General features: G+C 47.9%; 1 protein-coding gene across 6 annotated transcripts; it reads left to right on the top strand.

Moving 5' to 3' along the window:
• The first annotated feature begins 23895 nt into the window (after positions 1–23895).
• On the top strand, positions 23896–139123 carry LOC114599795 (tyrosine-protein phosphatase non-receptor type substrate 1-like). 6 transcript variants are annotated; one of them, XM_077929411.1, is made up of 10 exons: positions 23896–24275; positions 25217–25307; positions 122750–123088; positions 124537–124851; positions 127900–128244; positions 129108–129206; positions 130349–130390; positions 131428–131449; positions 131813–131852; positions 137612–139123. In XM_077929411.1, the coding sequence occupies exons 2-10, from the start codon at positions 25223–25225 to the stop codon at positions 137867–137869; spliced, it is 1545 nt and encodes a 514-aa protein (XP_077785537.1). In that variant the 5' UTR covers positions 23896–24275; positions 25217–25222; the 3' UTR covers positions 137870–139123. The 6 variants fall into 6 exon arrangements, with proteins under 6 accessions (XP_077785537.1, XP_028591348.2, XP_028591346.2 ...); XM_028735515.2 differs by having other exon boundaries at positions 23896–24715; positions 25220–25307; XM_028735513.2 differs by having other exon boundaries at positions 23897–24715.
• Positions 139124–143480: the final 4357 nt, after the last annotated feature.

The raw sequence follows: 143480 nt of genomic DNA, 5'->3' as shown, positions 1-143480 counted from the left end.
CTAAAAACTGTGTGCACATTCACCCACTAAAATAGACATATTTGTGTGCATCTTCTGAAAGGCAAATGCACAACCTGGAGATGAACCCGATCCAACTGATTGCTGCCCGCTGATCTGCATACAAATCCTGGGCCGGGGAATTTATCATCTTGGTCGCCCTCCTCTGCACACATTGCAGCTTGTCAAAATCCAACTTGAATTGTGTTCCCAGAAAAGCCTTATGGAGAATGGCTGAAGGATATGGGTATGTTTAGCCAGAAGAAGAGGAGGAGGAGGAGGAGAAGAAGAGGAGGAGGAAGAGGAGGAGGAAGAGGAGGAGGAAGAGAAGAAGAGGAGGAGAAAGAGGAGAAAGAAGAAGAAAAGAAGAAGAAAAGAAAGTAGAAGAAGAAGAGGAGGAGGAGGAGGAGGAGGAAGAAGAAGAAGAAAAGAGGAAGAAGAGGAGGAGGAAGAGGAGGAGGAAGAAGAAGAAAAGAGGAAGAGAATGAGGAAGAAGAAGAAAAGAGGAAGAAGAAGAAGAGGAGGAGGAGGAGGAGAAGGAGGAGGAGGAGGAGGAGGAGGAGGAGGAAGAAAAGAGAAAGAGGAAGAAAAGAGGAAGAAGAAGAAAAGGAAGGAAGGAAGAAGGAGAAGGAGAATAATTTACATGATATCCATCTTCAAATATCTGAAGGAATGTTGCTCAGAAGATACAGCAAACTTGTTTTCTCCTGCTGCCTAGGGTAGGACATGAGCCAATCGATTCAAATTCCAAGAAAGGAGATTCCATCTCTATATTAGGAAGAACTTTATAATGGCAAGAGCTGTTTGACAGTGGAATGGACTGCCTTGGGAGGTGGTGGACTCTCCTTCCTTGGAAGTTTTTCTTAGCAGAGGTTGGATGGCCATCTGTCATAAATCCGTCAGCTGTGATTCCTGCATTGCAGGGAGTTGAACTAGATGACCTTTGGGGTCCCTTCCAACTCTACAATTCTGAGTTGCATAATATCAACCTCAGGGAGGGAGCAATTTGGACTGGTGTTGGGAAGGGAGCTGTTGATGAAACTTAGGCTTGTTCTGGCTTGCCTTCTGTCAAATCCAACTTGGGTGGAAATGTAAGGAGGCGGTAACTTCTCTCCCATCCTGGATTCATCTCAATCAGTGCCGTTTCCATTCTGCAACAGTTCAGCTTCCACTAAAACCTGTGCTACGTGCAGGACCAGCCCAAAACATTATGGCACCTGAGTTGTTGTTGTTGTTGTTTAGTCGTTTAGCCGTGTCCGACTCTTCGTGACCCCCTGTACCAGAGCACGCCAGGCCCTCCTGTCTTCCACTGCCTCCCGCAGTTTGGTCCAACTCATGCTGCTAGCTTGGAGAACACTGTCCCACCATCTCGTCCTCTGTCGTCCCCTTCTCCTTGTGCCCTCCATCTTTCCCAACATCAGGGTCTTTTCCAGGGAGTCTTCTCTTCTCATGAGGTGGCCAAAGTACCATATTTTTCGCACCATAGGACACACTTTTTCCCCTCCCAAAATGAAGGGGAAATGTGTGTGCGTCCTATGGTGCGAATGCAGGCTTTCGCTGAAGCCTGGAGAGTGAGAGGGGTCGGTGCGCACTGACCCCTCACGCTCTCCAGGCTTCGCACACCTCTCCGCAAGCAGCGGGAGCCCAGCGCTGGGCTCCCGCTGCTTGCGGAGACTTGCCTGCATGCTGAAGCCTGCGCGCGCTGAGATCAGCGCGTCCAGGCTTCACGGACCTCTCCACAAGCAGCGGGAGCGCTCCCACGGCTTGCAGAGAGCTGCCTGTTTGGGGGCTGGGGTCGGGCGAAGCTCGAGCTTCCCCCGCCCCAGCCCTGCGCCTGGGGGGAAAATAATTTTCCCCCCTTTATTTCCCCCCCAAAAAACTGGGTGCGCCCTATGGTCTGTTGCACCCTATGGTGCGAAAAATACGGTATTGGAGCCTCAGCTTCAGGATCTGTCCTTCCAGTGAGCACTCAGGGCTGATATCCTTAAGAATGGAATGGCACCTGAGGCGAACCACAAAATGGCATCCCCCTCGCCCTTGGGGAGGAAGGGGTGAATGAAGATCTACATAAGGAACAAGGGAGGAATAATGATCTGTATCAGGATCTGCTGCCTCTGTGGATTCTGCCACCTGAGGCAGTTTCCTCACCTTGCCTCGTGGGTGAGCTTGCCCTGGTTACATGTCTTGTTATCTTGCTATGGCCAAAACAATGCATTTAAGTATAATAATAATAATAATTTATTTATACCCTGCCCTTCCCGGTTCAAAAACGGGGCTCAGGGCGGCTAACAACAAATTTAAAACACTTTAAAACACTTAATTATAAAAGCAGCATAAAATACAGTATAAAAACACGAATAACAATAAAAATCAAAAATCAGTTAGAAGGGAATATTCACAACCAGTGCAGAAAATAATTTGCATAATGTCAGACTGCTGCTCATCTTCTCTTGCGTAATTTCCAATCTTGGCCTTGGACAAAGTGTAAATTGCAGGAATATCCTCCCCCATTCTCATCCCTAGCAGAATTCTTTGACATCCCTATTATTATTGAGGGACGGCTGAGAACATGCTGTGCATACAAACGGTCCTGTATTCAATAATCCCTCCCCGGAATCTCCAGGTTATTATATTTTTTAAGAGATCAGGTAGCAAGCGGTGGGGACAGACCTCTATCTGATCCCCTGGTGAAGTACTGCTAACTGGAGCAGACAGTACTAATGTACCTGGCGGAATCACTGGGAGATTCACAGACTCTCATTTAAACTGGGAGGCACCATAGCGCAGTTCAGGAATGGAGCACTTGCTCTGTGTGCAAAAGGTCCCTGGTTCTGTCACTTCATCTCCTGCGGAAAGGGATTTAGGATTTATTGCAAGAGTCGGGCTAATATTGGTACCCACCAACTACCGTTCTGTAGCTAACCATCATTAGCCAACCCTGGAATAAGCCTATCCATTTCATTTTCTTTGATAACAAGACGACTTTGCTGCAGCAGACAAAAAGCCAATCTACTTCAGCATCCTATTCTTTCCGTGCCTATTGAAAGCTCGCAAGCAAGGCCTGAGAGCAGGAAAAAAACAAACCCATTCTCTTCATTCTCACTCCCAGCAACAGGCATTGAAACGAATGCTGCCTCTGCCAGTGGAAATATTCAGAAGCGCAGTATTTCTGCCTAGATCAGGCAATATTGCAAAAGGAGGGCTTCACCCTAAAATTCTGACGTGCCCTATTTGCCTTCTTCGCCCCCTCCCCTTTTTTAAAGGATTGAGAACAGTGAAAAGGTTACCGTATTTTTTGCTCTATAAGACTCACTTTTTCCCTCCTAAAAAGTAAGGGGGGATGTGTGTGCGTCTTATGGAGCGAACGCAGGCTGCGCAGCTATCCCAGAAGCCAGAACAGCAAGAGGGATTGCTGCTTTCACTGTGCAGCGATCCCTCTTGCTGTTCTGGCTTCTGAAATTCAGAATATTTTTTTTTTCTCGTTTTCCTCCTCCAAAAACTAGGTGTGTCTTGTGGTCTGGTGCGTCTTATAGAGCGAAAAATACGGTATATTCAGTAGTTTGCCCCTTGGGCTTCCGTAGAAACATCCCCTGGCCAAAATGACGCTTAACAAATAGTTTGTGCCTTTGAGTCCGAATGCAAATCTGAAAATCTGCCTTTCAGAATCAGTGTAAATTCATAAACTACGTCCTGTAAAGGTGGCTTATCCTACAGCAATACTACGGTAATTCAGGCTTACCTGCACTCGGTAAAGGGTTCCAGGTCGGAGCGCTCTAGCACTGCATTTTCACAAGCAGCTGGGAGAAATCTTTGTATGGCTGTTAATATAGCTCTGTGTTACCTGGCAACACCTGTTCCCATGGACAAGATCCCTTTATAACGTTTAATCTGAAAAGAGTCTCGTATAGCAAAGCCAAATGAACTAGAAGCTCTCTCCTTGTGGAGTTTGCCCCTGTAATTGCTTTCTGTTCAGTGGGCATGGGGCATTCCTAAATTGTCCTTTAATTAGTCAATTCCTGTACTGCTGGAAGGTCTTTAATTATGTCTTTCCTGGTTTTTTTAAAAAAGGTGGAATAGAAAAATAGGCCATGTCAGAATTATTTTTAAGCAGAGAGATAAACAAGAGATAGCTTGTAATTAAAGGTCCCTCCAGGGAACAGGAATTGGCTGTGTTCCTGCTAAACAAGAAAAAATTCAGAGAGCAGGAACTGCAAGGAGGAAGCTTCTAAGTAAAGGCACAGAAGCCCTGAATGCCTCACTAATGGCTGCAGGAGGACAGGGCTCCAGCTGCTGCTTTTTGGCTTCGCACCACAAGGAAATGGCAACAACAAGAAATTCGGATTCTCAGTAAACAGAAAGTAACTCCAGAATAAACAGCAGTGTGGAATCAAACCTATTCTACGCACCTCAGCTCTGCGCTCACTATCCAACCCGCCTCTATTAAATCTTTGGGTTAGTCACATTTTATTACGCTGAATTATGAGTGCTTTGAGTTCCCAGAGAATAGCAGTATAATTTCTTTTTTTTACATTAAAAAAAAATGTACAGGTTTCTTTTTGAATAACAATAACATTGAATAGTAATATGTGAACAACAAAGGGGGGATGCTATGGGGGAGCGTGAAGCTGGAAAATTACAGACAGAGGATGTCAAGGACTCGCGGCTCTATTCATATAGAGACGATACCAGCATCATTTTCTGAAATTTTCAATTGAGATGTTAATGCCATCTTCCCGTATCAGGCAGAGCCTTGAAATGCTGCTTCAGTGGCAAATTGGTTTGAGGGTGATTTTGCAGATAGTGTTGGTCTTGATCTTATAGTGCCATCTCCTCCTCCAACCCTTCCTTCCTTCCCTCCCTCCCTCCCTCTTCTGCCTGCCTTTTTGGCTATGCTTCTTTCTTGAAGCGATGGAATTTGCTTCCAAACGATGAGGTGATGGACACTAGCTTGGCTGGCTTTCGGGGGCCGTTTAGATGTGTCCGTGGAGCATCAGATATGGAGCAATTGGCTACTAGCCAGAATGGCTGTGTGCTGCCCCCAGTTTTGGAGGGGCTGGATCTCCGAATACCCCTCGCTGGGGACCAGAAGCAGGCAGAATGGCGACCCACCACGAGAACATTGTGCTGGATCAGATAGAGCATGGGCTTGATCCAGCAAGGTTCTTCTAATGTGCTTTCCAACCAACAACTATTCTAGAAGAGTGTACCTCTGACCGTGTGCAAAATGCCCACTGGCAGCCTGTCGCCACATGCTTTTTCAGCAAAGAGGAGGGTGATCTTCCAAAGCGCTGAGGGCAGGGTTCCCAGTCAACCTTGGGGCTCAGCTTCTCTTCTTAGAAATTGCTGTTCCCACCACTTTACTTTCACCTCTGGACATTTCTCTTAGAAGCGAGGGCGGCAAGAAATCCTGAGGTTCAGGCCAAAGCAGTTGCAGGGTGGAGCTCAGTATTGTCCACACAAAGCAGCGGCTCTCTGGGGTTTTAGACTAAGGTTATCGGATTTTTTCCCAAATAATCCAGGGACACTTTTTTTTTTTAAAAAAAAGTTATTTTTTAAAAAAGAAGTAATATCTTCTCTTCTGTGGTCTCCTCTGTCGTGCAGTCTTCCTCTGGGCCTGCTCTCTTGGAGCACTAGCCGCCGTGGAGTAGGCTCGGGTCGGGCCTGGGCTCGGCCACGTGTCCTTGCCCTCCTGGTAATCTCCTACCTCTCTGCAGCGGCGTGGCACAAGGTTGGGGCTCCCCTCTTTTTTTCTCCTTCCTCTTTCTCTCTCTTCCATCTCCTTCTCCTCTCCTCCTTCTCCCTGCGTCGGCTCTGGGGTTTTCCTGGCTCCGGAGTGCTGCTAGGCAGTCGGCCAGGGGGCCGGGTGCTCTTGCTCCCGGCTCGATTTGGGTCACGGGGGGGGGTCATCAGCGGTTCCCCCAGTTGACTTGGCAGCAGTCCCCAGTTCCCCCTCGGCAGCGGCGGCGGCAGTGGCAGTCTCAGCAGCCCGGAGCCAGCCTTGCTGCCATGCTGCCCGCCATTTTGCCTCGACGGAAGTCCCCATATGATGTGTCTTGTGCCGTTGAACCAATCACACAACATTCATTCCCTACTAATAAATCTGCAACACTTAAAATAATAAATCCGGGGACATTCCGGGGACGGATTTTGTCCGGGGACAGATTTGTAAATCCGAGGACTGTCCCTGGGAAACGGGGACGTCAGGTAACCATATTTTAGACTGGGGATATTCTTAACCCTACCTGGGGTGTATGGGATGCTAGGGGAAGGGTTGGTGGCCGACACATTGTGATCCTTCTGGGGTAGTTTCTCCACCTTTGGTCCCCACCCTGCATTGACCTGTGGCTCCTAGAAGCTGTCAGCATGCGACACGGTTGCATGGAGCCTCGGATGCCTCCGTCCAGCGACTCCTTCAGCCAAGCTGGTGCCAAACGCATTGCTCTGCTTTTCTTTGGGCCACGCCAGTGAAGCCGAGGGGAAGGGTCTTGTTGTCTGGGCAGCCTGGGACCTCCAGACACACTGCCCAGGCTTGCAAGTTGCACTCCAGGGAGTTCACTCTGGTGCTGCTAACACAGCGGTGTAACTTGACCCCCGGAGGCACACTCCATTGTCTCTCAAGACAACCTGGAGATTGACCCCGGGACCTTCCTCTCAGGGCTATGGCCTCCCCAAAAGAAGGTGGAAGAAACTTTACAAAGAGGAGACTAGTTTGGGAATTACCATATTGGCCCAAATATAAGACGCACCCGCACATAAGCCACACCTTTAAAATTCATGGCTTATGTGCGGGTGCTGCCCGCCTCCCAGCACTACCACCCTGAATGGGGGCAGTCGGCGCTCCGTGCCCCGCTCCCCAAGCGGGCACTGTGCATCCACCTCCCGGCACTACCGCCTCCCTGCACTACCTCCCCAAGCCGGCACTGGGGGAGGCTTGGGAGCAGCAGGGGGGCTGTGCGCTATTGCCCCATGCTCCCTGACTGCTTCTTGGGGGTGGGGGAGCCGGGCCACTTTGCCAGCAGCCTCCCCCTCTTCCCCCTTCCTTATGGTGGCTTGGGGGAGGCTTGGGAGATGCTGTCGGGACGGACACCGTTGTCCCGCATCCCTGACGGCCCTCGTGGGCAGCTGTTTCATCAACAATACCGGAAGGTCACGAATATAAGCCACGCTTTAACTTTTCACAATCGGAATTTGTGGGGGAAAGTGTGGCTTATATTCGGGCCAATACGGTAGGTATGCTGAGGGAATAGTTCCCCGCTCTTGCTTCTTATTTCTTGCTCTGAGATTTAATTCCTTTCTTCCGGAGAACCCCAGGAAAGGGGGCTTTGGGAAGGGTATCCTCCTTGAGTCTGCAGCAAATGCAACAAAGGGGGACACCTTAAAGGCTCACAAGTTTATTATCTCATAAGACCTGGTAATCCTACTTAGGAAGAAAGCTCCCTGTCCCTGCCTTGCGCTGAGCCTGTCATTTCAGCAAACCCTTAAACCATCCCCAACATATGCACCTCTGGTCTTCTCTTAAGTGTCTGCACAAGCGCATGCTTCTCATGCTCATCCAGTATGCTCAGATGTGTGTTTGGCTTGGGAGGTACCGGAGACTATTTAGGGAAGCTTTTAATGTTTGACCGACTATTTTATTTTAATATTTTGTTGGAAGCTGCCCAGAGTGGCTGGGGAAACCCAGCCAGATGGGCAGGGTATAAATAAATTATTATTATATTATTAATATTACAGTGGTACCTTGGGTTAAGTACTTAATTCGTTCCGGAGGTCCGTTCTTAACCTGAAACAGTTCTTAACCTGAAGCACCACTTTAGCTAATGGGGCCTCCTGCTGCCGCCGCGCCGCTGGAGCCCAATTTCTGTTCTCATCCTAAAGCAAAGTTCTTAACCCGAGGTACTATTTCTGGGTTAGTGGAGTCTGTAACCTGAAGCGTATGTAACCTGAAGCGTATGTAACCCGAGGTACCACTGTAGTATTATTATTATTATTATTATTATTATTATTATTATTATTTATTTCTGTGTATAAGATAAGGTTTTTTTATTTAAAAATTTGGTTTAAAATTGGGGGTCGTCTTATACACAGATAGTGTATAGGGGGAATGTGGGATTGGTTGCTGCCGCGAGCTGGAGATGGTCAGCGGCGATTGGGTGTGTTATTGGTGGCTGCGGCAAGGGCTGTTGTTGATTGGCTGTTGCTTTGGCAGACGATAGGTGGCTTTTTCTACATGTGTGAGTGGCAGCGTAGGTCAGGCAGGTGAGTGATATTCAGCCATCTCCCCTAAAACAACAACTCTGAGCAATTCTCCCCCCAGAAAGCTCAAAAACTCTGGGCAATCTCCCCCCAATTTCTTAATTGGGAGTCCCCAAAATAGGGAATGTCTTATACACGGGGGCGTGCTATACACGGAAAAATACGGTATGTACTGTGTCCTCCTACATCCACCTTGCTCACAGGACTGGTGCATCAAACAGGCCTTGCTTGGGCAATTAGTAGCCCCCCTTTAAACCACACAGGGCAGCCATCTGGGGAATTAGCAAGCCTCCTTGCATTTGGTTGCCTGCCTGGAGATTGCAAAAGGAGGATATTTTAAAGCAACCGGTAGAGATATGATTTATGCCAACCTAGCAGTTCGAAAGCACCTCCGGGTGCAAGTAGATAAATAGGGACCGCTTACCAGCAGGAAGGTAAACGGCGTTCCGTGTGCTGCGCTGGCTCGCCAGATGCAGCTTGTCACGCTGGCCACGTGACCCGGAAGTGTCTTCGGACAGCGCTGGCTCCCGGCCTATAGAGTGAGATGAGCGCACAACCCTAGAGTCTGGCAAGACTGGCCCGAACGGGCAGGGGTACCTTTACCTTTACCTTAGAGATATGATTGTCATCCATTAATGTTTGTTGCAAGCGGCACTGTTCCCTTACTGCTGCAGTTTGTCTTCTGCCCCAAACTAGGTCATTTGTCTGGCTTTCTGCTGCGGCAGAATTACAATGTGATTATGGTATTGTGCTCCGTTTGCTTCAATGCAAAGGGAACGCAGAGCTAATAAATTACAAGTCATCTGCAGACTGAAAGCAGCAGCAGCAGCAAATACCGATCATATTTGCAGGATTGATTTCCTTTACAGACAGGTGTCAAATAAGCGAGCATTGGCAATATCCTCTCCAGTTTCTGTTTTCATCAGAATCCTTTGACATCCCAAAATAGGTATGGCTGATGCACTGCAACACTGACTGCTTCCAGGCTGTCAGTATTTTACAGGAAGGGATTCCAATGCATAGTAGATTTTTCGGACTGTGTGATTAAAGTTAGTGAAAGCTCCCTGTCACCCTAGGGCCGTGTTTCTCAAACTGGGGTTCCCAGCTGTTGTTGGACTACAACTCCCATCATCCCTAGCTAGCAGGGCCAGCGGCCAGGGATGATGGGAGTTGTAGTCCAAAAACAGCCGGGAGGGAAACAGCGCTGCCCTGAGGCTGCAATTCTTCTCTCTTGCTCTCTCTCTCTATATATACAGACTTTTGCAGTTAAGAAAGTGATGGAGAAATGTACTGAAAGTGTGCAATGGACAAATGTCTGACAGGAAGACATGTACACACCATATTAGCAAATCAAGAGGAATATCCATTGCCATATGACTGCTCTGTTAACAAATCAGAGCAATTGTATGATAACAACAACAATAATGATAACGATACTTTATTATTTGTACCCTGCCCATCTGACTGGGTTGCCACTCTGGGCAGCTTCCAGCATATATAAGAACATAGTAAGGGATGCCTTCAGATGTCTCCTAAAAGATATATAATTACCCATCTCTGTGACATCTGATGGGAGGGCATTCCACAGGGTGGGTCAAATATAGGCCACATTCACAACATACATTTAAAACACTATACTACTTTAAAAAATCATGTAAACTCTGAAGAATTGTGGCAGCTGTAGTTTGTTGAGGGTGCTGAGAGTTGTTCAGTGACCCCTGTTCCCCACACAGAGTTACAACTCTGAGTGGTTTTACAATCAATCTCTCTTCGCAGGGAATTCTGGGCTGCCGATGGCTACTAGCTGGGATGCCTATTCTCAACCTCCACACTGGGAGGCAGCAATGCCTAAAAGCTAAAGGTAAAGGACCCCTGACAGTAAAGTCCAGTCACAGACGACTCTGGGGTTGCGGCGCTCATCTCGCTTTATAAGCCAAGGGAGCCGGCGTTTGTCCGCAGACAGTTTTCCCGGGTCATGCGGCCAGCATGACTAAGCCGCTTCTGGCGAACCAGAGCAGCGCACGGAAATGCCGTTTACCTTCCCGCCGGAGTGGTACCTATTTATCTACTTGCACTGGTGTGCTTTCAAACTGCTAGGTGGGCAGGAGCAGGGATCAAGCAGTGGGAGCTCACCCCTTCATGGAGATTCGAACTGCCGACCTTCTGATTGGCAAGCCCCAGAGGCTCAGTGGTTTAGACCACAGCACCACCCGCGTCCAGCAATGCCTAGGGTTGCCATATTTCAAACAACGTAGGCAAAAACAGTGTGGTCGACATTGGCTGCGATGCATCTGGATTTTCCCGGACGCTTTCCCAATTTCCGCCCGGACACTGCTGCAGACACCTGGATTCCGAATATGTCTGGGAAAACGTAGAAATATGGCAACCCTAGCAATGCCTCTGGATGCCAATTTGGGAGAGTGTTGCTCTTGTCTTGTGCTTGAATCCTGCTTGCTGGTTTCCCACAGGCATCTAGCTGGCCCCTGTGAGAACAGGATGCTGGCCCAGACGGGGACCCACTGGCCTGATCCTGCAGGCTGTTCTTGTGAATTGCAGCTCTTGGAGGGGGGCAGAGGTCTCCTGACAACTCCCAGCACCCTTAGGAAATGACAGCTCCTTGAATTACAATGGTACCTCGGGATGCAAACAGGATCCGTTCTGGAGCCCCATTCGCATCCTGAATAGAACATAAGACACGTCTGCGCATGCGCGGGTCGCGTTTTGCCGCTTCCATGCATGCACGTGACGTCATTTTGACCATCTGCGCATGCGCGAGTGGCGGAACCCGGAAGTAACGTGCTCCATTACTTCCGTGTCGCCATGGAGCACAACCCGAAAATACTTATCCTGAAGCATATTTATCCCGAGGTATGACTGTATTTGGGGGGGAACCACGGCTGTTAAATGGGTATTGCAGCTCTTCAGCTACCTAGTGTGAATGTGGCCTTTAGTCTGTTGAATCTTTGTGCAAGCAAAAATGAGGATAAGTGCTTGTTGGGTTGTTCGGAGGAGCCCCGAGTTTTCCTGGCTCCCCAGTGTTGCTACAATCCGAACACCAGGGAGCATCGAATGCTTCGCTCTTGCTTAAATGGAAATGGTGTCACGCTCTCATTCGCTGCTGCCTCCCTTCCAAGCGGAATAGGAGCATGACGAATGGACGGACACAAAGGAGCTGCGGGAAGGGACTGGTGGAGGGAAGCAAGGTTTTTATTTTATTTTTGCAGTGGCCAAGTGGTACAATAGGAGGCGAGGCTTCAGAGAGGAAATCTGTTTCTGCAGGGTGGCCAAGCTCCGAGGCCCATGTTGATTTTATTTTAGTTTTCGCCTTGTTGGGACTCTTTCCGCCGTTGTTGTGGCTGTTGCTCCTTCTGTCTCTCATCATTCACACGTAAGGACCATAGCTCAGAGCTAGAGCACCTCATTTGTATGCAGACGGCTCCGGGTTCAATCCCCAGGGGTACCGCCAGACAGGGCTAGGAGAAACCTCAGTCTCAAATTCTGGGAAGTCCCTGGCAGTCGGCATAAACAATACGGAGGTAGATGGATGCTGAAATATACCGTCTTTTTCGCTCTATAAAACGCACCAGACCACAAGACGCACCTGGTTTTTGGAAGAGGAAAACAAGAAAAGAAATGTTCTCAATCTCAGAAGCCGGAACAGCAAGAGGGATCGCTGCGCAGTGAAAGCAGCAATCCCTCTTGCTGTTCTGGCTTCTGTGATAGCTGCGCAGCCTGCTTTCGCTCCATAAGACGCACACACATTTTCCCTTACTTTTTAGGAGGGAAAAAGTGAGTCTTATAGAGCAAAAAATACGGTACTCAGAGTCAAGTGTGGATTTCATGCTCTTTATTCAGCTCATAGTAGCGAGGAATGGAAGTTCCCCCAAAACATCTTCTTTATATACATTATTTACACTATGGGCCCCATGTGATTGGCTAATTCCGGGATTCTCCTGTAGGCCAATCAGGTTGCAGATTCACTTCCACCTGGAGCTGGATTGGGTGGCTCCTGCGGACCAATCAGACTGCTGCATTCTGGATCCTATTGTTCTAGGACCAATCAGACTGCTGCATTTTGGATCCTATTCAACTCAGTACATAACAGATGCCTTGCTTAGCACTGTGTTGAATTCCACCTGAGGGATCTCAGAAGAGCTACCCTTCTAACAAGACAGGTACTAGGACTTGCCCCCTCTTGCCAGGAAGCGCCAAGCCCTGGCCTGGAGTCCCCTTCTACCAATAGCTGTGTGGGAGCAGGACCAGCCCTACCAGTTGGCAGAGTAAGGCAACTGCCTCAGGCGGCAAATGCTGTAGGAACAGAGGCAGCTCTACAACCATTTATCTCTCTGTCTCTGAAGTCCAAAACTAAACGTCCCTCCCCTGTAGCCTGCCCTGCACCCCCTCCCCAAGCTAGCCAGCTCCCCTAAGGAGCAACAGAGGTCAGTTTCCCGCGAGCGGTTTGAAATAAGCTTGCTAGTCCAGCCAACTTTCGTATGTGGCGCAAGGTACATGAGTACGGCTCTGGGCAGCTAGCTCTGGTTGTTCACCGATAGTGGAGCAAAATGCTCTTTGTGAGTTGAGGACCCGCCACCCGCATTGGATTAAAATAAGACACAAAGACACATTCTTTTAGGTTAATGGGCAAAATCAGGCCACAACTTTATTGGTTACAGCATGTGAGTGGTATTGGCTTAGGCATTGGATAAAACAGCAATACATGACTCCACCCTGCTCAGCGGGGAGTCATTTCAGGGGTTAACAACCAATGGGAGGAGCTTGTTGATGCAAATACAACTGGAAGCTTCCCCATGATGTCACCGGGGGTCATGCCATGGCCCTAGCCACCAGCAGGGCATTGGACAGGATCCACGACCGCCGGATTCCTTTAATGGAATACCCAAAAGAGGAGGGGTAGATGATGGCCCATACCCAATCTTCCAACACAGCACACATATTCCAATGCCTAATCGCCAATACCAAAAAAGTTGTGATGAGTTGCTACGAGGGAGGCGGAAAAACCAAGAGGCTGGTGCCAATTTGCCAAATGGATAAAAAAGTCCTACTAGGCCCCTTGAGCAAGCAAGACAACCAACCAAAGTCCATAGCAAGGTCAATACGCAAAAAGAAGCTGACCTAAAAGGGAGGGAGGGCGGGAGATCCGAAGAAAGCAGGAACAGACTGGGAGATGAGCGCTGCCGCGGCTGTTTAAATGCAGCTAATCCCCGCCCACCAGCCAGCCCTATTGGCTGGCAGCAGGGGCAATCAGAAGCAGGGAGCCAATTACGCCTCCTTGCTGCTGTGGGAAGCTGCTCCCGCTCATGACTCCTCCCCTCTGGGAGAAGGAGAGGTCTTGCACATGCTCAGATGCACATTCCTTTCCTAGCACTACTTGACATTCCTGCACGCTCACACACACCATACATTTAAAGCACATAAATGTAAAGGTAAAGGGACCCCTGACCATTAGGTCCAGTCGTGGCTGACTCTGGGGTTGTGGTGCTCATCTCGCTTTACTGGCCGAGGGAGCCGGCGTACAGCTTCCGGGTCATGTGGCCAGCATGACTAAGCCGCTTCTGGCGAACCAGAGCAGTGCATGGAAACACCGTTTACCTTCCCGCCGGAGTGGTACCTATTTATCTACTTGCACTTTGACATGCTTTCGAACTGCTAGGTTGGCAGGAGCAGGGACCGAGCAATGGGAGCTCACCCCATCATGGGGATTCGAACCGCCAACCTTCTGATTGGCAAGTCCTAGGCTCTGTGGTTTAACCCACAGCGCCACCCGCGTCCCTGGATTTGAAGCACATAGCTTCCTCCAAAGAATTCTGGGAACCATAGTTTGTTCAGGGTGCAGGGAATTGTTGCTCTGTGGGGGTAGACTCCAGTTCCCAGGATTTTTTGGGTGGGAAACAGTGTCCTTGAAATGTATATGGTGTGTGTTTGTAGCTTGAACACTGGGTGCTTTCCCCCTTAAGATTTCGCCGGCTATTAATTCCATAATTTCTGCAGCCACATCCTCGCTCGTGCCCTTCTCGCGATCAATAAGCACTCGCATCTCAACTTTCCTCCCTTCCCTTGGGCTTATTTGGTCTGTGTTGATCCTGCTCCTTGCCAGCTTCCACATGACCTCCAGGTAACGCAGGGACGGCTGGTCTCTCTCCAGATGCATACATCAGAGTATCCCCAAAGTGGCTGCCTGCCGTTAGCCGCTCAATTAATTGATTTGCTGGCCGTCTCTTTTCCGGAATCAGATCTGTGACCGACCCCTTGTTTGCAGCTCCTTTATCGCGAAAGGGCAGGGATAGAGCTCGCAAGTGTTTCTTTGTCCGTTCTCCCGAGGGGGGACCTGTTGTGTCTGGATGGAAGCACATCAGTATGCCGTGTGGAGGCTGCCGAGTCCCTGGTGCCGTCAGTCTGGTACCCAGAAAGAATCTCCACTCTGCTTAAACCGAAGACGTAAGAAAAGGTTGCAATAGGCAAAGAGGCCTTTTATCTTCTTGAAAACACCTGACTTCTTCTTTGGTGTCATTTTCCTCCGCTTTCTTCTCCCACGGCATCTTCGGCTTGTCTTGACTATAAAAAAAGAATAAAAAAATACCAGCTGGATCTCTTAAAGCTTTTAATTGCTTTGGCTTCTGTTCCATGTTGCAGGAAGCTCCCTGCTCCGATAGGGATGGCAGCCACTCGTTGAAATGCTTGCTTCTCCAAATTTTGTGGTGTAGTTCTCCAGCTGAAAAATGTGTGGACTAGGGGAAAGGGTGCCTAAGAAGCGTACGTTTCTGAAAACAGAATTATGTTGGGGGAAACTGCTTACAGTGATGTGTATCGGGCTATATTGTGTAGCAAAATACAGTGGTACCTTGGTTCCCCAACGGCTTGGCTCCCGAACAAACTGGCTCCCGAACGCCACAAACCCGAAAGTAACTGTTCTGGTTTGCAAATTTTTTTTGGAAGCTGAACGTCCGTTTCGGCTGTCGTCATTGTTTCCAGAGCCAATCAGCCAATTAGAAGCTGCACCTTGGTTTGCGAATGTTTTGGAAGTCGAGCAGATGGTGCTGTGGATGGCGCTGTGGTCTAGACCTAGGGCTTGCTGATCGGAAGGTCGGTGGTTCGAATCCCCATGATGGGGTGAGCTCCCATTGCTCGGTCCCTGCTCCTGCCAACCTAGCAGTACGAAAGCACGTCAAAGTGCAAGTAGATAAATAGGTACAGCTCCGGCGGGAAGGTAAACTGCTTTTCCGCACGCTGCTCTGGTTCGCCAGAAGCGGCTTAGTCATGCTGGCCACATTACCCGGAAAAACTGTCTGTGGACAAACATCGGCTCCCTCAGCCAGTAAAGCGAGATGAGTGCCACAACTCCAGAGTCATCTGCGACTGGACTTAACTGTCAGGGGTCCTATACCTTTACCTTTTTAGTCTAGACAGCTGCACGTTTCCCCACTCCTGGTCTCATGTAGCACACAGTCCCATGATCCCCGTCTTTTGCGCAAAACTCTTTCGCCATGGGATAAATGCCAAAACAATACAGTGGTACCTCAGGTTACTTACGCTTCAGGTTACAGACTCCGCTAACCCAGAAATAATACCTCTGGTTACCGTATTTTTTGCTCTATAAGACTCACTTTTTCCCTCCTAAAAAATAAGGGGAAATGTGTGTGCGTCTTATGGAGCGAATGCAGGCTGCGCAGCTATCCCAGAAGCCAGAACAGCAAGAGAGATCACTGCTTTCACTGCGCAGCGATCCCTCTTGCTGTTCTGGCTTCTGAGATTCAGAATATATTTTTTCTTGTTTTCCTCCTCCAAAAACTAGGTGTGTCTTGTGGTATGGTGTGTTTTATAGAGCGAAAAATGCGGTAAGAACTTTTCTTCAGGATGAGAACAGAAATCGCACGGCGGCAGCGGGAGGCTCCATTAGGTAAAGTGGTGCTTCAGGTTAAGAACAGTTTCAGGTTAAGAACGGACCTCCGGAACGATTTAAGTACTTAACCCGAGGTACCACTGTACATTGCGAGCATAAGATGTTTGCTGTGGTTGTGCCTCTGTGATGGCTTGCCTCCTGCTAGGTCACCCAGTCACTCGTGCCCATTTGCACAATTCCTGGGCAGTCTGTGATGGAAATCACGTATCGGAGATGCTCTGCTGGGGGGAAATCTTTCTGCTTATTCCTCTAGCTAGACAAAGCTGCCTTCTTATCTCCACATAACCAAGGAGGGAGTTGGTACCACCCAGCAAACAAGCCCCTATTAAGGACCCGTGTTGTCAGATGAGCTTGAGAGATGTGCTGGCAGGATGAATGTGCCCTTTGCATCTGGGGGGGGGGGGGAGACTTTCTGTGCCAAACGCTTGTCTCGGTTCTAAAGTAGCAATCTTAGGTCTTACTGCTCTGAAATCGCTTCTTAGATGGATCCCCGAGTGTCATATAATGCTTGCAGCACTGTCAGAACTTCAGCCAGCTTTGGGTATCAAACTTGGGACGTGGAGAGAAGGCATATCTGCTGCCTAGGGATTCAGCCTGGGTGCCACAACCAACTCTGGGCGAAGGGCAGGGAGGGCAGCCATGTCCACCAAAAAAGCATCTTTGCACCAGTAGGCTGGGGCTGGCCATGTGGTGTTCCTTAAAGGTAAAGGGATCCCTGACCGTTAGGTCCAGTCGCGGACGACTCTGGGGTTGCGGTGCTCATCTCGCTTTATTGGCCGAGGGAGCCGGCGTACAGCTTCCAGGTCATGTGGCCAGCATGACTAAGCCGCTTCTGGTGAACCAGAGCAGCGCACGGAAACGCCGTTTACCTTCCCGCCGGAGTGGTACCTATTTATCTACTTGCACTTTGACCTGCTTTCAAACTGCTAGGTTGGCAGGAGCAGGGACCGAGCAACGGGAGCTCACCCCATGGCGGGGATTCGAACTGCCAACCTTCTGATCAGCAAGTCCTAGGCTCTGTGGTTTAACCCACAGCGCCACCCTCCCCCTATAAAAGTTCCTGAGTTGGGCTAGTTGGTCTGAGCAGAAGTGATTTTCATAAATGTGCATTGTAGAGGTCTGTCTCTTGCCATATGGACCTAACAGGTCCCTAAGGTTGTCATCAGAGGCCCTTTTCCAGTTGCCTCTTGCAAAAGATGGCAACAAGAGAATGGTCCTTTTCCGTGGTGGCTCCCAGATTTAGGAGTCCTCTCCACAGGGAAACGTACCTGCCACCAACATTGTTAGCCTTCAGCCGGCAGGCAGAATTATTCCTGTTTGGAATAATTCAGATCCAGGTGCTTGGATCTTAGTTTAGTTATAATATGGTATTATTCTGGCCTTTTAGTGGGGTGGGATTTGTCCTTTGTGTCGATGGATGAACAGTTTCACTATTCTTGTTTCTGTCTCTGTTGTGGATTATAAATGCCTCGTAGGTTGTTCTGAATTGTAGCACTTGCACTAGCTGCTTTGAGGCTTTTTGTGTGTAAAAAGCAATGAACAAATATTATTGTAACAACAAGTACCTTCAATGCGGGCTCTCTGCTGGATGGTGTTGCGGCAGCTGTTTTGAGTGGCAATGGATGGGGGAAATGGCTCTAGGCGATCTGCTTGTTGTGAGGTCCTTTTAGTTGCAGAAGCTCTTCCTCCCGTTTTATTATAGAATCATAGAACTGTAGAGGAATCTCATCTAAAGCATCCATGGCAGACGGGCATCCAACCTCCATTTAAAAAGCTCTAGTGAAGGTCCAGGACCTTCCAAGGGTGTCTGTTCCCCTGTCAGAAAGTTCACCCTAAAACATTTAGTTGGAGCTTGAATTCATTGGTTTGGGTCCTACCCTCCAGAGCAGTAGAAAACAAGCTTGCACCCTCTTCCATGGGACAGCCCTTGTGAAATATACTCGGAGTCGAGTGTGGATTTCATGCTCTTTATTCAGCTCATAGTAGCGAGGAATGGAAGTTCCCCCAAAACGTCTGCTTTATATACATTATTTACACAATGGGCCCCATGTGATTGGCTAATTCCGGGATTCTCCTGTAGGCCAATCAGGTTGCAGATTCACTTCCACCTGGAACTGGATTGGGTGGCTCCTGTGGACCAATCAGACTGCTGCATTCTGGATCCTATTGTTCTAGGACCAATCAGACTGCTGCATTCTGGATCCTATTGTTCTAGGACCAATCAGACTGCTGCATTTTGGATCCTATTCAACTCAGTACATAACACCTTGAGGTATTTGAAGATGGCTATCATATCTTCTCTCCAGGCTAAACATACCCAACTTCCTCAACCCTTCCTCATAATACTAGCAGTGGACCCCGTTGCCCTCTGCTGCTGCCTCTTCATTTTCCTGTCTGTGGCTTTCAGAGTTGAGACTAAGGGGCCACCTGCTCTATGGCTCTCATCATTACAACTCTCCCAATGAGGAACATCTTGAGAAATCTCAGGGCAGCCTGGAGGGCTTTCTAAGAGGCACACGCAGCAGCCCCATCTAGCACAAACCAAAGGGATGTTGTGAAATGTGCCACTAGATCCAACTGGGATGCACGCAGGCTTCGTTACAGGGTTTCCCAGGTCCTGGAAGTGGATTTACATGAGTGTGGTATCATGACAGTGGACAAAGCTGTAGGGTGGCTTTTGAATAAATGTGTTTAAAATAAAACTTTAAAGGAAGAAGTAGTGCACTGTTGGATCAGGCCAAAGTCCAGCTGTTTTCCCATCAGCTAACCCAATGCCTCTGCAAAGTCTGCAAGCAGTGGTTAAGAGTGGTGGACTCGTAATCTGGTGAACCAGGTTCGCTTCCCCGCTCCTCCACATGCAGCTGCTGGGTAACCTTGGGCCAGTCACACTTCTCTGAAGTCTCTCAGCCCCACTCACCTCACAGAGTGTTTGTTGTGGGGGAGGAAGGGAAAGGAGAATGTTAGCTGCTTTGAGACTCCTTAAAGGGAGTGAAAGGCGGGATATCAAATCCAAACGCTTCTTCATCATCATCCTCTGTGAATTTGTCTAAGCCTCCTTAAAAACCATCCAGGTTGGGGCCACCACTGGGTTTTGTGCGAGCAAATTCCATAGTTTCAGCTCTGTGCTTTGTGGAGAACTTTGTTCTGCCTGGCCCAAATCGTCCAACACTCAGCTTCATTGGACGGCTCCCAAATTCCAGCATCTCGCTTGATGGAATGATGGTCTGATGCACCTGGAGTTTCACATTTGAACACGAGGAGCTGGGTGTTTGCTGAATCGGCCCCATGGCCCATGCAGTCCGACATCCTGTTCTTGTGCTGGCAAACCACATTCCCCAGTGGGACACCACCCACAGACTTCTCAAGAGACAAGCGTCTGAAAATGGTTTCTCAAAAGTTTTTTTAAAAAAACAACAACCCACTGGCAAGAAAGGGAAGGGGAAGCAGCTGAGGGGAAATGAGGGTAGCTCAGGCAGCCAGTGGTGGAGTGGCTGAGGGTGAACAAACTGAACTTGAATCCTGGAAAGATGAAGGCCTTGTGGGTGGGTGGTTCCTGTATCTTGGAGACAGGTCAACTGCCTGTTCTGGAAGGGGTTGAACTGGAAGGGGTGGAGCAGCCATGCTGTTTGGAGGGTACATCATTTCTATCACTAGAGGCGCAAGTGGTCTCGGTCCAGTATACCTGAAGGAGCGTCTCCACCCCCATCGTTCTACCCGGACACTGAGGTCCAGCACTGAGGGCCTTCTGGCGGTTCCCTCGCTGCAAGAAGCCAGGTTACAGGGAACCAGGCAGAGGGCCTTCTCAGTAGTGGCACCCGCCCTGTGGAATGCCCTTCCACCAGATGTCAAAGAGGAAAACTTTAGAAGACATCTGAAGGCAGCCCTGTTTAGGGAAGCTTTTAATGTTTGATGGACTATTGTATTTTAATATTCTTTTGGAAGCTGCCCAGAGTGGCTGGGAAAACCCAGCCACATGGGCTGGATAATAATAATAATAATAATAATAATAATAATAATAATAATAATAATTTGTTTTGTAGCCAGGAGTGCCTTTTTACCAGCTCCAAGTAGTACACTAGAGGTGACCATTCCTGGACCATGACAGCCTGACCACAGTGGCTCATGGGCTGGCAACCCCAAGGCTTGATTACTGTTCCATGCTTTATACGGGGCTGCCTTTGCATCTGGTCCAGAAGCTTCAACTAGTGCAGAATGCAGCAGCCAGGTGGCTCACAGGAGCAGATTCCTGGCAACATGTTACTCTAGACTGTCCGATTCATTGTGCTCCACCTCGATCCCTGGGTAGTTCCACTTCTGGTAGTTCCCCATGTGGCTCGGTGGGCCATCACCAGGGTCGGAGCTCTTGGTGCAGCACGCCCTGCCCTGTGGAATTCCCTGCCAGTAGAGCATTTCAGCACAAACCGCCCCTCCCTTCCCTCTGACAGTGTCTGAAAACTATATTGTTTAGGCCTTTGCAACATGAATTTTCTCTTTGTAGCCATTTGGCGTTTATTGATGTTTTTACGAATGCTTTCTGCTGGTTTTATTCTTTCATGTTGCACAATGCCTTGATATATATATTGTTTTGAAAGTGTAAATATGTAAATGCATAAATCTAGGTCAGTATTTTTACACTAACTGGCAGCGGCTCTCAGACAAGGAGCCTAACAGGAGATGCTGGGGATCAGACCTGGGGTGCTCTGCTGCTGCTTTGAAGCAGTGTGTCTCCACGAAGGAGGTTGGAGAGACCCACCAAGTGCCACTGACCTCCTTTGACTACTAGCTCTGTGCCTGGGGCAGAAGGAAGTGGGGGGGACAGGCTGACGGGAGGAAGTGATGTCAAAAATGAAAGTTGCAGGCCCCTAAGCTCCTGAACGAAGTCTTGTGGGCAGAGCACAGGAGCAGAGGTGTTTGATGGCATGCAGCCTTGGAAGCCATTGTTGTTGTTTAGTCGTTTAGTCGTGTCCGACTCTTCGTGACCCCCTGGACCAGAGCACACCAGGCACTCCTGTCTTCCACTGCCTCCCGCAGTTTGGTCAAACTCATGCTGGGAGCTTTGAGAACACTGTCCAGCCATCTTGTCCTCCGTTGTCCCCTTCTCCCAACATCAGGGTCTTTTCCAGGGAGTCTTCTCTTCTCAAGAGGTGGCCAAAGTATTGGAGCCTCAGCTTCAGGATCTGTCCTTCCAGTGAGCACTCAGGGCTGATTTTCTTCAGAATGGATCAGTTTGATCTTCTTGCAGTCCATGGGACTCTCAAGAGTCTCCTCCAGCACCATAATTCAAGCCATAAGAGGTAAAGGTAAAGGTACCCCTGCCCGTACGGGCCAGTCTTGACAGACTCTGGGGTTGTGCGCTCATCTCACTCAAGAGGCCGGGGGCCAGCGCTGTCCGGAGACACTTCTGGGTCACGTGGCCAGCGTGACAAGCTGCATCTGGCGAGCCAGCGCAGCACACGGAACGCCGTTTACCTTCCCACTTGTAAGCGGTCCCTATTTATCTACTTGCACCCAGGGGTGCTTTCGAACTGCTAGGTTGGCAGGCGCTGGGACCGAACGACGGGAGCGCACCCCGCCGCAGGGATTCGAACCGCCGACCTTTCGATTGGCAAGCCCGAGGCGCTGAGGCTTTTACCCACGGCGCCACCTGCGTCCCAATTCAAGCCATAGGATGCTTCAAAAACCCATCACTCTGATCTTGGAAGGCGATGGAGACGTAAATTTGTACACTAAACTGTGTAAAGGAGCAGATTCATGTATGCAAGGAAGGGGCAAACCTGTATGGCCTAACATGCTTGGAGTGGGGACAGGGAGATGGTGCAAAGGATGTGAATTTGGGGGCAGGCAGCTTCTCAGAGACAGGTGACTGGGAACTGTGGGGTACAGAACTTAGAGGTTTTGGTCTGATCCACCAGGGCTCCTTTTATATTACTCTTGCAATAAAAATAGGTGTCGGATGAAAAGGTTAGGAGGGCCTACTGCCTGGGTCCTTAAAGATAAAGTCCATTCGGTCCAGTCACGGATGACTCTGGGGTTCCAGCGCTCATCTCGCTTTATTGGCTGAGGGAGCCGGCGTACAGCTTCCGAGTCATGTGGCCAGCATGACTAAGCCACTTCTGGCAAACGAGAGCAGCGCACGGAAACGCCATATACCTTCCCGCCAGAGTGGTACCTATTTATCTACTTGCACTTTGATGTGCTTTCGAACTGCTAGGTTGGCAGGAGCAGAGACCGAGCAACGGGAGCTCACCCCGTCGTGGGGATTTGAACCGCCGGCCTTCTGATCAGCAAGCCCTGACGATTTATTCACCGGGAACCAAATTCCAAAAGTTGCATTTATTTGCTTTAAAGAAACACGCTACTTGGGCTTTTGAATTTATTCTTGGACCTGTGGTTCCTGATTCTCTATTGAAACCAGGGGGGGGGGGAGGAGATTAAAGATGTTGGTCAGGTCAGCCTGGACAGTTTGGTCTCCACCCCCTCATCCTTCTCCAAGACGCATGAGGATCTGGCTGCAGTTGCTTCTTTCCTATATTCTGTACATGCTCAGGTGCACTCTCCTCCCCAACCCCCAACACCCGTTTCAAAGTCTAAGCTTAGCATCTAAAGTAGATGCCTAAAAGTTTAACTCGGTACTTGCGGTGAGAGAGGCACTGTGCTATGAAGACTATGGGTGTGGTGTTCAGCTACATTTTACTGAAATGAATGAGCATGGCTTAATGGGGTCCCTTCATTTCCATAGGTCTCCTCTGTGCAGTTGAATACCACCCTATGCCAGACACAGGCTCATAGCTGTCAACTTTTCCCCTTTCTTGTGAGGAATCCTATTCGGAATAAGGGAATTTCCCTTTTTAAAAAATGGAAAAGTTGACAGCTATGCAGGCTGTGCAGTCATACCAGGCTGCCTTACCTTAGCTAAAAAGAGATGATACGCATTTTGCGAACAGAAGCACAGATCCATTCCCCAGCACTTTGCAGCAGAAAGGAGCCTAGATAGGAGGGCTGGTGGAGAGTTTTCCCTGCCTAAATCCTTGGGAGGGTAGACCCTACTAAGCTAGAGAGGTTTGGTTCAGGACCCTATCTTCAAAGGTAGCTCCCTCTCTTCTTGTTCAGGAATAAATATCTATTAGCCCCTCTCTCCTCCTCCTCCTCCTCCTCCCTGGAATGAAATCCTTCCTGATTTCTGTGCTTCCTGTTTATTTCCTGCCACCATCATCAGCTCACCTCCTTCCTGCATCCCTTGTCTGACAGTCCCATCCTAATTCCCCGGGCAGGCTTTCCATTCATTTCACTGAAGCTTTTATCAGCTTTCTCTCTCTCTCTCTCTCTTGTATTTTCCTTGGGGAAGAGTTGGAGTGGTAGCTGGGAATGCAAGAGGAGCAGGGGGGGGGGGCTAGGTTGGTGGGGGAGAGACGAGAGAGTTCGCAGACGGAAGCACTTTGCAGAAGCCAGACTTTTGTGCAACAGGGAGTCTCCAATTCTCCCCCTGACCCCCCCCCCCTTCCCGGTCTCATTCTCAGCCTTCTTTTGAAAGCCTGGGGAGAAGAACCCAGGAGTGTTTTTCAGGAGACAAAGCTGCCTCCCTTTGCAAAGGGAAGGGCAAGCGAAAGGGAGGGAGGGGAGGAAGCCTCTGAATTCTCCCAGCCCACCTTAAGAAAAACAATGTGTGGCTGATTCCAGGCAGGCAGGGGTGACCTTACGAAACACACAAAAAAAGCAAGTTGGCTTGGAGCGAGGCAGGCAGGCAGTCGTAGTGGTACAGCCTCCCTTGTGATCTTTCTACTCCCCTCCAGCCTTTTCTTCCGATCGCCTCTGTCCAGCTTGCTTTGTGAAAAGCTAGCTGGGGGGGGGGGGAGAGAACTAGGACTCCGTGGAGCCGTTCCCAAAAAGCTGGCTTGCCTGCTAGAGAGAGAGAGAGACGGGGGGGAGACGACTCTTTCTTTTCTCCTGAACTGGTACATTGTTGAAAAAAACAGAGCCCCATCAATGCTAGGCAACGGGAGGAGGGTGGGATGTCTCTGAACCGCCAGCAGCAGAGAGCAAGAAGGCGCTGCAGAGAGACACAAGCAGACTGACAAGCGCAGCTAGGCAGGGTCCAAGGGCTGCAAAGGTGACACAGAAGAGCCCACCTCCCTTGTGTCCGCAGGGGGGGGGGGTGTCTCTCTTTTCCCCTTTCCCTGCAGATTCTGCCGCCCCGTCTCCTCCTGGCATCGCTGCTTGGGGAGGCGTGCAAACCCCAGCCCCGTTCCGAGGAAGTGTTTTTCCTCTGCAAAAAAAGGGAAAAAAACATCTCCCCTTCTTCTGGTTTCTTGTGACTCTTAAGGTTTCCTAGTGCGACTGGTGGAAAGGCCTGGAAGAGGAGGAGGAGGAGGAGGAACAGGGAAGGGAGGGGGGCACCCCAGCAGCCTTGGCATGTGACTGCCTGCCTGAGCAAAAAGTGGCGATTTTTTTTTCCCCGCCGGTCCCGGGGCGAGCGAGGAGCGAAATCTCGAGGTGCGCGCGTGTGTCTGCGTGTCTGGGGCGCTGCGCGCTGCAGCGGATGCTGGCCAGGTGAGTCTGTGCCCGGCTGCGTGGCTGTGTTTGCGTACGTGCTTTGCCAGGCACCCGGGAAAGGATGTTGTTGCACAGTTTTTTCCTTCTGATGCGCCTTCCTCCCGTCTCCCTGCCGCTTTCCCCGCCGCTGCCCTGATGTCCTCTCCGTAAAATATTAATCTCCCTTTAACCGTTTTTAGCTGGGGATGTTTCAGGAGGAAGGAGATGGAAGCGGGGGGGGGGGGCATATAACTCCTGATTTCATCGGCTCTGGAAAATAGGTTGGGTTTGGGCTATCCCCCACCCCCACCCTTCCGATGTCTGTAGACGAGGAAGTAAGGTTGGTTTCCTCATTTTGGGGATGGAGTGATGCGGGGGTTTGTTTTCTTCATCTTCCTTGGCTTCGTCTGCCCTTCTCTCAAAGAGAGAGAGCGCGACACAGAGAGAAAGCCGCTAGAAGCACCCTCTGATTTCCTCTTCATTAAACTCTCTTTCTTTTTTCCCCCTTCTTCCCTCCAGTAGCAAATGACCATGGACACTCCCGGGCTTTCTTCCAGAGATTTGCTGACCTGTCTCCTGCCTCCCCTGCTGCTGTTCTGTAGCTGGTCAGGTAAGAAGAGCTTCTTTCCTTTTCCATCCAGAGCATCTTCTGCTAAAGGACATGTCTGGGTTTTGACTTTGATCTGTTCGCCTCCCTCCCCCCCCCCCCCTTCTCCTTGCAAAAACCAGTTGTCTGGTCTTGGCATGGTCTTCGGTTGTCGCAGCTCCTCAACAGAGCAAAAGGACGGATTTGTGTTTTTGTTATTATTTGGTTTAAGGGAGCATTTGCAGGGCTGATGAGTTGGTTAGGGAAAAGACCTTGATCCCTCTCCTTCCTTGCAATATCCCCTCCCCCCCCCCTCCAAACACCACCTACGTACGGTTTCTATCTACGGTTGTGCCAGGGCACGCTCAGGAAATGTTCCCTAAAAAGCCAGAGATATGCAAAGGCTTCCGAATGATATAATGTTGAGCTCTGTTCGTGAAGGTGGTGGTACTGTTGCAGAAGGCGCTGAGTCCGCCTGGCATTTGGCTGGCATGCACAATGAGGTGCCTGAGGAGAGGAGAGCAGAGCTTCGGAGATTAGATGGGCATCTTGTGACTTCACTGCCTGTCTGCTTGCGGAGTGAGGAGGTTGTGCTGCTGGTGATGTGATTTAGCACTTGTGTCGCTTTTTAAAGACTCGAAAGCACCTGCCATCTCCTTACAACAGTCCTATAAGGCGGGGCAGCATTGTCCCAGTGTGGTTTATATGGACTGTGTTTAGCAACAAGTATGTGTGTGTGTGTGTGTATGCATGCAAACAGTTCTACCTTCATAAATCCCTGAACTGCTCAGGTCTTTCATACTTTGAGAGATCACCTCTTAACATTTGCTGCAAACTTGGGTTCGCTGGCAATGCCCTCTCTGGAAAGTGGCTTGACCTATTGCCAAAGGCAGAAGATGTTCCAGTGGTTTTGCCTTCGCTAAACCTCTTTTTCACCAGAGGGTCACCAAAGTCTGGGCTCGGGGGCATCTTTCTGGAGGCTGTGGGCAACTTGTCTGCTCCAGCAGGCGTTGAGTGATGGAGACAGCAGGAGCTCTGCGTGTTCGTGTATCTTTATCCCATTTATATTATTGACTTGCTGGCTGTTTTACCTGAAGGGATGGAAACTGTACGTTGCAGGGCACCGCTTCTCAGCTTGAACAGCTCTCTTTTGCTCTAGGAACTGTTCCTTGAAGTCCGTTGCTCTTCCCATTTTACAGATGGACGCTGCTAGGTTGAAAAGGGTGTGTCGTGAACGCCCCACAGCCACCACCACCCTGGAATTATGTATTCTCAGCCGAGCTGCCTTAGATCCTGACCTGCCAATATATTGGGGGCAACCCTGTATAATGCCAACAGCACTCCCCTTTTTAGGTTTTGATTCTTAGAAAGAGATAGTTTCAAAATACAGCCCTGCACCTTGAAGATGACCTCCAGCTCTTCTAGGACAATCAAAATGCATTTGTGCCTGCTATCAAAACCTCTCTCTAAGTCTCAGCCTCTCATCCTTACAATGGGAATACTGGCCTGGCTTTGATGTGGCACTTGTAATGGCAGGTTAATTGGAGAGCTGGCTAGGATCCAGCTGGCTGTGTACTGCAACAATTGCCCGAAGGCAAGAGGATATCCTATACATCCCCAGCATGTCCTTGCCCAACCTTTTTCTTGGGAAGTTTTCAAAAAGGAGGTTTCTGCTGCCTCCCTGGCTTCCTGATAGGTGCCCATCCATCCTTCGCTAATTGCCATCGTAGGCAGCTTCATTCTGTGGCTTAGATGCTGCTTAAAAATTACGTTTTTGGTTAAACCGTAGGGAGGGAGAGAATACATAGAGACTTGCCTTATATGAAGATCATAGGTCCATAGTATGGCAAGGCTGGTAGAGCAGAAGACCCTTAATTCCAGGGTCGTGGGTTCAAGCCCCGGCACAAAAGGATTCCTGCATTGTAGGGGGTTGGACTAGATGACCCTTGGAACCCCTTCTGTGATTCTATGAAGCTCAGTGTCCTCTGACTGGCAGCCTCTTTCCGGGGTTTCAGACAAGAGACATTCCCAGCCCTAACTGCAGATGCCAAGGATCAAGACTGTTGTCCTTTGCATGCAAAGCAGATGTTATACTGCCGAACCAAGGCCCTATGCAAACAGAGAAAGCAGCTTATGCAGAACGCTGCTTCGTGTAGCTCACTCAGTACGATCTGCACTCTCCAGGCTTTCAGGCAGAGGCCATTCCCGGCCCTACCTGGAGATGCCTGAAACCAAATATGAGACCGTCTGCTTGCAGATGTTCAAGTGCAAAGACAGCGCTGCGAATGAGTGTTCCTGCAGGAAATGTGTGTGCTTCAGCCAGTGTTTTCCACAGGACCCTCGCAAGCAGCGTATGACTGTAGCCCGGCTGTGCATGTTTTCTGGGAAGCTTATTGAGCCAGCGTTCCCAAACGGGTGCTAAGTGCTAGGCTCTCTTTTGTGACTTCCACGGCACAGCCGAGCAAACAATGGTAACCTGTAAAGCAGAAAAGAGTTGGCATGTAAGGTGAATGCACACAGCCTTTGCACACCCATGTACGTGAGAATTCAGACAGAGGTGGGGGTTCCCAGCTGCACTAATCTGCCCAGCTGCTTAAACATGTGAGTGTGTGTCATAAACGATGTCCACACTTCACAAGTATCCTGCATTGTAATGTGTGAGAACAATGCTCTGCGTTTATTCGCACTTCCAACTCCCCAAACTGCTTGTTGTTCCAAAATCCTTATGCCTTTTATTAGACCAGGCATCCCCAAACTCGGCCCTCCAGATGTTTTGGGACTACAACTCCCATGATCCCTAGCTAACAGGACCAATGGTCAGGGATGATGGGAATTGTAGTCCCAAAACATCTGGAGCAGGCATAGGTAAACTCGACATAGGCAAACTTAGCTAGGGATAATGGGAGTTGTAGTCCCAAAACATCTGGAGGGCCGGGTTTGGGGGTGAGTGTATTAGACCAACCATGCTGTGAATGTTTTTGGTTGTCCTGATGTAAGGCAGTGGCCTAATAAAGATTTTGGACTTTTCACATCATCCAGCAAAGCTGCTGTTTTACACCTTTTTCCTATACCTTCTCATTGTCAGCAGCAACTTGACAAAGGCAGCATAATGTGGGGAGGAGGCCATGAAAGAGGGACTTGCTTACCCCTCCCCAAATCCCCTTGGCGAATTCATAGTTGAGGTGATTCATAAGAAGTGCTTGGCTGCAGGAACAGGTCAAAGGCCATCTGGTGCAATGTGGACATCCCATGAAGCTGAGTGTTGGTGGACCAAAGAAAGTCATTCTTCAGGCAGTGTGCGGTTAATCTCTGGAACTCCCTGCCACAGGAGGCAATGCTGGCCACCAACCTAGGTGGCTTTTAAAGAGGACTGAGCCAATTCATGGAGGAGACACTCTGCTCTACCTCCACAGCTGGAACAGCGATGCTTCTGAATACCATTTGCTGGAAACGACAGGAGGGGAGAGTCGCTCTGGTGCCCAAATCCTGCCTGCGGGTTTCCCATAATGGGCATCTGTTTGGCCACTGTGGGACCAGAATCATTGGACTAGGCAGGGGTAGGCAACCTAAGGCCTGAGGGCCAGATGCGGCCCAATCGCCTTCTCAATCCGGCCCCTGGATGGTCCGGGAATCAGCATGTTTTTACATGAGTGGAATGTGTCCTTTTATTTAAAATGCATCTCTGGGTTATTTGTGGGGCATAGGAATTCATTCATTATTATTTTCCCCCAAACTATAGTCCGGCCCACCACATGGTCTGAGGGACAGTGGACCAGCCTACGGCTGAGAAAAGGTTGCTGACCCCTGGACTAGGGGGACTAGGCAAGTCCCCTAAACTTTCCCTTGGTGTCTCCAAACCCCAGGAAGCTCCTGTCTGGCTTAGGGAGGGAAGTGTGATGCTCTGATGGGTCCAGGAGCCCTCCTGCCACCTCCCCAAAGCCTGGGAAGCTTCGGCCTGGTTTACGGAGGAAGACGAGATGCTGACACACATGACGTCAGGACACCGTGACGTCAAACCCCTGCCCACCCAACCCCCATCACCCTTGCAAGCTGGCGCCTCAGACCCTAACTGTTTCCCCTTTGAAAAAATTCACTATACGCCCCTGGACCCGATGGGTCATTCGCCTGACCCAGCGGGCTCTCGTTATGTTCTTATGCCCAGCGGCTGAGCAGATGCCTGTGGCAAGGCCGTAAGCTGGACCCAAGTGCAGCAGCTCCCTCCATCACCCTGTGCCAGCCTTTGCCAGCCTAAATGCCCTGCAGATCTTTTGTGCCCACAACTTGGGACTCTAAGGCGTTGCAGCTCAAAGCATCTGCCTGGCACCCAGTTGACGAAGGGCTGATCTGCTCTCCGGCCTGCGCGGAGCCTGGAGAGAGTCGCTCTTGCTTTTCTCTCTTTCCTTCCACCTCCTCCGTGACAGCCGCCCCTCCCCATCCCTTCCACGTCGCCACAAACTGTCAACATAATTTCTTTAATCTAGTCTCTCCGTCGGCTAAGCACATCCACAGGCGTTCCTCGTATGATTTGCTCCATCATCCCCTCTGATTCACTCACACGCGCGTGTAAGCGACTCCCAGCCGAGTGTGCGAGAAGTGGCTCAGTTGTAAAGGGAAGCTCTGTGGGTGGGGCAAGGCTGAATCTCGCCCCCTCACCCTTTGCCAGGCATCCAGTCACCAACTGATGCTGTGGCAAAGGACGGGCATGTGGAATCAGCTCGTGGTTCGTTTCCCCCTCACTCCGCAATTCTTGTCATTGCTGGCAACCATCTGTTTCATGGTCCTCCAGGGGTGAAGTCAACCCCCTGCGTTGACAGCACGAAAGTGACCTCTCCGGGCCACAAGCCTGGGCAGTGTGTATGGAGGTTCTGGGCTGCCTGGGGAAAAGGCACGGTACAAATAAGTATAATGATGACCCTAATTACAGAGCTAAGGAGTAAATTCTACACAAACCCAGAGCAGAGTCCCTAAGGCAGTTGGATGGAGCCTTCTATGCCTCCTTCTGGGGGCAGGCGGGTGTGGGGGATTCCCTGGTCCTGAATGGGGCAACTGTGCCCCTGAAGGACCAGGTGTGCAGCCTGGGAGTCATTTTGGACTCACAGCTGTCCATGGAGGCGCAGGTCAATTCTGTGTCCAGGGCAGCTTTTTACCAGCTCCATCTGGTACGCAGGCTGAGACGTTACCTGCCCACGGACTGTCTTGCCAGAGTGGTGCATGCTCTAGTTATCTCCCGCTTGGACTACTGCAATGCGCTCTACGTGGGGCTACCTTTGAAGGTGACCCAGAAACTGCAATTAATCCAGAATGCAGCAGCCAGACTGGTGACTGGGATTGGCTGCTGGGACCACATAACACCGGTCCTGAGGGATCTGCATTGGCTCCCAGTATGTTTCCGAGCACAATTCAAAATGTTGGTGCTGACCTTTAAAGCCCTAAACGGCCTCGGTCCTGTATATCTGAAGGAGCGTCTCCACCCCAATCGTTCAGCCCAGACACTGGGGTCCACCACCGAGGGCCTTCTGGCAGTTCCCTCGCTGCGAGAAGCCAAGTCACAGGGAACCAGACAGAGGGCCTTCTTGGTAGTGGCGCCCGCCCTGTGGAACGTCCTCCCTTCAGATGTGAAGGAAATAAGCAGCTATCCTATCTTTAAAAGACATCTGAAGGCAGCCCTGTTTAGGGAAGTTTTAAATATTTAATGCTGTATTTTTAACACTCGATTGGGAGCCGCCCAGAGTGGCTGGAGAGACTCAGTCAGATGGGCGGGGTATAAATAAATTATTATTATTATTATTATTATTATTATTATTATTATTATTATTATTATTCTGGCAGCTGCTGCAGCCAAGCTGGTGCCAAACCGATTGCTCTGCTTGCCTTTGGACCACATTAGCCAGGCTGAGAAGGTGGGCATGTTGTCACCTGGGCAGCCCAGGACCTCCAGACACACCGCCCAGGCTTGCACCCTGGAGAGGTGATGTTGGTGCTGCTAACCAAGGGGTTTGACTTCACCCTTGGAGGCGCACTCCATTGTCTGTTGAGACAGATGGATGCCAACAGGATCCTGGCAGGTTTACCAGACTCTAGAACAGGCTACCTCAACCTCAGCCCTCCAGATGTTTTGGGACTACAACTCCCATGATCCCTAGCTAGCAGGACTGGTGGTCAGGGATGATGGGAATTGTAGTCCCAAAACATTTGGAGCAGGCATAGGCAAACTCGGCCCTCCAGATGTTTTGGGACTACGGTTCACATCATCCCTGACCACTGGTCCTGTTAGCTAGGGATCATGGGAGTTGTAGTCTCAAAACATCTGGAGGGCCGAGGTTGAGGAAGCCTGCTCTAGAAGCCGCACCCCTTGCAGCTCTAGGAGGCAAGGCCTAGCCATCCTTCAGATTTCCCCCAAGAACGCATTGCATGGAACTAAAAATGTGGCTAAACCCACAGCAGAGGCAGCAGCTGAAGGATTCTGAGCTGGCCCTGAAAACACCAAGCAGAGAAAGGGTTAAGCACCCTTTCCCTTCTAGCCATAAATAGTGCTAACAGCCTCCCAGTGATGCTTCATTTTGGACCCTTCCCAGAGTGACGAATTGGTTAGGACTAGGAAATGAGATAAATGAGGATTCAGTTCCCTATTTGGCCCATGAAGCTCACTGAGTGGCCTTGGGCCAGCTGCTTCCCCTTAGCCTACCTCACAGGGTTATTGTGAGGAATAACTGAGGAGGGAGGAAGAAGCATTTATTTCTTTAGCGTGTTTATCTCTTGCCTTTCTCCCAAGCAACCATTTACACCACTTTGAGCTCCTTGGAGGAAAAGGTGAGATATAAATGCAATCAATGGAAGGCTTGCCTGGGTTTAAAAACACGTCTGTGTGAAAAGCAAGTCACTTCCCATCATTTCATGTTGTTGATTTGGGGGGGGGGCTTCTGTGAGGTGCAGAGCAGGTTAGCGTGAGTGACCTGGTGGACCTGTGTCAGAGTAGTACCATTTCAGACTGGGAAGGAGGAAAGGTTAGTAAAGCAGAATGTTCCCCCTGAATCAGGTGTTTCCAGACGACCAGGTTATGTAGCATTTTCCCTGGTCGGTTTGCAGGGAAATTAGACCGCACTATTTTCATGAATCTGTTTGCGGGGAGGTTAGATCGGTGGTTGCCAAACTTGTTTGGGGCACTGCCGCCCCCTTGGTTCCGTAAGTTCATCCCCAGCGCCTCCTATAAAAAAACATCGTTCAGAATAGCGCTTTCATGACCCACTAAGGAAGATAATAGCACAATAAAATTCAAAACAGTAACGATCAACTGCACATTTATTCCAAATCCAATTAAAACTATTTAGTTTAACGAATTAAACAAAATTGATGGACTTGATACCAGATTTTCAAAGCATGGTAGTCGTTTAGACCTCCAGTGTTCCTCTGAAACCCACTTGCCTCTTAGCATCCCACTACAATTCCCATCATCCCTGACCACTGGTCCTGCTAGCTAGGGGTGATGGGAATTGTAGTCCCAAACATCTGGAGGGGCCGGAGTTTGCCTATGCCTGGGGTGTTGCATCAAAGCAAGTCTTATCTCACCTTACCTGACCCTCACCTTCCTCACTGCAAGAAGTCTAGCCTTTGGGAGAAATTGGGTTTGTTGTTCAGGATCCTGCAAAGCACTATAATTGCCCAATCTGACTATTGCAGCATGTGATTGAATCTCACCCCCAAACAGTGGCAGGCTGGAAGTTCCCTTATTTGCACACTGAAAACTACCATGTCAGGGAGGAGAAGGCTAGTCTAGTCTTCAGCGTGTGGTTCTCTGTCTGAAGGGATATTCATGTGTTTTTATTCCTATTTATCTTGCTTTCGTAAACCACCTTTGAAGCTTTGTTCAAGGGTAGTATATGAAAAAGGGAATAAATGAACAAGTGCCGTCCAGTTATAGGTTTATCCTGCCTCATCGCCTGTTTTGTGAGAATCTTCATATCATTTTCTTCAGAATTAGGTCTTTAAAATGCATCACGGCCTGATAAGCTCACGTCTTACTCTGGCTTCTTGTTTCCTGTTTCCTCCTGTCCTCAAAATGTTGATAATCTGCCAGTCATGCTTTGATTGCACAACTGCCATTTCTGTGTAAAAACTGTTCTGCTTTCCTTTTGGGCACTTCACATTTAACATGTTCAAGGTTGTTAAAAGGAAGGAAAAAAGATTAAGGGTACAGTACAGTGGTACCTCTGGTTAAGAACTTAATTCGTTCTGGAGGTCCGTTCTTAACCTGAAACTGTTCTTAACCTGAGGTACCACTTTAGCTAATGGGGCCTCCCGCTGCCGCCGCACGATTTCTGTTCTCATCCTGAAGCAAAGTTCTTCACCCGAGGTACTATTTCTGGGTTAGCGGAGTCTGTAACCTGAAGCGTCTGTAACCCAAGGTACCACTGTATCTCCAAACTGAGTGAAAGGGCAGTAAAATGGCAAGTGCAGCCACAAGTAAAATGTAAAGTAAACTTAAAGGACCTCTGGATGGTTAAGTCCAGTGAAAGGCGACTATGGGGTTTGGCACTCATCTCAAATTTTCAGGCAGAGGGAGCCAGTGTTGTCTGCATACAGCTTTCTGGGTCATGTGGCCAGCATGACTAAACTACTTCTGGTGCAACAAGACACCTTGGCGAGTGCCAGAGTGGTACCTATTTATCTACTTGCACTGGTATGTTTTCAAACTGCTAGGTTGGCAGGAGGTGGGACATAGCAATGGGAGCTCACCCTGGCATGTGGATTTGAACCGCCAAGCTCTCAATTGGCAAGCCCAAGAGGCTCAGTGGTTTAGCAGCTCCAAGTAAACCAGTGTAAAGAGGTGCATGTCAGAACAAAAGCATTTAAGAGGTATGCTGGTGGGGTCTGAGCTGGTGGCAACTGACCAAGAATGAGACCTTGGAGTCATAGTGGGTATTGTAGAGCTGGAAAAGTCTCAAAAAGAGGGAAAGGGGGGTGTCACAACTCCCCTATGAACAAAGGTTGCAGCATTTGGGACTCTTTTAATTTAGAGAAAAGACAATTAACAGCAGACGGTGTCATGGTGTGGAGCGAGTGGAGAGGTTTCCCCTCTCTCACTACACCAGAACCTATGGACTTCCAATGAAGCTGAAGGCTGGAAGATTCAGGAAAGGAAGGAAGACAAAAGAACTTCTACACACAGCCATAGTTAAACTATGGAACTCCCTTCTTGATGGCCACCAACAACAACTTCTTATTCTTCTTCTTCTTCTTCTTCTTCTTCTTCTTCTTCTTCTTCTTCTTCTTCTTCTTCTTCATTGAATTTATATACCACCCTATACCCGGAGGTCTCAGGGCAGTTCACAGAATAAAATCAAAATATAAAACCACAAAATACATAATCAAAATAAGAACAACCTAAAAAAAACCCACCCACCCCCAAAAAACACATTTTAAAAGGGCATAGGGTCCTCACAACATTTAAAGTAAGACAATTTACAAACCTGGACAGGATCCACTCGTTGGAAACTTAGGTAAAGGTAAAGGGACCCCCTGTCCATTAGGTCCAGTCGTGGCCGACTCTGGGGTTGCGGCGCTCATCTCGCTTTATTGGCTGAACAACTTTATTGGCGTACAACTTCCAGGTCATGTGGCCAGCATGACTAAGCCGCTTCTGGTGAACCAGAGCAGCACACAGAAACGCCATTTACCTTCCCGCCGGAGTGGTACCTATTTATCTACTTGCACTTTGATGTGCTTTTGAACTGCTAGGTTGGCAGGAGCAGGGACCAAGCAACAGGAGCTCACCCCATCCCGGGGATTCGAACCACCAACCTTCTGATTGGTAAGCCCAAGGCTATGTGGTTTAACCCACAGCGCCACCCGCGTTGGAAACTTAGATGGCTTTAAAAGAGGATTGGAGAGGTTCATGGGGGATCCAGCTATCAGTGGCTACTAACTATTGTTGCAGGAATTTATGTATAGGTTGGGGGGGGTTCCCCTCCAGCAGATATCATGCACATGCAGCCCACTACCAAAATCAGCGCAATCGCTTTTGTGACTTTTGTGATTTGTCCCACAAAACACTTCATCACAGTTTCTTCCTATCTATTCAAAGGGCCTTTGCTGCAGGATACCAAATGTAACAATGTATCTGTGTACTGGCTCACTGGGAAACCATCAGAAATTCATATAGTCATGTGAGCTCAGCTACTCAGCAGCCCCTCTGCCTGAGTGATAATCCCTGGCATCCTGATACCTGAGTGCCAGACAGGTAGCCATTCCAGAAATAAGAAACCCAGATGAAGACAAAAGGGTGTGATTAACTTGGCTGGGAAACAGGGAAATGTAAATATCTTTTTTGTTACACTTGATGGGGGTTTGGTGGAGGGCAAGGAGAACCATGGGGCAGGGTCCAGGATGCTCAAATTCCTGCCACCGGACCTCCCCTTTCATGATGTAACCATGATGTATTAGAGATGTAGTTTTGGGGGGGGGGGTGTAACTTGGAGATTAGCAGCTAATAAAAGTTTGGGAGCTCTTTTGTTTGGGGCTTCCATCTTGTTCCACCTTGTGGCAGGTGGGAGTCTTCAATAAAGACCAAGCCTACTGGCTGCTGTTTTGCTCTGGTATTCCTGGCTGGTGTCCTTGTTTTTTTGTCCAAGGGAGCCCTCAGATTTCTCCATTTACACTATGTTGGCTAGGTACTATCTTCCCTGTTGAGTGGAGTAATTCTTCTTAACCCCAGTTGCTCAGAGCTGCAGGAAGGGCTTGGATCCTGCTCGCACAGCCATCTGGTTGGCCACTGTGAAGACAAGATTCTGGGCTAGATGGACAATTGGCTTGTTTGGCTTATGTTTTTAGCATGCAGTGGTGAAATTCAGACCGTGACACTTACTGGAGACGAGTGACTGCATGACTAATGCATGCGTCTCCTTTTTTCTTTTTCTTTTTGCTGCAAGTGTTGGCAAAAACAAAGCACATGCTTCTTGCATCAGGCAAAATGGAAAGCGGTCAATAACACTTGGAAATTCAGCTATTAAGTAAGAGTAATCAGGCGGGCACCTCCTGGTCTTGGGAATAGGCCTGCTCTTAAGCGGTGCGCCTAATTGAACTGCTGGTGTCTGGTGGATACTCATGACAGCATCTTGGTTCTCCTGTGGTAGAAAATGATGGGAATGACAAAGTCGAACATTACGGATGCAATCCTAAACTGTGGGATGCGTTCAGACAACCAGGATGAGGAGTAGTCCAGAAACGAAATCCTATAAGGAACAGTTTAAAGAGCTGGGTTTGTTTAGCCTGCAGAGGACAGTGGTCTTCAAATATTGGAAAGGCCGACAGGTTGAAGATGGAGTGGACTGGTTTCTCTTCTAGACAAAAACCAGCAGGCAGGAAAGCTGCAAAGAAACACATTTTGGTTAAATGCTAAGGAGAAACTTCCTAGCAGGAAGAGCTGTTCAGCAGCGAAGGGAATTGTTCCAGAAAGGTGGTTAGCTCTCCATTACTGGAGGGTTAAGCAAAAATTGACCATCTCTGAGAGGCAGTGGGCTGTAGTGGTTAGAGCGGTGGACTTGGGAGAGACCAGGTTTCAAATAATAATAAATAAAACTTTATTTGCATTAGCCAATGGCCATAGCAACAGTAAAACATTACAGTATACGCAGAAAAGGAAGTTTGATATAAAAGCACAATTTAAAGTCCTGAATCAGCCGTCAGTTAGTGGCCCTTATTCTGATTGCCCCTGCTATGAACCTAGCAACCTTTGCTGTTATCTGCTCATTTTGATCTGATAGAAGGAAGCACATTGTGGCAGTGGCTGAGCGCCCTGGGATGGTTAGTATGAGTGGGGTGATGATCTTGTTCCTCAGATCTTTGTAGAGAGTACAGGAGGACGTGTGCCGCTGTTTCGGTGCTGCCATCTCCACAGGGGCAAAGACATTTCTCAGGCGGAATCTTTCGGAATCAACCCTCAAGTACCGCAGATGGCAAAACATCCAGTCCTGCAAGTGTAAAAGCACATCTGTATTTTGGGATAATAGGTTTGTGCAGATATGGGGCCAGAGAATCAAAATGTAGAGGTGGAAACTGAACACACCGAGGGCAGAATTTCCTTAAAGTGGCCAGGTTGTTCTGGTGCTTGATATCTTTTAGACTTTGACCAATTAGTCTGTTTGCTTTGTTGTTGTTGTTTAGTCATGTCCAACTCTGCGTGACCCCCTGGACCAGAGCACGCCAGGCACTCCTGTCTTCCACTGCCTCCTGCAGTTTGGTCAAACTCATGCTGGTAGCTTCGAGAATGTGGTCCAACCATCTCGTCCTCTGTTGTCCCCTTCTCCTTGTGTCCTCCATGTTTCCCAACATCCAGGGTCTTTTCTCTTCTCATGAGGTGGCCAAAGTACTGGAGCCTCAGCTTCACGATCTGTCCTTCCAGTGAGCACTCAGGGCTGATTTCCTTCAGAATGGATAGGTTTGATCTTCTTGCAGTCCATGGGACTCTCAAGAGTCTCCTCCAGCACCAGAATTGAAAAGCATCAGTTTGCTTTAGTGGGGCCCATAGTGAGTAGGTGTTTTGGGGATAGGCCATAAGAGGGACGTTTTGGGTAGACAATTTTAAGCCAGGCACTTTTATGGGAGTCTTGCCAGGTTTCAAATCCTTACTCAGCCATGAAGCTTGGGCCAGTTACTGATTCTCAGCCTAGCCTACCTCACAGGGTTGTTGTGAGTTCGAAATGGGGAAGAGGGTGAAACATGCATGCTTCTTGGAGGAGATGTGAACTGTAATAATCAATCATCTTTCAGGGATTGCAATATTCCTGCCTTGAGCAAGAGTTGGTCTGCGTGGTCATCTGTGTCCCATAGAACCCTGGAATTGTGTGATTCTGTTAAGGAGCAAGTCCAATTCCACTAAGCAGGAACCTTACTCAAACATGCTTGCAGAAGAGGTGTTTAGGCAAGCACGCATGTATCAAGGTGAACCCGGCGTGCCTGGGGAAAGAGCTAATTGCTGGCTTGTTGTTATTATATTTGAGCAAAAATTATATTATGTTTAACTTTATGTATGGGATTTAGAGTGTCTTCAGACTGCCGGTGTTTTGTGAGAGGGATTCGAGCGAATACCAGAACTTTAGCTTTTCACACTTAAAGTGGATTAAAGAGCTCTGTCGCTCTAGTGCAACAAATCCTCACTAAAAAAGCCAACAGACTTTTCCGTGCTTTGACAGGGACAAGGGAATGCCTTGGAAAATGTGGGATGAATGAATGATTAAGTGGAACACATGTAAACCCCCCGCAAGCAAATTGGAATGAAGGCTCGTTCTCACATAACCGCCCTGTATACAAATCGGAACTAAGGTTCAATAAAGACCAGATATAGTTTTAAGTTCCGCATAAGCTTTGTGCGAGCAAATCAGGAGAAATGCTCAACAAACAATTCGTCTGCAGGAGCCCTTAATGACGATTTTACTTGTACACTTCACTGACCTTTAAGGAAGAAAAATAGAATAGTATAAGTAGCAGAAATTGGTGCAATCAATTTCATAACAGATGAAGGATTTTTCTTTTTTTAAGAAAATAATATGTCCTTTCCCCCCAAGCCTTAGTGGTTTGGCATTCTACATCATGACAAGTGTGGGGTGATCAGGATTTAGTGCTTAACAGTCCCAGGGTCTGTTTGAGAGGGAAGGAAAGAAGAGTTACTTTCCCAAATTCCAGCTGTTGCCTCTTTCCCCAGTCACGAAAACGCTAGTCCATGGAGAGAGGGAAAATTCTTGGGCTCTGAGTGATGGGTTTGGGGAGCAAGTTTAGGGCCTGATCCTGCACTTGGAAATATCTGTGTGTGTCCCCTAAAGGTAGCTGTAGATTGTGTTGCCAGGTCTGTCAGAAAGGCAGTATCGACCTCACAAATGATCGGTTCCTCCATAGCTATTAACTAGTGAAAAATGCAGAGGCAGGGGCACTTTACCTCTCAACACCAGTTGTTAGGGGAGGGTTGATTTCTCTGTGATTGTGGGTTTCCCAGAAGCATCCACCTGTCCACTGTTAGAAATGAGGTGCTAGGCTAGATGGACCCTTCCGGTGAAGCACCGATGTAATTTGCAATGTTATAATGGACTCAATGTATGGAAGTGAGAGCTGGACCATAAAGAAGGCTGATCGGCGAAAAATTGATGCTTTTGAATTATGGTGCTGGAGGAGACTCTTGAGAGTCTCATGGACTGCAAGAAGATCAAACCTATCTATTCTGAAGGAAATCAGCCCTGAGTGTTCACTGGAAGGACAGATCCTGAAGCTGAGGCTCCAATACTTTGGCCACCTCATGAGAAGAGAAGACTCCCTGGAAAAGACCCTGATGTTGGGAAAGATGGAGGGCAGAAGGAGAAGGGGACGACAGAGGACGAGATGGTTGGACAGTGTTCTTGAAGCGACCAGCATGAGTCTGACCAAACTGCAGGAGGAAGTGGAAGGACAGGAGTGCCTGGCGTGCTCTCGTCCAGGGAGTCACGAAGAGTCGGACACGACTAAACGACTAAACAACAACAGTGGACTCAATCTAATGGACTCCAAAACTTTCATTCCTGGGCTAGGTTTGCAGGCTGCAGAGGAGGCTGATGAAAAAGGGATTTTTGGCAGAAGCTCGCCAATGTTTTACGGCAGCCATTGCCAGCCTGATGCTTTCCAGATGTGATTGAATTGCAACTACCATTAGCCCAAGCCAGCATCAGTTGTAAGCCAATGATATCTGGAGGATACAGCTTGACGATGGTTGCTGTTTTGATCTCCCCTCTGCCCAACCCCCGGTTCCCACGTCCTTCCCTCTCCAAACTTTAGCCCCTAACAATTCCTCTTCTCTTTCCAAGGACCTATTTGTGTAGTTGTGATTTGCAGATCTGTTTTCCTTGCCCCCCCCTTCCCTCTGTGGCATTTTAATGTGGTGCGTTCCTATTAAATGATGATGCATTAGCTCAGCTCCCCCAAATCAATTTGGAGCCACCTGCAAGAGCAGAGGTCTGTGCCCTCGGGATTCTATTCTGAGCTGTCTCGTGACTCTGCAGAACCGAGATCAAGTTGGCGGGGGAGACGTCTGCCAAGGGGTGGAGGCGGGTGGCATCTGCAGGAGTGAGGTGTCTGCTTTCGAAGTTGGCAGCGTTCTGTAAAAACAAAGTGAGACTGTGGATCGGGCAGAACAAAGGCAGAACAATTTTTTAAATAATTTCCCTGTTGTTCTGTTAAATTACCATGCCACAAAATAAAGGGTGTGTTGTTCTGCTAAATCGCTTCTGCTTCTGCTGTTGCTGCTGCAGAATAATGTCTGTGGTTTGGGCTTTGAGGGTGGAACAGGGCTGAAAATGCAATCAGCTGGTTACAGTATGCTGTAGTTAGTTTTTAAGCTGTTCCCCGCCGTGGCATTATTAAAGTTGGCAATATAGAGATTTTTGCGGAGAAATAAAACAGGGAATGCAAGGAGTGGGGTTGCGGCGCTGGGCCAAAACCAACACCACACATCTCAATTCATTTGCATCCTGTTCCGACTCCAAGGAGCTCTGAATAACTCTGGGGTTGCGGTGCTCATATTGCTTTACTGGCCAAGGGAGCAAGCATATAGCTTCCGGGTCATGTGGCCAGCATGACAAAACCACTTCTGGCGAACCAGAGCAGTGCACGGAAACACCATTTACCTTCCCGACGGAGTGGTACCTATTTATCTACTTGCTCTTTGATATGCTTTTGAACTGCTAGGTTGGCAGGAGCAGGGACCAAGCAACGGGAGCTCACCCTGTTGTGGGGATTCAAACCGCCGACCTTCTGATCGGCAAGCCCTAGGCTCTGTGGTTTAGACCACAGCACCACCCGCGTCTCTCAAAAAGCCCTAAATGCTGCAACAAAAACTAATTTTTTAAAAAATGCCGCAAACTTTCCTCCCATGGGGAGTCGCTGCATCCCCTTGTTCATTTGGGCTGTCCTTTTCTGAAACTTCTCCAACCCTGCAATGTCCTTTTTGAGGTGAAGAAACCAGGACTTGTTCACTGTATTCCAAACGCAGTCATTCCGTAGATCTTCCTTTCCTAATGATCCCTATCATGGACTTTTTCCTGTTTCACAGCTGCTGCACGCTGCGTTGACATCCTTCCAGATGTCAGAAGTGCACACAGGGTCGCCATACCTGCCTCCAAACCTCGCAAACGTCAACCCGCCTCATTCCTCATCGTAGCTGCAGCCCCTCGCAGAATTGCTAAAAATGTTTTGACTGGGTTTTGACTGCAACAGAGGCAGAGATGGACACTTAACTTTAAACGTAGCACTCTGGTTAACACCAGGGATACTTCACAGATGATTCTGGGCTGGGGCTCAGTAATTTATGCTGCTCAAGCCTGTTTTCTCCTGTAGGCTTCCTTTCCTGTCAATCAACACCAGATGTCCTATCACCAGATGCCCACCACATGCTGATAGCAGGTCTTCTCTCCTTAGCCAGGCGCCGTCGCCAGTCAGTCAACCATATGATTAAAAAAGTGCACTGGTATTCAGTGTATCATTGAAACATAAACTAATAGCATAATCCATTGCAATATTCCTCAGAGAGCATAGCGGTATTTTTTGAACTATTTATAGGCTGTCTGTTATCTTTGTGGATCCCAAGGAGGAGGTGGGGGCTACACATAAAATAAACAAAATCATATAATACAGAATGATAAAAGAACACTTAAATCGGAATGGGACTCTCATAGGCCTCAAGCCAGCATTGTCACAGGTCAGGGTTGATGGGATTTGTAGTCTTATTGCCCATTCATTCAGTTTGGAGAGGTCCTTTTCAAGCTCTTGACGATCTCTCGTGGTTTTAATGCCCCTGAAGAACGTTGCATGCTTAGCAAATGGGGCCACCTCCCTGTTTAACCCTAGCACAAGATCATTTATGGAAAAATTAAAAAGCACAGGTCCCAGTACCAATCGTTGTGGAGGGGGGGAACTCTACTTTTTACATCTTTTCATACAGAGAACTGGCCATTTATTCCTGCTCTCTACTTCCTGCCTAACCAATTCCTGATCAACAAGAGGACCTCTTCTCTTATTCCATGAAAGGGGAGTTCGCGTAAGAGTCATCAGTGAGATGCCTTGTTGAAAGCTTTTTCATCATGTGTATCTCAATGCTTGTTGACACACTCAAAGAGAGTGTCCATGACACAGGATGTCCTTTGCAGATGCCATGATAGCTCTCCTTCAGCAAAGCTCTTCTGTATCCACGGATATTTTATCATTAGCAATGGCTTCCACCAGTTTTTCCAGGACAGACCCTACGCTAACCAGCCTGCAATTTCCAGAATCCCCATGATCCCATTAAAAAATAAAAGGTGTAACATTGGTTGCATTCCAGTCTTCAGGTATGGAAGCTGATCTGAGGGACACGTTACATAATTTTGTTAGAAAATCAGCAAATTCACATTTGAGTTCTTTGAGAACTCTTGGGTGGACACCATCTGGACCCGATGATTTGTCAGCTTTAATTTTTTTCTTTTATTAGGCTTAAAACTTTATCTCTCATAAACACTATCTGCCTCTGTTGCTCAGACCTCCCTTTCTACAAAAGTTAGCTCTGGTGCTGGAGTCTGCCGTATATCATCAACCATGAAGGCTAATGCAAAGAATCATCCAGATTATCTGCAATTTCCTTATCCTCCCTTAGCACCAGTGCCGGATTTACATATAAGCTAAACAAACTGTAGCTTAGGGCCCCACTCTCTTGGGGGCCCCCAAAAAAATTTAAAGGGGAAAAAACTGGACGTACATTTCCAAAATTCAAGTTAAAAAACACTATTAATATACCTCTTCTTAGTGGTATTTCAGTTCAAAAAATACATATTTTGTTATGTGCAAATGGCTTTAGATACCAATTAGGTCCATAAATTTCCATATAGCATATATTCAACACAAAAAACAGCGACAATTTGTTGTTGACAAAGGACAGTTGGACATTTAAAGGGCCCCATTACCTTCAGTAGTTTAGGGCCTCATCCAGCCTAAATCCCGCCCTGCTTAGCACCTTTGACTCCTTTATCGTCCCAGTGTCCAACCGCCTCTCTAGACGGACTCCTGCAACTAACATGTTTGAAGAAGTTAATATTTTCTTGGGTTTGATGTTTTTAGCAATGTGCTCCTCACATTCTGTTTTGCATGCCTTATGTCTGCTTCCTTTTTCTTCTTCTTTTGCCAAAGTTCCTATTTTTATCTCTTCATTTGGACAAGACTTGCATTAGCGAAAACACGCCTCTAGTTAAGAACAGTTTCAGGTTAAGAATGGACCTCTGGAATGAATTAAGTTTGTAACTAGAGGTACCACTGTACTTTAATAGCGTCATGGTCACAGCTCCCAACCGACTCAGGAACACTCAAGATTAAGTCTAGGGTCACCATCTCTCTGGTTGATTCCAACTATTCTAAAGCACAGTCACTGAGGATGCAGTCGTACCTTGGAAGTCGAACGGAATCCGTTCCGGAAGTACGTTTGACTTCCAAAACATTCGAAAGCCAAATCATGGCTTCTGATTGGCTGCAGGAAGCTCCTGCAGCCAATCAGAAGCCACGGAAGCCCCCTCGAATGTTCGGGTTTCAAAATAATGTTCGCAAACTGGAACAACCTCTTCCGGGTTTGTGATGTTCGGGAGCCAAAACGTCCAAGTTCTGGGGCATTCGGGAACCAAGGTACGACTGTATCTAGAAATTTTACCTCTTTGTTGTGTCCAGTCTGAGGAACGTTGAGCTCACCCTTTATTACAAAATTTCTTTGGTGTACCTCCTTGTTTTCATTCTTCACCCTAAGATGTCCCTGAACATATTTGATCAGGGGGTGATAGCATGTCCCAAGTACATGGATCCTGGTATCGCTAGCCACAACAATTCTGTGGCAGAGTCTGCACATTTTTGGGATTCATAACTAGCTGGATCAATGCTCTCTTTGATGTACAACACCACTTCCAGTATCCTCTGTTGGAAATCTCTACTCCCACAGAACTAGAGTTCCCCAGGATTCACTCTTACGATCATTTATCTATAGTGTAGACTAGAACTTCCCAGGTAACTGGGTAAAGACTTGCAGTCTTATACTGCAATCCTTAGCATTTTACTCTGAAGTAAGTCCCACTTAGTCAAATATGATTATCCTCTGCAGGGCCAGATTTAGATTGGTTGAGGCCCTAAGCTGCTGAAGATAATGGGGACCTTTATATGTCCAGCTGTCCTTTGTCAACAACAAATTGTCACTGTTTTTTGTGTTGAATATTTGCTATATGGTAATTTACAGACCTAATAGGTATCTAAAGCCATTTGCACATAACAAAATATGTACAGTATTTTATCATAAAATACATATTTTACGTAAAAGGTAAAGGTACCCCTGCCCGTACGGGCCAGTCTTGACAGACTCTAGGGTTGTGCGCTCATCTCACTCTAGAGGCCGGGAGCCAGCGCTGTCCGCAGACACTTCCAGGTCACGTGGCCAGCGTGACGAAGCTACTCTGACGAGCCAGAGCTGCACACGGAACGCCGTTTACCTTCCCGCTAGTAAGCGGTCCCTATTTATCTACTTGCACCCGAGGGTGCTTTCGAACTGCTAGGTTGGCAGGCGCTGGGACCGAGCAACGGGAGCGCTCCCCGCCACGGGGATTCGAACCGCCGACCACACGATCGGCAGGTCCTAGGCGCTGAGGTTTTACCCACAGCGCCACCCGCATATTTTACGTAGGCACCCTATATATAGAAAGGAGCAAACCAGTGATATTTTAGGGAGGAGGCTAGCAGGCAGGGCCCATGACTTACATCATAGGAGCGTACGCAACACAAAACACTGTTGCTGTATGTAGGTTTTATTTTATTTGTTTTTTATCTTACATTTTGGAAATGTACATCCAGGTTTTTTTCCTTTACATTTTTTGGGGGCCCCCAAGAGAGTGGGGCCCTAAGCTATAGCTTCTTTAGCTTATACGTAAATCCAGCACTGATCCTCTGGTATGTTCCTGATCGTTCTCACAGTTTCCATTATGATGAATATTTCTTGCCTTTTTTTCCTATCAGGGACTCAAGGCAGCTTACAGCTAAAATTTTACTTCTTTCCATTTATCTGTACACGATCCCTTCCATTGCACTTTTTTTCCCCTTTACAACAACCCTGCCAGGTAGGTTTGGCGGAGACGTTGACCTTGGCTCAAGGTGACAGGTGTATATATGACGTATCTGTGTACAGCGAAACACAGGAGAAGCTTCCTGGTATATTATGTCCCTGTTTTTGTCTGAGGAATGTTGGAGGCTGCCCTAAATTAGGCAGCTTTTCCTAATATCTATCCTAAATCTGCCTTCCTGTCCAAGCCATTTATTCTTGCTTGCTTGCTTTGTCTTTGATGAATGCATTCCTTCCCCCTCCTTCCACATTCTTTTGCATATATTAAAAAGTGACGGTAAATTTCCCCTTTTTTATATATACCTCGTTTTCTGTGGGCCAAATGCCTCCTGTTTCTTCAGAGTTCTCTCACAGAAGTTTGTCTCCTGGATATATTGTACTCTTCTTCGTCTAAACAATTTCCAGGCTTGTCAACAACGTTGAAATGTGGCTCCCACTTAAGTATTCCAGAGCAACGACTTAGATAATGCTTTGCTGGATATCTCCGGTTTTGGTTTGATTGGTGCAGAAACTCTCTTTCTCTCCCGGCACAAATCTTACATTATCCGATATAAACCTTTCTTTCCCCCAATTATCTTTGGAGCAATTTTTAACCCTGCCCTGTCTCTGCTTCCTCTCTCTTGAATTATTCAGAAACACACACATAAAAGAGTGAGCGTTCGTTTCATGGAATAAGAAGTGTTTCCTCCACCATCCCGACTGTTACTTTTGCTCCCCAAATCAAAATGGGAAAACATCTGACGCAGACCTCGCATTACAAAGCGTTTCACATACTTTATTCTGGTAATCCTTGCAGTAATTGCGTAAGGTGCACCAACAATATTATCGCCATGACTCTGAGAAAAGGGACTTGTCAAAGGCCAACTTGCTACTTACTTTCTGAGACAAGATTTGAACTTGAATTTTTGAGGGCTTGGCTTCTTTGACCCCTGTGCCATAACTGCTCAGGAAAAGCACGTTGGCATCCAGCCACTGTTGCTGGCTTGAGTTCCCTTCCTTGTCTCTTGGGAGCTGCTTTCACACACTAAAAAGGGTAAAGGGACCCCTGACCAGTCCAGTCGTGGCCGACTCTGGGGCTGCGGCACTCATCTTGCTTTATTGACTAAGAGATCCGGCGTACAGCTTCTGGGTCATGTGGCCAGCGACTAAGCCGCTTCTGGCAAACCAGAGCAGTACACAGAAATGCCATTTACCTTCCCACCGGAGTGGTACCTATTTATCTACTGGCACTTTGACGTGCTTTCGAACTGCTAGGTTGGCAGGAGCAGGGACCGAGCAACGGGAGCTCACCCCGTGGCGGGGATTCGAACCGCCGACCTTCCGATCGGCAAGTCCTAGGCTCTGTGGCTTAACCCACAGTGCCACCTGCACGGAAAACTCCAGTTTCCTTGCGTGTGCATGTCACAGTCCCAAGCCTTATGGACTTGCCATTTGCTCCAGTTGAGCACTAAAGAACAATTTTCTCCAGAAGAAAGCACTGGGGCAAGAGGAAGTGTAAAGAAACCCACAGTCAGGGGTGGAGGAAGGGGCCCCAGAGTCAGTCACAACTGGACCTAATGGTCAGGGGTCCCTTTACCTTTGGATAGATCAGTGTTTCCCAACCGGTGTTCCGCGGCACACTAGTGTGCCGTGAGACCTTGCCTGGTGTGCCGTGGGAGGGAGGCGGGAGAGGCGGGGCGGTGGCGGCATCTCCTGCTGGATGCAAATCCAAACATGGCGGGCGCCTCCCTCGCTCCTTTGTAGGCGGACCATCGAGAGAGAAAGAAAAGGAGGCGAAAGAGCGAGAGAAGGCGCCTGCGCGGAAAGAGGAGCGAGCAGTGCGCCTGCGCGCCGCGGCGCACGAGATCGCTTCTCCCCACCGCCCCTTGCTTCAAAAGAGGTCCGGGGACAGCGGGAAGCACTTTGCGCTGCCCCCGGACCTCTTTTGAAGCAAGGGTTTGCGGGGAGAAGCGATCTCCCCGCAGCCCCTTGCTTCAAAAGAGGTCCGGGGGCAGCGGGAAGCGCAGCGCTTCTTCCCCGCTGCCCCCGGACCTCTTTTGAAGCAAGGGGCTGCGGGGAGATCGCTTCTCCCGGTGCTCCGAAGCGGGGCGGGGGGGCGGGAACACCTGCCCCAGCTGCCCCGCTTCGGAACGCTGCTCCGAAGCGGGGCGGTGGGGCGGGAACCTCTCCCCCCGCCGCCCGGCATCGGAACGATGCCCCGATGCCGGGCGGTGGGGCGGGAACCTCTCCCCCCGCCGCCGGGCATCGGAACGATGCCCCGATGCCGGGCGGTGGGGCGGGAACCTCTCCCCCCGCCGCCGGGCATCGGAACGATGCCCCGATGCCGGGCGGTGGGGCGGGAACCTCGCACCCCGCCGCCGGGCATCGGAACGAGGTCCTGGACCTCTTCTGAAGGCAGGCGGGGGCAAAAGTCTTTGCTCCCCCTGCCTGCCTTCCCGGGACAGCGGAGACTTCTCCGCTGCCCCGGGCGATCTTAAAATGCTGGCGGGCGGGAGCGAAGCGTTCGCTGCCAACCCCCAGCATTTTAAAATCTCCTCGGGGCAGCGGAGACTTCGCTCCCGCCCGCCAGCATTTTAAAATCGCCCCGGGACAGCAGGGGCTTTTAAAATGCTGGCGGTCGGCAGCAAAGCCCTCCTGTCCCCGGAGCTTGCGGGGCGGGAGGTGGGAAGAAGGGCTTTTCTTCCCACCGCCAGCCTTCAGAACAGCCTTCTGAAGGCTGGCAGTGGGAAGAAAAGCCCTTGTCCCCCCCCCCCCAGCCTTCAGAAGAGGTCGGGGGACAGACTGTCCCCGGACCTGGTCTGAAGGCGGTTTCCCTAGGAACGCATTAATTGATTTTCAATGCATTCCTATGGGAAACCGTGCATCGCAAGACGAAAAACTCGCAAGACGAAGAGACTTGCGGAACGAATTAATTTCGTCTTGCGAGGCACCACTGTACTTTTTATATAGTCAATATAGGCACAGAGTTAATTTTTTTAACATTTTCTAAAGGTGGTGTGCCTCGAGATTTTTTTCATGAAACAAGTGTGCCTTTGCCCAAAAAAGGTTGGGAAACACTGGGATAGATAAATAGATAGATGACAGACAGACAGACAGACAGACAGACAGACAGACAGACAGACAATACAGTCATACCTCATGTTACATTTGCTTCAGGTTGATCGTTTTCAGGTTGCGTCCTGCGGTGACCTGGAAGTACTGGAAAGGGTTACTTCCGGGTTTCACGGCTCGCGCATATGCAGACGAGCAAAATGACGTCATGAGCATGCGCAGAAGCGTTGAATTGCGACCCGCGCACGCGCAGACGCGGGTTGCATTCCTTTTCAGCTTGCGAACGGACCTCCGGAACGGATCCCGTTCACAACCAGAGGTACCACTGTAGATATACATAAAGTCACACACAAACATACACACACACGATTAAATGGATTTAATCCCGGAGCAGATTCTGCAACATGCGCTGCATGGCGCCTTAGTGTGCATGCGCATTAATGATGTGTGTGGATTTGTGCAGAGGCAGTATATGCGTTGGCAGACTGCATGTTTTGTGGTGTTTAGGGACGCGGGTGGCACTGTGGGTAAAAGCCTCAGCGCCCAGGACTTGCTGATCGAAACGTCGGTGGTTCGAATCCCCGCGGCGGGGTGCGCTCCCGTTGCTCGGTCCCAGCGCCTGCCAACCTAGCAGTTCGAAAGCACCCCCGGGTGCAAGTAGATAAATAGGGACCGCTTACTGGCGGGAAGGTAAACAGCGTTTCCGTGTGCTGCGCTGGCTCGCCAGAGTAGCTTCGTCACGCTGGCCACGTGACCCGGAAGTGTCTCCGGACAGCGCTGGCCCCCGGCCTCTAGAGTGAGATGGGCGCACAACCCTAGAGTCGGACACGACTGGCCCGTACGGGCAGGGGTACCTTTACCTTTACTAGTGCTTGCACTGACATGAATTTGTGTTAGGGGCACCAAATACCCCTTCCGCTATTCAGAGATAAGATTCAGGGGCCCTGGGAAGGCACTCTGAAGAATGACAAGTTGAACACACTAACACAGTTTTTAACGAGACATACCCCCCCCCCCCAAAACAAAATGGAGACAATGGCGAAGAAAGGAAATGGGAGCTGCCCTCGGTACTGGAGCATATTCTGGTTTGGGCCTGCGAGACAGCCCTCTATGATGCCAAAGGAAGGTCACAGAATCGTAGAATTGTGAAGTGTAGAATTATTAAGGTCATCCTTCCGACCCACAAGGAAGGAAGTAGAGCCACTGCCAATCATACAGCAGCCCTGATCACACATCAGAAGTGGTGCTCAGGTTGAGGAAAATAAGAAATTCGCCGCCGCTGAAATTTTGCGTGCACTTAAAGCAGTTGCAAATAAGTTGAACTTCTAGATGATTGGTATGTTTCACTTGTAAGACGTGATGCATTGAACAGCCAGGGTTATAGGCTGTGCTGTAATGACCCAAGATTATACGTCTCCAAAATGGGGAAAACATTCTGTAAGTACTAGGCTGCTACCTACGTAAATTGACAGAGGGAAATTGCTTTTGTAAATGGGAGCTGGATCTTTTTGAAGCTAAGGAACAGCTTTCTTCATTTCCCTCCGACTGATGATGAAAGAGGTCTATCAGCTATGGGGTTGTGCATTTTTTTGATTGGCGTGGTTCAGTCCTGCAGGAACAGTGACCTTTAAATGGCAAGTGAAAATGCCCCACCAACCATGTACACATAGACCATCCTCGGGGACCCATCTTTAAGAAGATGCAATATATAGTAAACAGTGAGGAAGCAAATTATTCGGCTGCAAAGACTTTTTGGTTATGCCTCTGCCCTATCAAGGGTGGTAGCATATGATAGGGCCCATTCATTGGAGACCCCTAGACTTTGGATCTCTTTCCCCGAGGAAATGCATTTGACACCATCACTGTATACCTTCCATTGGCAGGTCAAACACACCTCTTTGCTCAGACCTCTCTTTTTTTGTTGGCTGGGTGTGTTAAATATAGTAATTTAAGTTGCTGAAATTGGAAGTACTTGTACATATTGCTGTGCGCTTAAATCTGATGGGTTGGTAGCTGAATTCTAGAGAGTTCTCTAGTAGTTCTCATGTGCTTGGCTATTGTTGGTCACATGGGAGGTGTCTAATGGAGGAGAGATTCCATTTTTATGTGAAGCAAGATGACTGTGTTTTAGAATCCACTGTGAACACTGATAAGTTGAATAGAGTGTTGGAATGCTTCTTCTCTGCTCAAGAAGAGAGCAAAGTGGAAATCTCTCCTAGGAACTGCAAGCCATGGCCTAATTGAGATACAGAAGGCTGAGGGCTGAGCTCTGGAAAGAGAGGGAAATACAGTTGTTTGGAAGTTAGAAGAAGAGACTGCAAGCCCATGCTTGGAAAAGCATGGAACTGTAAATATTATATTTTAATTCATTAATAACAGTAAGTTTCTGCAAGTAAAGTTTTTGAATGTTAAAAGTCTGGACATTGGTTTAGTTTTTTAAAAAAGGTGTCAGTCATATATACCATATTTTTCCGTGTATAAGACGATGCTTTTTGCTAAAAAAAAAAAAATTAGGTAAAAATTGGGTGTCATCTTATACACAGATAGTGAATGCAGAGGGGGGACGTGCAATTAATGGCAGCAGCAAGCAGGAGATTGGCAGTGGTGATTGGACGGGCGATTGGCGGCTGCGGCAAGTGGGCGGGTGGGCTGTTGGTGGCGGCAAGTGGGCAGACAATTGGCGGTGAGGTGTGTGATTGGCAGTGGCTGTGGCAAGCGATCGGCAGTGGCGGGCACGCGGGTGAGCAATTGGTAGAAGTGACCTCCCCCACCCCCCAAAAAAGCTAAACAACTTAATTTCTTAATTTTAGGTTATAAAAAATAGGGGTTGTCTTATACATGGGGGCGTCTTATACACAGAAAAAATACGGTATGTGTTGAGTTTCTTGGCTGCGATTTTGCTACACTTACTTTGGAGGGGTGTTGACTATGTAAGATCTTATAACTCCGTCTGCAGAGAAATGGAAGTCTGATGGTGGTGTTTTTCTTGCTGTCCTTGTTTATTCTTTAACCAAAGCTTTAATGTAATGGATTCTTGTTAGCAGAAAGGAGACTCTAACGAAACATTAGGAAGAACTTTCTGATCGTAAGAGCAACTCGGAAGGTGGTGGAGTCTCCTTCCTCAGAGCTTTTTAAACAGGTTGGACATCTGTCAGGAGTCCTTTAGCTGCAATTCCTGCCTTGCAGGGGTTGGACTAGATGGCCTTGGGGTCCCTCCCAATTCTATAATTCTATTATTCTATTATCACTGTTGTTTTATTGTTTCATTGTATTGTTGTACCATACCCTGAGCTCCCATGGTGAAGGTTGGGTAAGAAATGCACCAAATTAATAAACGGGCTGAAAGATCCCTCCCTTTCTTTTTCATATTCTGTGACTATTTTGGTTCTCTGGAAAGTGAGTCTTGATTTAGTCATTCTCCCGTTTCCCAAAATCTCTGCCAGATGATTCAAGACACACACACTTGTACATATATAGGGCTGGTAAATTTTGGAAACTGGTTAAATTAGGCAGGATTGGAACACGACAGCTAGGAGAGATCTGTGTTTAATTTGCAACCTGCTCACAGAATTTGGATTTCCGTTTTTGTCAAACTCTGCAAAAAGAGGAGCTAATCTGAATGGGGGTGGGAGGGGGTGGTGAAGATCTTGGCTTGCTGGCAAGGACATTAGCTTTGTCCATCAGAGGTCCCAGGCATCTTCAGTTATAAAAGGATCAGGTCCCCAATGATGGCCAAGTGACCTCTTCCTGAGAGTGTGATGCAGGCGGTGTCAGTGGCAGAGCACGTCCTATGCCCTTGGTCTGATCTCTGCCATCTCTGAAAGATCTCTCTGTATCAGGGCCAGGAAAACGTCCTCACCTAGGGCCCTGAAGAGCTGCTCCTGGGCAGGAGAAAGCACTGGGAGAGGTGGTCCAAGTGACTTGATTCCCATCTAAATGAGCTTCCAGAAACAGCTTGGCTTGAGATCTGTCATGCCTTGTGAAGGATACCTCCCCCAGACTGTGGAGCAAGGTGTGGGAAGGGTTGTTTTGAATAGAGGACCCTTCTCTAGTCAGTGTGTTGTCATCTTCTGTCAAGTAACACTGATGACTTGTGTATGTGTGTGTGTGCTTGTGTATGGCGCCTTCCCACCTCCCACTTTGCACATGCCAGTGTTGGCGATTCCTGCTTCAAGAATCTGCCTCAAGACTGAATCAGACGGTTGCTCCATCTAACTTAGTATCATCTCCTGGTTCCCAAACATCCGCCCCCATGGACCGCTTGAAAATCTCAGAGGGTCTTGGAAGACCCCTTAATGCAGGGTTCAAATGCAGGGGTCAGCAATCCTTTTCAGCAGGGGGCCGGTCCACTGTCCCTCAGACCTTGTGGGGGGCCGGACTATATATTGGGAGAAAAAATGAATGAATTCCTATGCACCACAAATAACCCAGAGATGCATTTAAATAAAAGGACGCATTCTACTCATGTCAAAACATGCTGATTCCTGGACCATCAGTGGGCCGGATTTGAAAGGCGGTTGGGCCAGATCCGGCCACCGGGCCTTAGTTGGCCTTGTTGTTATTTAGTCGTTTAGTCATGTCCGACTCTTCGTGACCCCATGGACCAGAGCACACCAGGCACTCCTGTCTTCTACTGCCTCCCGCAACTTGGTCAAACTCAAGTCTTCTCTTCTCATGAGGTGGCCAAAGTACTGGAGCCTCAGCTTCAGGATCTGTCCTTCCAGTGAGCACTCAGGGCTGATTTCCTTCAGAATGGAGAGGTGTGATCTTCTTGCAGTCCATGGGACTCTCAAGTGTCTCCTCCAGCACCAGAATTCAAAAGCATCAATTCTTCGGCAATCAGCCTTCTTTATGGTCCAGCTATCACTTCCATACATCACTACTTGGAAAACCATAGCTTTAACTATATGGACCTTTGTGGGCAAGGTGATGTCTCTGCTTTTGAAGATGCTGTCTAGGTTTGTCATTGCTTTTCTCCCAAGAAGCAGGCGTCTTTTAATTTCATGACTGCTGTCACCATCTGCAGTGATCATGGAGCCCAAGAAAATAAAATCTCTCACTGCCTCCATTTCTTCCCCTTCTATTTGCCAGGAGGTGATGGGACCAGTGGCCATGATCTTCGTTTTTTTGATGATGAGCTTCAGACCATATTTTGCGCTCTCCTCTTTCACCCTCATTAAAAGGTTCTTTAATTCCTCCTCACTTTCTGCCATCAAGGTTGTGTCATCAGCGTATCTGAGGTTGTTGATATTTCTTCCAGCAATCTTAATTCCGGCTTGGGAGTCATCCAGCCCAGCCTTTCGCATGATGAATTCTGCATATAAGTTAAATAAGCAGGGAGACAATATACAGCCTTGCCGTACTCCTTTCCCAATTTTGAACCAATCAGTGAATTTGTCCAGTCCTCTTTTAAAATCATCTAAGTTGGTGGCCTCCGGTGGGAGGGAGTTCCGTGGTTTAACTAAGCGCTGTGCGAAGAAGTACTTTTTAAAAGAGTTGTCCTGCTATCTTCCAGCGTTCAGCTTCATTCAATGTCCACAAGTTCCTGTGTCTTTTTAGAGAAAACACACACAATAATATTAGCAAAATGCTGCTTACAGTGTTACAGCGCTATTCACACTTTATTGCTAGCTATGAAATGCAAACTTGCGTTTTAAAAATGAAGAAAATTAACATTTCCGCCATTTTAGCAAGGTGGTTTATTCCTTATTCAACACGTCTGATCGAAAACAAACATCCAACACAGTGGGGGTTTTTTGACGCTTTGTAGGTAGCAACGGGTGACCTGTGTTTAAAAGAACGAAGTGTTTAGCACTAAATCTATGATTACTCTCTTGGAAATTCAGGCTTGCGTGGTTTCTTTTAAAAACTCAAATGGCTGTTGGGATGAATGGGACCTTCCTCTTCCCTATGTACAGTAGATAGGCCCTGCCCAATATTATGGGTTGCAGAGATTGGGATTAACATAAAGAAAAAGGGATTATATCCCTGCTTGTGTGGGAAGTCCAATTGCCATTCTACATAGGTAAAGGTATAAGGTAAAGGACCCCTGGACGGTTAAGTCCTGTCAAAGGTGACTATGAGGTTGTGGGACTATGAGGGATGCAGATGGCACTGTGGTCTAAATCACTGAGCCGATCAGAAAGCAGGCGGTTCGAATCTCCATGAAGGGGTTAGCTCCCGTTGCTCTATCCCAGCTCCAGCCAACCTAGCAATTTGAGAGCATACCAGCGCAAGTAGATGAATAGGTACTGCAGTGGCAGGAAGGTAAATGGCGTTTCCGTGCGCTCTGGTTTCCGCCACAGTGTTCTGTTGCACCAGAAGCTATTTAGCCATGCTGTTTAGCCACATTGACCTGGAAAGCTGTCTGTGGACAAACGCCGGTTCCCTTGGCCTGAAAGCGAGATGAGCACTGTTCTACATATATCCTACAGCACAAGAACAATGCTTTATGGGTGCTAGGATTCCCCTATTTGGAAGCAGCCTATAGAGATGGCTGCTCTCCAACACTTCTGAGAGGCCTCTGGCGGCGTTCGCCTAAGTGATGTTGGCAGATCATTGCGAACCCATTACGCCAGGACTTCAGAGTCTGCTCTGCACCGGGCGTGATTGAAGGATCGGCACGAAGCACTAAACCGTGATATCCTCTACCAGATCACATCATCACATCTGTCGCATTGCGACCTCTGTGGTCTGCCTTCAAGAAGAAACATGCTCGCTCGCTCTCTTAATAGAGGAGGGATCTGCATGATTCTTGCTGAATTGATTGAACAAAACAGTTATTGCCAGAAGAAAATAACTCACGGGGGCCTAGCATTCCATGCAGGCACATCCCAATTCCGTGACCAGGATACATCCGGCAGATAAGATAAGTTGCATGAGATTTGCATAATAATGAAGCCATTTGTTTTTCGGGGTTTTGTGCTTTTTTAAAAAAGGATGTCACTGCTGTACGAACACTGAAAGAAGAAATGTGCAGTGCAAGACAGACTACTGGAAAGAACGATACTTGCAAAAATCCCACTCGTTTCTGTAAGGCACAGAATGCCAGTTATACCCCAGGGCGTGGCTGCTCTGTCCAAACCACTGAGCCTCTTGGGCTTGCCAGTCAGAAGGTCGGCGGTTCGAATCCCCATGTGGGCTGGAAATGGTCTCTGACCGAATTAATAAATACATTCAATCCCTATGACAGGGTAAGCTCCCATTGCTCTGTCCCTGCTCCTGCCAACCTAGCAGTTCGAAAGCAAACCAGTGCGAGTAGATAAATAGGTACCGCTCCAGCGGGAAGGTAAATGGCACTTCCGTGCACTCTGGTTTCCCTCATGGTGTTCTGTTGCGCCAGATGCGGTTTAGTCCTACTGCCCACATGACCCGGAAAGCTGTCTGTAGACAAACACTGGCTCCCTCGGCCTGAAAGTGAGATGAGCGCCGCAACCCCATAGTCGCCTTTGCTGTCCGGGGTCCTTTACCTTTTTTACATAGTTGTGTCAGCACTTGCCCTTCTTCTGATGGGAAATGCTCTGCGTGGGGTGGACAAAAAATGGGGGGCCCAAGGAGGTTCAGTTGCGGGGGGAGAGAAATATCGCTATTTACATCTAAGGAATGTTGGAGTGTATGGGATCCGTGCGAGTGTGTGGCAATACAATATTTGTAATGGTTTGGAGAGGGAAACATGAAACGAATCTGGAGGAAGAATACTAAAATGTCCTTAGTCCAGAATGCTCGTTTGGAAAATCAGAGATTTGTTTTTTAAAAAATTACATTGGCATCGTACATCTGAGCGTGGTTTCAGTTTTGAGTAGTAGTTCAGCTTTAGGTACAAAGACTCAAACGTTGGCTAGAAAGCCCTTCGTTTGGAACCCACCCTTGGATAAGGCTGCCACATGTATGAGATTTCAAGGTGGAAGTGGGGGGGGCTGGATTTCTGGAAAGTGGCGATTTGCCCTGGATCTTTGCATTTTTTGGCATTTTTGTAAAACAAGCAAACAAACCTCAACAACTTTCAGAGTGTCCTGGTTTTTACTTTTTGAAATATGGCAACCCTAGCCTTACCTGGGACATGGGTGGATTAAACCACAGAGCCTAGGACTTGCCAATCAGAAGGTCGGCGGTTCGAATCCCTGTGACGGGGTGAGCTCCCGTTGCTCGGTCCCTGCTCCTGCCAACCTAGCAGTTCGAAAGCACGTCAAAGTGCAAGTAGAAAAATAGGTACCGCTCCAGCGGGAAGGTAAACGGCGTTTCCGTGCACTGCTCTGGTTCGCCAGAAGCGGCTTAGTCATGCTGGCCACATCACCCGGAAGCTGTACGCCGGCTCCCTCGGCCAATAAAGCGAGATGAGCGCGCAACCCCAGAGTCAGTCACGACTGGACCTAATGGTCAGGGGTCCCTTTACCTATACCTTTACCCTTAGCTGGAACTAAACTGTGGGTTTCTGCAATTGGTTGGTGAGAACAGGATGTGTAACTCGAAGGCCGTTTGGTCTCCTGTCAGACATATGGCCCTGTATTGCCCAAGAAACCACATGAGACTTCCTCACTTCTCTTAGTCCTTCTTAGACATTTATTTTTATATCAATTCACCAGAAGACTGTTCCTTCTTTAGGAGGTACTTCTTCCCCTTTTATCACTCCTGTGGCTGTAAGGAAGGGTGGTAAATGCCTTTCCCTTCAAAATGTAAGGAGCAACACTCAGCTAAAATAAAATTACGTTTGTAAGCCTGCCTGTAGGCATCGAGACAAAGTGCTGATAAAGTAGGCTGTTGCCTACAAAAACTTGTGCTTCAATAAATCTCTCTTTAAGGGGCCACATCTCTGTTTGCTGACTTCTGGAATGCGTCCCAGTAGAAATTGTGTAGTCTGGAATGATTTCATTTTTAAAAAACCATGCTCTGTCTTCTGGTGTATTGTTTTCCAAATACGCATGCAAGAAGTATTTGTTGATCTGTGCAGAGATTTTAGTTGACACATGTATAATCGTTTGCACTGGCGTTGTTTATGCCTAGAGATTGATTGCACACTTTAAATAGGACGTTTGTACATTCCTGTTATGGGATGCGAGATCCATGGACTAAGGCTGTGCTGTGAACTGAAGTAAATGAATGTGCTTGCAGTTTGGTTACATCAGGCTTGCTAGCTAACACTAGGAAAAGCAAGAGCCATTGCAAACAAGACTGAATAGAAACTGTGTACAAAATAGACCAATATGCAATTAGGTTTTTAAAAAGGAGGGGAACTTACCTAGTATTACAGAGAATGCTTTGCATGTAAAAAAGTCAGTGTCAACACTGAGCTAAGGGAATGGATACCTTAGTATAAGGCAGTTTCCTATGTTCCTTCTCCCTCCCCGCCCCATCCAGTCTGTGGCTGGAAAGGACCATAGTTCAGTGGCAAAGTGCAAATTTGGATGAAGAAGGCTTCAGGTTTATTCTTTAGCACCTTCAGGTAGGTAGAGCGAGGAAAGTCCTCTCTGCCTGAATCCTTGAAACCAGGGCCAGGCTGTGCAGTAGACAATACGGTGGTACCTTGGTTGTCAAACTTAATCCGTAGTAATAATAATAATACTAATTTATTATTTATACCCCGCCCATCTGGCTGGGTTTCCCCAGCCACTCTGGGTGGCTTCCAACTGAATATTAAAATGCAATAACCTATTAAACATTAAAAGCTTCCCTAAACAGGGCTGCCTTCAGATGTCTTCTAAAAGTCTGGTAGTTGTTTTTCTCTTTGACATTTGGCGGGAGGGCGTTCCACAGGGCGGGCGCCACCACCGAGAAGGCCTGGTTTCCTGTAGCTTGGCTTCTCACAGCAAGGGAACCGCCAGAAGGCCTTCGGCGCTGGACCTCAGTGTCTGGGCAGAACGATGGAGGTGGAAACACTCCTTCAGATATACTGGACCAAGGCCATTTAGGGCTTTAAAGGTCAGCACCAACACTTTGAATTGTGCCCAGAAACGTACTGGGAGCCTGTGTAGGTCTTTCAAGACCGGTGTTATGTGGTCTCTGCAGCCGCTCCCAGTCACCAGTCTAGCTGCTGCATTCTGGATTAGTTGTAGTTTCTGGGTCATCTTCAAAGGTAGCACCACATAGAGCACATTGCAGTAGTCCAAGCGAGAAATAACTAGAGCATGCACCACTCTGGCGAGGCAGTCCGCGGGCAGGTAGGGTCTCAGCCTGGGTACCAGATGGAGCTGATAAACAGCTGCCCTGGACACAGAATCGACCTGCGCCTCCATGGACAGCTGTGAGTCCAAAATGACTTCCAGGCTGCGCACCTGGTCCTTCAGGGGCACAGGTATCCCATTCAGGACCAGGGAATCCTCCACACCTGCCCGCCTCCTGTCCCCCCCAAAACAGTACTTCTGTCTTGTCAGGATTCAACCTCAATCTGTTAGCCGCCATTCATCCTCCAACCGTCTCCAGGCACTCACACAGGACCTTCACTGGTTCTGATTTGAAATATAATAATAATAATTTATTATTTATACCCCACCCATCTGGCTGGGCTTCCCCAGCCACTCTGGGCGGCTTCCAAAAAAAATATTAAAATACTGTACTACATCAAACATTAAAAGCCTCCCTAAACAGGGCTGCCTTCAGATGTCTTCTAAAAATCTGTTAGTTGTTGTTCTCTTTGACATCTGGTGGGAGGGCGTTCCACAGGGAGGGCGCCACTACCGAGAGGTAGAGCTGGATATCATCCGCATACTGATGGACACCCAGCCCAAATCCCCTGATGATCTCTCCCAGCGGCTGCATGTAGATGTTGAAAAGCATGGGGGAGAGGACAGAACCATGAGGCACCCCACAAGTAAGAGCTCCGTTCCGGGAGTACATTTGTCCGTTTGACTCCTGAAACCATTCGAAAACCAAGGCACAGCTTCTGGTTGGCTTTAGGAGCTTCATTCACTCAAGCAGAAGCCGTGATGGCTGTTCGGCTTCCAAAGAACGTTTCAAAACCAGAACACTTACGTCTGGGTTTTCGGTGTTTGGGAGCCAAAACGTACGAGTACCAAGGCGTTCGAGAACCAAGGTATGACTGTAATAAGCTTGATGGCCCCACGGTATGATTTCTATACAAGGGCTCCTCTGGAGTAGCTGAGTCAGTAGAGCATGAGATTCTTCATCTCAGGGTCATGGTTCTGAGCCTCAAGTTGGGCAAAAGACTCCTGCATTGCAGAGGGCTGGACAGTTGTGGTCTCTTTCAATTCCATGATTCTGTTCCTTGAGCATCCTTCCTGAACAAACACATGTGCACAAAGCATATGTGGAGGTTAGATTATGTCTAGCCAGACTTTTAGAAGACATCTGAAGGCAGCCCTGTTTAGGGAAGCTTTTAATGTTTGATGCATTACTGTATTTTAATATTTTGTTGGAAGCCGCCCAGAGTGGCTGGGGAAGCCCAGCCAGATGGGCGGGGTATAAATAATAAATTATTATTAGTATTAGTATTATTAAGCATTTGTTTGCATGGTGTTCATCCTGATTTGATTGCAGAATGTTCACACATCTTCCTGTTAATTATTCAGCCATCTCTCACTTCTCAGAGTTTCCAGGTCTTTTATAAGTGGGTTTGTCGTGCTAGCGGACTGGGCCCTTTTAATCCACTTTAATTGTGAAAAGTATTGCACTTCAATCTCTCCTGCAAGATACCGGCAGTCTTGAGAAATCTCTCAGGAACTTCGCTTTATCCGCCCCTCTTTAGTGACTCCCTTTCATGCAACTTCCTTCCCCTTTGCTTGATGTTTCATGAATGGAAACATTATATACATATCTGAAGCCGAGGCAAAGATCCATCCTTGTTACTCTTTTTTCCCCTCCCCTACTGGACCAAAGAAGTCTAGAGAGAAAAGGCAGTGGCGGGTGGTGCAATTTCAGCTTTGTGTCCATGGAGAAAGTGCATAGATGCATAATAACTCGGAGCATCTCAGAAAGACCTCTGGCTTCCTAGCAGAAGTTTCTACTCCAATTCTGTGGGTAGCAAGCACTGGGAAGAGATGCGGTTGGGCTGCCTCCGGCAGATCAGCTTTTGAAGGATTATAAAGGTACCCCTGCCCGTACGGGCCAGTCTTGACAGACTCTAGGGTTGTGCGCTCATCTCACTCTATAGGCCGGGAGCCAGCGCTGTCCGCAGACACTTCCGGGTCACATGGCCAGCGTGACAAGCTGCATCTGGCAAGCCAGCGCAGCACACAGAACGCCGTTTACCTTCCCGCTTGGTAAGCGGTCCCTATTTATCTACTTGCACCCGGGGGTGCTTTCGAACTGCTAGGTTGGCAGGCGCTGGGACCGAACGACGGGAGCGCACCCCGCCGCGGGGATTCAAACCGCTGACCATGTGATCGGCAAGTCCTAGGTGCTGAGGTTTTATCCACAGCGCCACCCGCGTCCCTTTTGAAGGATTATAGACAGGTGCAAAAATCTATCATTACTGAAATTGTGGTGCACATTACGCCACATCAAACCATCTAGATATGCTGGTTTCCCTACCACTTAAAAACATTGTGCTGCATATTTGAGGAGGGGGGTGTGAATGCATTCCCCTTCCTCTCCATGTGTCCGCCGCTGCCGCCTTTTATGTTTTTTCGTATAAGGGCTTTAGAAAGCAAATCTTACTTTGCAAGATATGACTATTAAGTTCTACTTGCCATGCATGCAGCACTGATTATGAGAAGAAAATAGGAAGTAGCTGGTGTGGTGGAGCGGGAGAGACAGAAACAACGATGTTTCCAGTTGTGTTCCTTTTCTAGTGTTCAGCTGTGCATGCCATTGCTTACATAGGCAAAACGGCACCAACCCACATGCGAGAGGGAAGTGTCAGCAGACTTGGGGGAAACCACAAGGTTTGCAGAAGTATTTAAAAATAAAAAAACCTTTAAGGAAAATCGAAAAGTGGGGGGAGGCTCCAAAATAGTCGAATATGGGTTGAGTGTATTCAGTGGATATGAAATGGCAACTGGGTGTAGGGAGAGGGGAAACAGAAAACTCTGGGGAGGTGGAATGGAACGGAATGGCTGGAATCTTGGAGCAGCAGCACTCCCACACTGCAACATTTTGTTGCAGGTCACACTTGTGTTACGTTGTCATCGTCGTCTTTGGCAATCACTCGTAGCCGAGTAAGATTGTCTTCCATAAACACGGTTTTAACAATGTGCCCGTAAGAGACTGTGGAGGCCAATTCTGGACCCACACGTCCTTCCACAGTGGGGACATTGGTTCCTGGGTGGGAGTTGATCATGGTGTGGATTTGCCAAGTGTGCCTTCCTCTTAGCACGTTTCTCCCTTGCGTCCTGAGTTTGAGTGTCTTCGAAGTCCATGACACCTTTGGTAAAGGCAGTTCTCCAACTGGAGCGCTCACAGGCCAGTGTTTCCCAGTTGTCAGTGTTTATACTACATTTTTTCAGATTTGCCTTGAGACAGTCTTTAAACCTCTTTTGTTGACCACCAGCATTACGCTTTCCATTTTTAAGTTCGGAATAGAGTAGTTGCTTTGGAAGATGATAATAAGGCATCCGCACAACATGACCAGTCCAACGAAGTTGATGTTGAAGAATTCAACACTGGTGATCTTTGCTTCTTCCAGTACACTGGTATTAGTTTGCCTATCTCCCCAAGTAATGTGTAAAAATTTTCATAGACACTGTTGATGGAATCTTTCGAGGAGTTGGAGATGGCGTTTGTAAGTGGTCCATGTTTCACAAGCCTACAGTAAGGTTGGTAGTACAATAGCTTTGTAAACAAGCATTTTGATTTCCCTGCGAATGTCCTTCAGGATGAGAACAGAATGCTTCAGGATGAGAACAGAAATCGTGTTCCGGCAGTGCAGCAGCAGGAGGAGGCCCCATTAGCTAAAGTGGTGCTTCAGGTTAAGAACAGTTTCAGGTTAAGTACGGACCTCTGTAACGAATTGAGTACTTAACCTGAGGTACCACAGTACTAGTTTCAAATAAAATTAAATAAAATTAACTTAATCAGTTAACATCTTTCTTTCTTATCATATTCACTTCTATCCATAATGTTATGCAACTTAACATATTTAACTCCCAAGCCAATTTGGTACTAACAAACAGTAGTACTTATATTATCTTAGGGACATGGGTGGCACTGTGGGTTAAACCACAGAGCCTAGGGCTTGCCGATCAGAAGGTCGGCGGTTCGAATCCCCGCAGTGGGGTGAGCTCCCGTTGCTCGGTCCCAGCTCCTGCCCACCTAGCAGTTCGAAAGCACATCAAAGTGCAAGTAGATAAATAGGTACCATTCCGGCGGGAAGGTAAATGGCGTTTCCGTGCGCTGCTCTGGTTTGCCAGAAGCGGCTTAGTCATGCTGGCCACATGACCTGGAAGCTGTACGCCGGCTCCCTCGGCCAATAAAGCGAGACGAGCGCCGTAACCCCAGAGTCAGCCATGACTGGACCTAATGGTCAGGGGTCCCTTTACCTTTACCTTTTATATTATCTTAGAATATTTAACTAAATAATCCTCAAATTTATTCCATTCTTCTTGGCATTCCTCCTCTTTCTGTTTGTGGATTCTTCCGGTCAGGTCGGCCAGCTCCAAAAAAATCCATCATCTTTATCTGCCATTCCTCCACACATGCTTCTAATTATTAATTGAAGCCCCACCCACCACCACCATTTGGAAGCAGTTCTTCCAGATGTTTTCCTTGCCTGTGTGCAAGCCATTTGGGGGCAGAGTCATAGTTCAGTTGCAGAGCACAGAAGAATCTTGTGTAAGTGGAGAGGGAGAGTCCTCTGCTTAGCATCCTAAAGACTTATTGGACTTTACCAATTGGTAGGGTGAGCGTTGGGATGCGGGTGGCACTGTGGGTAAAAGCCTCAGCGCCTAGGGCTTGCCGATCGAAAGGTGGGCGGTTCGAATCCCCGCGGCGGGGTGCGCTCCCGTTGCTCGGTCCCAGCGCCTGCCAACCTAGCAGTTCGAAAGCACGTCAAAGTGCAAGTAGATAAATAGGGACCGCTTACTGGCGGGAAGGTAAACGGCGTTTCCGTGTGCTGCGCTGGCTCGCCAGATGCAGCTTCATCACGCTGGCCACGTGACCCAGAAGTGTCTCCGGACAGCGCTGGCCCCGGGCCTCTTAAGTGAGATGGGCGCACAACCCCAGAGTCTGGCAAGACTGGCCCGTACAGGCAGGGGTACCTTTACCTTTACCTTTAGGGTGAGCGTTGCTCCCAGACGGGAGGAAGGAAGTCAAATGACACCGAGGGTTGGTTCAGAGAAAGAGTTTATTCTGCTCTCCGGATAGCAGAAGGCACTTGCGTGGTCAGTTCACAGCAAGTCCAAAGAAATGAGAAATTTCATGCAGTATATATATCCTCCAGGCACCCTCTCCCCCCTTCCCCAGGAATCCAGCCACGTCAGGTTATACACGCAGGTTGACATCATAGATGTTCCTGCTCTGGTACTTTTAACCATAAAAGGGTGTTCCTCTTCCTGTACTCTTGACCATATAAGGGTATTCCTGTTCCGGCACTCTTATCTTGGGGTAAGAAGGTCACCAACTCTCCTGGTGCTGTTCCTGGACTAGGCCTGTGTGTCAGAGTGTGGTCAGGATGTAAGATAAGACCCAGACGTGCCATCCCTGCTCCACTGGAACAGTCAAGGCCATACATTGCCGCCACGGACTGATAAAGGAGAGTGCTTTGTTTATACAGCTGGGTTCCTGTTATGCATTTGCTCAACAGCTCAAGTTAATGCATTTTAGAAATGCTCCCTTGGAGAAGGAAAAATGCGGATTTTGGGGCCCGTTCCAGACTGACTACACAGTCAGGTTTTTAGATTTGGGAAACCCATTCCTTCAACCCCTGTGTTGCAAAGAGAACATCAGCAATGTCTAGCCAACACGATGACCATGTACATATGCAACAGACAATCTTTATAGAATACCTTCAAACCGTAACAAGTACAAAATGAAATCTTTAGTCTCAAAGTCTCTGAAAACCTTTAAATGAAGCGAGGTACCAGACTTTGTACGATGAAAGACAAGCTGTGAAGCTTTGTGTATTCAGCAAATATGATGTCCAACACTGAACAGTGATTCCGGATACTGACTACTGTTTCGTGGAATTCTTCGTCAGCCTGATGGGAGGATATAGAATTGCTTCATAAACTCATCTTATTTCGAACGAATGTATGTAAATGAAAATATCAAATGCTGTGGAACAGTGCTCATGTAATCATGTAGTCACTGATAAGAAACACACTGGAAAACGAAAAGAAACAACCGCTAGCAGTGCTTGAACGCAATTACTTTATAACATGGTCATGGGCCCTCCGAAAAGTATAAAGCAAAAGTATAACAGCATGCATCACCCCCAAAATATAATTATAAACGAGCCTCTTACATATGTCTTGGTGATGAGTATGTCTTGGTGATTAATGCCTCTCTGTGTAAACAAAAAACGATGAGTTTACCGTATTTTTCGCACCATAGGACGCACTTTTTCCCTCCTAAAAAGCAAGGGAAAATGTGTGTGCGTCCTATGGAGCGAATGCAGGCTTTCGCTGAAGCCTGGAGAGTGAGAGGGGTCGGTGCGCACCGGCCCCTCTCACTCTCCAGGCTTCAGGAAGCTATCCGCTAGCCGTGGGAGACCCAGCTCTCCCACGGCTAGCGGAGCGCTGCATTAATCCCGAAGCTTGGGGCGTGCGGAGCTCAGCGCGCCCCAAGCTTCTGGGTGCCGGCAAGTTCTCGCTAGCCCTGGGAGAGCCCCGCGACGTCGCGGGGCTCTCCTAGGGCTAGCGAAGCGCCGCGCTAATCCCGAAGCTTGGGGCGTGCGGAGCTCAGCGCGCCCCAAGCTTCTGGGTGCCGGCAAGGTCTCGCTAGCCCTGGGAGAGCCCCGCGGCGTTGCGTGGCTCTCCCAGGGCTAGCGAAGCGCCGCGCTAATCCCGAAGCTTGGGGCGCGCGGAGCTCAGCGCGCCCCAAGCTTCTGGGTGCCGGCAAGGTCTCGCTAGCCCTGGGAGAGCCCCGCGACGTTGCGTGGCTCTCCCAGGGCTAGCGAAGCGCCGCGCTAATCCCGAAGCTTGGGGCGCGCGGAGCTCAGCGCGCCCCAAGCTTCTGGGTGCCGGCAAGGTCTCGCTAGCCCTGGGAGAGCCCCGCGACGTTGCGTGGCTCTCCCAGGGCTAGCGAAGCGCTGTGCTAATCCCGAAGCTTGGGGCTTCGGGATTAGCGCTCCGCTAGCCGTGTCTAGGCTGCGGATAGCAGCCTGCTTCCCGGAGCGCCGGGCGCCCTGAAAGCAGAGCTCCAGGCGCTTCGGGAACACATCCGCAGCGTGGGGAGCCTTACAGGAATTCCCCACAGGGCTCCCCACGCTGCGGATAGCAGCCTGCTGCCTGGCGGGTGGGGCGCCCTGAAGCAGAGCGCCCCTCGCGCCAGGCATACATCCGCAGAGTGGGGAGGCTTGCAGGAGTTCCCCACAGGGCTCCCCACGCTGCCGATAGCAGCCTGCTGCCTGGCGGGTGGGGCGCCCTGAAGCAGAGCGCCCCTCGCGCCAGGCATACATCCGCAGAGTGGGGAGCCTTGCAGGAGTTCCCCACAAGGCTCCCCACGCTGCGGATAGCAGCCTGCTGCCTGGCGGGTGGGGCGCCCTGAAGCAGAGCGCCCCTCGCGCCAGGCATACATCCGCAGAGCGGGGAGGCTTGCAGGAGTTCCCCACAGGGCTCCCCACGCTGCGGATAGCAGCCTGCTGCCTGGCGGGTGGGGCGCCCTGAAGCAGAGCTCCCCGCCCGCCGGACAGACATCGGCCAGCCCCACAAGCTTGGGGGACAGCAGGGAGGCGCAGCGCCACTATCCCGCTGTTCCTCGACCTGGTTCGGTTTCCCTGACCTGCTTTTGGGGGGGAAATAAAGGGGAAAATTTTTCCTTTATTTCCCCCCAAAAAAACTAGGTGCGTCCTATGGTCCGGTGCGTCCAATCGTGCGAAAAATACGGTAAATGTTTCTTTGATTGTCCTGGAGTCTTCCTCCCCCATTTCCCATCCTCTCCTGCCACACCAATAAGGCGCACGACACTCTTTGAGACCCAGGGTTCTAGGCAGAAGGGCTGCTCAGCATTGCCTATAGATGCCCAGGATTCAAATGCGGACCTTATAGAATCATGGATTTGTTGAGTAGGAAGAGGCCAGGGGGTCATTTAATCCAATTCTCTGCAACGCAGGAATCTCAACTACAGCATCCGTGATAGATGGCCATTCAACCTGCATGAGAGTGTTTTTTGCCACAAGGACCAGTTGCTTCGGAACAAGAGCAGGTGAAGTCTGTTGTCCTCGTGTTGATCGCTGTAGGAAATGGCATCCTAGACTAGATCAGCCTTTGCTCCGATCCTAGCAGGGCTTTTCTTAATTTCTTGGTGCTGTGCTAGAGCCGTAAGAAAAGAATCAGCAAAATGTTGCACCACCTCCATGTTGCCTTTTATCAACAGAAAATATTTTTTTCTCCCAAGTTGCACCAATGCTCTTGATTATTATTATTATTTTTAATAATTTTTATTAGTTTTCCATTTACTAATATATGTTCACATCAATATTGTCCACTTTACATCTCTGGCTCTATAGAGCCCATCAACTCCCCCCCCCCCCCACACACACACCTCATAGCTTTCAAAATTAACCTTTACGATGTTGAATTTTGTACTTTTTCCAATTCTAGATCACTCATTACAAAAAATATTGAGATTTAAATTAAAATGAACAGGGAGAAAGTTCATCATTACAGGTCTTCAGACAACCCTGCTAGTGATGTTAATTGCTTGCAGTAGTCTTTCAAATGTTGAATAAATTCACTTGATCTCGCTGGTTTCGGATCCTTCCTGTCAGCATCTCCAGTTCTGCAAAGTCCATCATTTTCATCTGCCACTCTTCTTTCGCTGGTACTTCAATGCTCTTGATTAAAGCATCATTTGATTTTCTATCATTTCATTTTTCGGAACAAGGGCAACTGAACCAGTAACGTGGCGGATTTTCTGAGACTCTTCCTCAAACTCAATAAACGAGATGAAGATGTCCCGATTTCCATTATTGCTTGCAAAATGCATTTGAGGCAGTCTTAATAAAATTAATGCTTTCCTCACTTAAAAAAAAACAAACCCAACTCTTGCCAGTTCTTTCTTAGAGGGATGTGTCTTTGTATGTCAACACCCCTGACTTGTACTGTTTATTTATAAATTTTATTTAACATAATTGTTACAAAATATAAGCAAAACACTGCAAATGCATACGCACATATACATTTCAAATAAGCACATATACATGAAAAAGGAACAAAAGAGAGAAAAAGAAGAAAGAAGAAAAAATAAAGAGAAAAGAAGAAGAAAAGTTGGAAGACTTGTACTGTTGCTCCACCCACTATTGCATTTGGTCCCGCCCACCACTGGCATGTGGTCCCCAAAAGGCTATCCAGGAGAGAATTTGGCCCTCAGACCAAAACAGGGGCCCCATCCCTGTGCCTAAGCCATGCAGTGGCTATGTTGAGCTCTTCCTTTGCTTTCCATTTGGAATGTGAGGGATCTGATCAGATCCCTCTGACAGGGACAACACATGATCCTCTGAGTTGGCTGCATTCTGCCTGCCATTCTTGGTCCCCCAGTTAATCAGTTTTGTTAGCTTTCTGCCTGGGCTCTTCAAAAACAGGGGGGGGGGGGTTGACCACTGCCACCAGCAAATTGTTGTTGTTGTTTAGTCATTTAGTCGTGTCTGACTCTTCGTGACCCCCTGGACCAGAGCACACCAGGCACTCCTGTCTTCCACTGCCCCCCGCAGTTTGGTCAAACTCATGCTGGTAGCTTCGAGAACACTATCCACCCATCTTGTCCTCTGTTGTCCCCTTATCCTTGTGCCCTCCATCTTTCCCAACATCAGGGTCATTTCCAGGGAGTTTACAGCGTTGGACTTCCCTTTCGCTTCCAGGCATATCCGCAACTGAGCGTCCTTTCGGCTTTGGCCCAGCCGCTTCATCAGCTCTGAATCTACTTGTCCTCCACTCTTCCTCAATAGCATGTTGGACGCCTTCCAACCTGAGGGTCTCATCTTCCAGCGTCATAACTTTTATATGCCTGTTGTCTTTGTCCATGGAGTTTTCTTGGCAGGGATACTGGAGTGGCTTGTTGGTTCCTGCTCCAGGTGGATCACGTTTGGGCAAAACTCTCCACTATGACCTGTCCATCTTGAGTAACCCTGCACGGCATAGCTCATAGCTTCTCTGAGTTATTCAAGCCCCTTCGCCACGGCAAGGCAGTGATCCATGAAGGGGCCACCAGCAAATAGGCTCCATTATATCGCTATTGGGATTTCCTGCCTGCCCTATCCCAAGGTCAAGAGGCAGGTTGGTTTTCACAGTATGTTCCAGCGGTTACGTTTGGAATTTTGTAAGCCTGCATTTTACCACTGCATTATCACTATGGCTGCACTGTTCGCATTGCCAAGCACCAGAATTGTCCTTAATGCTATTTAATTAATTAGTTAGTTAATTCGTTAATAAAGTTTATGCACCACTTGATTGTAAGTTTTAAAAACTGTCAAAACTGTTTACGAAGCATAAAGCAATAAAAAGACCACTGTTTAAAACGTTCAGAAGATAAAATCAGCAATAAACTAAAAGAAGATTAAAACATACATCAGTATTCTGCAAGCTGGAAGGTGTGCAGAAGAGGGTGACCAAGATGATAAAAGGGTCTGGAAACCAAGCCTGATGAGGAACGGTTGAAGGAGCTGAGTAGGTTTGGTCTGGAAAAGAAGAGACTCAGGGGAGATACAAGAGCCATTTTCAAATACCTGAAGGGCTGTCCCATGGAAGATGGAACAAGCTTGTTTTTTTCTCCTCCAGAGGGTAGGACTTGAACCAATGGCTTCAAGTTCTCAACTAAGCATCAGGAAGAACTTTCTGACAGTAAGAGTTGTTTGACAGTGGAATGGACTCCCTCGGAAAGCAGTGGACTCTCCTTGCTTGGAGGTTTTTAAGTAGAGGTTGGGTGGCCTTTGTCATGGACTCTTTAGCTGAGATTCCCAGAAAAAAGCACACCAGTAGTCAATTGTAACAAAAACTAATTCATTCAAAAGTATGTATTCTGAAAAGGATTACAAACTCAAATTGTTGTTGTTGTTGTTGTTTAGTGGTTTAGTCATGTCCGACTCTTCGTGACCCCATGGACCAGAGCACGCCAGGCACTTCTGTCTTCCACTGCCTCCCACAGTTTGAAGAAGAAGAAGAGTTTGGATTTGATATCCCGCCTTTCACTCCCCTTCAGGAGTCTCAAAGCAGCTAACATTCTCGATTTGATTTTCTCTGCACTAAGATCTTTTTAAAAAAATTATTTAATCATTTTTTCGATACAAACAACAACCGCAAAAGACACACACAACAAAAACCATAATAACAATAATAACACAATTTGACAATTCAGATTTGAATACACTGATATACCTATGACTACACCTTTTTAACAATTCTTTCCCACCTCTATCTCCTCCCCCCACTTCCCACCGCTATCCGCCTTATTGCTTAAATATTCATTCCAGATTTCTTCATATTTATCCATTCTTAATTTGCGTTGACATGCGATTTGTTCGTATGTAGCTAATCTGTCCATATTATCAATCCATGTGCTCAATGGAATCTTTTTGTGGCTCTTCCAATTCACCAAAACAAGTTTTTTTGCTTCTAATATAAGGGCTTTGTTGACAAAGAGGGAAGGGTTTTTCTTTGTCTTGCTTTTACTCTTTTCTTCCCCATGGGCGTTTTCACAAGCCAAACTTAAACCCCTTTTTGCCTCCCTGCGCAGCACTTTCGAGTGACACTAATGTGGCGTATCTTGCACTAGAGAGTGACTCCTCGCTCAGTCAAGGGCTGCACTCTGAGATCGGTTTTTCGAATTCAAGTTTAATGCTTGACATGGTGTTTCAGTCACCTGTGAATAGATGCAATCACGAACAGGTGCATTAGCGGTGCCTCTGGATTTTTGGAACCAAGGCATCTGGGCTCCTGCCCCAGGGTGGGGCTGGCATGTCTCTTGACAGCTTCAGCTCAAGTAGGGTGATTCATTTGGGTGGGGGGGACAGGAAAGCGCTGAAGTGATGGAGCTGCGTGAGCTTTTGACTGACTGCGAGGGGAATTGTCCATGTCCTATTTTATTGCTTTCCTGTCACGGCGGCTGAAATAATAGACTTTTCAAAGCATCTTTTAAAGTTCATATGTGAGGCAGAATTGAAACGCAGTGTTCAAAAACGATAATTGTCAGTTTTGGTATATTTAAAAAAATGGAAGTGGGAAAGGAAGGGCTTTTTCTTTATTTATTTTTACATATGTCCTGGGAGCATAAATGTCTTCTTGTAGCCCCGTCTGCCCTTTGACGGCGGTGGGAATTAGATGGCAGAAAACCCTGCAGGTTTCCCTGGCATCATCAGAAAGGTGTGTGAAATCCCAATAACAAAGTAGATATCTCCAGCTTGCTGTTTAAACTGTGCTCTATTTAAGTTAACTCTACCTCTCAGGGGTTTTTCCCCCTTACTCCTTTTCTGTCGCTTGCCTCTTGCATGCAAGGACCGGCTTCCAATAATTAGGGGTGAAATTTTCTGGCAGTCTCAAGGCTGAGCATGGATTTGTGTTTGGGGAGGTGTCCCCCCCCCCCTTGCTCCTTAATCTCAGTGACATGCAATTTCTCTCTCCCTGATTCCGCTAAAAATATGAGAGATTCTCGCACTGGCAGATACATAATATTATTCCGTACAGCTTCCAGGCTTCCTAAAGTGACCAGTTCATACACAGATAAACGCGACACCTGTAACTTGATAAAAATACATATTTTTATGGTCGGCAAATTTTCAGCTCTTTCATTTGCTCGTTGAGTCCAGCATCCTGATTTTGTAATGGCCAGCAAAGGCATATGGAAGAAGAAGAAGAAGAGTTTGGATTTGATATCCCGCCTTTCACTCCCCTTAAGGAGTCTCAAAGCGGCTAACATTCTCCTTTCCCTTCCTCCCCCACAACAAACACTCTGTGAGGTGAGTGGGGCTGAGAGACTTCAGAGAAGTGTGACTGGCCCAAGGTCACCCAGCAGCTGTATGTGGAGGAGCGGAGACGCGAACCCGGTTCCCCAGATTACGAGTCAACCGCTCTTAACCACTACACCACACTGGCTCTATATGGGAAACCCTTAAGGAGGTTTCTAGCACAGGAACCCTCTCACCTCCTGTGGTTTCCAGCAACTGGTGTCAGAAGTCTTACCATCTCCCAACTGTGGAGGCAGAACATTGCCATTGTGAATTAGTAGCTGTCAGTAGCACTTTCCTCCATAGATTTTCAAGTCATCCAACTTGGTGGCTATCTCTGTCTCCCGTTGGAACGAGTCCCATAGTTGCATGGGTAGCTGCCGTATAGAACAGGCACGTCCAACAAGTAGATCATGATCTACTGGTAGGTCGTGGGGTGTTCCTGGTAGATCCTGGTCGATCTCTGGTCCCTCAGGGAACTCCTTCCCCCAAAATAAAGAATAAAAAAGAATTAAAAAGCTCAACAATTTGTTGTTGTTGAAAAGCTGAACTTGCCTTACCCAAAAAATCTCAGCAACTTTTGATTCCTAGCAAAAAAAGTGGGCTGTCAGATTAAGTTCCACTATCAGACGGTGGACTCAGGGCCCTAAGCTGTGTTTTATATAATCGACTTTTGATTATGTTCTGTGTTCATTCAGTCTCATTCATTCATTTGCTCCCTAAAAAACAGCTCAACCACTTTGGCTTCCCAAGGAAAGCTCAACAACTTTGATCCGTCCAACGACAATGGGTAGATCACGGCCAGTTTTTTTATACTGTGAGTACAGTGGTACCTCAGGTTAAGTACTTAATTCATTCCGGAGGTCCGTTCTTAACCTGAAACTGTTCTTAACCTGAAGCACCACTTTAGCTAATGGGGCCTCCTGCTGCTGCCGCGCCGCCAGAGCACGATTTCTGTTCTTATCCTGAAGCAAAGTTCTTAACCTGAAGCACTATTTCTGGGTTAGCAGAGTCTGTAACCTGAAGCGTATGTAACCCCAAGATACCACTGTAGTTCGCAGTCTCTTAGGAGTTGGACGTCCCTGGTATAGAATATACAGATTCGATTCCGCACCCCCTTTTTTATTTGGGGGTTAATCAGTGGACCAGTGATTCCTATCTGAGGGGGAGAATCATGGAATCATAAAAGTGGAAGGGACTCTAAATGCCATCTAGTCCAACCCCAAATTTAGTGCTTGTGCATCCTCAGCTGATGGCTGTCCAACCTCTCTAAACACCTGCAGCAAGCGAGAGCCCGCTAGAGCAGTTGGTTCCCTTGTCATCCTGTCCTTACAGTTGAGAAATGACTCCTGCGACTTTTCCAAATGACCTGCGTAATGAGCATTCATCCTGATTTGCTTGCACAAAGCTTTTGTGGAAGTTAGATTGGACCCATTATTTACGGAGCGTCCCTTCTCATTTGTTTGTGGGGAGGTTATACAGTGATGAGCATTAATCCTGCACTTATCCTTATCTGCTTACGAGGTGCGTACACTGTCTTTCTTCCTGCTAATCATTTGTTCATTCCGCACTGTTCAGTGCGTGTCCCCATGGCTTTCTAAACCGCGAAATGTATGCCCCTAGTTTTCAAGTGGATTTGTTGTGCGAGGATCGCAAAGTGCTTTAATCGTCTTTCGTTGCGGGAACTTAAATTTCCCAGAATGGGCTTGAATCCCTTCGCAAAATACAGACTTTCCGGAGGCGCTGCTACATATATTGTCAGCTGAAATCTTTCCTGCTGTAATTTGGGCAGTTATGCAGCTAAATAGACCTGCTAGTGCAAGGATTTTCACTTGTGCAATGCAACTTCTCTCTCTCTCCTTACATTCCCCCTCCCCAAATCTGCTCCAAAGGTTTTGGGGAAATCACAGTACAGATTTAAGTGGGGAGGGGGTGTGCTCATGGGAAAATTAGAGGGAGGGAAGTTCCTTTGTGGAGCCCAATGTCCTTGCATGTGTGGGTCTGTGGCTCCCTTAATTCCATTATAGTGCAATCACAACTTACATTGATTTTACTTATGTGATCACACCTGTGTGCGCTTGGCTGAATAATAAATTTTAAAATAAAACAGGGGTGGGGGAGCAGGAAAAGGCTATCCAAAGTATGTGAGAATCTCCAGAACCCCTTCAAGCCCTTTCCAGAGCCTGTAGGCAAGTCAGAGGGTTTAAAAACTCTCCTAGCGACAGGGAACCCCAGCATGGTAATATACAATAATAATATAATAATATTTATTTATTTATTTATTGTTATTATTATTATTTATACCCCGCCCATCTGCCTGGGTTTCCCCAGCCACTCTGGGCGGCTTCCAACAGAATATTAAAATACAAAACCTATTAAACATTGAAAGCTTCCCTAAAGAGGGCTGCCTTCAGATGTATTCTAAAAGTTTGGTAGTTATTTGTCTTTTTGACATCTGGTGGGAGGGCATTCCACAGGGCGGGTGCCACTACCGAGAAGGCCCTCTGCCTGGTTCCCTGTAGCTTTGCTTCTCACAGTAAGGGAACCACCAGAAGGCCCTTGGCACTGGACCTCAGTGTCCGGGCAGAACGATATACAAAAATTTGGGAGTTGCTTTTACAGGGTGGCGCTGTGGGTTAAACCACAGAGCCTAGGACTTGCCGATCAGAAGGTCGGCGGTTCAAATCCCCGCAATTGGGTGAGCTCCCGTTCCTCGGTCCCTGCTCCTGCCAACCTAGCAGTTCGAAAGCACATCAAAATGCAAGTAGATAAATAGTTACCACTCCAGCGGGAAGGTAAACGGTGTTTCGGTGCGCTGCTCTGGTTCGCCAGATGTGGCTTCATCGTGCTGGCCACATGACCCGGAAAAACTTTCTGCAGGCAAGCGCCGGCTACATTGGCCTGTAAAGCGAGATGAGCGCCGCAACCCCAGAGTCGGCCCCAACTGGACCTAATGGTCAGGGGTCCCTTTACCTTTACCTTTACCGGGGACTGGGAGTCCCCTAAGTCCATGATTGGTCAAAGAAGAATGGATGGAGGCAGGAACCAGTAGAGGAGAAGCAAGGTAAAGGTAAAGGTACCCCTGCCCGTACGGGCCAGTCTTGACAGACTCTAGGGTTGTGCGCCCATCTCACTTAAGAGGCCGGGGGCCAGCACTGTCTGCAGACACTTCCGGGTCACGTGGCCAGCGTGACAAGCTGCATCTGGCGAGCCAGCGCAGCACACGGAACACTGTTTACCTTCCCGCTAGTAAGCGGTCCCTATTTATCTACTTGCACCCGGAGGTGCTTTCGAACTGCTAGCTTGGCAGGTGCTGGGACCGAGCAACGGGAGCGCACCCCGCTACGGGGATTCGAACCGCCGACCTTTCGATCGGCAAGTCCTAGGCGCTGAGGCTTTAACCCACAGCGCCACCCGCGTCCCCTAGAGGAGAAGCAAAGAAGGCCAAAGAAGGCCTTTATTTTTCTGTTGCAACACAGTGTCCCCCCAAAAAACACACACACAACAAAGGCATGTAACAGCTTTTAAAGATTTTAGAAATTGCCCAACCCCTTGGCCAAAAACCACCCAAAAGCATCGCAGAAGCATCACAGAAAAAGGCAGTCCAGAACAGAAATTTGAGAGTGTAGCTTCTCTCCTGTTTGTCAAGACTCCTGATAATGCTTTCTGATTACATTATCCTGGCCAGTCTATGCCATTATTTTGAAACGGTAAATACCCTGGTTTCTGAAACCATTGTCAAAGATCTCCCCTATTCATACACAAAATGTGCTCTTTTGAGTGGATTTGAAGCATTTGTATATGAAAAGAACTATTGAGAAAGCTGTTCCCCCCCCCCAAGATTTCCTTCTGCAGAGAAAATATTTGGAGACATTAAGAGTCAAGGTTGCTTCCCTATTGTTCTCCTGTACTATTTCAGACGTGATTTAGGTACTTAGCATGTGTGTTTACCTTGGGCCCTTACAAACATTCAATTTATTTACGACACCTTGCAATTATTATAATGCTTTCTGCAGCCAAATGCCCTTGCAGGAGCGGAATTGTGGATCCCTTAATTCCATTACAGTGCGATCGCAACTTATGCCGATTTTGCTTATGCAGTCACAGCTGCTTGTGCGTGGCTGGGAAAGAAATAAAAAAAAAAGGAGACAGGAGCGAGAAGCAACCTTCCGAGGCCATCCGAGATCTTGCTAGAGTCTCTGGAGCCCATGCAAGCACTTCGCAGAGCCTGTTAAGCAAGGTGGAGGGTTAAAAACTCTTTAAGCAGTGTGGAAACCCAGCATGGAAAGAGCTTTTCAAGCTTCTTGCCTTGCTTTCCAGGCTCTCTGGAGGTCACTAATAATAATAATAATAATAATAATAATAATAATAATAATAATAATAATAATATATTTATTTATACCCCGCCCATCTGGCTGGGCTTCCCCAGCCACTCTGGGCGGCTTCCAACAAAATATTAAAATACAGTAATGCATCAAACATTAAAAGCTTCCCTAAACAGGGCTGCCTTCAGATGTCTTCTAAAAGTCTGGTAGACGTTGTTCTCGTTGACATCTGGTGGGAGGGCGTTCCACAGGGCGGGTGCCACTACCGAGAAGGCTCTGGAAGGTCCTTGGAGTCTCTTGCAGGATCTCAGAGAGCTCCATCAGATCTTGCAGGAGACCCTCAGGCTGTCCAGATCCCCCAACGGATCCCCCAAACCCATTAAGCAAGGCAGAGGGTTTTAAATCTCCACCTTGCAGGGCTGGGGGCGAAGCCCACTTGGTGTGCCAGCTTCACAAAGGTAGGGGTTGGGTTGCCATACGTCCTCTTTTTCCAGGACATGTCCTCTTTTTGACAGGTATGTAAAATGAGAGTCGTCCTAACGATCCATAGTTAAAAGGAGAAGTTGGCAAATGTGTCCTCTTTTTCTGCTTTCCGAAATATGGCAGCCCTTATGCAGAGGCAGTTCTGGGGTCATTCTGACTTTACATGTGATATAAGTTTTAAAAAACTGCTCCTTTTCCCTTATGGGGTACCCAAGAGCCCATATAGAGTCCTTTTGTAGGTTCTCTATCAGTAGGAGAAAATAACAGAGGCCAACCAGAGAATATTGAGAAGCAAAGCAGCTAGTAAGCCTGATTTTTATTAGCTGTTGCAACAGGGTGCTCCCCTCACACGCAGGAGAGAGGAGGAGGAACCTAAGTTATGCGTGAAAGCCCTTATATAGACATTTTAAATTGCCCACTCTAGAGTCCAAGACCACCCCCAGAAACATCATACCTACATCACAGAAAAGGCGGTCTACAGCAGAAATCTGAGTGTGTTGTTTTTACCCTGTCTGCCAAGTTACCTGTTAATGGTCACTTTGACTGGATTACCTGGGGAGTCTGGCCATTCTTTTGTAATTAATTCCTGAGCCAGGTCATAGGCTCACCCTATTCACACCTTAAATGTGCCCTTATGGCAGGATTTGTGAGGACAGGGACAATGGGGAGCTTTCTGCATTTCCTTCGACCTTATAGAGAAACATTTGAGGTGACTGAAAGAGTCAAAATGGCTTTAGGACTTTCCTTGTGGGTTTGGACATGTGGTTTACATATTTATATATGTGTTTGCTTGGTACATTTATGAACATTTAATATACTGTATATATAAGACCTAAAAATTCTTATAACAAGTGCGAACCCCTGGAATGCAACCCCCATCTAAGTGTCGACTGCACTGTATTTGGTTATATCAAAAGTATGGTATTATAAAAGGATAAAGAGTTAATTCAGCATTTCTTGACAGAGGCACGAACGTCTGTTTGTAAGCATTGCAAGAAAATGAGGACAGTATTCATAAAGAACTGGATAATTAAAAATCTGGGATATTGTGTGTATGGTAAAGCTTGTGGATAAAAGAGAAGTCAGGCAACGCAATCAATTCCTTCTAGAAAAAAAGAGAAAAGTTTCTTCATCATAAATTATTGGCGCAATAAGATTCAAGACAATGTAAATCCATTCGTATTACTCAGAACGTTATGATCTCAATGCGTACATACTTCTAATATCCAATTTGTCATCTGTTCCGGATATGATTATCTTTTTCTTCGTTACATTTTTGGATATTTCTGTGTTTTGCAAGCTCTCAAATTGTACATATATGTTAATAAATAAAATATTTAGATGGATTCCACCCATTGACTCTCATCTGGGGCAACAGGGAACAAGTGTTTGCCCTTTTCTACATGAAAAGCACTTTATGGAATAATGGACTTGTAGAGTTTGAAAAGGGACTCTCAGGGTCATCTAGTCCAACCCACTGCAATGCAGGAATTTCAACTAAAGCATCCATGGCAGACGGCCATCCAACCTCTGCTCAAAATCCTCCAAGGAATAATTATTTTTTATTTTTTATACCCCACCCATCTGGCTGGGTTTTCCCAGCCACTCTGGGCAGCTTCCAACACAATATTAAAGTACAGTAATGCATCAAACATTAAAAGCTTCCCTGAACAGGGCTGCCCTCAGATGTCTTCTAAAAGTCTGGTAGTTGTTGTTCTCTTTGACATCTGGTGGGAGGGCATTCCACAGGGCAGGTGCCACCACCAAGAAGGCCCTCTGCCTGGTTCCCTGTAACTTGGCTTCTCGTAGGGAGGGAACCACCAGAAGGCCCTTGGCGCTGGACCTCAGAACGATGGGGGTGGAGACACTCCTTCAGGTATACTGGACCAAGGCCATTTAGGGCTTTAAAGGTCAGCACCAACACTTTGAATTGTGCTCGGAAACATACTGGAAGCCAATGTAGGTCTTTCAAGACTGGTGTTATGTGGTCTCGGCGGCCGCTCCCAGTCCCCAGTCTAGCTGCCACATTCTGGATTAGTTGTAGTTTCCGGGTCACCTTCAAAGGTAGCCCCACATAGAGCACATTGCAGTAGTTCAAGCGGGAGAGCATGCACCACTCTGGCGAGACAGTCCGCGGGCAGGTAGGGTCTCAGGCTGCGTACCAGATGGAGCTGCCCTGGACACAGAATTGACCTGTGCCTCCATGGACAGCTGTGAGTCCAAAATGACTCCCAGGCTGCGCACCTGGTCCTTCAGGGACACAGTTACCCCATTCAGGACCAAAACGGTACTTCTGTCTTGTTGGGATCCACCTCCTGAGGCAGTCTGTTCCACTGCTGAAGAGCTATTACCATCAGAAAGTTCTTCATAATGTTTAGTCAGAATCTCCTTTCTTGAATTCATTCATTTGGGTCTTCGGGAGCAGTAGAACTCACTCTGTCGGCGACTCAAAGAGTGTTATGAATGGATAATAAATACCCAAAGCTTTGTGTGGTGCTTTTGGAAGGTGGACAACATAGAAACCAACACGGTGATGGGGTTTGATCCTGCTGCATGAGGCTGCTCAGTGACACTGGACAGCTGCCACTCCACAGCCACTTCTCCCTCCTCTCTCGCAAGCCCTCAATCCTGCAGCCAGACCTCCGCACCCCATTCATGCTGCTTCCTAGAGTGGCCATTGCTCCAACCTCTCACATCAGCAATATCTGATGGTTTTGCAGAGAGTGCATATTTCATATATTTCATACTGTTCAATGTTCTGTATAGATTATATAAAGAGTTCATATTGACATCGCATTGTTGTACTTGGTCATCGTGTTGCCTTGGATATTACTGATAATTGTTTGCAAGACAGGGGTTTAATTGTTTGGTTACTTATTGTCCGACCTCCCACATGGCAGGGCCAGCCCTGAGAATACAACCTGCCCTTTTTGGCTGCAAAGCTGGCCTTGCCCTGCAGCGGAAGGTCTGTAGTGGGCAGTTCCCCTCCCCAGCGGCGGAGCAAGCCGATCGGGCACCTGGGGCGGCGCGCATGCCCTGCGCCCAGGGGTGGGGCCAGCTGCCTGTGTGGGCGGGGCCAGCCGGGGCAGGACGTTTCACTGGGCCTCCAAGGAGTCTGCCTGCCTCCTCCCACTCAGCTGCCCTACAGCTAAGGGGGAGGCAGCAGGTGGACCGTTTGGGCAGCGTGGATCCTGCGGGCGCCCAAACCACCGCGACACTCCCAGGAGAGACGTGTGGCTCAGGCGCGCTGCAGGCCCTGCGGTGAGTGCCGCCCGCCATTTTGTCACCCCCTCCCCCAGTGGTGACACATGGGGCAACCCGCCCCCACCGCATCCCCTTCCTCCACCCCTGCCCCTCCCCGCTTCCTTGTTCGATGGCTCTGTGCAAACACTTTCACAACTAGAAGCATGATGAAAGGAGTTTCAGGCCCTGCCGTAGAGAAGGGCTTTCTATAGGGAAGAAAGGAGATATCGTCACAAACTAAGGACGCCATTGCCCAGTGGGTATTGTTTGGGTGTCCAGTATGAAATTCTGCTATTGCATTCTCATTGTTTCTGTTAAGTTGATTTCCTTGCCATTGTTGAGGAAGCTGCTGCAGCCGCCTGTGTGTGTATTCACAATTCTAATAAGATAATTAAAATGGTGTGGAAAGATTGCGAAGAAGCGAGCCCTCTGCTATTGAAGATGGGGCTTGTGTGCGCTCTGAGTCCAGAGTCTCCGAGATCCGTTATCTCCCCATAGATTTCCTGCTACAAATCAAACCCAACCAGAGCATTCCAGCTCCTGCCTGAGGAGTGTCCGTCTTCCCCAGCACCCTCCAGGCATTGCATATTCCTCCATCTCCACCACCCCCCGCCGCCCGCCCCCAGCTCTGTGCATCCTTTCCCTCCATAAGCAGTTGACAGATGGAGAGGAGGAAGCGAGGAAGGGTAGCATGCTCTAAAATCCATTACGCATTGTACACTCTGCCTTGCCTACACACTTGTGCTGCCTGGAGTGATTGATGCATTCAGCAGGATCCGTACCTCTCCCGGGGAGTCCTTCCTCCAAATAAGTTTCAACAGGGGCTTGTGGGGAGGGGGGATATGAACACCACTATTTTACCACTTCCTTTCTGGATTATTTGGAATAAGGATGGACCCCCCCCCCTTGCTTTGCAGTTTATTTGTTTTACGCAGATGTTATTGAATTAAATTGCCGCTCTTGTTGCAAGTGGGTATGGGGGGGGGGGGGCAAACGACCCTCTTGGTGAACTTCTGTAGGCGAAAACGTGGGCAGTGAGTCTTGTTATTGCTAAACTCCATGTGCCGGAGTGTTTGAAGGAAAAACAAACAGTGCTTCCCCCCCCCTTCCAAATCCACAGCCCAGATCTGAGCACCTGTTTTTGCTTGGATGAATATTCACAGCTACAGGCAGCGTTGACATATGAATTCAAATTAACTTGGAATTATTGCAGTTTTCCCCCTCTCCCGTTTTCGTGCACAGTGAATCAAAATTTCAAATTCACAGGAGCCAAATTACCTGGATTTGGAAATAATTGGACAAGTAGGGCATTCACTAATCAAGCAACGTGCCCTGCAGGGTAACGGCAAAGGCTGCCGCGGATTTCATAAATAATGGGAGTAAATTAAGCACAAGGAGTAAATTTTGAATTCATGAATTCCGAGTTAGCAAAATTAAATCAGCCTGCATGTTTTCATCTTTGAAATGTGTATATTTGGGGACGACTTTGGGTTCTCACCTTTTCAAAGCTGTTGTGCTTTTGAAGTTCTGAATATGCAAAAGTTTTTGCTTTGAATATTGGGGTTCTTTGGTTATAGCTTCTTTGTGTGTGTGCGCGGTGTGGTGGGGGTTTTTTTTAACTTCCATCACTGAGTTACTCTGCTGTTGTGCTGGTGCTGATGTTGAACTTTAAGAGGCTTTCTCCTCAAAGCGTCTTCAAAAGACTCTGCGATCTCCGCCCAAATAGAAACTGCAAGTTTTAGGGCTGCTAACCTATTTTGGAGGCTGCAGGTCTGGGGTCTGCCTGGTAGTCTTGCCATCAAACTGGAAGCCCCACACCCAGTCCCAGGTGTGTGGGTAAAGGGGCTGTGGTAATTGGTGGGCATCTGTCTGTCTCAAGAGACGATGGAAGAGTGAGCCTTTAGGGATGATGTCATAGAGTTGGAGAGTTACAGCACCTGCTGTGGCTGTAGAGACCGATACAGGAGAGACATGTTTTGTTGCAGCTGGGGCAGGTGAAGGCGTCCAGTTGTGCTGCTGCAGATACACCATGGATTTTCTTCTCCCTGTGCTCCTCCTAGCAGTCATTCCTCCTCTGGTCACTGCTGTGGACGCACAGCCTGACTATCTCCCTCCAGGCCCTGCGGTTGTCTGCAAGGGTAATTAATGGTACAGCAGGATTGTCCTCAGGTACACATGTTCCTTTGTGGACCAGAAGGCAAGGAAAGATCTAGATTCAAATCACTTTGTAGCCATGTGTACAGTGGGGGCTTGTGGGAACATCACTGCTATTAACATCTCGTCAGCCTTTTCTTCAAAATGGGGGTAAAAGCGGCCTTGTTTCGCCGAGTTGTTAAGACTGGACAAAATAAAGGCTGTAAAATACTTTCCAAATTCAAATTGCATTGCATCTCAGCAGTGCTTGAATTACAAGCCCGGCTTGCTTTTGCTGCTGTTTTTAGAAGCTACAGGTGGGCTGTGATTTTGCTAAAAGCTGGAGGAGTGGGGCTTATGGATTTCATTAAGTCTCTTCGAGTCGCCTGTGCATAGCTCAGGGCTGTATCCAACAGAGTAGTAGGACTTTCGGCTGTGCAATGGAATTTCCCCTCCCTCTCCCCCCGCCACTCCAAATCCATTCTGGGGGTTTCAGCAAGCCCTCTGGAACAGATTTGGAAAGGGCACCCAGGAAGATGAAAGGGAGGAGAACTTCTGCTGCACAAGCAGGAATCCTTGTCCCAGCAGAGCTACATTATCGGATACCACCCTCGATGTTGGACCACCTGCTTTATCTGTGGAAGGGTTCCAGTTCAATTCCTGGCATCTCCAGGTAAAAGATCTCTGCAGAGTTAGGGGGAAAGTCCTTGCCTAAGACCTCGGACAGCTGATGCCAGTCAAAACAGACAGTTGTGTTGGGTGTCTACTGAGCTGTCTCAATGCAAGACAGCTTTATACGCTGTAATTTTAGTGATGGAGCCACCCAAGCAAAAGAGGGTAGCCTCACTTTGTCATTCATATTTACACAGCTCTGCTATGCCTCCCAGGAGATTTAGGGTGGTTCCTGGAAGACGCAAGTTGGTTGTTTTCCATCTAGGCAGTTTGCAGGCCTGAGCATCTCTTAGCTTCAGCAGTAGAAAGTATGTGCCTTCAGCAGATCATCTCTTGGGCTTTCCCCCCCTCCACCCCTGTTTTCTTAAAATATAAGAATAATAAACCGGATCATTTCAGGAGGATAATATGGTCAGTGGTATGAAAAGCCTGAGACTGAATAAGAAAATCAGAGTTGCACTCCCTCTGTCCTTCATTGGAGGTTTCTAAACAGAGGTTTGGTGGTCATCTGTCCTCAATTCTTTAGCTGTGATTCCTGAATTGGACTGGACTACATTCCCTTTGTGGGACGGGGGTGGCACTGTGGGTTAAACCACAGAGAGCCTAGGACTTGCCAATCAAAAGGTCGGCGGTTCGAATCCCTGTGACGGGGTGAGCTCCCGTTTCTCGGTCCCTGCTCCTGCCAACCTAGCAGTTCGAAAGCACGTCAAAGTGCAAGTAGATAAATTGGTACCACTCCGACGGGAAGGTAAACGGCGTTTCCGTGTGCTGCTCTGGTTCGCCAGAAGTGGCTTAGTCATGCTGGCCACATGACCCGGAAGCTGTACGCCAGCTCCCTCGGCCAATAAAGCGAGATGAGCGCCGCAAACCCAGAGTCAGCCACGCCTGGACCTAATGGTCAGGGGTCCCTTTACCTTTATAGATGCTTTAGCTGAGATTCCTGTATTGCAGGGGGTTGGACTAGATGATCCTCAGGGTCCCTTGCAGCTGTACAGCTGTATGTTTCTATGACTCTTAAGGTTCCTTCCAGCAGCTACGATTCCGTGATTAGGCTACCCAAACTCTTCTCTCATTTGAATTTCAAACTGCTGCTGCTCATCCCTTTGGTATGCATGAATATGGGGTTCTGCAGGGTTCTGTCTTATCTCTCACACTTTTTTACATAAAATTGGCTGAGTGTCATCACCCAGAGATTGATTTATTTTTTACCGGTGTGTGCAGAGTGAGGGAGAGAAATGCGAGGTGGGTGTTAATCTGTGTAGTGCCCAAGTCCAACTCTACAATTCTATGATTCTCCAGTTTCCAGCAACTGGTATTCAGAAGCATTGCTGCCTCCAACCTTGGATGCTGGGGAAACCCAGCCAGATGGACGGAATATAAATAAAATTGTTGTTGTTGTAATAATAATAATTTATTATTTAGACCCCAGCAACTCTGGGTGGCTTCCAATCAAGTGTTAAAAACAATACAGCATTAAATATTAAAAGCTTCCCTAAACAGGGCTGCCTTGAGATGTCTTTTAAAGAGAAGATAGCTGCTTATTTCCTTCACATCTGAAGGGAGGGTGTTCTACAGGGTGGGCGCCACTACCGAGAAGGCCCTCTGTCTGGTTCCCTGTAACTTGGCTTCTCGCAATGAGGGAACTGCCAGAAGGTGCTGGACCTCAGTGTCCGGGCCAAACGATGGAGGTGGAAACGCTCCTTCAGGTATACTGGACCGAGGCCATTTAGGGCTTTAAAGGTCAGCACCAACACTTTGAATTGTGCCCAGAAACGTACTGGGAGCCAATGCAGATGTCTCAGCACCGGTATTATGTGGTCTCGGCGGCCGCTCCCAGTCACCAGTCTAGCTGCCACATTCTGGATTAGTTATAGTTTCCAGGTCACCTTCAAAGGTAGCCCCACATAGAGCGCATTGAAGTAGTCCAAGCAGGAGATAATTAGAGCATGCACCACTCTGGCGAGACAGTCTGCGGGCAGGGAGGGTCTCAGCCTGCATACCAGATGGAGCTGGTAGACAACCTCCGTGGACACAGAATTGACCTGCGCCTCCATGGACAGCTGTGAGTCCAAAATGACTCCCAGGCTGCGCACCTGGTCCTTCAGGGACACAGTTACCCCATTCAGGACCAGGCAGTCCTCCACACCGGCCCACCTCCTGTCCCCCAAGAACAGTACTTCTGTCTTGTCAAGATTCAGCCTCAATAATGTTGTTGTTGTTGTTGCTGCTGCTGTTGTTGTGCAGAGCCCAGCCATCCTGGCTAGTGGTCACCCATAAACCTCTCCTCCATGAATGCGTCTGATCTTCTTCCAAAGCCATCTTGGTTGGTCGCCATCATTGCCTCAAGTGGGAGGTAGTTCCATAGCTTAGCAGTGAAGAAGTACTTTATTTTGTCCTGAATCATTCTTAGGAGTCTTCTGCTCCATAATCGAGTTCAGGAATGTCAAACTGGGTTGATGCACTGCAAAAAAAAAATTTTTTTAAAAATGGACAAAGCAAATTCCTTCTCCATCCCTGATTGTAGGTGCCTTGTGAACAGAGACCCATGCATGTATTTAGTTGACTCATGAAACATAAAAGCAGCCATGTAAGCTTATAAAGGTAAGGTACCCCTGCCCGTACGGGCCAGTCTTGACAGACTCTAGGGTTGTGCGCCCATCTCACTCAAGAGGCCGGGGGCCAGCGCTGTCTGGAGACACTTCCAGGTCACGTGGCCAGCGTGACGAAGCTACTCTGGCGAGCCAGAGCCTCACACGGAAACGCCGTTTACCTTCCCGCTAGGAAGCGGTCCCTATTTATCTACTTGCACCTGAGGGTGCTTTCGAACTGCTAGGTTGGCAGGCGCTGGGACCGAACAACGGGAGCGCACCCCGCCACGGGGATTTGAACCGCCGACCTTTCTATCGGCAAGTCCTAGGCGCTGTGGCTTTTACCCACAGCGCCACCCGCGTCCCTGTAAGCTTATGGTGCTGTATAAATGAACAATAATTAATCATAAAAAGCTGTTAACAAAAGCAATTTTTATCCTTCAGTCCTTCTGTTTCATTCTGTTTTTAGGTTTGCTGTTTTAATTGGGTGTGTTTTTCTAATCTGTTTGCTTTTATGGTGTTATTGATTTGCCTGATAATCGTGCAAAGGCTTTGTGTCTATGAGTAGCAAGGTGATCCATAAATGTCGAGAACAAAAGGCTGGCATATGTAGCAAGTCGGGTTTATTAGCAGCTTTAAAAGGAATTGCCAGACGGGGACAGTCCAAGGGATCTTGCTGCCCAAGGCAAAACCAGCAAATGGTGGCACGCACAACAAGAATTTATTGCTATCAATTATTAGTTTTTATTATTAAATTTATGACCTGTTCTTCCTCCCAAGGAAGGCTGTGGGCAGCAACAGCAAGTGGTTAAAAGAAAACTCTTTAAAACAATGAAAACTGGGAAAGAACTCAACTGTTAAAAGTCTTGTTGGAAGAGGAAGGTCTTCTGCAGGGACAATAAAGACAGTGGTGGTGGCACCTGTCTAATAGTTAAGAGGAAGACTTTCCAGAGGGTAGAGGGTACCACAGTGAAGACCCAGAAACAGCAGGGGGAGGCAGACTCTCATATATATATGGGACGCGGGTGGCACCGTGGGTAAAAGCCTCAGCGCCTAGGGCTTGCCGATCGAAAGGTCGGTGGTTCGAATCCCCGCGGCGGGGTGCGCTCCCATTGCTCGGTCCCAGCGCCTGCCAACCTAGCAGTTCGAAAGCACCCCCGGGTGCAAGTAGATAAATAGGGACTGCTTACCAGCGGGTAAACGGCGTTCCGTGTGCTGCGCTGGCTCGCCAGATGCAGCTTTGTCACGCTGGCCACGTGACCCGGAAGTGTCTGCGGACAGCGCTGGCCCCTGGCCTCTTGAGTGAGTTGGGCGCACAACCCCAGAGTCTGTCAAGACTGGCCCATACGGGCAGGGGTACCTTTACCTTTACATATATATATATATATATATGCGCGCACACACACACATATATGTTGTTGTTGTTTAGTCGTTTAGTCGTGTCCGACTCTTCGTGACCCCCTGGACCAGAGCACGCCAGGCACTCCTGTCTTCTACTGCCTTCCGCAGTTTGGTCAGACTTATGTTTGTAGCTTCGAGAACACTGTCCCACCATCTCGTCCTCTGTCATCCCCTTCTCCTTGTGCCCTCAATCTTTCCCAACATCAGGGTCTTTTCCAGGGAGTCTTCTCTTCTCATGAGGTGGCCAAAGTGTGTGTGTGTGTGTGTGTGTGCGCGCGCGCACACACACACACACATATATATATACACACATACATATATATACACACACACACACATACACAGGTGCAGTGGACACTCGGGTTGTGAACGTGATCCGTGTGGGAGGCCTGTTCACAACGCGCTGGTCGCAATTCATCGCTTCTGTGCATGTGCAAAGCGCGATTTAGCGCTTCTGCACATGCGCAAGCGCCAAAACCCAGAAGTAACCCGTTCTGGTACTTCTGGATTCGGTGTGGTGCGCAACCCGAAATCACGCAACCTGAAGTGTCTGTAACCCCAGGTATGACTGTACCTTGGTTTTTTATAATATCAGAAGTCGAACGTTTCAGCTTTCGAATGCCGAAAACCTGGATGTAACTGCTTTGGTTTCAAAATGCTTTTTGGAAGCCGAACTCATGCCACACAGCTGCCGTATTGAGTTTTCCCAAATGGAAATGCATTCTTTGGGCTTTTTTAACATTTCGGAAGTCAGACAGTTTTCTGGAATGGATTACGTATAAGTAAATCTCCAGCCCCCTCTAGAAGGAGGTTTATGAAGCAAAATGAGGCTATCATTTTGAGAGCAATTCTGTTGAGAGGTACGAAGCTGCTCTCACCTTTCACTGTTTATAGTCTTTGGTTTTATTATGTATTTTTTAAAAATGTTGTAATGTTATGCTCTGAACTGCCCTGAGATCTACGGGTATAGGGCAGTATACAAACAACAGCAACAACAACAACAGATGATTCCTAAGGAGAAATTTGGGCAGTGAGACACTTTCCCCCCAAGCTACTCCCACCCATCCCATACTGGACATCATATGCCATGTCAGGTGAGGGGCTGGAAGAGGTGTGGCTGGATTGGCTGTGCAACCAAGAAAGCAGGTTTGATGCTTCCACCCATCAGCTGGGGCCAGGCTCGATTCCAAACCTGCCAGCTAATAGCGCTTCAAAACACCACACAGGCGTCTTTGACGTCCCAGCAACCATCACCTGACATCACTGTGAGAGAGAGAGTTGACTCGCCAAACCCAACCCCTGAGCATCCTGATTCGGCAGGTCCCAGAGCCTGGCTAATCCGTGTCCCCAGGTGCCACTGACTCCTTGATTGCAAATAATAATAATAAAATTTTATTTATATCCCGCCCTCCCCAGCTGAAGCCAGGTTCAGAGCGGCTAACAACAATAAAAGTAACACAGCATTCTAAAATCAATTCATTCTAAAATCAATTCAAAATCAAATTAATGGCAACCATTGGGCTAGAGTTCTGTGAGGATTACCAAAGGAGGGGGTCAGACTGTGCCTTGGCCAAAGGCCTGGTGGAACAGTCTTGCAGGCCCTGCGGAAAGATGTCAAGTCCCGCAGGGCCCTGGTCTCTTGTGACAGAGCGTTCCACCAAACCGGGGCCACAGCCAAAAAAGCCCTGGCTCTGGTCGAGGCCATCCTAACCTCCCTGTGGTCCGGGACCTCCAAGATGTTTTTATTTGCAGGCCGTAAGGTCCTCCATGGGACATACCAGGTGGTCCCGTAGGTACAAGAGTCCTAGGCCGTATAGGGCTTTAAAGGTTAAAACCAGCACCTTACTCCACCGGGAGCCAGTGCAGCTAGTATAGCACCGGGTGAATGTGATCCCGCAGCGAGGAGCCTCGCCATGGCATTCTGCACCCGCTGGAGTTTCTGGGTCAGTCTCAAGGGCAGCCCCACGTAGAGTGAGTTACAAAGTGACTGCCGTACATATACGCTATGGCTCCATGCATTTTTTAAAGCTGCGGTAACCTGGTTGAAGGATAGCTCTTGATTTCTTTGCCACAACAGAAGCTTCTCTCTTGTTATCCCTGAACGTTCCTGGAAGGGAACAGCTGTGCTAGCAAATTACAGCTCCTTCCTTTTCCCCCCTTTTTTTCCTCACAGCCTATGGCGTGCACCGTCTGCCAAGGCCCAAATTTAATATTTATTTTTTATGTAATCACTGTGCCCTCGTTGCCATGGCTCCTGGGCGCACGGTAGATGGATAAAACCCCGCAGTGTGCCACCTCTGCCCCTCGCCATCCCCTTGGCGGCGCCACACCCTTGGCTCTCCTCAGCCTTCCAAGTGGAAAACGCTCCTCTGTGTTTCACATGGACCGTTGGGTGGTTGGTGCTGCCTAGAGAGAAAAGCGTTAAGAAGCAGGGCTTTCTGATTATTGTGTTGTTACGTCCCTTCTATTAAAATAAAACAGAGTTGCATTTTTATTTTTATTTTTCATTTCATTTCTGTATTGCTTTATAAGAAAATATAAGCAGCACACATTTGTCAGTCCGTTTGCGGAACTGGCAGTCACAGGTGCCACATAATGCCCACTGAATTTGAACAAACTGAATCTTTTGGCGTGGCATCACCTACACCAGGGGTCCCCAAACTAAGGTCCGTGGGCCGGATAAGGCCCAAGGGACTCATTTATCCGGCCCATGGTGACCCCCGCCACCCGCTGCCGCCGCCCACTCTTACCGGCAGTGCGCTGCGCGGCTGCCCACTTCCGGGTTGGAGGAGCACCAGAAATAGCTTGAGCACATGCGCAAACGTTATTTCCGGTGCACATCCGGGTCGGAGGAGGCCCGTGCATATGCGCACAAGCTATTTCCGGTGCTCCTCCGACCCAGAAGTGCGCCGGAAATAGCGTGTGCGCACTCGTATGGGCACTCTCTCCCCTACCCTCCACCCCACCGCGCGATCGGCACTGGAGACACCGGCCCAAGGTGTGGTAAGTTTGCTGACCCCTGACATACACTTTGGAACTCCCTGCATATTGATATCAATACCTTTGCTGCACACTTTCAGGTGCATGCATAGGGCAAGGGGACGAGGTCCCTTTGGCCCCCCCCTAAAATATTTGAGGGGGGCAGGCCCCCTCAAAAATGATGAGCATTGCCATTAAAATGGTGTGTATGCAATGGAGGGCGCCCGGAAGGGACATGGCGGCTGGGGCAACCTGTGGGCTGGAGGGCCACTGAGAAAGGCAGTTGCTCTGCTGGCGCCCCCAACCCCACGGCGTGCCCTGCTCCGATGGTGCTGCACATGCGCCGGGTCACATGTCTGCCCACCACGGGCACCAGTGGGGCATGCTCCACCGCTGTCTGGAGGGCACCAGGTTCCCCACCCCGGTGTTGTTTTTGAATGAAAACATGTTCTAATAGTTGTCCTCATTCAGCCGGGGGAAGTTGTGGAAATGATTTGTGATCTTGCAATTAATAAGAGGTCAGAGTGAGATGGTTTTCTCCAGAGAGTTGTATATAACCCTTCTCTTGTCAGTCTGGCTGAACCGTCGTGTTTCATTATGAATGATTCTGGAAGCGAAGACCACTAATGGTTGCATCTCTGGCTCGGCCTTCTTTAGTTTTCAGACAGTGTCCAAGATGCTCAAGTCCAAGTGCGCAATGTCCTTGCTTGACTTGCGCTTTAAAATTCCCTTCATGTGTTCTTTATGTTGCACGTTCATGATTAGTGCTCAAGATGGTATCAGGGGCCCTGTTTTGCTAGGATTCAAACCCAACTTATTCCACACCCACCCCCAGCTGTTAGAGTATGTGAGGTGGGTCCTTCCCAGTTTCAGCAAGACCCCAGCTTAGCTGCTCAGTACACCCCAAACTTGGCATGAAGAGTGCATTTCTACAGAGGCTCCTTTCCTCAATGCACGGGTGTCTGGGTACATCAGGTTTAATCAGGAACATAAATGGAGCTACCATACTTTCCCATTATTTGATGCTCATTATGGCAGAGTGTGGGGGAACGCGTGTGGTGCTGTGTTGTAAACCACTGTGCTGCTTGGGCTTGCCGATCGGAAGGTCGGCGGTTCAAATCCCCGCGACGGGGTGAGCTCCCGGCGCTCGGTCCCTGCTCCTGCCAACCTAGCAATTCGAAAGCACGTCAAAGTGCAGGTAGATAAATAGGTACCGCTCCAGCGGGAAGGCAAACAGTGTTTCCATGTGCTGCTCTGGTTCGCCAGAAGCGGCTTAGTCATGCTGGCCACATGACCCGGAAAAACTGTGGACAAACGTCAGCTTCCTCGGCCAGTAAAACAAGATGAGCACCACAATCCCAGAGTCATTCACGACTGGACTTAACTGTCTGGGGTCCTTTACCTTTGTTTTATGGCAGAGTGCACGCTCCTCTTAAAAGTCTGGGAAGAGCTCCATTTTGCTCCCACGAAAAGAGGCATTAGACAAATTCAAGAAGACATAGGCTACCAATGCCTACTGACCATGACGACTACATTCTACCCGGGGCAGTCCATTCTGTTTTGCCCCTTGGGAATGTGCCATGTCCCCCCCCACACACACACACACTGAACCCCCGCCCCCAAAGCCTCCCATACCTGGGTCATGTGACCATGGCAAGTTCTGCCAAGATCTCCTGAAATCTCCTGAGATCTCACTGGAACGCACTGCGGACCCTGGTCCTACCACCACCCGAAACAGAGGCAGTATGTCTCTGAATGCCAGTTTCTGGTAGGAGGAGAAAGTGCTGTTGAACTCAGGTCCTGCTTTATTTGATTGGTTGCTGGATTTGATGGGCTATTCAACTGACCTGTCAGGGCTCCTCTTCTTATCTGGAAGCAACAATAAGGAATGGATGCTAAAGTAGGGTTGCCAGACGTCCCCGATTCCTGGGGACAGTCCAATGGATTTGCAAATCTGTCCCCGGACAAATTCTGTCCCCGGAATGACCCTGGATATGCAAATCTGTCCCCTGGAAATGTGGCAGCAGCAGCCTCAGCAGCCCGGAGCCAGCCTGGTAGCGCAGTTGGCTCTGGCTGGCTTCAGGAGATGCTTGCTGCCGTGGCGCCCGCCATTTTTCCTGTGCCATGGCAGCGAGCGGCGAGCAGTTCCTGAAGCCAGCCAGAGCCAACTGCACTACCAGGCTGGCCCCTCCTGGGCAATGGCTGACTGCCCGTGACTCTTGAGCCTCCCTTAATCTGCCAAAACAAAGGGGGAAGGAGATCAGGGAAGGCTCCGGAGTCACGGACAGACGGCGTGCCATTGCCCACTTTTGTAAAGAACTGTGCATTCATGTTTTACAGGGTGCGAAAGAAGGGCTTTGCACCTTTATACAATATGCACGTGTGCTTGGCCCCAGGGTCTTTTGCCTCACCATCCCCACTACTGACTCCCTGTTGTTGTTGTTGTTGTTGTTGTTGATGTTGTTGTTGTTGTTGTTGTTGTTGTTGTTGCTGTTGCTGCTGCTGCTGCTGCTGCTGCTGCTATTGTTGTTGGTTAGTCATGTCCGACTCTTCATGACCCCCTGGACCAGAGCACGCCAGGCACTCCTGTCTTCCACTGCCTCCCGCAGTTTGGTCAAACTCATGTTGGTAGCTTCAAGAACACCGTCCAACCATCTCATCCTCTGTTGCCCCCTTCTCCTTGTGCCCTTCATCTTTCCCAACATCAGGGTCTTTTCCAGGGAGTCTTCTCTTCTCATGAGGTGGCCAAAGTCTTGGAGCCTCAGCTTCAGGATCTGACCTTCAAGTGAGCACTCAGGGCTGATTTCCTTCAGAATGGATAGGTTTGATCTTCTTGCTGTCCATGGGACTCTCAAGAGTCTCTTCCAGCACCATAATGCAAAAGCATCCATTCTTCGGCGATCAGCCTTCTTTATGGTCCAGCTCTCACTTCCATACATCACTACTGGGAAAACTATAGCTTTAACTATATGGACCTTTGTCGGCAAGGTAATGTCTCTGCTTTTTAAGATGCCCTGTTGCTAGCCAGCTTCAAAAAAAAAGTGTCCCCCAGATTCATTGAAAAAAATCTGGTAACCATATGCTAAAGTGGGGTGACCAACCAGGTTGCCCCACTGTTGGTGATGGTTTTATTTGCTCTGCCTATTGAGACATTCACTATTTGGGGGAGGGGGGAGAAGAAGTAATGGCTCTGTTAAACGTACATCTCCTAGGCATGTGAATGACAGGTTCATTGTATGCCAACAACTGCATGGCATCTGTTTATACAACCAATTTCATCTTTATTTGAATTTAAGAAATTAGTAATGGAGATCAGAGGAGTCTCTTGATGAAAGGTTAATGAAAGCAAAACAGAATGAAAGCAAAACAGAATGAAACAAATGCAGGCTGTTAAAAACCATGAAGACCTTTCTTCCCTGCCGAGCCCAATTTAAGATGATAAAACGAAAATTGGTCAGGACACACCTTTTTAACCAGGGCTTTGGCTGAGCAGAAATTGTCTCTCCTCATGCATTGTTCTGTGTCACTGTTCCAATAATGGTTGTTTTTTCTGATTTTATTTTACAATTTTAATGTATTTTGTGTATTCTGTATTTAATGCATTCTGATTTTATTTCACCATTTTAAAGTATTCTGGTTTTATTTTACCATTTTAATTGCACTGATTTGATACCTGATATTTTTTTACCCACCCCAGGACTGTCTGGTCTTGAAGGGTGGACTGTAATAATAAATAAGTGTGTTAATAAGTATTATAAGGTAAAGGGACCCCTGACCATTAGGTCCAGTCGTGACCGACTCTGGGGTTGCGGCGCTCATCTCGCTTTATCGGCCGAGGGAGCCGGCGTTTGTCCGCAGACAGCTTGCGGGTCATGTGGCTAGCATGACTAAGCCGCTTCTGATGAACCAGAGCAGCGCATGGAAACGCCGTTTACCTTCCCGCAAGAGCGGTACCTATTTATCAACTTGCACTTTGACATGCTTTTGAACTGCTAGGTTGGCAGGAGCTGGGACCGAGCAACAGGAGCTCACCCTGTTGCAGGGATTCGAACCACTGACCTTCTGATTGGCAAGTCCTAGGCTCTGTGGTTTAACCCACAGTGCCACCTGTGTCCCTAATAAGTATTATAGAGGTAAGCAAACAGGCATGTGGCATACGCCCCCCCCCCCATGTTTTCAGAAAAACTTTCACAGATACTTTTCTAATGCATTCCATCGTTGCTAAAAGGTTGAAGTAAATCATCCACAGATTTGTATATTAGAGCAAACTACCATATATGGATGCTTCTGTAGAGATTCCTGCATTAGACGGCTTCGGTCCAGTAGACCTGAAGGAGCATCTCCACCCCCATCGTTCAGCCCAGACACTGAGGTCCAGTGCCGAGGGCCTTCTGGCTTTTCCCTCAGTGCGAGAATTGAGGTTAAAGGGAACCAGACAGAGGGCCTTCTTGGTAGTGGCGCCCGCCCTGTGGAACGCCCTCCCACCAGATGTCAAAGAGAAAAACAACTATCAGATTTTTAGAAGGCATCTGAAGGCAGCCCTGTTTAGGGAAGCTTTTAATGTTTAATAGATTATTGTATTTTAATATTCTGTTGGCAGAATTATTATATAGATGGCTTCAAAAGAGGATTGGGCCAATTTGTGGAGGAAAAGGCAATTGATAGGTAATATCTGCCTCCATGGTCCACGGCAGGAATGCTTGTGAACACCAGTGGTTCGAAGCCACAGAAGGCTGGCCCCTCGTGCTCAGGTCCTGCTTGCAAGTTTTCTGTGGAAGCATGTGGTTGGCCTCTGTGAGAACAGGATGCTGGACTAGATGGGCCATTGGCCTGATCCTGCCGGCTCTTCTTTTGTCCTGCAGTACCAGGGCAGCTGGCACTTGGAGCAGTGTGGTGTTGTTGTTGTTGTTGTTGTTGTTGTTGTTGTTGTTGTTCTCAGGGAAGCTCTCTAGAGCTGCTCTTTCTATGGTCAATGGATGAGGCCCGGCTGACTTGCCGCTTGCTATGTTCTTCTTCCTGGGAGTTGGAGGGTGGCCTGTTTTTCTTCAGTAAGTGGAGAGGGATTTAGTTCTCCCCGCAGCTCAGTAACCCACTCCAGCCTAGAACATAGGGAGCAGAATCATGTCCGCTCACACAAATTGGTCCATCTATCTATAGAACACTTTGAGTCCCGTTCCCCCCCCCCCCCATGAAGCGGTATATAAATTTTGTTAAATAGCTCAGGAATGTCTACATCAGGGTTTCCCAAACTTGGGTCTCCAGCTGTTTTTGGACTACAACACCCATCATCCCTAGCTAGTAGGACCAGTGGTCAAGATTGATGGGAACTGTAATCCAAAAACAGCTGGAGACCCAAGTTTGAGAAACCCTGGTCTACACAGACCGACCGTGACTCTCCAAGGTTTCAAGCAGTAGACATTCCTAATGCTACCTGGAGGGATCAAACATGGGACCTTCTGCATGCAAAATAGATGCCCTATGCCTGAGCTACAGATCCCAGACGCAAAGCACAACTCTGCCTAGATAACTGCGTTCAACAGCAAAACATATTCATAGCCCTAACTGGCATTTGGGGTCTGCAAGTCTGTAGGCCCAATAGACACCAAATTGCCAGTCGGCACCATCTATGAAAGCAAAACAACACGCCAGAAGCAAAACAAAAAAAGTATATTTGTCAGCCTCTAGGGAAACAAGGAGCAGGCGCCACGCACCCACCAGCCAGCAAGCCGGCACTTCAGCACATAACCTTGAGCTAGAACATCGATACGAATTTTCCTCAGTTCAGATTCAATAATTCCATTGGCGTGACAAAGCTGACAACTTGTGCCAAAATTAATACGTCAAGCGAGATGTGCCTAGACTTTGGCGGGTTCCTTGTTAAAAGCTCAGGAGGCTTCTGGCGGTGTCCTTTGCTCCCCTTTCCCTACAAGGTCTTTTGTTTTTCTTTCATTTATAAAATTATTATTATTATTATTATTCGTCTGGTGGAATCCCAGCCTCTCGTTTATTTGTCACTGCGGATCTGCAGCCCTGCCTCTCCAGTCCTTTGCAATATTCCGCAGCCTGAGCATCGACTGGGCATTGTCGCAGGAGAGGCTAGGAATGGGATTTCAATCATCACAGAGTGTTAGCCTTTTGTTTAATTCAGAGCTTCAGGGGGGTGGGGAAGAGCAACCGTTGAATGTGTGTGTGTTGAGTAAAGTTCTTTAGGTCATTAATAATGATGACTTCAGCCGGGCTTAATTGATTTATTAATAATGAATCAACGCCGCCGTCTAGTCTAAAATCCTGCAAGGAGCAATTTTTCAGCAAGTACCTTGTAGCCCTCCGGAAGATACAAATGGGCAGCCTTTTCTAGCAGCTTGATGGTGCGCCAGAGAAATGTCAAAACAGAGGCTGTGTTTATTATTTAAAGGGCCTTTTCACACATTACACAGCAACAAACCTGGGTTTGCCGCAAAACATGTACTACCAATGAGTCGCATCCCATCCTGGCGCAATGCTTGTGTTTACAAAAGCATACTTCTGTTGCATTTATGCTTAACCTTCTACTACACATTAAATGGGACGCGGGTGGCGCTGTGGGTTAAACCACAGAGCCTAGGACTTGCCGATCAGAAGGTCGGTGGTTCGAATCCCTACGACGGGGTGAGCTCCCGTTGCTCGGTCCCTGCACCTGCCAACCTAGCAGTTTGAAAGCACCTCAAAGTGCAAGTAGATCAATAGGTACCACTCCGGCAGGAAGGTAAACGGCGTTTCCATGTGCTGCTCTGGTTCGCCAGAAGCGGCTTAGTCATGCTGGTCACATGACCTGGAAGCTGTACGCTGGCTCCCTCGGCCAATAAAGCGAGATGAGGGCCGCAACACCAGAGTCGGTCACGACTGGACCTAATGGTCAGGGGTCCCTTTAACTTTACCTTACACATTAAATGTATTGCAAAAAATCACACTTTTTATACTTCTTTCCCTTCATCATATTCTGCTGCTTTTGATCAATAACAGGCCACTCCAACCACTTCATTTCTTTTCTCTCACTACATTTCTTTGCGTTTTTAGATCTGACTCTTTCTGCACCTCCTCTGCTTTCTTTCTCATTGCCTGAATGATGAAAAAAGAGGCAATGAGGTCCCTACTACTGCTTGGCATTACTCCCAGAATCCTTTGCTCTGATCTCTGTTTATAGCACTGCAGCCTTCCGACAACCTCTCAATCAATCTAGATCTGATTGTGGTTGTTCGAAAGGTACTAAAAATATAACTTACCATTGATCTTTTTTATTATTTTTGAAAAAGGGTTCAATATGTCCTTTCCTGATAAAGCAGGTTAGCAGACTCTCATGCTCACTTAGCCGTTCATGTGGTCCCTTAAAGACCCCACAATGTCGAGAGAGGAACCAGTTGCAATGGTGGTGATTTTATTTACCATACCACAACTCCACAGGGGCGGGAAAACTTCTTCGGACCAAAGACCTCATTCCATTCTAGGCAACCCTCCCAAATACACATGCCATGGTGGAGAAGGCTCAGAAGCCCAAGAAGCTAGAGCAATGAATATGACTTCTACCTTGATAATGTAAGTAAAGGTCAAGGGACCCCTGACCATTAGGTCCAGTCATGACTAACTCTGGGGTTACGGCGCTCATCTCGCTTTACTGGCTGAGGGAGCCGGCGTACAGCTTCCGGGTCATGTGGCCAGCATGACTAAGCCGCTTCTGGCGAACCGGAGCAGCGCACGGAAATGCCGTTTACCTTCCCGCTGGAGCGGTACCTATTTATCTACTTGCATTTTGATGTGCTTTTGAACTGCTAGGTTGGCAGGAGCAGGGACTGAGCAACGGGAGCTCACCCCATCGTGGGGATTCAAACCGCCAACCTTCTGATCAGCAAGTCCTAGGCGCTGTGGTTTAACCCACAGGGCCACCCGCGCAGTAAATCATGCTGTGCATATTGGAGTGAACTCTTCATTAGCAAGAACAGGAGCTGCACAGACTTGGAAAAGTGCCAGGCCTGATGAGCACAGGACCTCCTCTCCAGTAGGTCTTGTCCCCATGGATCAGTTGCCAAGACTAAAGGTCCCTGCCTCCTCACAGCCATCTATGTCTCCTCCTCTCCAGGGTCTCTCCACGCAATCAGAGACGGCGCCTGTGTGCCTGTCTTTGCTCCTCGCACTTCATGTGTCTTCTGGTTCTGGGAGACCAGAAGAAGCGGGAACAAAGGTGCCGAGTTCATTATATTCATTATTATGCTCACATTTTCTCCGGTTAGATGCATTTTTGCAATAATTGGTTGGCTGGAGAACTTCATTGTGAAATTCAGATGAGTGCGAATTTTCTGAAGGATGGTTGTGTTTTGGTTCTCATGCTGTTTCAGAAGGTGAGAATTTGATGGACTCAAATCTCAATGTGAACTGATCTGAATTTCTCCCCCAGCCCTACTGTGGAGTTGGTTGAAAGATGAGGAGCTAAATGTCAAGCCAGGGTGCCTAATTTTATCTGGGGGTGATCACGTCTGTCAGCTCGAGGGCAGTTGCTCAGTGAGGTTTGGAGGCGACTCCCGTGAGCAGGAGCTGCTGGAAGAAAAAGCAATTATTGCTGGCAAGGCACCTTTGTAAGGCGAGAAGTGGGAAACAGAGAAGGCTAGGATTTTCTGCCCGGCAGAAATGTGGAGTCAGAAGTGCTGGCTTGGTACGTGACTGGAAAGACATGATTAGCAGACAGCGTCTGCAATTCCAGACATCTCCTATAGAAAATGTAAAAGGCCAGTCTGGGTAGTTTCTGAGATTTGTGACAGCTGTCTGGACCAAATCTGGCGTAAAGGACCCTTAAAGAGAGCCGGTGAGGCATAGTGGTTAGAGTTTTGGACTACGACCTGGGAGACAAGGGTTCGGATGCCCACTCCTCGATATGGGAGGATAGCACAGTTGGCTTGAGTGTGGTGCTTACGGCGCCAGGGTTGCAGGTTCAATTTCCCTATGGGGCAGCTGCACATTCATTGCAGGCAGTTGGACGAGATAATAATAATAATTTATTATTTGTACCCCGCCCATCTGGCTGGGTTTCCCCAGCCACTCTGGGCGGCTTCCACAGAGACCAAAAATACACTAAGATGTCACACATTAAAAACTTCCTGAACAGGGCTGCCTTAAGATGTCTTCTGAATGTCAGGTAGTTGTTTATCTCTTTGACATCTGATGGGAGGGCGTTCCACAGGGCGGGCGCCACTATCGAGAAGGCCCTCTGCCTGGTTCCCTGTAGCTTTGCTTCTCGCAGGGAGGGAACCACCAGAAGGCCCTCGGCGCTGGACCTCAGCATCTGGGCAGAACGATGGGGGTGGAGACGCTCCTTCAGGTATACTGAGATGTTCCTCAGGGTCCAACTCTTCAATTCTATGGTTCATCAACAAAGCTCCCTGGGTGACCCTGTGCCAGGCCAGAGGTGCCGCCTTGTGCCCAAGATTGGGGGGACGGCACACAGCACATGCAGGGCGTTATGCGCACGTTGCTCATTGCACGTGTCTGAAATGTGCACGAAACACGACACACACACAACGGCTCGTTGGGAGGAGGCCAATGGCAGAGGAGCATGGCGCAGCTTTCTCTGTTGCGCTCAGGAGGAGCCAGCCACCGAACCACGCCGCAAACGGTTTCGCAAACTCCCTGTCAGTATTGAGGGGGCTCAGTCCCCTGCCAGAAGATATTAAGGGGGCTGAAGACAGCTGTGCCCCTAGCAGTTGACATGCCTGAGCCAGGCAAAATAGCCACCAAAAGATGGAGTCAAAAGTGCCTTGAGTCTGTTGGCTGGACTGAAGGGAGTGGTCCTGCCTTTTCGACTCTCCCTCCTAGGCCTCAGCTGTTGAGAGATCCAAATACATGCTCCTGCTATGCTAATTTTCAAGCGCTTGATGAATTTAGCACAAAAACCTAAAAGTAGGCCACACAGGCATGCGTTTGGCCCACCCTTAATACACTAGAGCAAAGAGAAGTTTAATGATCACAAGCTTTTCCATATCACATCCTTAGATGTATATTAAAGCTAAAAATGTTAAGCTGCTTCGTGTTACTGGGGTGTAATTTATTTTATTTTTATATATATATTTTTGAGAAAAGGGACAGAAATATTTACTGGACTCTTTTGTTTTGCTTTAAGTGCTAATCTTCTGGCAAAGCTTATCTTGTTTATCTTAATTAAACACGCCGAGCTCTTGCAAGGCCTTTGGTTTGATCTAGCAGCTCAGTGCTTGCAATACTTAATTGCCAATTAGTGTTGTTTAGGAAAACCTCAAGAAGAAAGGAAATACTTGGCTGCACTTGAGATAGAAACAAAAGCAAATAAAGAGATGGTAGATCAGTCCCCAACAGCAATAGCCTACCTCTCACATCCGCAGAGTTGGCACTTTTGCTAAAGCTAGCAAGCAGAAAGCGGAGTTTTGCTTGGCTGTCTGTGCTACATTTTTGCTCTTCCGCAGTGCTTGCATAAATAATAATAATAATAATAATAATAATAATAATAATAATAATAACAACAACAACAACAACCTGCCCATCTGGCTGAGTTGCCCAAGCTACTCTGGGTGGCTTCCAACAAATATAAAAAGATAATTAAACATTAAAAGCTTCCCTATACAGGGCTGCCTTCAGATGTCTTCTAAAAGTCCGATAGTTGTTTATTTCCTTGACATCTGATGGAAGGGCGTTCCACAGGGCAGGCGCCACCACCAAGAAGGCCCTCTGCCTTGTTCCCTGTAACCTCACTTCTTGCAAGGGGGGAACTGCCAGAAGGCCCTCAGCGCTGGACCTCAGTGTCCGGGCAGAACGATGGAGGTGGAAACACTCCTTCAGATATACTGGACCAAGGCCTTTTAGGGCTTTAAAGGTCAGCACCAACACTTGGAATTGTGCTCAGAAATGTACTGGGAGCCAGTGTTGTTCTTTCAAGACCGGTGTTATGTGGTCTCGGCGGCCACTCCCAGTCACCAGTTTGGCAGCCACATTCTGGATTAGTTGTACTTTCTGAATCACTTTCAAAGGTAGCACCAGCCAGCGTTAGAAACTGGGACAGAAAAGCAAGGAGCCAAATGGCTTCTGGGACCTGGGTTGTGGGTGCCAAAACAGAATGTCTGGTTGCCACCGGTGGGGGGAGGGGTCAGCAACACTTTTTATTTATTATTTTGAGAAGCGTGAACTGATACGCAATTCACATAAGTGACACGTTGTTAATATCACATTTTTAGCAGAAATTGTTAATACATGTTTAATTTGGTGTTCATAATAAAAAATATGGGTACTTCCCTTTTCAAAACACTCCACTCTTTATTAAACTCCTTAACACATAGTCTATCCTTAACTTATGCAGTCATACCTCATGTTACGTTTGCTTCATGTTACATTTTTTCAGGTTGCATCCTGCGGCGACCTGGAAGTACCGGAAAAGGTTACTTCCAGGTCTCACCACTCGCACATGCAAAGAAGCGCTAAATCATGCTCCGCGCATGCACAGAAGCGCCAAATCGTGCCGCACACCTGCGCAGATACGACGCTTCAGGTTGCGGGCTTTTCATGTTGTGAACGGGCCTCCGGAACGGATCCTGTTCGCAACCAGAGGTACCACTGTACTTCGAGACTTCAAAGCACATACATTCCAGTAATCCTCAAGTGTCAGCCACACGCCAAAAAATGGCGCCCATACTTTTTGAGCTGCTCGCAAATGGAGAATGCGCCTGGTGCCCTGCTAGTTTTGAACCCCGAGCACACGAACCCTCCACCGTCATGAGAAAACCCCTTAATCTTGATTCGTTTTCTTCTTTGGTAGATTTGCAAAAAGAAAAAACACACGCCAATAAATAAATGTTAGAAAGGGGCGAGATTAGACGCAGATGCACGAAGCATTTTTTAAAAACAACTGTTGATGGGCTGGGCCTTGACGGCAGCAGCCACCTCTCCTCCTCTTCGCTTGCTCTCCAGCAAAGGAAGAGGCCAGCAGCAGAGGCCATGGAGAGACCACAGGAAAGAATAATAGAATCACAGAGTTGGAGGGGACCCAAAGGTCATCTAGTCCAACCCCCCTGGTGCTCCCTTGGAGCCGCCACTGCCATTGCTCAGAACAAGCACCGGTCATCCTCCTCTCCAAGCTCGGTGGCAATGGCATTGGTGGGGGAAATAGTGTGGGGATGATTAGGGAGGCAGGAGAGGATATATTATTTCATGATATCCTTCCCAACTTGCGCTAGCAAGTTCCATATTCTAGCAGAGTTCCAAACATCCCCCTTTTTAAATTACGCAGCGATCAGCTTGTTGCTGGCTCATCTGAGTCTTCCTATTAAAAGATTCCTTCCTGGTAAAATCCCTCTTAAAAAGAATAAACACAAGAATCTGATTAACGTTAATATAAAAGTAGTTTACTCACAGATTCATTGAGGTTCGCACACATGTCCCTGAAGTCAGGCTTAGGTTGCATAACAACTAGAACTGTTCCATAAAGAAGCTAGTCCCAAGTGACAGCGACTAAGCAGTCACTTCTCCAAACACACAGCTACGTACAAAATGGAGAAGGCATATTGATCAGAACAAGAAGTCTTCTCCTGAGCGGTACAAAACATCCCCTAACATGTCCACTGTAGGAATGTTGTACTGGACTGCAGTTTTACTTCCTACATACCCCTTCTCAGGCAATACAACATTTATAAAAGTAAACAACTTGAATCAACCACCCAGAGTCCCAGCTTGATACATAGATTCTGGAAACTCTCTTTTGGTAGGGGCTTTGGGTTGCGCTGTGGGTTAAACCACAGAGCCTAGGACTTTGCCAATCACAAGGTTGGCAGTTCGAATCCCCGCCATGGGGTGAGCTCCCGTTGCTCGGTCCCTGCTCCTGCCAACCTAGCAGTTCGAAAGCACATCAAAGTGCAAGTAGATAAATAGGTACCACCCTGGCGGGAAGGTAAACGGCATTTCCGTGCGCTACTCTGGTTCGCCAGAAGTGGCTTAGTCATGCTGGCCACATGACCCGGAAGCTGTACACCGGCTCCCTCAGCCAATAAAGCGAGATGAGCGCCACAACCCCAGAGTCGGCCATGACTGGACCTAATGGTCAGGGGTCCCTTTACCTTTGCCTTGTCAAGATGTTATCTGCAATAAGACAGTTCCACAAGTCCACTCTGAATCATTTCGTGAACGTAGTGGTACTTCACCCCAATATGTTTCGTCCTCGTGTGGAACTTCTCACATGGAAACAGCTTCATGCAACTCTGATTATTCCAGGATCAAATCAGAAGCTGGTGTGGCTTTTGTACTTCTAGGACTGTCCCTGGAAAATAGGGGCTCTTGGAGGGTATGCACATTTCTGAGCAGAAAGCTCAGTGTGTGCCAGTTTCTGATTACGTGTAGGGGCTGTGTGCAGTTGGGACACCTGCTTGTGCTTCAGGTCTCTAAAACCACAGCACTACCCCAAAACCACACACCTTTGGGGAGCTGTGTGCATTGCGGGAGGCTTTGTATAGTAGTTTGCTGTTCTGGGTCCGGGAGGCGGCATTTTTCGCCCAGCGTGTTATTGGAATGCAACCTGCAGCGCTGCCTTAATTAAAATTCCATTCTAAATGCACTGATTTCTGTCACTTTAAAAATAGCTCCTGTACTTTCCTACTATAGCCTCCTGATGATGCTCGGTTCCTGAGCAGGTGTACCAAATGGAGCAGGGAAGGCATTTTGTCTTAATTGCGGGTCTGACGGGCTGCAGCCCTCCTCTTATGAAAGATTCATAGGTGCTGGAGAGGACCAGAAATCTATGCCCTTCCCTACCCATATCCTGGGGTGAGGAACCTCTGGGCCAGTCACTGAATGTGACCAACCAGTCCTCTCTCTCCGGCCCTCAACACTCTCCCTAGGCCACGCCGAATGCTCTGCTCAAGTGATTTTGTGTGCCTGAAATGTGACCTTGAAAAGTGACCTTGCTTCTTGCTTGCTTGGATGAAGAGATCTGTGAGAGAGAGAAAGAAGGGGGGAGACACCCCTGATTTCTGCACTTGGGATTATAGCCACCTGTACAAAGGTTGAGCGGGACGCACCTGGCGCTGTGGGTTAAACCACAGAGCCTAGGACTTGCCAATCAGAAGGTCTGTGGTTTGAATCCCCGTGACTGGATGAGCTCCCGTTGCTCGGTCCCTGCTCCTGCCAACCTAGCAGTTCGAAAGCACGTCAAAGTGCAAGTAGATAAATAGGTACCACTCCTGCGGGAAGGTAAACGGCGTTTCCGTGCGCTGCTCTGGTTCACCAGAAGCGCCTTAGACATGCTGGCCACATGACCCGGAAGCTCTACGCCGGCTCCCTCGGCCAGTAAAGCGTGATGAGCGTCACAACCCCAGAGTCTGTCATGACTGGACCTAATGGTCAGGGGTCCCTTTACAAAGGTTGAGTATTGCATCAATGGCTCCTCCCACTTTGCACCTGGCCCCGCCCATGCCTGTCACATGACCCTCTGTCAGGGAGCCAGCCTGCAATAAATCACACGGAGTACATGGAATTAACTCTTTTATTTGAAAAAACATTTCCCACTCATGGGAACCAGGTCTTTGTTTGTGGAGGAGGGGTTATTGGTTTGTTTTTGTATTTATTGCATTTTTGTGTTCTCGTTTGGTATTTGTATATTGTGAATTTTTGGATGAAGGTTGGTGTACTAATTTAATGCACAATAAATCATAATAATAGATGGGGCTCATCCACCTAGGAAAGTAGCCCATCTAGGAGAAGGAAAGCTCTGATCCTAAACCTCCACAGCTTTGCGGGATATCTTTGGGAGAAGAAAAGGCCACGGAATAAACCCTACATAAATCCAGAGTCCTTAAGACGGCTGGATGCTAAATGTCTTGCTCTGATTTCCTTTGGACCACATCAGTGAGGCCAAGAGGAGCCCAAAGGCCTGGTTAAAGAGAAATGTTTTCGCTGACAGAAGAGATCATACCCTCCAACATTTCTCCAATGAAAATAGGGACATCCTAAGGAAAAATGAAACTAAATCCTTCAAAGACAGGGGTCCTATGGCTGGGTCAGGATGGCATGGGGATGAGGGACCAACTCCCTTCTCTTGTGGGGGCTCAATTAGTGCCAGTGCCTTACGTTAAGAGTTTGGGTGTAATCCTTGACGCCTCCCTTTCCATGGAGGCACAGGTTACAGCAACAGCTAAGGCGACATTTTTCCATCTTCACCGCATTAAGCTGTTGGTCCCTTACCTTTCCCGCCCTGACCTGGCCACAGTGATCCATGCGACAGTCACCTCCAGGCTTGACTACTGTAATTCGCTCTACGCGGGGCTGCCCTTGAAACTGTCCCACAAACTCCAGCGGGTGCAGAATGCTGCAGCGAGGCTCCTCACGGGGTCTCTGCCATGGGAGCATATTCACCCAGTGCTTTTCAAGCTGCACTGGCTCCCGGTGGAGTATAGGGTCAGGTTCGAGGTGCTGGTCTTGACCTTTAAAGCGCTTTGTGGCTTAGGGCCCTCGTATTTACGGGACCGCCTCTCCTGGTCTGCCCCGCAGAGGACCTTAAGGTCCATGAATAACCATAGTTTAGAGGTCCTGGGTCCTAAGGAAGTCAGATTATCCTCCACCCGGGCCAGGGCCTTTTCAGTGATGGTTCCGACCTGGTGGAATGCTCTGTCCCATCAGACTAGGGCCTTTCAGGATTTAACCTCCTTTCACTGGGCTTGTAAGACAGAGCTATTCCGCCTGGCCTTTAATTTAAATTCAGCCTGATCTTTTATTTCCCTTCTCTTCTCTTCCCTCCCCCTCCCCTTTTATGAAGATCACCCGCTCTGAGACCCCACAGGTAATTCTCCCCTGGCCTCCTCGCTGGCCCAAGTAGGATGAATTCAGCCAGCTAGCCCTGGGGATTATCTAATGCTTATTAGATGGATTTCCCCTAAATTGATTTCTGAATTTTGAATTTTATTGTTATTCATATTTTTATGCTGTATTTTATGCTGCTTTTACAATTAAGTGTTTTAAATTTGTTGTTAGCCGCCCTGAGCCTGGTTTTTGAACCGGGAAGGGCGGTGTATAAATAAAAAATTATTATTATTTTTTATTATTATTAAAAGTGGGACATTCTGGGATCAAATCAGAAACCGTGATGGCTTCTCTACATCTGGGATGTCCCTGGAAAACAGGGACACTTGGAAGGTCTGAGAGATGTAAGGAGGGCACCAGGCGAGCCTCCTAGGGGAGAGCATTCCACAAATGGAAAGCCACTGCAGAAAAGGCCTGTTCTCATATTGCCACCCTCACACGGAGGACATGATGCCATCACACAACATAAGTGGAGAACCTGGTGCTCTCCAGATGTTGTTAGACTCCAACTCCCATCACCCGTGACTATTGGCTATGCTGGCTGCAAAGGCTGATGGGAGCTGGAGTCCAGCAACATCTTGTGGGGATGTTCGGGGTGGCAGGAGAGGATATACAGCGGTACCTTGGGTTACAGACGCTTCAGGTTACAGACTCTGCTAACCCAGAAATAGTACCTCGGGTTAAGAACTTTGCTTCAGGATGAGAACAGAAATCATGCGGCGGCGGCACAACGGCAGCAGGAGGCCCCATTAGCTAAAGTGGTACCTCAGGTTAAGAAGAGTTTCAGGTTAAGAACGGACCTCCAGAACGGGGTGGCTTCTTTAGCCGTGCGCAGCGTCTCCGGCGGGGAGAGGCTGCGCGTGACTATGGGAATTCCCCCACCTCCCACAAAAGCCCACAGGAGCCGCGCACCCTTTAAGGAGTGTGCGGCTCCTGCGGGCTTTTCTACGAGGAGGGAGAAGGGACTGACTGGCCGCCTCAGTCCCATCTCGCTCCTGGGGAAAAGCCCGCAAGAGCCGCGCGGAGCTTGTGTGCGGCTCTTGGGAGCTTTTCCTGCCTGCCTTCCCCCTGCATTCGCTCCATAACACGCACACACATTTCCCCTTACTTTTTAGGAGGGAAAAAGTGCAGCTTGTGGAGCGAAAAATACGGTAAGTGGAGAACCTGGTGCTCTCCATCACCCGTGACTATTTGCTATGCTGGCTGCAAAGGCTGATGGGAGCTGGAGTCCAGCGACATCTTGTGGGAATGTTTAGGGTGGCAGGAGAGGATATATAGTGGTACCTTGGGTTACAGACGCTTCAGGTTACAAACGCTTCAGGTTATAGACTCCGCTAACCCAGAAATAGTACCTTGGGTTAAGAACTTTGCTTCAGGATGAGAACAGAAATCGTGCTCCGGCAGCTCGGCGGCAGCGGGAGGCCCCATTAGCTAAAGTGGTGCTTCAGGTTAAGAACAGTTTCAGGTTAAGTACGGACCTCCGGAACGAATTAAGTACTTAACCCGAGATACCACTGTATTGTTTATTAATATCCTTCCTAATTTGTATTAGCAAGTTCCTTTACTTTACTTAGCCTGCCAACCTAGCAGTTCGAAAGCACCCCCGGGTGCAAGTAGATAAATAGGGACCGCTTACCAGCAGGAAGGTAAACGGCGTTCTGTGTGCTGTGCTGGCTCGCCAGATGCAGCTTGTCACGCTGGCCACGTGACCCGGAAGTGTCTGCGGACAGCGCTGGCTCCCGGCCTCTTGAGTGAGATGAGCGCACAACCCTAGAGTCTGGCAAGACTGGCCCGTACGGGCAGGGGTACCTTTACCTTTGCCTTACTTAGCAGAGTGCATTCCCCTTTACACAGCAGAAAACTAGTTGCAAACTCATGTGAGTTTCTTTTTTTTTTTTTTATAAAAAATTTTATTGCGTTTCTTTCCATAGTTTTGTACATTGCAGACACATACAATAGATACAAGAAACATTTTTTTCTTTTTTAGCAATACAAAAAGCACAGAAAAAAAGAAAGAAAAAGAAAGAATTAGATACATTTGGACTTCCCCACCCCTTCCGGATCTGCGTTCTTTAAATTAACCATGTCAGCAATTTGTTACCTTATTTCATACCTCACTGTAACTTTCAATTGTTATGTATCCAAAATCAATGTATTATATCTCAGTTTTAATACCTTTAAAATAAACATAACATATTCAATTCAATTTGTCTCCTTTTCTCTTTTATCACTTATTTTACCATTTACTTAATCATAATTGCTAAAGCATAACATTTCCTGATCGTGCACTATCTTAAGATTCGTACAGTTTGTAATATTTTTGCAAATAGTCTTTAAATTTTTTCCAGTCCCCCTCAATTGTTTCTTGATCCAAATCTCGGATTCTGCCGGTCAGTTCAGCTATCTCCATGTAGTTCATCAACTGCGTCTGCCATTCCTCCAGCGTGGGCAAATCTTGTGTCTTCCAACTCTTTGCGATGAGTATTCTTGCTGCTGTGCTAGCGTACATAAACAAAGTTCTGTCCTTCTTTGACATTTTCTGGTCCACCATACCCAGCAGGAAGGCCTCTGGTTTCTTGGGAAAGGTATACCTAAATACCTTTTTCAATTCATTATAAATCATTTCCCAGAAGGCCCTCACTTTTGGGCAGGTCCACCAGAGATGAAAAAAGGTCCCCTCTGCCTCCTTACACTTCCAACATTTGTTGTCAGACAGGTGGTGAATCTTAGCTAACTTGACTGGGGTCATGTACCACCGGTATATCATTTTCATAATGTTTTCCTTCAGGGCACTACATGCCGTGAATTTCATTCCGGTGTTCCATAACCTTTCCCAGTCTTCAAACATAATGTTATGTCCAACATCCTGTGCCCATTTTATCATGGCAGATTTAACTGTCTCATCCTGTGTATTCCATTTAAGCAGCAAGTTATACATTTTCGAAAGTGTCTTAGTTTTTGATTCTAACAATTCCGTCTCTAATTTCGATTTTTCCACCTGGAAACCCACTTTTTTGTCCATTTTAAAAACCTCTTGAATTTGAGCATAGTGTAACCAATCTCGCACCTTATTTTTTAGCTTATCCTGACTCTGCAACTTCCAGTTATCTCCAATTTTTTCAATTAATTCCCAATATTTCGGCCAGTAGGCCTCCATATTGGGTCTTTTTCGAGCCTTGGCCTCCACCGGTGATAACCACCTCGGTGTTTTACTCTCTAATAAGTCTTTGTATTTCAACCAGACTGCAAAAATTGCTTTTCTGACAATATGGTTTCTGAACAGTTTATGAACTTTAACCTTGTCATACCATAGGTATGCATGCCAACCAAAAGCATTGTCAAAACCTTCCAGATCTAGAACATCAGTGTTTTCCAACAAAAACCAATCTTTCAGCCAGCAGAAGGCTGCAGCTTCATAGTACAACCTCAAGTCCGGCAGGGCAAACCCTCCTCTTTCTTTCGAATCAGTTAATATTTTAAACTTTATTCGAGGCTTTTTGCCCTGCCAGACAAACTTAGATATATCCTTCTGCCATTTTCCAAAACATTCCACTCTGTCCACGATCTGTAGGGTTTGAAACAAAAACAACATTTTCGGCAATACATTCATTTTTATAGCTGCGATTCTTCCCAACAAGGAAAGTTTCAATCTTGACCAAATTTCTAAGTCCTTTTTAACTTCCAACCAACATTTCTCATAATTGTCTTTAAATAAATTCAAATTTTTGGAAGACAAATAAATCCCTAAGTATTTCACTTTTTTGACCACACTTAATTCTGTTTCTCTCTGAAACCCCTCTGTTTCTGTAGGTGTCAAATTCTTGGTCAGAACCTTAGTTTTTTGTTTGTTCAACTTAAATCCCGCCACCCGACCAAACTCAGATATAAGTTCCAGAACTCTTTTTGTACTGGGCTCTGGCTCCTGCAGTGTCAAAACTAGATCATCTGCAAAAGCTTTCAGTTTATATTGTTTCACTCCGACCTCTATCCCTTGTACCAACCGGTCCTCCCTTATCATGTTCAGTAGCACCTCCAGGACTGAAATAAATAAAAGAGGGGATAGAGGGCACCCTTGTCGTGTCCCTTTTTCAATTTTAAATTCCTCCGTCACCACATTGTTCACTATTAGTTTAGCTTTCTGTTCTGAATAAATTGCTTGTATTCCATTTTCAAACCCCCGTCCCACTCCCATCCCTTCCAAGTTTTTCTTCATAAACATCCAAGATATGTTGTCAAATGCTTTCTCCGCATCAATAAAAATTAACACCGCCCTTGTGTTCCTATTGGTTTGCAGAAGTTCCAAAATGTCAATGATGTTTCTGGTATTCTCATATAAATGTCTACCAGGGAGAAAGCCTGCTTGGTCTTTGTGAATTACTTCATTTAAGACCTTTTTAAGTCTACTTGCCAAAATGTCTGCAAATATTTTATAATCCACATTCAGGAGTGAGATGGGACGGTAGTTCTTAAGCTGAGTCTTTTCAGATTCTGTCTTAGGTATCAATGTGATGAAAGCTTCTTTCCACGTTTCTGGTGCCCTCTTCCCATCCATAATCTGGTTGCATACCTCCAACAAAGGTTGTATCAAATAATCCTTCAAAGTCTTGTAGTATTTGGAGGTAAGCCCATCCGGGCCTGGAGATTTGCCTAGTTGCATATTCTGAATGGCACCTTCGATTTCCTGTGAAGTTATTGTAGAGTTCAAGATTGATCTTTTATCTTGAGTTATTTTTGATAGTCCATTTGTCTTTAAAAATTGATCTATCTCTGATTCTTTCTGAGGCCCCTGTGCATAAAGTTCTTTAAAATATCTGTGGAAGCACTTCCTAATTTCTTCTGGTTTCTGTACCATTCTTCCTTCAATCTCTAGATTTGTAACTGTGTTTAGCTTTTGTCTTTTTTTCAGCTGCCAAGCTAGCAGCTTTCCACATTTATTTGCTGATTCAAACGATCTTTGCTTCATCTGTTTAATTTTCCATTCAATCTCCTGATTTATCAACTTAGAATATTCTGCTTGATGGAATTTGATTTCTCTCAGCACCTCCTTTGACTTTGGTTTAGTTCTCAATTTTTTCTCTCCTTGATGTATTTTCTCCAATATTTTGTCCTTCTTTCCATTCCAGAGCTTTTTCTTAATTGTGTTCTGTTGTATCAGAAACCCTCTCATAACAGCTTTGCTTGCGTCCCAGATCGTTCTTTTTTCTACTGTAGTGTTCAAATTTATCTCAAAATAGTCCTTTAGCGTTTTTTGGGCCTTTTTCACAATCTCTTGATCTCTTAATAGTGTGTCATTCATTCTCCATCTGAAGGAACCGGATTGAGTTAGTCTGAATTCTAATTTCAGAGCGTTGTGGTCGGAGCATGTTTTTGGACAGATTTCCACCTTTCTGGTCTTAGGTGCCAGCCCTCTAGACGTCCAGATTTGGTCGATCCTTGTCCAGGACAGGTGGGCCTCAGAGAAGAAAGTTCCTTCTTTACCTAGGGGGTTCTTTGTCCTCCATATGTCAATCAAATCCAAATTGTCAGTCAATTCGAAAAAAGTTTTAGGCAGTCTACCGTCTGATGTTAAATTTTGACTTTGAGACTTATCCATATGTGTAGACACCACTCCATTCATGTCTCCCATCATTATGATGTTGTTATAGTCCAAATAATCCAGCAAAATCTCATGCAGCTTCTTAAAAAATTCTGATTTCCCGTCGTTTGGAGCATATATTCCTAATATCAAGATTTTTTCTCCTTGTGTCTGGATTTCAATCGCCAAGATTCTTCCTTGTTCATCCTTAAATAGGAATTTGGGCATCAGGCTCTCCTTAGCGTAAATCACCACTCCTCTTTTCTTAACCTTATCTGATGAAATAAATTCTTGGCCTAGTCTTTTGTTAACCAAAACTTTTCTGTGGAGCCTGGTCACATGAGTTTCTTGTAGGCAAATAATGTCCAATTGTTCTTTCTTCAATATGTGAAATATCTTCCTTCTTTTCTCCGGGGAATTTCCGCCATTTATGTTCCAACTAAATAGCTGCAGAGACATCCTGTATTATTTTGTTCCACCTAGAGTGGTGTGTCTTCTTTATCCTCTGGTCCCGAGGGTATAGGCGTTCCTCCGCCTCCAGGCGGTATAGGCCCAGATTGAGGTAGGGGCCAATGAGCTGCTGCTTCTTTTTGGAGATCTTCTCCGTGGTCGTGCAGGAACTTTTGTAGGTCCTTCATGTGAGTTTCTTAAGACAAAACGCAATTCCATCTGGCTTGTCCAGATTGAAATGTCTTCTATTATTTTCCTGGTAAGACCCCTTGAATCCCTCCTAAAAGAATAAAGACACTACAGTCTTATTCATAAGCAAGAAAAAGAAAGTTTACTCATGGTCAGGCAGAGCGCAGTGTGATCCCTGAAGACAGGCTTTCAGGCTTAAAGCTACAAATGTATAAAAACAGGTTTACCCCATAAGGGAGATGACCTGAGGGACTGCTTGGCTGGCAGCCAGCAGTTCATTCCAGGAAGTTCGCAGGATGAAATGGAAATGGAAAAAAGGGAGAGTGGCAGCACGCCTTGGCCTTTTACCTGGTCTGGAAAGGTCACGCCCACCCACTAGTCACATGCAAGAGGAAGGATGCTCCAGCCCAGGAGGAACAGGAAGTTTCGACTGGCTGAACCAAACATTCCCTTGCATGTCCACTCTAGGAAAACAAGGAATGTTGTACTTGACTGCTCTTGGTGGATTACATCCCACACATCTAGAGGGCTGCAGGCTCCTCCCCAGCTCTCGCAGTCTATGTTGCTTTTCCTGCTCTGTGTTATTGGCTGCTGCTGGGCCAGAGAAGCAGCCAGGAGGAGAATGCACATTGAGGGGGATGTATCGTATCATCAAGTATTTTGGTAACTACGCATTCTCGGGAGAAGAGGGGAAACTGGATGCAGCAGGGCTTTCTGTTTTTGATGGCAAACTGAGCTCGACGTCACAGCTACTTCTGTCCCAAGGCACTGGAATGTAAATTGCAAGATAACCTTCAAAAACATAGAACCACTAAGAGGATTTTTTTTGTTCCTCTGGTGCTTAGGGAATTTGTTCCTCAAGTTTGCACTGTGAAAGATACACACACGCGCATACACAAACAAACACAGATTGGTTGTGATTTGTTTTTGTTTGCATTTCAGTGAGAAATTGCCCAGTCTGCGCTTCTCAAACCGAGACGTGAACTAAAACATAACTATGCTTTTGGAATTTGCACTTCTCTGAATTTTGCATTGCGGCTTTCTGGCCAGTGTGTATGAAAATGCATACATTTAGGGAGAAATGAGCATTAAAATGCATTTATTAGTGAAAACATCGCGCAAAAATAAATTAACTCTATTAGGAGAAATCCCGTGCAATCACCGCTGGACAAAACCGCATACAAAATTATGTTCATCAGGCCACACTAAAATGCGGGTGAATATTCGTAATGGTTGTACTTCATTGCAGATTGCACCTGGAGTGACGAGAAACAGATGGCAACCAAAACGGACAGATTTGCCAATCCCAAGCCAGAGCGAGAGAGTTCAGTGGTTCATAACAAGAGGGAAGCAAGCTCTAGAGAACTAATTATATTCTTAGAAAATATGCTTTAATGCAGTGGGGGCCAACTTTTCAAAGCCAGTGGGCTCACTGGGGGGTTCTTTAATGGAGTGCTGTGGGCACCCACCCATCTCTGCCCACTTCTCTTCTCCCCAGATTATCCCCCCCAGGAGAGACAGAAAGAGAGAAGGTGTATTTAATTGTTTTTAATGGTTATCCCCCCCCCCACCCTCAATGTTTTTAGCCGTTCTTATTTTTACCTGTAAGCTGCCTTGATTCCATCAGGGAAAGGGGCGGGGTATAAAGAAATGTTGTTGTTTAGTCGTTTAGTTGTGTCCAACTCTTTGTGACGCCATTGACCAGAGCACGCCAGGCACTCCTGTCTTCCACTGCCTCCCGCAGTTTGGTCAGACTCAAGTTCATAGCTTCGAGAACACTGTCCCACCATCTCGTCCTCTGTCGTCCCCTTCTCCTTGTGCCCTCCATCTTTCCCAACATGAGTGTCTTCTCCAGGGAGTCTTCTCTTCTCATGAGGTGGCCAAAGTACTGGAGCCTCAGCTTCACGATCTGTCCTTCCAGTGAGCACTCAGGGCTGATTTCCTTAAGAATGGATGTGTTTGATTATCTTGCAGTCCATGGGACTCTCCAGAGTCTCCTCCAGCACCATAATTCAAAAGCATCGATCCTTCGGTGATCAGCCTTCTTTATGGTCCAACAACTACACACTTTAACCACTTCACTTTCCCCAGGGATCTTCATTTAAGTCCAGTAGAATTCACCTGAGCCTTGAAAAGTGCTTTGAACCGAAAGAGGAACTGGGAAGAAGTGACACTCTTCCAACTTCCTCCTTCAGCTCTATGGTCATCGCCTTCACCCCCTCGTGGCCGGCCCAGTGTGTGTGTGTGTGTGTGTGTGTGTGTGTGTGTTTGTGTGTGTAAGTGTAATCTTCACGGGTACCAGGGGAAGACTTCCAGGATGCTCACGAGTGTATCACATTGATTTAATGGGGGGGGGGGAGATACATTTCCTGATGTGTATATACAAGCACCCTTTTGAAAAACACATTTACCGGTAACTCTCTCTAGCTCTCCTGAAGATATGAACCACTCAACTGCTCTGTGGCATTCTGGTCCATTTAGCCATTTTGGAACTGTCCCTTAATGACGAGACGTAGGCATGTGTAATCTCCTGGAGGCGATCGATGGACGCGCCACTCACTCCTAATTAACGAATATCCCATCATTTCCCCAGATGAGTCAATTTCCTCTGGCATTTCATAGATAACCTGCATTGCTCATCCTGCACTAGCATTATTTGCATAAACTATCCCTTTGCAGCCTCAGTTGATCCCAGGATTTCAGCAGGATTGGTCCTGGCGGTGCTTGCAGAGAGAACAGATCAAATGTTACTCCTTTTAAAGCCCTATTGATTTCAGTGAGGAAGATTTAAGCAGTGCTTAACCCCTCCCACTTCCAGATCCAAGCTTAAAATATTTGACTTCAGCTAGGTTGTGTGTCCTGAAATCCACTGGGTTGACTTATTTGTTAAATTTGTTCCCTGCCCCACATCTGTAGATCTCAGGGCTGTTCACAACATAAAATTATGATGTAAAAAAACACAAAAATACATAAGAAAAGTAAGAACAAGAATAAACCAAACCTAGGGCAAGATATACCAAACGACAAGAAAAAATTATTTATGTATGCGACAACAGCGGCCAGAATTCTATTAGCGCAAAGATGGAAAAGTGTTGAAATACCAGCAAAAGAACAATGGCTAGAAAAGTTGAGGGAATACACTAAAATGGCAAAATTAACTGAGAGACTCAAAGATAAAGATAATAATGACTTTTTAAAAGATTGGGAACCTTTTACGACGTACATTCAGAAACAATGCATTGAAATGAACTCACTTGCAGGATTTGAGTAGTACGCTTGCAATGGATATACATAAATAGAAAATATAAATATGAAGTAAAAATGTTAAGACCAGATAAATGATACAACTCTAATTTTAGCCTGTGCGCCTATGAGCCCTTGGTCTCAGCGTTCGTAGAATTGGAAGGGGCCACAATGGGTCGCCTAGTCTGAACTCCTGTGATGCAGGGATCTTTTGCCCAGGGTGGGGTTCAAACCCACAACTCTGAGGGTAAGAGTCTCGTGCTCTACCGACTGAGCTATCACTTCCCTTGTAGAACTCATCAGGCAGGAGGGTGGGATGGGGACTAGAATTAGCTCTGCCTGTCGCTGGGACCGGCGCCACCTACTGTTGGCCTCCCAGCCTTTCGCCCAATGGGTAAAACCCTCTGCTATCCAGGCCTTTCCTGAATATTCGCTTTACGGCTGTAGGTAGTGACCTGCTGTCTCCTCTGCTACCTGTTTGCTGAAATAGCTACAGGGTTTTTCAGCTGTGTTATTAGCTACGGTTATGCCTCTTATAAAGATTTTTTTTTTTTAACCCTCTATGTAGAATTGATTTGGAAGTGGAAAGTGTAGTAGCAGTCTCTCTGCAGCTTCTCTTGTTTCCATTTACACCCTGCCTATTAGCAGAATTGGCCCAAGAAATTCCATGTTTTTCTTGGCTGTGAAAACTGCTTGCAAAAAAAAAAAAAGAAAAAAATCCCTTAGTTCTGTTTCTTATCTTTATGGATTTGGCCAGTTTCTGAGCTTGTGGTAATATTAGGGAGACAGCTGTGAACTATTTTTATAGATTTTTTTTGTCTAGCTCACAAGCAATTAGCTTAATATAAAGGGATGTAAAAGCAATTATGCTTTCAGTGTATACAAAACTGGAGAGCTTGCATCTCGCTAGCCTAGCGCCCCCCCCCAAAAAAATGTCATCAAATTGGATTGTAGATATGTGTAAGCAGAAGGGAACCAGATTTCTTTTTGTGGGGTGGGTTCCCAAATTCTGAAGTTTCAGCTTCGACTTTATTTAGGCGACAGCGTGGAAGGGTATAGATGTGTATTCAGGACCAAGCCAGCAAAATATCACATTTCTAGGCATATGCATCAATTTTCTAGGCAACTGTCTCTTCTTTTTCTTCCAGCCCCTGCCTTCCCTCCCAGAAAGGTGATGATATCTGGCACATTAGCTAAACTGGCATGACTCCTTTTTGTTTTTTATTTTAAAAATGAGTTTCAAAAAAAGCCACTTAATAGAGAAAAATGAACATCCATTACACAGTGAGGAAACAGGAAGCTTGAGGTGTTAGACAGTAAAATTGTACACTTACCTGCAATTAAGGTGTGCAATTTTTTTTTTGTACCAAACAATATGCCCAGAATAACTTGTATCAGCGGTGCATAAATCATTTGTGTTCTCCTGCATTTGAGAACATGTTAAAACATTGCCAACCTGGTGCCCTCCATATGTTTTTGGCCAACATCTGGAGAGCACCTGGTTCGTGAAGTCTGCCTGGGGGGGGCGACCACAGATGAGCATTTTAAAAAGACAACATCCAAAAAATGTATCGTTGCGAGGAGTAATTTGTGTGTGTTTCTATCATATTTGGTGTAAAGTGAGCAAAAGATACTGGTGATAAGTGTGGGGGGATGAAGGGAAATATGTAGCAGGCACCAGCAGGCAGGCTGCAACAAAATTAGGCTGTTACTTGAGTTTGTGCTGCATTTTTGACAGGTGAAACTTGAATTCTTATTATGTCACTTACGGAAAAGTAAAACTTCCATTCAAATGCCTGGCCAATTTCTGTAGGTTCTTTTATCCTACTGCTTGCGTGAGTTCAGCCGTCTGAGAAAGACTTTTGCATTTCAAGGTTGGGAGTAGGGGGAATCTGACAGATTTTTTAAAGAGGGTACTGTGAATCAATTTTACGATCCATTTAAATGCCACTTCTGCAAGGAGCCTGAGGGAGCTGCCTTGCTGACACTTAGGAAAGTATCGGCAACGGGAACCCAAACTCTGGAAATGGCTTTCCTTCTGCGTTTGCCAGATTTAGATTGTGGTTCGAGGACCCGACCCCCGCAATGTGAAATGAATACACAAGGACACGTGATATAAGGTTAATGGGCAAGGAAAGGCCACAACTTTATTGATTACAGCAGTGAAAAGGTATTGGCTTAGGCATTGGATCTCTAAAACAAGTGGGTTTATTCACCAGAAGGTGGAGCCTGTTGATGCTAATCCAACTATAGGCTCACCCCTGATGTCACCGAGGGTCGTGCCATGGCCTCCCGCCAAGCAGGCATCGGACAGAATACACGACCACCAGATTCCTTTAACGGAATACCCAAAAATTGAAGGCATAGGCGATGGCCACACCTAGCCCTTCAACACACCACAACACATTATTCCAATGCCTAACCTACCCACCAATACCACAAAATTTGTGATGATTGCTACGAGGTAGGCAAAAAAACCAAAAGGCCTAATGCCAAATGCCAAATGCCAAATGGAAAAACTCCTACCAGGCCCCCTGGACAACCAGGGCGACCAACCTAAGGTCCATAGCAAGGCCAATGACCTAAGCCCTAACTCAAAGGGAGTGGAGGGTGGGTGACTCGCGACGAGACGACGGCGAAGAATGAGGCCGGGGAGAGGCTGGCGCTGCAGCAAAAGGCTGCTGAGCACGCCCCCTTGTAGGCACCTGGTTGGGTGCCTGCCGAGGGGCGTGGGCACCAGCCAGGAGAGGTGGAGGCAGGGGGCTAACGCCCCCTGCTAGGGGCGGTGCTCGGGCTCCCGCCCACAACCACTCCGCTCTCTTCCAGGGAGGAGAGTCTTTACCATTTGCACCATGAGCAATAGAAATATCTATGACCTTTTAAGCTGTAGGAGGGGTATTGTTTTCATTTGTTATTTGGCATGTATTTTGTGTTGTATTGTAAACCGCCCTGCGATTTTCAGATGAAGGGCGGTTTAACTTGACCCGGCCTCAGCCATTTGTGTGCTTTACTCACAACATATTACAGTACAGTGGTACCTTGGTTTAACAACAGCTTAGTTTATGAGCAACTTGGATTAAGAACGCTGCAAACCCGGAAGCAGGTGTTTTGGTTTGTGAACTTTGCCTTGGAATAAGAACATGTTTCGCTTCCTGTTGAGTGTGTTACATTTGTAAATTGAGTCCCCTGCTGCTATGGGAAAGCACGCCTTGGTTTAAGAATGCTTTGGTTTAAGAACAGACTTCCGGAACGGATTAAGTTCATAAACAAAGGTACCACTGTACTGCAATATAGCAGATCTTAATATTGCACAATTTAAAGCGATTTGACGCATGAAAACGGACTCCTTTTTGGAAATAAAGCATTGGCAAGGCCCAGAAGTTTAATTAAAAGTTTGCTTGCATAACTTTCTTCAAAACAAAAAACATACATCCAGATAATTCCATAAGGCATCTTCTGCTGTCCAGCAGAGGCTCAGCATCTTAGAAAATATGAAATACTCGAAACAGACTGTAATGGGTTTAGGGATTGCTCGTGCGTAAGTTGCCGCCACTCCTGGCTAGGTTACCTGGTTAACCCTTTCTGACTGAACAGCCTCCAGCATCATGACTGTCTCAGTCGCTGGCAGAATCCGTCAGTGGGCGTTTCTTGAACCTTTTCCAGCATAAAAGCTGTTTGACGCCAAGTCTCCTCCTACTCTCCCTGCGCAGGGAAGGTGTGGGCACCGGAGTACCCGTACTCTCTCCGCTGGTCTCCGGCGAAGAGTCCTGGAGCCTCCTCTCCGATTCCCCCATCTGCCCCCCTTCTCCACTGGTGTTACGCTGATTTCCTTCCCCAGCAGATGGGCTGCCTCTTTCCCTGCTGGGACCCTCTCCAGCATCACTCTGGAGCCTTCCCTCCGCCTCTAGCTCTGATGGCAGTTCCCTGACACAGACCTATAAGCGGACGTCTGTCTCTGCCCACAACCTGCATCCTGCCTGAGGCTGTTTGCCTGGAGAGCTTCATCCTCACTCCCATAGAGTCTGAGAACAAAGACTCAAAGGCAACTCCCTTCAAAATGGAGATTTGCAACCAAATGCCTTTGTGGCCTGACCTAAGGTTAAACACTCAAGTGTTAACTAGCAGAGAACAACAGCAGTTACTCATCAACTCAGTTAAAGCTCAGAGTCCCTTAGAATACTGTAGTTCAATTTCCCCAGAGATGGACCTTTTCCAGCAATAAACATTTAGCTATTTTTCATTTTAGTGTCAATTAAATAATTATACTTAAAAAGGTAAAGGTACCCCTGCCCGTACGGGCCAGTCTTGACAGACTCTAGGGTTGTGCGCTCATCTCACTCTATAGGCCGAGAGCCAGCGCTGTCCGCAGACTCTTCCGGGTCACGTGGCCAGCGTGACAAGCTGCATCTGGCGAGCCAGCGCAGCACACGGAACGCCGTTTACCTTCCCGCTAGTAAGCGGTCCCTGTTTATCTACTTGCACCCGGGAGTGAGTGCTTTCGAACTGCTAGGTTGGCAGGCACTGGGACCGAGCAACGGGAGCGCACCCCGCCGCGGGGATTCGAACCGCCGACCTTTCTATCAGCAAGCCCTAGGCGCTGAGGCTTTTACCCACAGCGCCACCCGCGTCCAATTATACTTAACATGTAGTCAATGCCTTGAAGATGGCCCAGAAGCTTCCCTTCCTTCCAAACGCACCTGCTGGTGCTCTGATTGCACCTTGTTGGTGCCATAAATATGAGTCTCACTTTGGCTGTGAGAGGTCCTGGGCTCAATTTCCGCACAAGCCCATCTCTCTGGGGAAAGGGGGGTAAATTTGCTCAGTAGGAGACCATGTGCGGTGCCAGCAAAGAGCCCCTACACTTTGAATTAGGATCAAGTTGTACAGCAGGAGGTGGGGGAAAATACCTGCATGAGTCGCTACTAATCAGAAATCAGCTATTGTGAAGTGGATGGCCACAAAGTCTGATTCAGTAAAATGCAACTCCTGTTGTTCATGTTCCTGTATCTGTTGGAAGTCTTGGCATGCAACTCAGTTTGTATCAGGCGTGGTTTGCATGGGGAGAAATTAGAGAGAACAGACTCCAAACTTCCTAGGCTGTATTTCTGTTCTAACCTGGGCTGACCTTCCTTCTGATGTCAGATTGATACCTCTAAGGCTTGCTGACTTCCTTACCTGTTCCTCCCTTCTTCTCGGTCCCACCTTGGGAATCTGTCTCTCTCCTGCGGAGATGAAAGAGCAAAAATGGCTCTTTGCATCTCCAACTTAGCTACAACTAGGATTTCTTTACCCTCTAAGCATGTGTTGCAAGTCACTTTTGAGTTGCCATGGCAAAAAAAAAAAAGTGTGATTCACAGATTTAATTAATAACCACAATGTATTTCTTCTATTTCATACTTAAAGTCTCAGTGAGATTCTGTTAGGACTAAAGAGTGCTCAACAGCAAGAATTCAGTATACAGCCAGCTTCCAAGCTGTGTGCTCACTCTGCAAACTTCATTCACCACTATCCGTGTTAGAACATAACATAACAACACAAGAATTGAGTCCTGCTAGATTAGATCATAAGGGACGCGGGTGGCGCTGTGGGTTAAACCACAGAGCCTAGGGCTTGCCGATCAGAAGGTTGGCGGTTCGAATCCCCGCAACGGGGTGAGCTCCCGTTCCTCAGTCCCTGCTCCTGCCAACCTAGCAGTTTGAAAGTACACCAGCACAAGTAGATAAATAGATACCTCTCCGGCGGGAAGGTAAACGGCGTTTCCGTGCGCTGCTCTGGCTCGCCAGAAGCGGCTTAGTCATGCTGGCCACATGACCAGGAAGCTGTACGCCGGCTCCCTCAGCCAATAAAGCGAGATGAGCACTGCAACCCCAGAGTCGGCCACGACTGGACCTTATGGTCAGGGGTGCCTTTACCTTATATTAGACCGTAGGGGGCGCATCTATTTCAATGCCCGATTTTTGCTCCGGCCAACCACAGGCCGATATGGGAAGCCTGCAAGCCAGACCAGAGGGCAACAGCACTCTCCCCCAATAATAATTCCCAGCAACTGGTATTCAGAGGCATCTACCCTCCGACAGTGGAGCTAGGACACAGCCATCCATCCCACCACATTGGTGGTGTTGACCTGTTCTTTTACCTGTCAGTCTTGTGCTCCACAATCACCTCCTGTCTCCACTGATGGGTGGAGGACTATCAGGACTGGCTCAGAATGTTTTACCACTCCAGGCAAAACTGGAAATGTCCCCCTGCTCCCCAGTCATCTTGTTCAGTGGAGCAGCCCCTCCTAGCTGACTGGGGGCTGTTTCCCTGAGGCCACTGCCTCCCCTCACCTCATGGGCAGGCAGGCCCTGGTCTCTATCTTCCTACATGCTATGGAATGGAACACACAATAAATGGGCAACTGGCCCTTGAGATGCGCTTTTATGGAAAGCTGCCCTGAGTGAGAAAGGGAAGCAGCACTGCATTATTATTATTATTATTATTATTATTATTATTATTATTATTTAGTATGTATTCAATTTATATACCACTCTTATCTGAAAATCCCAGGATGGTGTACAATTTATTTATTTATTTATTTATTTAATATTTTCTTGATTTACAAAAGTGTGTGCAATGTCTCTCTCTTGTATTCCCCCCCCCCCATGTAACATTTTTACAAATCAGTTTCATTTGTTGAGACATTAGGAAGAAAAGGGGGAAAGAGGTGGAGGGGGGAGATGGGGGGTGGGGTAGGGTGGCGATGTTTCTATTTTATTTACTATATGTAGCGTTGCTTGTGCAGGTTCTTTGCTGTTCACTTGTGTTCCTCTGGTGGTGAGAGAGGTTGGGGTTGGTCTGGGGTGAGGTTGTTCATTTGTGATTGGCTGTGGTGGTCTTTGTTTTCATGTGTGAGTGGGGTGGGTGTTTTGGGTCAGGTTAGCCATATTGATTTGTATGCTGTTGGTGGATTCTTGCCGTTATCTTGTTGAGCTGTGTATGTGATAAAGGGGAGCCATACTGGGGTGAAGGCTTCTTATTCTATTTGTCCCCGTGTCAGTTTCAGTTTATTGCTTAATTTTTCTAGTAAGGCTGTTTCCCATACTATTTGGTACCATTGCTCCATGCTTACTCCTGACAGGTCTCTCCAGTGTCTGGCTATGATGTTTCTGGCTGCTGAAAGTAGCTGGGTTATGAGTTCTTTGTGGTGTAAGTGGGCATTATTGTCTTGGAAGATGTTTAGTAAGGCAAATTCTGGGGTGGTTTCTAATGCTTGCTTGGTTATTTTACTTTTTTCTCGTATGGCTGTTGTCCAGAATAGTTGGATTTTGGGGCACTCCCACCACATATGGAGGTATGTGCCTGTGGAGGTGACCCTCTCTAGCATTTTGGTGAGGTTCCTGGGCGTATTAGCGCTGGTTTCTTGGTGTTAGGTACCACCTGTAGGTGAGTTTCAGAGTGAGTTCTTTTCTTTTCATTGATATGGATTTAAAGGGGGGTTTAGACCACATTTTGTTCCATTGAGTGGGGCTAATCTCATAGCCTATGGCATCCTCCCATTGTTTTTTGATTGCGCCTAGGGAGTTCGTGGGATTTTGTAGTAGTATTTTGTATATTGCGGGATGGTGTACAATGTTAACAATTTAATTTGCATAGCATAACAACAACAACAACAACAACCAATAAAACAATCACTGAAAAAAATCATAATGACAGTCCTCCACTTTTAAAGGGCCATGGATTGTTTAATGGCCAAGGACCAGTAAAGAGGGATGTTTTCATCTGGCACCTAAACACAGAGCGTGGTGATGAGAATGCCAAGGTTGCAGGTTTGATCCCCGTAAGGGACAGCTGCATATTCCTGCAATGCAGGAGATTGAACTGAATGATCCTCAGGGTCCCTTCCAACTCTATGATTCTGTGAATCTATGACAGGCAATGATGGCACCAGGCGAGCCTCTCTGGGGAAAGCATTCCACAGACAGGGAGCCACCACAGGAAAGGCCCATTCTCGTGTTGCCACCCTCCGAACCTCTTGGGGAGGGAGGGACACAGAGAAGGGCCTTGGATGACAAGTGCAGGGTCCGGGTTGGTTTGTATGAGAAGAGGTGATCCTTAAGGCACTGAAGTCCTGAGTCATTCATTTGCCACAAGGAGAAGGGTGATTACTCTTTAGAGGAAACCTACAACAATTTATTTTTTGCTGCAGGTGCCAAAGGCCAAGATTTGGAAGTTCTGCAGCCTCCAGGACCCTTGTCTGTGTCCGCAGGAGAGACCCTCACTCTGACATGTACAGTGCGTGGAACTGGTCCACCAGGAGGCGTGAAATGGCACAAGGGGTCGGACAAAAAGCAGCCCATTTACAGTGATAGAGGACAATATCCCTCCCGCGTGACCAGGGTTGTTGCTGGATCACAAACAGACTTCAGCATCCGCATCAGCAACATCCGACCTGAGGATGCCGGGACCTATTACTGTGTCAAGTACAGGGCAGCAGCCCAAGAAACAGAATTTAAATCGGGAGTGGGCACTGAGGTTTCCGTGATTGGTAAGTATCCTTCAATTTCTCTTTGTTTCCAAGGAGGACTATCTGCCCCCCTCACCCCAGAAGCTCCACATTATGTAGAAAAGCAAAGGCATCTAATGAGGCTCGGACCTTTTTTAAAAAACTGAAAAATAGCCTTGGTGGGAGGCATGTTTGAGTAGTGGAGCAGTGGAAGGAGAAAGGATGCATAACTTTTTCAGTGCTGGGCAATATCCTGCTCAAAATCTCTTTTCTCCCTCCTCGTACATGGTCCCAAAGCTGCTTTTCATACTTTGAAAACCTAGATGTCATTATGTGTACTTAACCCCTTTGGCAACTCAGCTACGTGGAGAGCCTCTTGTGAGCGATGGGGATATTTGATCTGCCAGGGAATGGGACAACTCAGTTAATCACCTGGGAATTTCCTAGCTATCCAGGACTCATTCTTCAGCCCTTGGACTGGGCTGCAGAAATGGAATTTATTTTATCTACTTATTTCATCTGGAGTGGAGAGTTTGTGGCACAGGGGACATCGAGGCAGGGGTGTACGAAGTGGGGGGTGGTCCGCCCCAGGTGCCACTCGGGGGGGGTGACAAGATGGCCCTTGCCTCCCCCCAGCTGTAGAGCGGCCGAGGGCGCATACAGGCTGCTGCTCTCGTGTGCCATCCATATGGGCTGCCTCTCGCATGGCGCCCATACAGGTTGCCACTCTCGCGTGCCGCCCATACAAGCTGCCTCTCGCATGGCGACCATACAGGCCCGCAGCCCATACAGAGTGTGCACGCGTGAGTGGCAGCCCATACAGTCGCTGTGCTTGCGTCACTGGGCAGTTTGCCCCGCCCCTCGATGTCCCGCCCCAGGTGCCGGAGAGGGTTCGTCCGCCACTGCATTGAGGCAGCGCCTGGAGGCATCAGTGAATCAACCAACGCCTCCAATGGCGCCATGAAAGGTCACGATAAGTATTCTCTCAAAAGGCCACAATTAGACCTTTGGCTCTTCCCACTCGGTTCCTGTTTGCACTGCCTTGGCCTCTCCTTCATTCAATACACCCCTTTACAAAGAGCCACAGTGCATTGGATGCCAGGGGTATGGACCAAGGGAATAGGTGGGCCTGACTCTGTCCCAGCCTGGTCTGATTTCCTAGTTGGTCGATTAATCATTTGGGTAGTTGAGGGAAAAGGGAGAGGTACAAAGAGCTTCTCATTGGGATCAAGTACAGTGGTGGCTGATGAAGGGACCTTTTTACCATTGGTGGAAGAGGGATGTCCACAACATTTTGCACTTTTCTCTATAGATGTGGCAGGTTTTGTGTTCTGCCACACACAAAACCCAAGGCAGCCGTTTCGCCACTGGCACCCATGGCACTCTCTTAAAATTCCAAATGTGCCCACTGACCCGGAAAAGGATTTCCCTTGGGATGGGTCCTATCCTGCAAGGGTCACCAGGTGATGTGTCGATTCTTCCTCCCGCAGCCACGCCATCCCAGCCATCTATCGAGGGTCCCACGAGCAGAGTGTTATCTGGGACCTCGGCGACTTTCAACTGCACGTCGGATGGATTCTCCCCCCGAGCCATCAAAGTCACTTGGCTGAAAGACAACACCAGGATCGTGTCCCCAGAGCCCACCGTTCTGCCAGAAGGAGACAGCATCTCCTACCAAGTGCTGAGCAGCGCACAGGTGCCACTCACAAGAGACGATGTGAAGTCCCAGCTCATCTGCCAGATTGAACACGAGACCTTGCAGAGTCCCCTGCGGGAGTTTTTCAAACTTCGAGATATCCTACGAGGTACAGAGACTGGTGGGGGTCCGGCTGTGGGGTGGCGGATCATTGCATTTGATGGGGTGGCTGAGGTATCATGGCGTTTCTCACCTGCCTTCTGAGCAGCGAGCGTCACTGCTGGTTCCTGAGAGAGAGGGGCTAGGGAACAAGCAGAGCTTTTTCCCCAGCCAGAAATCACTGGAACTCTGTTCTGGCACCATTGCCAGAATGGTGGGCACCATTGCCATTATAAAAGAACAAGGCATCACGACAGCCACACGGATGTTGCTAACCCAGAGATGGAAAGAAAACAAGGTCCCTACTGGAGAAGAATGTCAAACTAAACTGCTGGATTATGCCAAAATGGCAAAACTGGCCAGAAAGCTCAGGGATCAAGAAGACCAAAACGTCAACAAAGAATGGGGAAAATTTATAATTTATCTTGTAAGCAGATGAAAACATTAGCAGAATCGCAATAACACTTGTAATGTAGCAAGTACTATGGAGATAATGGAGTAATATAGCGTATTTTTCGCTCCATAAGACACACTTTTTTCCTCCTAAAAAGTAAGGGGAAATGTCTGTGCGTCTTATGGAGCGAATGTGTGGTCAATCGCTGGCTCTTGCCCAGGCCTCCATTGTTGAATGTTCTGCAGACGGAGGCTGTTTGTTTCCCCAGCGACATGTGACTGGCTGATTAGATTATCTGTCTGGAAACTGTAGGAACGGCTCCCTTTCCTTTCCTAAAGAAGCTGCAGAACTGTGAGTTGAACCCCATAAAAACAGGATTTTCCCCCCTTTGCAAAGTAAGCTCAACAACTTTGAGCTGACCCTCAAAAAAGGGGGACTTTTCCCCTTTGCAAAAGAAGCTGCACAACTGTGAGCTGATCACCCCAAAAACAGGGTTTTCCCCCTTTTCTCCTCTAAAAACTAGGTGCGTCTTATAGTCAGGTGCATCTTATGGAGCGAAAAATACAGTAAAACATGGATTCTTGAATAATATGCAGTTGAAAAGGTTAACAATAATTGGACCTATGGAGGGGAAGGTGGGAAGTCCAGAGATTGGGAGGAATCTACAAATGTGGATATGTATGGTTGTCATTTTTAGACTTGTAAAATCAAATGAAAATTATTTCAAAAATATATATATAAAAGAACAAGGCAGGTGCTCATGGTGCTCATGCAGGTGGAGCCAATCCTGCACTCCTGCTGCCACGCAGCACCTCTCCCCTGCGCCATGCGCTTCTGCCTCTCCAGAACCAGCCGCTGTGCTCAGTGTTCAGAAGGCAGATCAGCAATGCTTCCCCTTCTGCATTGCTACCAAGTGCAAGGATGGGGAAGGGGCTGCAGATCTGGGATGCCAGGAAGAAGAAATTGGGAGAGGGGTTTAACGCTCTGGGGTCTTTGGGGAGAAAGGGCAGGAGATCAATTGAACTAATAAATTAATCTCCACTATGCATTGCCGTGCTTCCAAAGGGTGTTTAAGAGTCTACTAAGACTTTGAGCAAGATTTGAAAAGGGGGCAGCATGAAGCTTCTCATCTATGGCTTGATTTGCTTTCCTTGGTAGAGTTGAGAATAGTATATCCAGGTGTAACTTGGAGGGTTTTAGAACGTATGAATGGGTTCTCCTGGCTTACCAAGGGTTTGGGGTTGATTGGCCAGGAGACTTGGAGACCCCCGGTGGACTTTCTTGCCAAAGGGATTTCTCCATGACTTCAGCATGCAGAGATGAGCCTTTTCTCTAAAGGAGAGGTGGCAACTTTGAGCCAAGCTATACATTAGACACAGACACCTGCTGGTCCCTTTGCTGGAGAAGCTCCATTGGAGGGGGACAAATGGGAAGGGGCAGGTGCCCCTTCTGCCTCCACTATACTGCTTCTTTGCTCTCAATTGCTCCAAGAAAAAAATTGCCACTGGTACATAAGAAGCATTAACTTCGGCCCTTAGGTACATTAATTTAAAGGGGGGAAGCATTTCCTGCTACTAAGATGGACGCTAAGACACAGCCACACACCAATTTTGAAAAAACAAAAAAATTTCCTTCCAGTAGCACCTTAAAGACCAACTAAGTTAGTTCTTGGTATGAGCTTTCGTGTGCATGCACACTTCTTCAGATACCTGAAGATTATCTGAAGAAGTGTGCATGCACACGAAAGCTCATACCAAGAACTAACTTAGTTGGTCTTTAAGGTGCTACTGGAAGGAATTTTTTTTGTTTTGACTATGGCAGACCAACATGGCTACCTATCTGTAACCAATTTTGAAGGAGATCAGATGTGTGTTTGATCCTTGTCCAGTCTCCACAGTCCACATTCCCACCAGCGTCCATCCAAGAACAACTGATAATGAAATCTGAGAGGAGCCCTGTACTCCGAGTAGACCCATGGATAAAAGGGACCAAAGTTTTCCCATGTCCATTAATTTCAATGGGTCTACTCTAACATTGGATACAACCCGATAGGATCAAAGGGCAAAATTTTGAGCTGATGGGGTTAGGAGGTTGCTTTTGAGGAATATCTGTCCCTTCCCCTTTATACTGCAAATCAAAACCACACAGGCCATAAGAGGAGCCTGGCTGCTGGATCAGACCAAAGACCCACCGCATCCAGAATTCTCTTTCCTTAGGAGCCAACCCAGTACCCCAGTGGGAAGCCCACAAGCTGGGCATGAGGACAGCCCTCTCCCCACTTGAGATTCCCAGCCTCTGGTTATTCAGAGACCTACTTCCTCCAAGAGGGGAGGAGAACAAAGCCATTGTGACTTGTCACCATTGGTGGTCTTGTGCTCCATGAGTTTGTCTAACTCCCTTTCAAAGCCATCCAAGTTGGTGACCGTCAGTTCCTCTTGCAGATATGAATTCCATCGTTTACAGGCTGTATGGAGAAGGACTTTCTTTTATGGGTCCTGAATATTCCAATATTCTGCTTCACTGGTTGTCCCCAAGTTCTGGTGTTAGGAGATGATATCCACCTCTACCAGGAATGCAATTCTAGCCCGCACTGGAGTCTGGCAACCACTTCCCCTCAGGGGTATTGAGGTCCTCATTCTGATTTCTTTGCCTTTGTCCACACAGTTCCACCCAGAGTGAAGCTGGAAGCCAACCCAGCTAACCCCGTCCCGCTGAACGAATCGGTGACCTTCAGCTGCAGCGCGGAAGGGTTTTACCCAGAAGACACAACCTTGGCCTTGACTCTGAACAGCAGCCTGAGCGAAACAGGAACGGCTGAGCCCATGGCCCAGAACGGGGATGGGACATTCACCCTCAGGAGCTCCCTGAAGCTGAATGCCACGGAAGAAAGGAACCAGTCTGCATTTACTTGCCTGGTTACGCAAAACTCTCAGCCTGTAGCGACTGAAACGTCAGTGCTGAACATCAGGGTGCTGACTGAAGGAAGTGAAAGCGTCAGTATGGAGCCAGGTAGGTGTACACGCACCCGACCATAACACGCACGTAGTTTTTAGAGGAGGAAAATCCGTAGGCATGCCACCCGTAGGCATTCCCTCCATAACACGCACAGACATTTCCCCTTACTTTCTAGGAGGAAAAAAGTGAGTGTTATGGTGCAAAAAATACGGTAGGTACTGCTCCGGTGGGAAGGTAAATGGTGTTTCCCTGCGCTGCTCTGGTTTGCCAGAAGTGGCTTAGTCATGCTGGCCACATGACCCGGAAAAACTGTCTGTGGACAAATGCCGGCTCCCTCGGCCAGTAAAGCGAGATGAGCGCCGCAACCCCAGAGTCGGCCGTGACTGGACCTAATGGTCAGGGGTCCCTTTACTTTTACCTTTACACCTCCCTCCAGCGGCCAAGCTGGTGCTGAGTGTCTTGCTCTGCTTCCTTTGGACCCCACCAGTGAGGCTGAGGGGGGGTCATGTCATCTGGGCAGCCCAGGACCTCTATACACGCTGCCCAGGCTTGCGCCCCAGAGAGGTCACTTTGGTGCTGCTAAGGACAAGGTCTGACTTCAGTCCCAGAGGCAAACTCCATTGTCTCTCAAGACAGACAGGTGCCAACAAAAAAAACCCCTAAAGTTGTTGTTATTATGCAGTTTGTAATTCCCCCGATAAAGGGATTGGTCCTTCTAGCCTAGTATTGTCCACACTGACTGGCAGTGGCTCTCCTGGGTTTCCAAGCATGAGTCTCTCGCAGCCCTGCCTGGAGGTGCTGGCGGGGATTGAACCCAGTACCTTCTGCATGCAAAGCAGATGCTTTAAACCACTGAGCTACGGAGATGGGGAAGCAAGACGCCAGTTGCCAGCTAAATCAATGCAATCTCTTTGCAGATGAGAAGAAAATCTACATCATCAGCGCCGTGGTTTGCGCCCTCCTGGTGGTATTGGTGGTGACCATCATCTACTTCATCCATGCAAGGCATAACAAGGGTAAAAAGAATATTTGTTGCATGTGTGTCGTAGAATTGGAGTCCAACCCCCTGCAATGCCATTGGGTCAGTTGGGTCCAGTTCAGATCGCCCACAGAGGTACATAGAGGCACACAAACTGGATGAACTGTTGGCTCTGCATGGGGTCCCTACCCCCAATGCCATGGCTGTGGGACCCATAGCAGCAGATGTGGGGAGGAGCCCCTGGTGGTCAGATCAGATTAAATTCATACAATTTAAGTTCGCACAATTTAAGTTCTTCCAGAACGTCATGGCACTTGCCATCCTTGGCCTCTTGTGATCCCATCGACAGTCGACTCAAGTTCATTCCACTGAGTGGCCAAACTGGACTTTGGGGTCTCTCTGACTCAATGCATAATCCGATAGGAATTTGCTGGGTCGTATGTCACCCGTACAAATAAATATGGGTTTTCTTTTGAAAGTGTCAGCAATGAAAGTTTTGGGAGAAAGTGAGAATCTGGCAGTTCTAATTATTGAGTATTTAACTGGTGGCAAAGAGGAGGGAGAGACTTGTGAAGGTGCTATTCCCAATGCTGTGGGAGGTGAGGGAGCAGGCTGCCTCATGGTTGGGTTAACTGGCACCCTGGCATCTGCTGAAGATCATGTTATGATCACCTGGCTTTGCTTGATACAGACGTACTGAGGAAGGTGGTGGTTGAAAGGGACTGACAGTCAGAGAGTATTTGGGGGCTGTTGGGACAGAAGAATGGTCAACGTAAGAAGAACCAAGAACCTGTAGAAGAGAGGGCTCTTGTGCCTGGGTCCTGCTTCCTGGTTTCCCACTGTGAGAACAGGATCCTGGACTCAATAGGCCATTGGCCTGATCCAGCAAGCCATTCTTATGTTCTGGCAGCTAGTTCGGCCAAAAGGACAACCTAGTCCACCATCTGGTTCTCACAGCGCCAACCATAGACTCACAAGCAGGACCCCTGGGTGTTCTCTGACACTGGGCAAAGTTGATAGCCACCGTGCCTTGCCCTCCGTGAATTAGCACGATCCTCTTTTGAAGCCACCCAGGTTGGTGGTGATCATCTTGGCAGAGTCAGTTTCATAGTTTGACTAAGTGCCATGTCTGATGTGATGAAGCATCTCCTTTTATCTCTCCTGGATCTTCCAACACAGCTTCATCAGATGGTCTTCTGAGCCCTTCTCAGCAAGGGAAAGGTAGCACTACTTGTGCCTGTCTCTGTTTTCTCCTGCTGGGCAATAATTCCTTGCATGGTGGAAGGTGGAAGGTGGGAGAGATTTTAATTTAGCAAACAGTGTGTGAAAGAGTTATGCCCAATATCACGGTCTCCAATAGTGCAGATAGGTCTGAAGCTCCAGCAATATTTGCACACACACCCCAGGAGTAGTGGTCCAACCCAGCCTACCACCTCCTCAGCCTCCCTCCCTCTCCATCACTATGTTGTGGGGCTCAGAGACTGGTTTCCACCTCCACGACCAGCATGGAGAGACTTCAAGCTTCCTGAATTGACTTGGTTGTACTCTCCCACCTCCTCTGAGAGCTTCGGCAACAAAGCCAGGTCCACAGAGGTTCTCAGAGGACTGGAGTAGATATTTGAACTATTTGAAAAGCAATTGTAATAAACAGATTACGCTAGTAGGACTGCAAGAAGTTTTGTAAGGAGGACTATGCGAAATATCGCAGAGAAGATTATGAAGAGAATTATTAGTTAAGGATTATTAAAAGTAATAAGGAAATGAATGAAATGTAGATTAAGGGATCAAGATTGAAAAATCTTCAGATGTGGTCGATGGAAGTCCAAAACATTGTGTAAGATAAGAAAATATGTTATATGATCTTTGGGAATGATATGTAAAAATCAATAAAAATATAATAATAATAATAATAATAATAATAATAATAATAATAATAATAATAATAAACAAAGCCAGGTCCAAAATAAGAACTGGGACGTGGTAGGCCAAAATATAAAATGGGGCAAACTTGATTATCTGCTCATGAGCTACAAAATTGAGAAGAGCTGTGTAAAAAAGCACAAAATTAGTCTTAACTCAGGCAGGGGGAGGTTGTTTTGTTGTCGCTGTTGTGAAATGATTGGGAGAAGCCCATCCATGCACACAAACACACACTTGGCAGGGTCTGCATCTATAGTGGGACAGGCATTGCATGGGACCCAGGTAAAAATATATATTCCATCTTACGTGGGATTTTTTCTTCTTCTTCTTTTCTCTAGATAAAGAGCCCACATCTGTGAGGTAAGTCTGGCCTTCTGCTTTGAACAGGAAACTAATAAACTAGTGTAACGGTTAGAGTTTGGGTGGCTGGCTGGTTGTGCCTACCAGCTCCATTTAGCACAACCTTCCTCTGGCTTTTTTACAAACTCGCATCATCACGGTTCCTCTCCTCTGTTGAGCAAACTAAGAGATGAGGAAAGAATTTCCATTGGGAAGGAAATTGCAGGAGAATTTTCAGCAGTGCAGGTCCAAGAGGCCTCAGTAGAGGACTTAAGAAGCAGGAAGTGGCGCCATTTATTTTATTTTATTGAAGAAACAGCTGTGTTAGGCTTGCCTTTTACTCTCGGGTGATTTGTTTGACTTTCTTTGTCCATTTTTCTTTAGGCTGCACGAATCTGAGAAGGCTTCTGGGGGAGCAAATCAGGTAAGTTCTTCTAAATTTCTTCAGATGTTGAGCGGAGGCAGTGTTGGTGTTTGAAGCCAAGCGCACATGAAATTAGCCATTAATCCACCTGTACCCTGTAGTTTCCTGAGAAATGCCTCTGTTTGATGCACTTTCTGTCCAATGAACTTCCATCTGAAGCGGTGAAGCTGAGGTGTGTCCATTTGAGATAGCCATTGCACATGAGCAGGTTAGAGCACATGCATAGATGGCAGCTTCATCTGGAGTTTGGTGCAGGGAGACAAGACAGGTAATTATAGATTCCTAGAACTGTAGAATTGGAAAGGACCTCAGCGGTCATCTACCCGTAGTCCAACGCCCTGCAATTCAGGAATCTCAACTAACACATTCAGGACAGATAGCTATCCAGCCTCAGCTTAAAAACCTCCAGTGAAGGAGAGTCAAACAGCTCTTACTGTCAGAAAGTTCTTCCTGGTGTTTAATCTCCTTTCTTGAATCCATTGGTTCGGGGCCAGAGCAGGAGAAAACAAGCTTGCTCCCTCTTCCCTGTGACAGCCCTTGAGATATTTGATGATGGCTCTCGTATGTCCTCTCAGTCTCCTCTCTTCCAGGCTAAACATATCCAGTTCCTTCAACCGTTCCTCATCAGGCTTGGTTTCCAGACCCATTGATTGTCTAGATCACCCTTTGGGCAGATCTGTCAATTTCAGATACAGTGGTGCCTCGCAAGACGAAAAGAATCCATTCCGCGATTCTCTTCATCTAGCGGTTTTTTCGTCTTGCGAAGCAACCCCATTAGCGGCTAAGCGGATTAGCGCTATTAGCGGTTTAGCAGCTTAGCGGCTATTAAAGGATTAGCGGCTAAGCTGCTAAAAGGCTATTAACGGCTTAGCGGCTTAGAAAAAGGGGGGGAGCGGGGGGGAAATGGCGAGACCATAGGGATATTCGTCTTGCGAAGCGCCTCCAAAACGGAAAAACCCTTTCGTCTAGCGGGTTTTCCGTCTTGCGAGGCATTTGTCTTGCGGGGCACCACTGTATTAAATTCAGTTTAAGAGCAAAAGAAAGAAAGAAAGAAAGAAAGAAAGAAAGAAAGAAAGAAAGAAAGAAAGAAAGAAAGAAAGAAAGAAAGAAAAGCATCTGCTGGATCAGTGGCCGACCAGATGCCTGTAGAAAAACACATTTCCTCATCAGTGAATCCCTCACTAAAATTCATCAACTCTTTAGTGCTCATTTATTCTAATTTATCCTAATTCGCACTTTATCCTAATATGAGAGCGCATAATAATATAGTGCATGATAATGACATCCACTGTATCCTAATCTGCCCATTTTCGCATGGCATTTTGCTGACATACACACTTTCGCAAAGCAGTCTTCACTGCTGATAGACATTTCTATACACCCTTTCCCCCAAATATCTTTATGCAGGGGTTGTGTTTTTTGTGGTTGGAGTAATGCATCGCAAAATTTGAAGAGAAGTGTGACTTTCACAGGATAGATGCCTTTCGGTGTGCTTGCCATTTCAGGGAGTGCAAGATTAGGGAGGTTCGCATTGACATGTAAACCAATCCGAATTCCTCTGCTTCACCCCCAGCCTCAGAGGAGTGCTAGGTGTGTTCTGAAGTTCACTCTCCAAGAGAATCAGGATACTGTGAGGTGCAAGAAACAGGGTGAGCAAACTGAGTGCCCCAGAATTCTCTGCCAAGCACAGGGGTTCCATGTTGAACCAGCTGGTATGAGAATATTCCCTGAAGGTTTCATATTTTTAAAAACCTTGAATCCACTAGGCTGGTGACTGGGAGTGGCCGCCGGGATCATATAACACCGGTCCTGAAAGACCTACATTGGCTCCCAGTATGTTTCTGAGCAAAATTCAAAGTGTTGGTGCTGACCTTGAAAGCCCTAAACGGCCTCGGCCCAGTATACCTGAAGGAGCGTCTCCACCTCCATCGTTCTGCCCGGACACTGAGGTCCAGTTCCAAGGGCCTTCTGGCGGTTCCCTCACTGCGAGAAGCGAGGTTACAGAGAACCAGGCAGAGGGCCTTCTCGGTAGTGCCACCCGCCCTGGGGAACGCCCTCCCACCAGGTTTCAAAGGAAAAAACAACTACCAGACTTTTAGAAGACATCTGAAGGCAGCCCTGTTTGTTGTTGTTGTTGTTGTTTAGTCATTTAGTCATGTCCAACTCTTCGTGACCCCATGGACCAGAGCACGCCAGACACTCCTGTCTTCCACTGCCTCCCACAGTTTGGTCAAACTCATGCTGGTAGCTTCGAGAACACTGTCCAACCATCTCGTCCTCTGTCGTCCCCTTCTCCTTGCACCCTCCATCTTTCCCAACATCAGGGTCTTTTCCAGGGAGTCTTCTCTTCTCATGAGGTGGCCAAAGTATTGGAGCCTCAGCTTCACGATCTGTCCTTCCAGTGAGCACTCAGGGCTGATTTCCTTAGGGAATCTTTTAATATCTGAAGGACTATTGTATTTTAATATTTTGTTGGAAGCCGCCCAGAGTGTATGGGGAAACTGGTGTCTCCACCTGGCAGCTAAGTGATGTGAAGGCACCTCTTTGCCCATCACTCAGTTGTCGCTCTTGCAACCTAGCTCATTCTTTTGGGATGCTGATGATGACACGTAAGTGTCCAGCAAAGGTCATTTTCATATGAAGAAACCTCTCTGACTAGCTCAGCAAACTCCACTTGTCAGATTCTAACCTCACTGGGTACAGGACCCCACGACAAAGAAGGGACTCAGGGCATCATCCAGACTGGCATCCCCCAAAAAACCCACAATAACAACCCATAGTACAATCAGGAAAGGGTTTTCCAAAAAAGGAGGGTTTGAGAGGAGGCCCTGCCTGCCGTTCCATGGCAGAACCCCTGTTTTTATTTGCAGAAAGCCTCCAGAGCAATCCTTGGCTTTTCCAGTTAAAGAATTTCAGGTAAAACACCTGCCAGGAAGCCGATGCCACTCAAAACAACCTTTATTGGCTTGGTGGATTATTTCTGTGACTCTGGCAGCTTCGTCCCTCCGTTGGCTTGTTTGCAGGAATTTGTCCCTTCGTCATTCTTTTCTGGAAAACTGTGCTTCCGTGTCCCCACATCTGTATCTCGTACTTCCAAGGCAACATTTGTACTCCCACCCCCTAGACAATAAGGACTAGAACCCTGCTTTGTCTGCGGCGGAGTCTCTCCCCCGCCGCCTTACAACAGGGATTGTAACCACCGCCCTTGAAGACTTGCTGACGGCCACCCTTTTCTGTTGTTGACGTTCTTGTTTGTTTCCTTCACAAAATAATCACAAAGTGTCGCTCCCTTCTGAAAAGGCCCAGCTGCACAGCAGCCAGACGAGGGCTTATTTTTAGAGGCCCCCTTTTGTGTGGCGCGATTGTGCGATTTCGCTGAGCAAACCAGGCCCCCTCCGCCCTGCGCGTGGCTGTTTTTCTTCCAGCCTCGTAGCTGCTCACGTACGTACACAGCTGTCTTTGCATCGGGAAGATGTCATTCCTTTGGGACAATGGGAGAAGTGATGTCTATAGCTTCATCTAGGCTGCCAAAAACCCTAAACCCAGTCTAATGCTCACATTGCTCTGTGTGTGTGTGTGTGTGTGTGTGTGTGTGTGTTTAATTATTATTCTGAATTCATAGCAGCTGTTCTTGCATCTCCCAGCACCCCCAGTAAGCTTCCTTTTATTTATTTTTCCTTTGGAGCCAGTCTTGCAAAAACAACAGATCACGTGGTGAAATTGTTCCCGAGCCGAAGCATTTTCAGTCAACAGGTGGGGGTGGGGTAGGCAGGCATGTGGGGCTGCCCCTTTGGAGAAAGGAGGGAAGAAATCCCTGCACATAGATATCTAGCTGGTCAGGGAGGGGGCTAAACCAGGAGGCCGTCCCCTACATCTGTAACTAAGAAAAAGCACATTCCGCCACTCTGCAAATTGCTTTGTTAAATATTTAAAAAGTGGCTCGCACAGTCTAAATTGAATCAGACGGTATGAAACTAATTTCGCCATTCCGTTAATTAGTTTGCTAATTTTTTTTAAAAAAGGCTTGCGGACTCTTAAACAATTAAGTAATTAAAACAAATAAACCTGCTGAATTGAAAGTTATTGACACCTATTAAATTAAGACAGATAGAGATGGATAGGGCTTCAGGAAATATGGTGGGACACAGTCTCTGCCCCACTGTGAACCTGGCCTGGCATCACAGCCTGGGACCCTGAGCAGGCGAGGGCAGGGTGTTCAGAAACAGCAGCACAAACCATCTGGCACTCCCACTGCTGCTCTAGAACCCCATTGACCTGCCGCTGCCTGCCTCCTCCTGGCCACTGCGACAGGCAAGCGTGAAGGCGGCAGTTGCCTTGGCAGGGCAGCCAGACAAGGTGGTAGGCAACGTCTTGTGTTTCACCTGAAGCAGCAAAACGTCCTGGACCAGCCCCAGTCTCACCATCCCAGTAGATGGTAGATGCCAGGCTGCCAGGTCTTCAGAGTCTTCCCTGCTCGCCAGCCGCTCCTGGTATTGGTCACTGCCAGAAACAGGATGCCAGACCAGAAGGACTTTTTGACCTGATAGGAAGTGGCTGCATTGTGGGTCAGACCTTTGGTCCATCCAGGTTGGTATTGCCTTCCCTGGCTGGCAGCAGCTCTCCAGCTGTTTGAGGAAGGGAATCTTCCCCAGCACTTCTTGGAGATGCCAGGGATTTAACAACAATTATAATTTTATTACTTATACCCCACCCATCTGACTGGCTTGCCCCAGCCACTCTGGGCGGCTTCCAAGACATATAAAATCATAATAGAACATTAAAAACCTCCCAACAGAGGACTGCCTTCAGGTGTCTTCTAAAGGTTGTATAGTTACTTATCTCTGTTAAGGTTGTATAGTTACTTATCTGATGTTCCACAGGGAGGGCGCCATTACTGAGAAGGCCCACTGCCAGGTTCCGTGTAGTTTCACTTATTGCAATGAAGGAACTGCCCAAAGGTGGTGGACTTCTGTGTCTGGGCTGAGCGATGGGGGTGGAGACGCTCCTTCAGGTATACTGGGCCGAGGCCACTTAGGGCTTTCAAGGTCAGCACCAACACTTTGAATTTTGCTCAGAAACGTACTGGAAGCCAATGTAGGTCTTTCAGGACCAGTGTTATGTGGTCTCGGTGGCCATTCCTGGTCATCAATCAAGCTGCCACATTCTGGATTAGTGTAGTTTCCAGGTTACCTTCAAAGGTAGCCTCACGTAGAGCGCATTGCAGTAGTCCAAGCGGGAGATAACCAGAGCATGCACCACTCTGGTGAGGCAGTCAGCTGGCAGGTAGGGTCTCAGCCTGTGTACCAGATGGAGCTGGTAGACAGCTGCCCTGGACACAGAATTGACCTGCACCTCCATGGAGAGCTGTGAGTCCAGAATGACTCCCAGGCTATGCACCCGTTCCTTCAGGGGCACAGTTACACCATTCAGGACCAGCAAGTCCTCCACACCTGCCCTCCCCCTGTCCCCCCAAAACAGTACTTCTGTCTTGTTGGGATCCAACCTCAATCTTTGAGCTGCCATCTGTCCTCCAACCGCCTCCAGACACTCATACAGGACAATCACCGCCTTCACTGGTTCCGATTTAAAGGAGAGGTAGAACTGGGTATCATCCAAAACAGTGCTTCTGTCTTTGGACCTGAGACCTTCTGCCTGCAAAGGAAGATGCTCTGCAACACTACTGCGGCAGGTTCCCATGGTCCCGTGGGCCTTCTCTCGTGCTTCTTACTGACTTCTCCTTCTCCTTCTTGCCTCCTCAGGAGCCTGATCCCAACAACGTCACCTATGCAGACTTGAACTTCGAAAAGGCGCCCAAGAAGAGCCCCCAGCAGGTGGTCGAGATCAGCCAGCAGTCTGAATACGCCAGCATCCAGACTGTCCCGCCAGCACCCAACGATGAAAACGTTACCTATGCAGATTTGGACATGGTCCACCTAAGCAAAGCTCCCAAGAGACCTGCCCCGCAGCCGGAGGAAACCAGCTCAGAATACGCCAGCGTACAGGTTCGGGGCAAGTGATCCCTGGCTGACGCCGTCAGCTCTCTGTGGCTTGCCGGCCCTCTTGCAGGGTTGTCGGAGACCTCCCTTGCTGGGGTTGGATCCTTGGCCTTGTCTCCAGACTGGGTCTCAACTGAGGAGCAGTGGGATTTGCCTGCCAAGGAGCGGTTCCTGCAGTTTCTTTGAGTGGAACTTAATGTACGTAGCCAAGGTCAAGGAGGAAACTAATTGGTGCTACACACAATTGCATCCTGGTACTTGGGCTAGTTCATGGTGCCTCTTCATCCCCTGGTTATCAGGTGGACGGGGGGTGCCTAGACCAACTAAGGATCTAACACAGCTTTTATCACTGGGACCATAACTCTCTTCTTTCGATTCATCCAAACACGTCGCACGGAGCAAGTGGCGAGTTGTCACCTTGGAGGCAGGCGGGCCTCTCTCTTCAGCTTTGGCCAGCTAAAGGCCTTCTCTCCACTTCCTTCTGGGACAACCAAACCCTCTCAGATGCCACCTTGAGAAGCTTTTCTTTTCCCTCACGGGGACTGAACAAAACCAAGTTGGCAGCCCCAGCTAGCTCTGTGGGGTGGGAAGAAGCAAGTGGACACTACCCACATCAAGACTTGGTGGAAACACCCACTTCCCCAGGTCCTTCTGGGAAGAGGAGGAGGAAGAGGAGAAGCCTGCTTTCTTGCTCATGATGGCATCTGATTCACTTTGTATCTCTCTAGTCCACAGATGTATTTTCCTCGCTCTCCCCCTGACAGTACGTCTTGGGACAGTGCCTCTTGGAGATACAGCAGCTTGTTCTGGGCTAGCAGTTGCCAACCTGGTGCCCGCATGATGTTTCGGACTTTGACTCCCATCACCTGTTGATCTTGGTGGAGGTTGCCGTCCAAACACATCTGGTGGCACCAGGCTGGTGAAGGCTGTTCCACGACAACCCATCGATCTTGCCTAACCCCAGGGGCCGATCTCTGGCAAAGCCAAATCTGTAGAACGCATTTTAGGTGTGTCAATCTGCTCCTCATTTTTATTTCTTTTTAATCCGCCTTTTTTATTTCATCCCTACGTGTGTCTAGAATTGGGGAGGGGTGACCTTGGACGTGTCTTGCAGCCTCTGTGATAGGCCTTAGGAAATACGAAGCCACGTTGAAGAATCTTGTCCGCTCCCGTCTCTGCCATGTTCTGCCTGGTTCCTCGGCTGACCCCTCCCAGATTTGGCTAAGTAGGGGCAGCAACCTTCACAACAGAACTAAGGCCTGCAAGAGGTGTGTGTGAGTGCTTCTGAAAGCTGATTTTTGCCGCCACCACCACTGTTGCGTGGTTAGAGAAGAGAGAGCTTCCAAGCCAGCCATTCTCCATCCTGGCAGATCTCCATCCGCTCGTATCTTTCCTGCAAAGCCACTCCCTAACACAACACAAACACACTCACAAGCCCAACCTGCTACTCTGCTTGGGCTCCATCATGGCTCGTTTTTCTTGCGGCCATTTTGGGTCCGTTATCATTGTTGTTTTGCACAGTTCACAAATGTGCAGTAGCCCCAAGCAGACATTGGGGGTGCCCCACCACAGGGGAACAGCAGTGAGTGATTATGGGGCAATGACTGTTGATAGAGGAGAGGAAAGGTGGTTTTGGGTGGATGCCAGTAGAGCGGCTTAGCTGGACTGATGGCCCAGTGGGGGCACCTTACTGGGAGCGGGTGGGGCGAAACTTCTCATGAGGCTACTAAAACAGGCAGCTCATTGCAAGTTTAGAGTTTACACCTTTTGGCAGCCCAGATTGCTCCCGCCCTCCCCATGATCTCACCCCCCGCCATGCCAAGGGAACCTCCTCTTACCTTTCAGTCTTTCCTTCTTGGCTGAATCCATGCTGTTGTCCTCCCTTCCTCTGGTGGTCTTGCTCACTTTTCTTTCCGAAAGAGCCTTTGGGGTTGGGGGAGCACTTGGGATAAGGAATAGCACCTCTCTGCCCCCATGGGAAGTAGGGCTGCCCCCACCCCATCCTGCCCGAAACACCGTCGTACCACCTGTGTTGACTGTTCAGCATTATAACTGTTTACTCCTTTTAGAACTAAAAAAAACGAGAAAAAAATACCAGTATTTGTGTGTGTTCTTTGTAAGTGGGTGTAGTACTGTGTACTTAGCACTAGTGTGACAAGCACAAAAGCAAAGTTTAAAAAGGGATAAAGTGCTGGGGAAGAGAGAGGGGGGTCTCTTAAAACTTGTCCTCTCCCCCATGGTGACTTGACCCACCATAACCTACCTTGTGTGACTCCTGCTGCCAGTAACCAAAATTCCTCCTCTTGTTTTTATTTTATTTTATTTGTGGCTCTGTGTTCCTTTTAAAACAAAACAAAATACTAAGGCAATTTAGGAACTAACTGGCACTCTGCAGAAACAGAAGGAAGTGGGGGAACGAGAACAGGAGGCGAGGGTTACAGAGAAGTGACGTCTTCCAAATTCTCTACTGCAGATCTTCCTACCTTAAGTTTGACCCAAGCGGATTACGAGATCCAGGATGAAGGCAATCGAAACTCGGAAGAGTTTAGCCCTATTTGCTAACTTTAGCAAGATGAGCAAATCTCGATGGGTTTCACATTGAAAAGACACAGGGCAGGCCTCTCTTGTCAATTCCGTGTCTCAAAAATGTGCCAGTGTCTTCTGGTGGAGACACAAAGTGGAACCATCCAAGAGCACCTTCTCCTTTTTCCAGAAGGTGCCTATTCACAATGACGCTTCGGGACACGGGAGCAACTCCTCCTTGGGTCAGTAAAGCAGGGATGGGTGATAATTGTGATAATTGTGACCCTCCTGATGCACTTGGACTCAAAACTCCCATCAGCCCCATCCAACATGGCTAGTGGGCTGATGGGAGTTGCAGCCCAGAAGCAATGGAAGGACCACAGTTTCCTTCACCCTTGCTCAAAATAAATGTGTGATGGGAAGAGTTTTGGGACACTGATGACATTGCGCTTAAAATTAAAAAAAATAAAATGCCCGTAGGCACTTGTATTGCTAATATGAGAAAGGGGAGGTATGAGTGTGGTTTGGGCAGATACGGTTCTGGGAACGGCAAGCCATGGTGGCATCTCACCCTTCTGAGGTCACAAAGACAAGTCCTTTCGGCCACATTCTCTTGGCTTCTTCCGTACACCATGCATAAGGACGTTGAGGCCAAAGCCAATGGTTCAGGAGGCAAACAGCCGCTGTCCAAAATGGCAGTCACACGTTCACAACTCTCCTCTCCCTCAGTAACTTCCCCTCCAACTTAAGACCTGTACTGACATCTTAAGACCTGTACTGATGCTCTATGGTTCCTCATATGGTTCCATCGCGATGCTCTATGGTTCCATCATTGGCTGCTGGAAGATGCAGGTTGCCATGACACCAGGATATTCGTAAGCTAGCTGGGTGTTATTTGAGAGATGGGGAGGAAGGAAGACCTCTGGCTGCCATTTTTGGCTTCCACAGCTTCTCCTGACATTTACTTTGGTCCTTAGTCAAGGCAGAAATGTCATACCAGCTTCTCGGTTCCTCTGTTTCCAAACACTCCATTGCCACCCTCCTCCTCAGCGGTGTCGGATGGGAATGTGTAGAAGTTCAGTGGTATCCTAGCTTGGGAGATGGAATGCCAAGAGCTTTAGCCCATAGTGGGAGGCTACAAACCACTCTATTGAGCCTAGTCTCTTGGCCCTGGTTTTGCAGGGAGGAAAATGGGACCAGGAAAAGAAAAAAGAAAAATGAAGCCGTATTGGGATATATTTGTTGTGGATCAAAAAAATTATAGGTGACTGTTTGTATGAATTGCACCTTAAGTTCGTTTGGGTTTTTTTGTTGTTTGTTTCTGTTTTTCGCTTGCAAGATATTTTTGTAATAAAAGCATTCAAAGTTCTGCACCAACCACGCGTGTGTGTCAGTGGTGATAATAGAACTGGCTTTCGGGCGGGTTGGTCTTCTGGGCAAAATATCAGATGTCTCCGGCTCTCTTGTTGGGGAAACAGAAAGCTAGTACTTGAGGAAAGTCCAGTATTGGTGGCCCACCCAAATACTTGAAGGCAGCAATTAAATATGAAAATAGCTGGTGTTGCAAAAAAGGAAGGGGGAAAATCTGTCCAAGCACGAAGCAATAATTATCAAAAGAGGTAATCTACAATCACACGGGACTGTTATTAGGAATGGAAAGTCCAATTCCCAGATTGTTCTTCATGCTGAAGGAGAACAATAATTCTAATTATTATTGTATGGACTTTGGCGACAGCTGTGTTAGAGCGCGGCGTAATCATTGACTACCAGCCATTGCTGTCATGGAACGCACAGTGGTTTGAGTTGGAGCTGTGCCTTGGTTACCCAACCACCCAAAAAAAATATGCAATTTTGATTTGAGTCTTTTTGAAATGCGCTTATACAAAAGCTTGACATAATTGTAGATTGCATCTGTTTGCATAATTACTGGCTTATGAACTGATAGATTTTTGCATTGCAGGTTATTTTCATATTTTGTTATGCATACGGCGCCAGCCAACCCGGCGCAACTTTTCCAACTTTCAGCAATTAGCAGTGTGAAGGCAGGTCCCTGCCCCTTGGAGCTTAAGGGTCTATATTTTGACAGTGGGCAAAGACAACTCATCAAAAGGCAGAGACTGGGATTGGGGAGAGGCAAGAAAGACGAACGAGGATTGAATGCGTACAGAGATGTAGCCTGGGCCTTGCTGTGCAAGGAGACGAGGTGAATCGTGGGGAAAGGGTTCAAGGATCTGAAGAGGGAGGCAGAGGAGCACCGTGAAGATGTCCTGGATGGGACTTCCAGGAATAAGAGAAAGCAAGGAGGCATTGGATAACACCATCCCAGAGACCACAAGGCAACTCTTGTTGTGATCCCTGGTGCCCTTTGGCCTGATCTTGTGTTGACTCAATTGTGGCCATTCTTGAATTGATGACTGCAGTCATACCTCATGTTACGTCCACTTCGTGTTACGTTCTTTCAGGTTACATCCCGCGGCGACCTGGAAGTACCAGAAAGGGTTACTTCCAGCTTTCACCGCTCGCGCATGCGCAGACGCGCAAAATGACATCACGCGCATGCGCAGAAGCGGCAAATTGCAACCTGCGTGTGCGCAGGCGCGCCGCTGAGGGTTGCGTTCTTTTCATGTTGCGAACAGGCCTCCGGAACGGATCCCGTTCGCAACCAGAGGTACCACTGTACAGGGGATTTTGTTTATTTGTTTATTACATTTCTATTCCACCTTTCCTCCCAAAGAGATCAAAGTGGTATACGTACTCAGCCACCTCATCTTATCCTTGCATCCACAACCGCCCCTGTGAGGTAGGTTAGGCTGAGTGCGAGTGCGCCAATTTGAACCCTGGTCCAACCACTGCTGGCTCCATCTTGTAGCACACCCCCACCTCTGGTCAAAGAAGAGTATTGCAAGGAGATCAGCCACACCCACCAAGGAAACCTGATCCTAATAGGCTAGACAGGTCAGGTGGTATCCCCTGGCTTCCTATAAAAGCTCCCCAGTGAGCTTGCTTGCTGTTCCAAGCAAACTAGGAGGTGAGCTCTGAGCTGGTCCCAGAGAGCTGCCATTTCAACCCAACTTCCAGATTCGCACATGTTGGGGGGCTTGACGAAGAA

The sequence above is a fragment of the Podarcis muralis genome, chromosome 5 (genome assembly GCF_964188315.1).
Source record: "Podarcis muralis chromosome 5, rPodMur119.hap1.1, whole genome shotgun sequence".
Classification (NCBI taxonomy): Eukaryota; Metazoa; Chordata; class Lepidosauria; order Squamata; family Lacertidae; genus Podarcis; species Podarcis muralis.
Note: the sequence above shows the minus strand (reverse complement) of the source record. Positions and strands in the feature narration are given on the sequence as shown.

Coding starts and splice junctions, on each gene's coding strand:
- LOC114599795 (XM_077929411.1), top strand. CDS start 25,223: ATGACCATGGACACTCCCGGGCTTTCTTCCAGAGATTTGCTGACCTGT. Junction 128,245..129,107: donor AAGCGTCAGTATGGAGCCAG/GTAGGTGTACAC, acceptor ATCTCTTTGCAG/ATGAGAAGAAAATCTACATC. Junction 130,391..131,427: donor CCCTTCTCAGCAAGGGAAAG/GTAGCACTACTT, acceptor TCTTTTCTCTAG/ATAAAGAGCCCACATCTGTG.